Source organism: Microcaecilia unicolor, chromosome 4 (genome assembly GCF_901765095.1).
Source record: "Microcaecilia unicolor chromosome 4, aMicUni1.1, whole genome shotgun sequence".
NCBI lineage: Eukaryota > Metazoa > Chordata > Amphibia > Gymnophiona > Siphonopidae > Microcaecilia > Microcaecilia unicolor.
The window spans coordinates 336,057,273-336,201,451 of record NC_044034.1 but is presented as its reverse complement, the minus strand read 5'-3'; the positions used below and the strand labels follow the sequence as shown (position 1 = coordinate 336,201,451).

Sequence of the window (144,179 nt, the reverse complement as noted above, 5' to 3'; positions counted from 1 at the left end):
GGCCCTGTGCTAGCAGCAGCACAAGCTTTTGCCGCACATAGGGCCCCTTTTACCAAGCTGCGGCGAAAGGGGGCCTGAGCTGGCATCGGCGCATGTTTTTCAAGCTCACCAAGGCCCCCTTTCATTGCAGCAGGTAAAATGGAAGTAGTCTCTTTTCCTGGCCGGACCTCCCTCATCTGTCCACTCTTCAAGGTGCGGACCTCCTCACTCACCTCCTTCACCGGCAGGACTCTTTCCTGCCTGGTTCTCTGGGTTCTCATTCCCTCTTCCCCAGAGGGCCAGTTCTCCACTTTTGATCGCCCTTTTTTTAAGTGCTGGAGGTGTGTTTGGGGGCTTTTTAACCTGCAGTAAGCATGCCTTAGTGCTTACCGCAGCTTAGTAAAAGGACCTCTCTGTGTCTCAAAACTAGAGACGTCTCTGAAAATTTAGAGAAAGAATAAATAAAGTTCTTATCTTCTTAAAATGCAATTTTTTTCCCATTGTTTTTAATTGAGATTCTATTTAACACGTAATCTCTTATTGCATGACAGCATCTGTTAACATTAACATGGTTACACTTATATTTCCGTTATCTAACATGGTTTGGCTAGTCTATTGCATGGCTCTGTGTGTTTTCAGTCTCCCCTCCCCATATCGTACCTGCCTTGCCCTACAGTCTGATTATCATGGAAATTTAGTGGAAGTTTTCTGAGGTTGGAGTGAACTTAATTTTCTGATTTTTAATTCAGATCTATCCTAGCTTATTTGTTCTGATTGAGGTACATAAGCTTAAATTAATTTCTGAAGGAGAACTATGCTGTATTATCATTAAACCCTTAAAAGTAAAAAAAATATATATTGAACAATATCTGGAGCTTTAAGAGTTAAGTATGACTTCATAGAATAAACTGTAAAACTGGATGTGCATCTCTCAGTGAAGTCAGTGCTCATTGCATCCACTCTGGATGAAGCAAAGCGCAGCTTGAAGAGTAGATAACAGATAGGGAAATAATGGGCCGATGATCAGAAGCCCTGTACTGTTCCAAACAGCGCTCTAAAAATAACGCCAGAACATTGCGGGGCTATAACGCCCCATGTTCAAAGCTAATAGCATGCAAACGTATGCACACTATTAGCTCTGATCATAGGAGTACTTCTGTGGGAGAATTGTGCCTGGGCATGCACCCAAGGCAAATACTCCCGCAGAAGTTGTTTGACAGGTCTGGGCTTTCAAAAGCCTGGATCTGTCTAATACACACCAACGTTCCCCAATAATCCTTGGTATAAGTTAATATCCAAAATTACACAGCCAAAGATTCAATAATGTATACTGCAAACTAATAGCATCTTATAGGAGGACTTATCATTACATGCTATTAATATATTATAGAGCTGTTCAATGTCCACCCTTTACTAAATCGTTGTATTTAATTTTTAATTAATTGAAAGAGAGCCCTCAGAAACCACCACCACTTTCAAGGCAATATCATTGTTTCTTGCCTGGTGGCATAGCACATCTTTCATAGAGCTATCTCTTTTTTATATATATAAGTGTACGTGCTATTGTTGTAATACAATATAAAGTGCTCGAAAAAGTTGCAAGTGCCCAAAATTGAACTGAAACTTATCTTAAAGTGTTTCCTATAGAATCCATTGTAGTAACTTCTTGTTAATTTCTTTTGTCTTTTCTTCACTCTTCTATTATAATAGTCCAATGATTCTCTCAATTCCCAGTCTTGATAAACAGTCCACAAAGTTTCCCCTGATGACGCCCGACACCGCGGGTTTCAATACTTTCCACAGGGACTCGGGTTAAACGTCAGCGATATACTGCCGACTGAGACACCAGCTTGAAAGGGTGGACATTGAACAGCTCTATAATATATTAATAGCATGTAATGATAAGTCCTCCGATACGATGCTATTAGTTTGCAGTATACATTATTGAATCTTTGGCTGTGTAATTTTGGATCTGTCTAATAGCAGAAGAGGTTTGACAGATCCAGGATTTTCTCCCGGACTTGTCAAACTTAAACCCGCCCCCCCCCCCCCAACATAAGACCTAGCGGTCCGGTAGACTTCCACCACCACCCCCCAAGCACAAAATTCCTGGTGGTCCAGTGGGACTGCTATTTATCCATCCCCTCCCCCTGGTGGCCCACCTCTCCATAGTCATAGTAATTGGAGGAGGGAGGGACTAGCACTCCATCCCTCCTCTTTGGAGTTTCTTTTATGAACCTCCTATGAGAGACAGTGTCAAAGGCCTTACTGAAATCCAAGTACACTACATCCAGCGCATGTCCATTATCCAATTCTCTGGTCACCCTGTCAAAGAAATCAATCAGATTTCTTTGGTATGATTTTCTTTTGGTGAAACCATGTTGCCTCGGATCTTGCAACCCATTGAATTCTAGGAAACTCACTATCCATTCCTTGAGCAGCGCCTCCATTACCTTTCCAACCTCTGACGTAAGGCTTACCAGCCTATAGTTTCTTGCGTCTTCTCTGTGTCTTCTTTAGTCCCATGGAACCTCCCCTGTCTCCAAGGATTTATTTAGCAAATCTTTAAGAGGACCCACCAGAACCTCTCTGAGCTTCCTCAAGATTCTGGGATGGATCCCATCCGGCCCCATGGCTCTGTCTACTTTCAGTTTTTTAGTTGTTAATAAATGCTTTCTTCTGTAAATGGTGCAATATCAGCTTCATTTTCACATGTACCTTTATCAGGTGGCCAAGGTCCTACTCCAGGATTTTCTTTGGTGAAGACAGAATTATTAAGCATATCTGCTTTTTCCTCATCTCGCTTCACATAGCAGTTCATAACATCTTTCAATCTCACGGTTCCATTTCTAGCCTTCCTCCATTCATTAATATACCTGAAAAAAGTTTTGTCAAAGTTTTTAGCCATTTGTTCTTCCACCAGAGCCTTTGCCAGCCATATTTCTCTCTTCACATCTTACAGTTTTATCCAGTAATCTCTTCTGTGTTCCTCTTGCGTTCTTTTTTATTTCATGAATACCATTCTTTTGCCTTTATTTTGTCAGCAACTTGTTTGGTGAACCATATCAGTTTCTTTTTTTTTTCTCTTGTTCTTGTTTACCTTCCTTTCATAAAGATCTGTTGCTGATTTTATAGCTCCTTTCAGTTTGAACCCCCCCCCCCCACACACACACACACACACACACACTAATTTTAAACCAGAGCTTTCATGATTCAGACCTTTCTTCTCTCTTCAAGACAGTTTGGGGGGGGGGGGGGGTAACTTTATAAAAGTTTGCCTAAATGTAAAGCTTGATTTTTACACGTGGAAAAGCCTTTTATAAGATTGTGTGGCAGTATATGTATATATGAGAATGTGTGGCAACAAAACAGTATGTACTTATGTGAGTGACATGTGTAGGCATTCCCAGAGCCATAGTTTGAGTGGAGCAGGAGTAGAGTTGAGTGCAAAGAAGTAAGTCTATAAGGAGCCACATGGACAATCTAATCAACTTTCGCAAATCCTTGAAGACACATCTCTTCAACAAAGCCTACAAAAAGATCCCTTAATGACACAAATCACCACCCAACCCACTCAAGTATCAAAGTACACCTCTTACATCACCCTATCTAACACCTCCTTCTCTAATTCCTCATACATCTTCTGCTTAATACTGATTGTATACAAGATCCTGTCATGATTATGTCATAACAATACTCTGTAAGCCACATTGAGCCTGCAAATAGGTGGGATAATGTGGGGTACAAATGCAATAAATAATAATAATAATATCTTTATGTGCATAAATGCCAGTGTTTTCGTCATTTATGTGTGTATGTGAACACATATATGTGTAAATTTTAATAATCTGGCTATGTGCTGTTCTGTAAATACATGTGTAATCCGTTGGGTTGGTCGTGAGCCCTTGGGCCCTGGCCGAGGCCAGCAGGGCGCCGACCCAGGCCAAGGGGAGACCGACCCACCACCGCACACCCCAGCTACACAATACCCCTTAAGCTACCCCTCCCCACAGTCCCTCAGGAAGAAGGGAAATAGGCATACAGGCGGGCCTCGCGGCCGAACCGGAACCCACGCACACAGAGCCACTCGTGCGAGCCTCACGGCTGAACTGGAACCCAATCACACACAGGGAGGGGTGAAAGAACCCAGAGGGCCCCAAGATGCCAGACACTCGCTGAACACCAGCAATAGGGCAGAGGGGGAAACAAAGGACCAGAGCGGGCTATGCCCACCCAGGGGACTAGCGCAGGACAGGGGAACTAACACAGCAACCCCCCACCAGGGTAGGAGCCCCAGGCAGAAGCCAGAGGAACCAGACACAAAAGGAAGGCAGAAAGCCTTTGCCTCAAACCCACTGTAGACAGAGGCACACAGAACACAAAGGGTTAAGCTTGTAGAGCCAGCAGAGAGAGAGTGCCATAAATCAACAAACAATCAGAGAGAATGCTTCCCCTCCCGAGAGGGAGCAGAGCCCATCCAACAAACACACTGGCAGAGGCAGGAATACAATACACACAGTACACAAAGGGTTAAACTCACTGAGCCAGCAGGCCGGGACACTGGGAAGAGAAATCCTTAAAACAAACAAACACAGGAGAACGCTCTCACTCAGCCCAGAGCCCCTGAGGCTGAGCAATGCCCAGCCCCCATTAAACAAACGAGCAGCTGACCCTGATTACAGAGCTACGCACACACACACAGCAGCAGCTAACCCAGAGGGAAGGAAAAGAATACTCTAATACAACACAGATCCCTGTCAGAACCTAGAGCACGTTCTGAGAGAAAGCTATTAGGCTTTCCTATTACCACCAAGTAAGTAACGCAAAAGCAGAGAAACTCTTCAGCTGCAGGCTAAAGTACTATCCCCTGACGTCAGCACAACCCCTGGCAGCCAATCAGAAGAGACGTCCCCCCCTCCCCCTCAGCCAAACCGGCAGAATCATAACAACATGCCTGCCTTTGGTAGCATTTGTTTGTCTGGATATCTGCAGAACACCAGCTTGGCCCTTGTCTCCAGTCACTGTTCCCTATAAGTTGAGCGGGAGTCCTCCAACTGCTCTGCTGCCTGTAGGGGGCAGTGCTTCAATATGGTGTTTTCAATTGCTAGAGACAGGCAAGTCTTACAGAACTTGCCTGTCCCTCTCTATTGAAAATGTGATAGTGAAACAGCACCTCCCACTGGCAGGACTATAGGTGGAGGACTCCCCCATTCAGCTTAGAAGGAACAGCATCTCCAGTCCCTGGGAGTGCCATGAGAAAGAATATCACACACAGAGACAACTGTTAGCTAACTGGCAAAAGCTTTTGGGAAGAGGCTCATGGTATTCTCCCAAATAGAGACGTTCACTCGAGTTCTTCAGCCCTCTACTTCGCTACTGTTCCTTTTATTTGAATATCTGTGATATTTGTTCCACATAAATTTGCAGTTCAGCTATTGTTCTTGTGAGGTAAGCAAGCAATAACAGGAAACAACATACTGATTACCTATAGATTATTGCATTAGTTCAAGGTTAAGCAAAAATTATATTACGACTTCAACTTTGTCCTCTGCAGGATGGGCTTATCACATACTTGGGTCTGTGTTCTTATCTCTGACATCTGTACAGGGTTAGGCCATTATTTTCTATTTTCTGCTTACATTCTTAACCCTTGATACTCCTGTCTGGATAGGAGGATCCTATTCTCATAAATGTTCTCAGGGTCTTCACATTCACATTGGTGGAATGGGAGGAGCATAGGCCAACTTAAAGGTATGCATGTATCGCCCTAGATCTAGGCGTCCTCATTTAGAACAATGTATGTGGCTGACATAAGTGTTTGTGCCTAAAAATATATGTGTGTATCTATTTGGTTGCAGTGGCATTCTCAGAGCTGCCAAGGGGGACAGCCTCCCGAGCGGGAGATTTAGGGCCCACCCATAGCTCTGCCCCAACCCGCCCATAGCTCCATCCAGAACTGCCCACAGCTCCGCCCACAGCCACCACAGTTCTGCCCCAGCACAGCCTCCCTTTCCAGCGACAGCAGGAGACACCTTGTAAAACATAATTTCCTGCTGTTGCGAGACCAGCGGCAGCAGGAGATGATGTTTAATGAAGTCATTTCCTGCTGTCCCTGGAAAGTGGAAATGGAGCTGTTCAGTGGGAGATGCCGGCACTCTGGCGGGAGATGACTCGCTAAAGTGGGAGTCTCCCACTGAAAGTGGGAGACTTGGCAGGTCTGTATTCTATAAAGGAAAATAGGTGTCTTCTTTCCTTTAAAGCAGGGGCACAGCTATGTGGGGCCATGGGGGCATGGGCCCCCACAGATTACGCCCTGGCCCCCTCTACATTTGACCCCCGCCATCGCCTCCCACCCCCCCACCTCACTGCCCCGCCGCCGCATCAGGTACCTTGTTTGCTGGCAGGGGTCCCAAATCCCCGCCAGTCGAAGAGTTTTCTTCAGCGCCAGTCGACTCTGGTGCCTTCGTTGTGGGATCATCTGTTTCTGATGCCTTACGTCCTGCACCGTGCATGTAGCCCCGTGCAGGACGTAAGGCGTCAGAAACAGATGATCCCACAACGAAGGTGCCGGAGTCGACCGGTGCTGAAGACTCTTCGGCTGGCAGGGATTGGACACCCCTGCCAGCAAATAAGGTACCTGATGCGGTGGCGGGGCGGGGGGCGGGTGGTGCAGCGGGGGGGGTTGCAGCGGCTGTTCAAAGTGGTGGGGGGTTTGCGGTTGCGGCGGCGGGGGGGTCCAAAGTGGCGGGGGGAGGCGTCTAAACAGTGACCCCCCACCTTGGGCTCTGACCCCCCCCCCACTGAGGTCTGGCTATGCCCCTGCTTTAAAGGCGTACCAGATGAAATATGCACCTATAATTTAGACATGAGCATATACACCAGCCACAAAGCTGGTGTAAGTACTGGCATCCAAATGGCAGAGATATGCATATAACTTATAGAATTCTATAAGTTACGTGTGTAAGTGTGCATTCCACTCATGCGTCCACCTACCTGTAAAATACACGCTACTTAAGATATACACATATTTACAAATTGGGCAGAATTTTAGCATTTATGCACATATGTGCAGTCTTACATGCATGCATACCATTATTCTAAACATTTACAATATAAACAGCATGTAAATGTTTGCACCCACTTTATAGAATCACCCCCTGTGTGTGTATTGTATAAAATATGCAAATATATGTGTAAAGTATGTGTACACATTAACACCAGCTTTGGAGAAAGTACAATTTGCACGTCAGCATTTGCGTGCTGCTGGGGCTGGCCCTGGGAGCCTATTTTATAAATGCAGATAGGCTTATAATAAACACCTTTCTGGACTTCATACATACTGTAGGTATCCTGCTATGAAATCAAACCCTTTGAGGCTAAGTATCTTTCACAAAGCAGAGAGGGGACCACTTCTTAAAAACAATAGCATACCAGCAAGATTTAGGGGGAAAAGAAAACTACCTTGCATGTAAGATTATGGGTTCCTATGAAAGGGACTTTGGTCTTATAATTGAATTAGCTCTCAGCTGGCTTCCATCTTGGTGCAAAGTCCAGTACCAAGAGGAATACAGAGGTCTGGAACATGCCTCCTCCACTCACTCACTGCTGCATTGTCTGAACAGCTTAGCCACAGAGAAGCCCTCACTTCTCAATTACAGAAACATCCACAGCTGTGCTGCTTATCACTGTTCTTCATCCAGCCAAGCCGTTCAGAAGAGAATTTATGGAAACAGAGGAAGCTCACAGTAATATCACAACTGCTTTTTGTTTACAAATGATTTTGGCATCTTAACCTTTAGGATTTGGTCAAAGGCCAAAAATTGCTAATGTGTACTTATGACACTATTATTCTACCAGTGTGGGTCTGCAAATCTGAAAGATTAAAAACATGTTTAATATTTTAAACTATGATGATTAAAGCTTCCTCCTTATTTGTGTATTAATATTTATTGTCAACAAAACACCATCTGTGTGCACATCTCTATGCAAGCGTTCAAGGTGCTAGTAAATATTTTTCATGAGAACAATTTCTCTTACCCTAACAACTGGTTGATTGCTTTTCACTAAAAGGGGTTTGGTTCTACAAGCCAAGTCAGTTAGCAACTGGATGCATTGGTTGAGCAGTTAATGGACTTAAGGCAGTGTTAAGTGCTAAGAAATGTTATACTCTAAACTGAAACCCAAGTTCTGTTTTCAATTTCTTGGTGACATAACTCCCAACAAACTGTTAAGGATCCTCAAGGGAAAACAGCCAAGTTGACCAATGTCATAGGAATAGAGAGGATATAATAATGACGGTGACCTAACAGACACTTTCTGCCTCTGAACCACTGTCCTGGCCACTTGAATTTTGTTTTACATAATTTTATTGTAAACTGGAGATAATGAAGGTGGGAGGAATTCAACAGCATGCTGAGAGTAATGTTATTTATACTTTTCCACTGGTGAAATCTTGATAAGAGTCACAGTAGCTTGAAAGGATCATACATCAGAATAGGGCATAAGCAGTTCCAGTTCACAGATGAGATATGCTGCAAACAACTAACTCTTATAGACATGATGGAGAAAGAAAGGTGGGGGGCAACTTGCCCGGCAAGCTTAAAGAACAAGGCAAGCCAATAGAAAGAGTCCCATATGACACAGGGAGCTGGACATGTGCTCTGAAAGAGCCTATTACAGGGAACTATAGTATTACAAGGATTTGTAGATCGACGCAACCCAATTCCCTGCCTCCATGCAAATACAGGGCAGAACCATAGGCGCCCCGTATAAGAGGCTTGGGGAGGCTAAGCCTCCCCAGCCCAATCGTCGACTTCCGCTTGTGATGCAGCCCACCCTCCCGCCCCGTGCATATTGATCTTTTATTTCCGTGGCAGCGACGTCAATGAAGAAAAAGACTACAGGCTCGCTGCCAGCTTCTCCCTTCTCTCTGCACACAGTGTCCCGCCTTCTGCGGTGATGCATTTCCTGTTTCCACGAGAGCGGGACACTGTGTGCAGAGAGAAGGGAGAAGCTGGCGGCGAGCCTGTAGTGTCTTTTTCTTCATTGACGTCACTGCCACGGAGCGTATGGAGGTAAGCTCCGCCCCCTTTAGCCTCCCCAAATAGTTGGGCTACCGACCGTCTATGGGCAGAACAATAGTCATGCCAGAATTGTCAGTGCATGATGATAATAAAAAGCAGAGCAACTTTTAGGGGGAAGTTAGCAACATGGCCTATACTATAAGACAGGTTATTTTACTACAAGTTTAGCACGAGGTTCCATTTTATGCAAAGAGACCCTGTGCTAAAATAACACAACTTCTGGTAAAATAACCCATCTTAATGGTAGCCCACATTGATGATAATTTCCCTCCTTAGTCAGTTTTATTACTATTTTTAAATTCTCTATAATGTACCCAATGTTCTCTCTAAGGACTGAGTTGACATGAGCAAAACATTTTTTTTTCATGAGCAAACGACTGAGTTGATATGGGCCCTCTGATACAACATGAATTGAACTGTGATTTTGTATAAAAAATGTGTCTGTGTGTACGCTAGGTTCTATATAATAAGATTATGTATGTTCTTTTGTAAACCACATAGAGACATATTTTCACAGCACTTAGACTTACAAACTTACGTGGAGGGACATTTTCGAAAGAAACATCTAAGTGTGAATTTGGACGTTTTAAAAGACGTCCAAATTCCGAAGCGGGATGAAGGTCATTTTCAAAAAAGATGGATGTCTATCTTTTGTGTTCGGAAATACCATGGTTGTCCTGCGAGTTGGACGTTTTGAGATTTGGATGTCTTTGTTTTTTGGTCATTTTCAAAAATAAAAATGTCCAAGTCTAAAACATCCAAAGTCAAGCCATTAGGATGTGGGAGGAGCCAGCATTTGTAGCAGACTGGTCCCCCTGACATCCCAGGATAGCAATCAGGCACCCTAGGGGGCACTGCAGTGGACTTCATAAGAAGCTCCCAGGTACACATCTGACCATTGCTCTCTTACCTTGTGTGCTGAGCCCCCAACCCCCCCCAAAACCCACTACCCCCAACTGTACACCACTACCATAGCCTTTACGGGTGAAGGGGGCACCTATATGTGGGTACAGTGGGTTTCTGGTGGGTTTTGGAGGGCTCGCTGTTTCCTCCACAAGTGTAACAGGTAATGGAGGTATGGGCCTGGGTCCACCTGTCTGAAGTGCACTGCACCTACTACTAAACTACTCCAGGGACCTGCATGCTGCTGTAATGGACCTGAGTATGACATCTGAGGCTGGCATAGAGGCTGGCAAGTAATGTTTTTCATCACAATTTTTGGGGTTGGGAGGGGGTTAGTGACCACTGGGGGAGTCAGGGGAGGTCATCCCTGATTCCCTCCAGTGGTCACCCAGTCATAAAAACAGATCTAGCTGAAAACGTTGAAGTTTTAGTCTTGGACGTCTTTGCTTTGTTCCATTATGGCTGAAAGACGTCCAAGTCTTAGGAATGCCCAAGTCCTGCCTTGAACTCGCCCCTGATACGCCCCCTTGAGATCTGGACATCCTTCTGATGGACTTCAGAGAAAGACGTCCAAAATTGGGTTTCGATTATACCAATTTGGATGTTTCTGTGAGATGGACGTCCAAATGCTGATTTGTCACTTTTTGGATGTCCATCTCTTTCGAAAATCAGCCTGATAGTAACCTACTACTACTTATCACTTCTATAGTGCTACAAGGCATACGCAATGCTGTACACCAAACTGAGCACCTTATTAAATTAAGTGGTATATAAGTTTTTAAAATAAATAAATAAATAAATACAAATTTTCCATTTCAGTTACCTTTCCGTGCACTTCTTACAGATACAAACACAGACATGCACACATGCACATATATAAATACTCACAGGGCTATCTTTTCACCACTTGTGGTCCGGGGAGGGGGGGGGGGTCTTTGCTGCTGCCCAGTCCAGCACCAGCCGTAATATGGCTCACTTAGCTGTAGTTTGTTGCGACTACCACTAGGGGTCATATTTAGATATAAAATATGAACCCTAGCAGTAGCCCCATGAGACTACCACTAAAGGTACTATTTTGTAGCTGGCAATGGATTGGGCATCACTCCTGTCTGAAGACTCCTTCTGACCACCATGGTGAAAGGTAGTTCTTTTTTTAGGGGGGTCAAAGGTTATCTGGGAAGTAAGAGCTGGGAGAAGGGGGGAGTGGGACCTTGTGAGGGATAGGTGGGGCTTGAGCCAGGGGGGCTTTAGCCTAGGGGGCCATAAGCTGGGAGAATGCTGCTGTGTTGACTCGAGAGTATCATTAAGTTCTTTAGACATTGCTTCCTTATATACCAATATCCCCCAGCCTACTGCTTTAGATGTTATACATCATCATTTGCAAGCTGAGCCAGTTTCCCAAGCATGCGTTGATTTTTGGTCACCCTGACATAAATTTTATTTATTTATGTATTTAGATTTTGCTCACACCTTTTTCAGTAGTAGCTCAAGGTGAGTTACATTCAGGTACACTGGATATTTCTCTGTCCCAGGAAGGCTCACAATCTAAGTTTGTACCTGAGGCAATGGAGGGTTAAGTGACTTGCCCAAGATCACAAGGAGCATCAGTGGGATTTGAACCGGCCACCTCTGGATTGCAAGACTGGTGCTCTAACCACTAGGCCACTCCTCCAAATTGTTTTAACTAAGAATCATTTCACATTTAATTGGCAATTTTTTGATGCAAATTAAGGGAACTGCCATGGGAGTCACAATGGCTCTCTTAGTGGTATGCTGATATGTAGCCACGTTTGAACAGCGTTTTTATATCTATCCAAACATTTTGCATACGTTGTTGTGTGGAAGCATTACATCAATAATATTTTTGTGGTATAGACTAGTATTAAACATCAGTTTGATTTATCTCTTCACTAACCTAGATTGGCCACTGTTGGAAGCAGGATACTGAGCTAGATGAACCATAGGTTTGACCCAGTATGGCTGTTCTTATGGATCCACATCTAATTTAGGCATGAGGATTTACAGCAGGGTTCTCTCAAATCAATATATGTTGAAGTTGCTTCCTTGGGTTAGGGAAGGGAAATGGGACTTGATATACCGCCTTTCTGTGGTATTTTGCAACTACATTCACAGCGGTTTACATATATACAGGTACTTATTTTTTTTTTGTACTTGGGGCAATGGAGGGTTAAGTGACTTGCCCACAGTCACAAGGACTGCAGTGGGAATCAAACCCAGTTCCCCAGGATCAAAGTCTGCTGCACTAACCACTAGGCTACTCCTTCACTTAGCATTAGCAACCAGTAAGTCATTATCACTTGGGACCTTTACTCCCTAATTTTACATAGTTAGGCGCTTAACTTTTAATGGTCAAATGGAAGTTAAGTGCACTTAGGCACTATTCTGTAAATTGACACCTAAGTGTTTTAGATTTAGATTTATTATTTATAACCCATCCTTATCCATGGCAAGGTACAATATACACACACAGGGCTGTGCCAACGCGGTAAGCGAGGTAAGCGTGGCAGGGGGGTGCCGTCCTCTGGGGGTCGCCCCACCGCACCATGCTTGCCTTGCCCTCCCGCTCCCATATCCCAACTGCCCGCCCTCTTCTCCCCCCAACAAAATCTCTTTTAAATTTACCTCCGTCCGGCTGGCAGGGCAGCGAATGGTGCAGCGTCAGTGAAGGAGGCAGCGCTCCCGACGTCTCTACTAGTCTTCCCTTCGCTCAATGTCCCGCCTTCTTCTGACATCAAGGAAATGACGTCAGAAGAAGGTGGGACATTGAGCGAAGGGAAGACTAGTAGAGACGTCGGGAGCGCCGCCTCCTTCACTGACGCTGCGACTTCGCTGCCCTGCCAGCCGGACGGAGGTAAATTTAAAAGAGATTTTGTTGGGGGAGAAGAGGGCGGGCAGTTGGGACATGGGAGCGGGAGGGCAGGGGAGAGAGGACAGCGATCATCTTCACGGGGGGGGGGGGGGGCGTGCTCCAACCACTTGTCTGCGGGGTTGCGCCACCCGATCCCTTGCAGGGGGGCGCCACAGACCCTTGGCACGGCCCTGTACACACATACAAATTCAAAAACATACAAAGCAAAACAAACATAAACATTCAAAAAACCAGCCCATGCCACAAATCAGAAATGAACAGTGAAAAAATACAAAGAACAGCCACACACACAACAAATGTGCCTTCAATTGATGCCTGAATGTCAAATGATCTAGAAAATGTAACTGCAAAGAGGTTGTTCATATGAGAGAGGCATTGGCGGGGCATGGGCATTCTGACTATTGAAGAGCGCACTTTATTGAATACTGTCAGGTGCCTAACTGCTGCATTTAGGTGCACCCATTTATACCCTAGAGGAAAGGAGGGATAGGGATGATATGATACAGATGTTTAAATATTTGAAAAGTGTTAATATGCAAACAAACCTTTTCCAGAGAAGAGTAAGCGATAGAACTAGAGGACATGAAATGAGGTTACAGGGAAGTCAACTTAGGAGTAATGTCAAGAAATGCTTTTTCGTGGAGAGGGTGGTGGATGTCTGGAATGCCCTCCCATGACAAACATAGTAACAGAATTCAAGAATGTGTGGGATAAACACAAACGATTCCTATTTGGAAAGAGAATGGAATCAAAACTTAGCCATGCTTAAGCATCAAATCCAGCAGTTTGGAAAGTAAGGCTAGTGCCTTCAACAGCAACTCCAGTAGTTGAAAATTAAGCCAGCGCTGGGCAGACCTTTACAGTCTGTGCCCTGAAAATGGCAAGCTCAAGGTCAAGTATGCATATGTTATCATATCATATACTAGGGGGCTGATATTCAGCCAGGGGGAGGCAGCCCGTATAAGTGCCCCATTCAGCTCTAACCCCGGATATTCAATGCTGGGCTGTTTCCGGTGACCGGCATTGAACATCCGGTTTCATTTTGGGCCGATGGAACTTAACCAGTTAAGCCGATATTCAGCACTAACCTGTTAAGTTCCTAGTGGTTAAAGATGGGACTGCTATTTGCATGGTCCTATTTAACTGCTTAACCCAGTGCTGAATATCAGCACTTACTATATAGCGCAATATAGCAGGTTAGCCACTATGGGCTAGATTTTATATATGGCGCCTTAAAAATTGGTGCTGAAAAAATATGCTTAGGCATATTCTAAAAAATATGGTTAAAGTTAGGCACAGTTTATAGAATATGCCTAGCGCCCGTCCATGTGACTTGGTGTAAATGCCTACGCCTAAGTTAAGCATGCAGCAGGTGTATTCTATAACATAACATACATAGTAGATGACGGCAGAAAAAGACCTGCACGGTCAATGTGTATAGTTTTTAGAAATGCCCATGGCCTGCCCATTCCACGCCCATGGCCATGCCCCCTTTTCCAATATGCATCTTAGAATTTATGTACATCACTTTACAGAATATACTTAGAAAGTTGTGCGCATAAATTCTAATTACTGCCAATTAGTGTCAATAATTGCTTGTTAAGTGGCAATTATCGGCACTGATTGGCTTGTTAAAATAATTACGTGTGCGCACTAATCAGAATATGACCTGATTTGCATGCGCAACTCAAGTTGCACTAAGTAGAATCTGGGGGTACGCGCTAACTGCAAATATTCATAGGAGATAACTGGCTATTTCCCATTGAATATTAGTGGTTAGCTGGCTAAGCTCTATTTAACTAGCCAGGAGCCATTTCTTGCCAGTTAAATAGCACTAAATATCGGAGGGGTAGGTGTTTATCTTGTTGGGCAGCCTGCATGGACCATACAGGTCTTTCTCTGCTATCATCTACTTAGTTACTTACCCCCAAATTCTGTATATGAAGACCAGATTTGTGCATCCAAAACGTATATGCAAATTAATTGAGTAACAAGCCCTTAACTACCAATAACTGGTTACTAACTGGCACCACTTAGGACTTGCACATGCATCTGGCTGCATGCTATTCTGTAAGTCGTGGTGCCTAACTCTACTAGTATGTAACTCAAAAGGGGGCGTGGCCATGGGTGTGTCAGGGGAATTCCAAAAAGTTGCGTACGTAGTTACAGAATACTGCCTCAGTGTGCCTAACTTGGGCACCAGCATTTACACCAGGTTACAGCAGGTGTAATTCTGGCCATTTTCTAGCACTATTTATAGAAGTCCTCCAATGTTACCTGCCATTGAGCAAGCGTAAGTGGTCACACCTACATTTAGGCACCTAATTGCTGACTTATGTTAGTACTTGTGAGTGAGTGGATGGTGTAGGGAAAAGTACTCCCTCACTGTTGATACAGTTCAGCCACCTTGCAGTAAATGGTGCTAGTCTGCTGAGGCGGAGTCTGAGGCTGAGCCTAAGTCAGAAGGGCAGGGCTCAGGCCAGGAGGGCGTTAAATTCCCTACACCAGAAGAGTTCATGGGGGCCCCGATACAGAGGTTTCCAGGAGGGAGGCCCTGAGAAGAGCGAAGCCGCCCTGGAGTGAGGGGCTCCACAACTTGTAAGTAAACTACCAGAAGCTGATATAAGGTAGGCCAATTTTGACTTTTAAGCTACATAAGGATACTGTTGAGGTCTGGTGGGAGGCAGACCCGGGTGATAAAACCTGGCAAAGAAAGGTGTATATGTGTACGTACTGTGGGGTTAGTTTACAAGCCTGCACAGTTGACTCTGGAGTAAAAAAGCCTATACTTGTTTACTGTACCTGTGGGATAACAGGCTGCAGTAATGGTTTAATAAAAGAGTTTTGTTTTACTTCCCCTTGGTCTGGCTGTACATTTATGAGGGCCTCCTGCCCAACTCGGTTCACACATTACCACAGTAGTCTATAACAGATTTGGTGCACAAATTTGCCATTATAGAATATTAGTATAGTGCCTAGATTTTAGCCGCCTAACTTGTAGTGCTCTAAACAGAATTTCCCCCTAAAATTAGTAACTTTTTATTCCTTTAGCAATTAATTTGAAAAGTGGACATTTTTAAACCAGAGCTGGCCCAAGAGTATCTAATGCCCTAAGAAAACCTTCAGTCCTGTGCCCTGCCCAAGTCCAGCATCATCCCCTTGCCTAAGGCCCCCATGTGTCCAGCATCTCTCCCTGCTATATCGAGCATCTCCCCTCTTTCCTGTCACCACCACTCTACCTCCATCCTCCAAAATACACGCAGATCTTTTGAGTACTCGTGTGCTCCAGGACTGCAGTGTCCTTCTCCTCCAAAACAAAACTTTGGTTGGAGGGATGGGACCCAGCCAGCCTTGAGTGTAGACAGATCCATCACAGCTGCTGACTTGAGAGTTGTGCCAGTGCTGCACTGCAGCTCACAGTCCCCCCCCCCCCCCCCAGAATGCCTAGTGACAGGATTGTCACTTCTTTAAATACTTAGGGATCCTTTTACAATGGCGTTCTGAAAAATGGCTTGCGGTAGTGTAGGCGCGGGTTTTGGGTGCGCGCAGATTGATTTTTCAGCTCACCTGCAAAAAATGCCTCTTTTTTTTGCCGAAAATGGACATGTAGCAAAATCAAAATTGCTGCGTGTCCATTTTGGGTCTGAGACCTTACCGCCAGCCATACACCTAGCGGTAAAGAATTTGGGTGGTAATGACCTACGCGCGTCAGATGCCACTTGGTGTGCGTCCGTTCCGCCCGCCAGAAAATAAATAATATTTTTAAGACATGCGTAGTGGAAGCGCCTCAAAATTGAAATTACCGCAAGGGCCATGCAGTAACCAGGCGGTAACTCCAATTTGGCACGCATTGGGTGCGCGAAGGCGCCTACGAGGCTTAGTAAAAGGAACCCTTACACAGTAGGCAGAGCTGGTCTTGGCATAGGATCCTTGTAGCACTTGCAATAGCACAAATAGGTATATGTCTATCTGCCAAATAGTGTTAAAGAGGTGGCAGACAATCCAGAAAACAGCAGTTTGATTGATTTTTTTCTCTTAAAAAGTTTGATACTATTTCAGCTTATTACATTACTCTGCATTGGCTTCCTATTGATGCCAGAGTATAATTTAAATTTTTCCGTTTTCTTTACAAAACCTTATATGGTCTGGCTCCTGGGTACATGTATGATCATTTTCTCTTGTCAAATACTAGCAGAACTCATCGAGCTATCGCTTTAAATGTTTTCACTTTTCCTTCTGCTAAGGGTAAAAAGAGACTAAGATTAGTTGATTCTTTATTTTCCAATCAAGCTGCCAAGCTTTGCGAAGAATTAACTGATATTATAGGGGTTTCTTCTAGCTATTTAGATGATAGAAAACAGGTAAAAACCTTACTATTTCGTAAATGTGTTTTAAAATCATGTTGAATAGTATTTTGCTATATAACTATTTGATTTATTGTAGTTCCTAGATTTAGTCTGGTTATTTTTACTGTAACCCGCTTAGAACTATTGGAGTACAAGCGGGCTACAAGTCCTATGTAATGTAATGTAATGCTTATAAATTCATTGGCTTGGTCTGATGTACTCATTAGTTGAAATGGCATCATATAATGAAAACAACTGTTCGTTGCATTTTCATGATGATGCTAGCTATTTCCAGTGTAAGTTGCTTGGTAGGGCAAGCATTGGAAAGCTTAGACACACTTACACTGTTGTGGCTCCTTCCCACTGCTCGTTTGGGTCATTATAGCATAATGAAGTTATTGGATGGGATAATCTGTGGATTTTGTTGTCTTTCCCAGAGGTATACACAAGGAGGGGCCCCTGTAGATCTATCTTTCTACTGTCTATTAATGGAAGGGTGAGCTCACAATGGTCCATGATGGGCCTAGGCTCCAAGTAGGTTGGAGGATACATGATGCCTAAGAGGAGTGAAGTAGCCATCTAGTGATAGTGCAGTGGGCTAACAACCAGGGAAGCCAAGATTCGAATTCCATTAATGGTGTGACTGACCTGATCAATAGTAATTGGGTGAAAAGCAGACCAAAATCTGTCTGTATGAGAACAAGATGGTAATTGATCCTGAAGACTGAGAAAGTAATCAATTGATGTAAAAGAGTTGTTTAGCTCTAGTCTGATTTTAGTTATTTTCTGTTTGAAATGTATCGCCAATTGGTCTGCAGTTGGAGTGGGTTCTTTTGCAGTTGATCAGTTGATACAGGCTGAGTGTTCAATAGACTATTTACTAAGGGGTAGAGTTTCCGTGGATTGACTTTTGTATCACCTATAAGCTTGGAGTAGTAGAAATATATACTAACTTTTATACATCCCCTTTCCCTTTGTACAGGTTCACCTTGTTCAAATGAATATTTCTTCAAATGTAAGTTTGCTTTGTATTCTCTTTATCCTTTTCTTTATTTAAACGTATTGTAACACTCTAGCCTTTCGCTCCTTGTATTTCTTATATTACAACTTCAAACTCTTATCACAGGCAAATCACAGAAACCAGTTACAATATTTGTTATGATACACTTGTTGTTTTGTTATATAAGTCCACTGACTTTCCCCTCCCTTCCAAGACAAATCCAGTTTAATCCAAACGTATCTGGAACCCTGTAACAGAGATCTGCTGTCTGGTAATATTCTGATCTACATAATTCTGTAACCTTGTGTGTGTGGCAAATACAGAGATGCCAAAGGTGGCCCATCCCAATGCTGGAGATTTACCACCGCAATGCTGGTGTTTGAAGGCCCAATGAGTGAGGTTTTTCTTGCAGGCCCCAGCCATGTCTAAAACTACCTTTGTTGTCTGGTGATTTTTTTTCTGTTTATCTTGTTCTCAGTCTTTGACTCTGCTTCCCTTTGTCTGTGCTCCAATTCATTTGCTATTTCTTTTCTCTCCTCCTTTCCCTTCACTTCCTGCCCTACATCCATCTTTGATACTGATCTTTCCTATTCAGCTTTATTCCATTTTTAATCCTCTTCTCAATTCTAGTTTTCTATTTGTTTCTTCCCCCTCCCCTATCCATGTGCAGCATCTCCTCCTCCTCTCTTCCTTTCCCTTCCCTTCACCTGTGTGGCATATCCTCCCTCTCTCTTTCCTTCCATTTCCTTTCATCCATGTGCATTTCCTTCCTTTCTCTTCCCATCCACTCCATCCATGTGCATAACCCCCCTCTCTCTTTCTTCCCTTCCTCTCCATCCATCAGGACTTGTGAAAAGCTGGATCCTTCAAATCTGCTCTATACCTCCTACAGTAGGGTCTGCAAAGGATCGGGCTTTTACTTATGTGCTGCTCCGGATCCTCTCCTGCCTTGGACATGGGGCTCTAACTTGCCCTGCTCTGCCCCAGATCCTCTGCTGCTTTCATCTACCCTAAATCCCGTGCCTCCTCGGCAGAATCTTGTGGCTACTATTGATTCTCTGCTGCCTTGGTCTGCCCCAGATCCAGTGGCTGCTGTGGCTGCTTCTCCACTCTGCCTGCTCTGCTTCAGCAGGGCTTACCTTTCCCAGGAGCTTTAGGGTTTTTTTGTTGTTTTCTTTTTTTTTTTTAACATTAAAGTTGAATCTAATAATATTAAAGAAAAACAAATCACAAAAATGAACACACAGTCAGGGCAGTTACAGGATCCGGGGCAGACTGAGGCAGCAGAGGATCCAAGCAAAGCAGGACAAGTTGGAGCCCTATGTCCAAGGCAGTAGAGGATCCAGGGCAGCACATAAACAAAAGCCAAATCCTCCGTGGTCCTGATTGGAGGAGGTATAGAGTGTATCCAGCAGATCCAGAAGGTCTGACTTTTGCCTATTCCCTCCATCTATATGCAACATTTTCCCTCTCTTTCCTTCTATTTCACTTTATCCATGTGCTTATCCTCTTTCTCTCTTTTCTTTTCTTTTCTTTTCTTCCCTTCCATCCATAAGCATTTCCCCTCTCTCTTCCTTCTCCTCCATCCATATACAGCATTTCCTCTCTCTCTTCCTTCCCCCTTCCATCCACATGCAGCATTTCCCCTCTCACTTTCTTCCCCTTCCATCCATATACAGCATTTCCCCTCTCTCTTCTATCTCTATCTTCCATCTCTGTGAAGCATTTCACTTATCTCCTCTCTCCTACTTTCTTATCTGCCTCCCACCCTTCCAACATCACCTACTCTGTCATACCTCCACTTCCCTCAGTCCCCCCCACTCTCCTCCCAAAGTTCATCATTTCACCTAAAACCTCCCTCCCTCTGCTATGGGGAAGGCCCAGGACCAGGCCCAGCACCAGAGCTAACTTCCTGAGGAGCCTTCAAGCACACATGCTCATTGAAGGCCCTGTTGGAATTGCCCTCTCTGACGCATATGCATCACAGGAGGCGGTACCAACAAGGCTTTCATGAGTGGATAGCCTGGAAGGCTCCTCAGTATGTAAGTTAGTGCTGATTGATGGGTCTGGTCCTTTCCCATTGCTGCCGGGGGCCTAGACTCAGAGGTACAGCATCGCGGGAGGTGGCAGAGGGATAGAAAGGAGATCAGCCCGAGCTCAAGCCTGGAGATCCAATGACCCTCCTCCTATGGTAGCTGCTGCCTTTGCTCATTCAAAAAGCAGCCCTGAGTGAGAGGCTAATTGCGTGAGATGAGGGGACTTTGGCGTGTGAGCTGGAGAACGGGGCTGAATGTGTGTGACTTGGTATGTCTGCAAATGTGTGTGCAAAACATGAGTTCATGCTTAGTTTACATTGAAGCCCTTGAGCTGGTGATCTACCAGATTCTCTCAAGCTGCTCTTGATGAGGTGGGTTGGTTCCACATTGCAGGCTTTTTCAATCTATCTTGAACGTGTCACTCAGGCTCTTCCTGGTTAAACTTCTGTATAGCACTGCATAAATCCAGTAGCATAGAGAAATGATACATAAATGAGTAGTAGTAGTAGTAGACCTGTACTCCTTCCCCCAAATTCTTTAAAGGGTGCTAAAAACTGGGATTGCAATTGGGGATGCAGGGGTCATTTACACATGTAATTAAATTAGCTAATTGGTGCTAAATTGGCATTAAGTACCAATCATTGGCATCAACAAGCAGTAATTGGAAGTAATTTGTAGTTATACTTGTAAATGACTTCTACACCTATTCACCTTAACACCTACTTTCTACGACACACAACTCCAAGGGAATATGGACATGGGAAGGGCATGTGCGGGTCAGGGGTGTGCCAAGCAATTACGTGGTAAGTTATTGAATATCAGTTATGCAAACATTTACAGAAGCATTGACATGGTCTAAGTGCTCGCGCCTAGAGTTAGACACCAAAATGTGGAATTATACTAGGCACGTAGTTATACTAGGCACGTGTGTTGTGTATGCACCCTATGTCAGATACACCCCCCCCCCCCCCAGTTCCTTAAAATTATCTCTGCTGCAGTCTTCGCCCAGGCAGCAGCAGTGGCGCTCATAGACTGCCTGTGGCCTGCACTGGGACTTTGGGACTTCCTCTCTGAACTGTCCTGCCCTTCACAAAACAGAAAGTTGCATCAGAAGGGGCAGGATGATTCAGAGAGGAAGTCCCGTTGCAAACCGTTGCAGCAAATAAGTGCCACTGCTGCTGCCTGGGGAAACACTGCAGCAGAGATGATTTTAAGGTACCAGGAGGGGGGCCGGGTCTGCCAACTCAAGACTCAGTTCCTTTTATCTTGCTGCACTGTATACCATACTCAAATCTAGGCTAAAAGCCCACCTTTTTTACACTGCTTTTAACTCCTGTTTACCTGTTCAGTACCCATGTCTGTAAGTAAGTCTCTTATCCCTTTTTTGCCTGTCTTGATTAGATTATAATTTCTGTTGAGCAGGGACTGTCTCTTATATATTCAGTGTACAGCGCTGCGTACAACTAATAGTGCTATAGAAATGATCAGTAGTAGCAGTGGGGGACACAGGGGAGATGGGGATGTGGGGGAGACACACTCCCTATAAAAAAATCCTGGATACGCTACTGACTTACACCTCTAGAAGGTATAGCAGGGCCTAGTTCAGTCTTTATTTTTAAAAAGAAACAAGCTTTATTAACTAGTTTCCATAATATACAACTCTTTTTCCCATAGTTTTAAACTGGAATTTCTTCTAGAAGCAGAAACTTAACTGTAACAGCCAAGAGCACTAAAAAGGATAGTAGCAGGGCATAAACTATTAAAAAAGTTATTTTCTGCTCTTTGCCTGGAAGAGAGGTAGCAGTGCTACTGACCTGAATTATTTGTTAATTAAGGTGTAAGGAAAATAAAATAGCTGCAAAGGTTACTAGGACAACCTGATTACTGTGTTAGCTTCAAAAGATCTGTTTGAAGCAATCCCCTTAGAATCAAAACTACATAGAGAGGAAAGATCCCACTCCCAAGAAACTTTCTTTCTGAGAAGATCTGAGAGAAGAGAACATTTCTCTGGGTAAGTGAACATTTTTTGTACTCTGTGCTTTGGTGATTCAAACGTTGGGGTTTAAAAGAGGTAAGGTAGGTTTATTGATAAAGACAGAATTTTAAAAAGCAAACTATTAACTAGTCTCCCTACCCTTTTCCCCATAGTTTTTAAAACTTGAACCACAGCACACAGCATTACCAGATAGCCTCTAGAAGGCAGAGCAGGGCCTAGTTCAGTCTTTATTCCCACCCTCCCTCCCCAACTCCCACCCACCTTCAGCACATCTCTTCATTTATAGTATTAGCTTATAGTTAATTATTCTAATTAGGATAATGAGGGACATTTTCAATAGAGTTTTAATTATATTTAATTACTTTCTAAGACGCAAACACTACATAAATCACACAATATACCATATAATCTTAAGGTTCCTTATATTAATCTAATATACCTAGAGGCATATTTTCAAAGCACTTTGGGAGGCTAAGTTCCATAGGTTTCTATGGAACTTTGGGAGGCTAAGTGCTTTGAAAATATGCCTCATAGTCATTAAGAAGTTTAAACTAAACAATAATACTAAGATGCAGACAGCAGTCCAGCAGCACTATTTGCTATCTATCTATCTATCTATCTATCTATCTATCTATCTATCTATCTATCTATCTATCTATCTATCTATCTATTATTATTATTATCATCATCTATCTATCCACTAGGAGTAGCCTAGTGGTTAGTGCAGTGGACTTTGATCCTCGGGAACTGAGTTCGATTCCCACTGCAGCTCCTTGTGACTCTGGGCAAGTCACTTAACCCTCCATTGCCCCTGGTACAAAATAAGTACCTGAATATATGTAAACTGCTTTGAATGTAGTTGCAAAAAAAACCTCAGAAAGGCGGTATATCAAGTCCCATTTCCCTTTCCCCTTCCTTCCCAACCCACCGAGCAGCCTACCTCTCCATAGCAGTAGTTGGAGGAGGGAGGGACTAGCACTCCCTCCCTCCTCTTTGGGCGCCTTCCCAAAATGGAGGCATCCCGCCTTGCCTGGTGCATCCTGGGATGTGCTGGGTGAGGCTTAACTTCCATATATAAGTTAAGTCCTGTCAGCACATCCCAGGATGCACCAGGAAGGGCAGGATGCCACCATTTTGAGAAGATGCCCAAAGAGAAGGGAGGGAGTGCTAGTCCCTCCCTCCTCCAACTACAACTACGGAGAGGTAGGCTGCTCACTGGGGAAGGGGGGTGAACTAGATAGATTGATAGCAATCCCACTGGACCACCAGGGTGTTTTTGTTTGGTGTGGGGGTGGGAGGGGGGAAACTAGCAGTCCCATTGGACCACCAGGGTTTTTGTGTTTTGGGGGTGGGGGCCTGGAGGTCCACCGGACTTCCAGGTCTCGTGTTTGGGGGGGGGGGGTGGGCTTAGGTTTCACAGGTCTGAGAGAAAATCCTTGACCTGTCAAACCTCTTCTGCTGTTTGACAGGTCTGGGCTTTTGTCAGCCCTGACCTGTCAAACAACTGCTGCAGGAGGATTGTGCCTTGGGTGCATGCCCAGGCACAATCCTCCCGCAGAAGTACCCCTATGATCAGAGCTAATAGTGCGCATATATTTGCATGCTATTAGCTTTGATCATAGGGGTGTTATAGCCCCGTGTTGTTCCAGTGCTATTTTTAGAGCGCTGTTTGGAACAGCGCAGGGCTTTTGATCATCAGCACCTAAATGAAGAGGTAGATGTAATAGGCATCTCAGAGACCTGGTGGAAAGAGGACAATCAATGGGACACTGTGTAATCAGGGAACAAATTATGTTGCAATGATAGAGTGGATCAAATTGGAGGGATGTTGTGCTATATGTTAAAGAGGGAATTGAGTCAAACAAAATAAATATTCTACATAAAACAGATAGCAGCGTGGTATCCTTGTGGATAGAAATTCCAAGTTTGAAGGTAAAGAGTATACTGGTAGAACTGTACTACCGTCCGCCAGGACAGAACGAACAGACAAATGAACAAATGTTTACAGAAATTAAGAAAACTGGCAAATTGGGCAACATTATAATAATGGGTGAATTAACCTACTATTGACGGATAAATGCTACATCAGGTAAAGTTCTTAGATGTAATAAATGGTCCAAGAACCAACAAGAGGGGGAGTATTTTAGTGAAATGCAGGGCGTGGTATGAGAGGTAACAGTGTTGGATCCGCTGGGAAACAGTGATCATAACATGATTGAATTTGAGCTGATATCTGGAGTGAAGTCACTAAAGAAATCTACTGTAGCAGCATTTCATTTTCGAAAGGGTGACTATGACAAAATGAGGAAAATGGTTGACCGCAAAGATTAGGACTTTAAATCAGGCATGGACATTGTTTAAAAATTCCATCGTGGAAGCCCAGACTAGATGTATTCCATGTATTAACAAAGGTGGAAAGAAGAGCAAGTAACAACCAGTATGATTAAAAGGTGAAGTGAAAGAGACTATTAGAGCCAAGAGCATCTTTGAAGAATGGAAAAAGGATCCAAATGAAAAAAATAAGAAGCAAAATAAGCAGTGTCAAGCTAGATGCAAAGCACTAATAAAGAAAGCTAAAAGAGAACACAAAGAAAAACTTGCCGTGGAGACAAAAACTCATAGTAACACCTGTTCAGGTACATCAGAAGCAGAAAGCCTGTGAGGGAATCTGTGGGACTGTTAGATCATGAAGAAGCAAAAGGGACACTCAGGGAGTACAAGGCCATAGTGGAGAGATTGAATTAATTCTTTGCTTCAGTCTTTACAGAAGAAGATGTAAGAAATCTACCTATACTGGAAATGGTTTTCAAGGGTGATGATACGTATCTGGATTTTCAAAAGGCATTTGACAAAGTACCTCGTGAAAGACTCCAGAGGAAATTGGAAAGTCATGGGATAGGAGGTAATGTTCTATTGTGGATTTAAAAACTGGTTAAAAGATAGAAAACAGAGAGTGGGGTTAAATGGTCAGTATTCTCAGTGGAGAAGGGTAGATAGTGGGGCTCCCCAGGGGTCTGTACTGGGAATGCTGCTTTTTAACATATTTATAAATGTTCTAGAGATGGAAATAACTAGTGAGGTAATTAAATTTGCTGACAACACAAAGTTATTCAAAGTTGTTAAATCGCAAGAGGATTGTGAAAAATTACAAGAGGACCTTACGAGACTGGGAGACTGGACATTCAAATGGTGTTTAATTTGAGCAAGTGCAAAGTGATGCATATGGGAGAGAGGAAACCGAACTATAGCTATTTGATGCAAGGATCCACATTAGAAGTCATTGACTAGGAAAAGGATCTAGGAGTCATCGGTGATAATGCTTTGAAACCCTCTGCTCAGTGTGCTGTGACAGCAAAGAAAGCAAATAGAATGTTAGGTATTATTAGAAAAGGAATGGAAAATAAAATGAGGATGTTGTAATGCCTTTGTATCGCTCCGTGGCGCAACCACACCTTGAATACTATGTGCAAAAAAGATATAGTGGAATTAGAAAAGGTACAGAGAAGGGCAACGAAAATGATAAAGGGGATGGGACGACTTCCCTATGAGGAAAGACTGAAACAGCTTGGGCTCATCAGATTGGAGAAAAGACGGCTGAGGGGAGATATGATAGAAGTATATAAAATAATGAGTGGAGTGGAACAGGTAAACAAATTGGAGAAAATATTTCTTCACTCAACGTGTAATTAAACTCTGGAATTTGTTGCCAGAGAATGTGGCAAACGCAGTTAGCTTAGCAGGGTTTAAAAAAAGTTTGGATGGCTTCCTAAAAGAAAAGTCCAGAAGCCATTATCAAAATAGACTTGGGAAAATCTACTGCTTATTTCTGGGATATGCAGCATAAAATGTATTGTACTGTTCTGGGATCTTGCCAGGTACTTGTGACCTGGATTGGCCACTGTTGGAAACAGGATGCTGGACTTGATGGACCTTCTGTGTGTCCCAGTATGGCAACACTTATGTACTTATGTACTTAGTAACAGCTGACCCATATTTGAATGAAAAGCATTCAAGGAATGTGAGTAAATGAAATGCCCAATAATTTAAAAATTAATAATAAAACTGAATTGCTGGGCGACTTCAGAACCTCTGAATCTGAACTAGCATCTCAGTCTATAGAAAATCCAAACTTTCAAGCTGCATGGTGTGACTTCTACCATATTTCATTATAGTCGGAAGATGCCTGTGAGCTTTTCATCATCGATGACTGTTCCATCCTGAGGAGGTTCAGAAATATGGTGCCTTGTTGAACAGTAACTTTGTTGAGCTAAATACAGCCATACAGAGCAAATAGATAAACGTTTGTACCTTATCATATTTTGGGCTTTCCATGCTATGGTGGTCATTCTTGTTTATTTATTTTATTTATTGGGATTTATTAATCATCTTTATGCACAGATTCACCCAAGGCGAATCTGTACAGCTGGTACAATTTAACATAAAACTTACAATTTTGTAAACAGCATAACAATAGTAAAATAACCAAGAATAAAAATAAATACAATAAATGAGGTAAACTTGAAAACAGGAAATTGAAGAAACCTAATAATAGAACTACCGTGAGACATTTAACAGCACTGGAATTCAAATGACCAGAGATATAATACAATGTTAGCATAGTACTAATGACACACCTAATAAGCATACATTAGAACATTCAACTAACATAGATATGATGCTAAAGATTTTCTACAATACGGCTTACCATACAGCTGAATAAAATAGCTTGTATAAAATTGCACCTAATATACAAGATTGCATTTCATCAAATGGTGGATTTATTGCATATATTAATTATACAAGTTTTGAGGACTGTGTTTTATCATTTTAAGATATTGCACATTTAAAATGCACTCATTTTTGTGTTTTTGTGCACATAGTCTGGGACAGTGATAATGGCATGGTTGTGATTGAACAGCTCAACACCTTGAAATTATGGTGGTTATATTACCTATGCGGCCTGAAATGCAGGTGTTTCTACGGACTGAGATGCTAGTTTAGTCAGAGGTTCTTAAGTCTCCCAGCAATTCACTTTTATTATTCACTTTTAATTATTGTTTACTCACATTCTTCAAATGCTTTTCATTCAAATATGGGTTACTGGAGAATGTGTCACACAGCACTTAGGAAAAAAAAATCATATCCAAAAGTGTTCCAATCAGACCCCTACTGGCTGCTCTGTCTCAGAAAATGTACTTCTTTACAATTCTCTCTCTAAGCACACATCACACACAATTTCCCCAGATGTGGTCAATTCCACTTTTCTTTTGCATTTCCAATGCCAATTTCTCTATACAGACCTGTTATCTTTTACAGATATGGCTCAGAGCATGCACGCCTTTCTCACACACTCACTTGTGTCTTTTAGCTCACAGACATTCTGAGCATTTCTGAGAATTCACCAAATTCCTTTCTCTAAGTAGGTCTTACAAACTGCTCTTTCAACCAGCTCACACAACTGTTGTTCTTCTCTGGCATTCAAGCACTCTGCTCCTTTCTGCAGTGCTCAGCTTCACAGGCTCTGCAAACCAACCCCCCTGGGGTTTTTTTTTCTGCTGATAACATCACTTGCTCAGCCACAGGCTACCATTGTGTCTCTGAATAGATTCCCATGAGAAACTACATTCTGCTGTATTTACTCAGCACTCTATGGCTGCTGCAAGGTAAAACTTAGTTCTGTCTCAATTACATTTCCTTTAAGGGAATAATTTCAGTATAAAACTGGTTGGCCACTGCTAACACAGTCATCAACCTTGTGAAAAACTAGTGCTGTTAGAACCCAGCCATGAGTGCTTCTCCTTTGAGTGTACCCTTAAAGGGGTGGTACACAAATTTAACCCCTTGCTGTATTGGAGCCCTAGGTGGGAGGAGCCCAGAAGGAAAAGTCATGAGTCCATTTAACACTTGAGACTGCCCTGATTTGTGAAATCTCAATGTGGGGTGGAGCTGATAATTATTATATAAGGGAGAACAATATTGTAGAATTTGTCCTTGGTAGCCTGTGTTTGAGAACTTCTATACCCCCCCCCCCCCCCCCGCCTCCCCCCCGTCAAGTGACCGGTGGCAAGAGAGAGGAGGGTACCTGTTGAGCACCATTCCATGCTACCAGTCCCAGGGCAAGCAGTGGATTCCCCCATGTCCATCTCAATAACAGACTATGGACTTTCCTGACATTGAAGCAGGATCAGAGTCATTGCTGTTAATGTCATTAGCCAATAGAGGAGCCCAACTGCGGGCTGAGATTGGGGAGTCTTGCCCCAAACCGGGCTTAAGAGTAGGACACTGTCTGCCCGCTGCTGGTGATTTCTTTCAGGGTAGACCCCTGAAAGGCTGGAACGGTAATGCTGGATCCAAATCTCCGATGGTAGTGATGTTACATTGGAGAAACTGACTGTGGGGTGTTATCTGGCTACAGGTCAGGCTTAAAGGGTTTTGTTCACATGCAGAATCCAAGAAGGAAAGGTTAGCTGCTCTTGTGACTTCGTAAGATCAAGCCTGTGATGCCTTCATAACAGTATGCTGAGGACTTTCATGACGACCGTTACTAAGTTCTAATTTGTTAAATAAAGTTCATTTAATTTTCTTGACTCTCCTGACTACTGTGTGGATCCTGGGTTGGAATCGGAGGGAACCTGAAGTGAGTAGTGCACAACCAGTTTCCCAAACCCCAAGGTCAGCTCTCGACGGAGATAACCAGAGAGCTTAACCCTGTTAAGTGAGAGGAGCGGGCTGCACAAGCATTCCCTTCATGTCAGAGTACAAATTTTTATCTAATTTTAATATTGAAGCACATTTAAGCACTGACTAAACTCCCACTTGCCAACAAAAGCTGTACCTCTGTTCGGCCAAATACGAATAATGAAAAATATTATTCTCCGAGGACAAGCAGGCTGCTTGTTCTCACATGTGGGTCGACGTCCGCATCGGCCCAAGAAACGGGGCAAATTTTTGAAGCAAAAATAAAAAGTTTTGCCCAGAGTCTTCTGGTGCGTGAATCACGCACACCGCGCATGTGCGGACAACTTCCCGCTCATTGCACGAGCATGCCCCTTAGTTCTTTCTTTTTTGTCCGCGACGAGGTGACAGGATTTTTCTGTTCTCCTCGTTTTTGGGGAACAGAGTCTGACGACTATTTTCTATTTCTTTTATTATTTTTGTCATTTAAAAAAAATATATATATATATATTTACTCCCATAGTCTCTTTTAGTATTTTTGCCTATTTTTAAGTTTCCTTTCTTTTCGAAGCGGCCAGCCTTTAGGCCGCGCGGTCGGGTTTCTCCCTTTTTGTGCCCTTTACATTTTTTGGCACTATCACGTCGTTTGATTTCACCGAAGCCATTTTTCCTTCCATGTCATCGAAGACACCCAGTGGCTTCAAACGTACTCGGTACAACCGGACCATCTCAGGTACCGATACCCACGCTTGGTGTATCCAGTGCCTAGGGCCCGACCATAGCCCAACCGCTTTTAGTCTGTGTCTTTGTATGAAGAAATGGACCCAAGCGTCTCAAGAAGCCCAACGGGAAAAGCTTTTTGGGGCTCAGTCTGGGATTCTATTCCAGATACTTCCTTGTGCAGAAAAAGACAGGGGGATGCGTCCCATCCTAGACCTGAGGGCCCTGAACAAATTTCTTGTCCAAGAAAAGTTCAGGATGGTTTCCCTGGGCACCATTCTTCCCATGATTCAAAAAAACGATTGGCTATGCTCTCTGGACTTAAATGATGCTTACACACACATTTCGATACTCCCAGCTCACAGGAAGTATCTTCGATTTCAGCTGGGGACTCAGCACTTTCAGTACTGTGTACTGCCCTTTGGTCTGGCGTGTGCGCCCAGAGTGTTCACAAAGTGCCTAGCGGTAGTCGCAGCATCGCTACACAGATTGGGAGTGCATGTGGTTCCCTTATCTCGACAATTGGCTGGTGAAGAGCACCTCGAAGGCAGGCGCTCTACAGTCCATGCGAATGACTATTCAGGTGCTAGAACTACTGGGGTTCGTGATCAATTACTCCAAGTCCCATCTCACCCCAGTTCAAAAGTTGGAATTCATTGGAGCTTTGTTGAACACAAAGACAGCTCAAGCTTGTCTTCCTGAGGCAAGGACAGACAACCTCTTGTCCCTGGTGTCCATAGTTCGTCTCAACAGATCACGGCTCGGCAGATGTTGAGACTTCTGGGGCACATAGCCTTCACAGTTCATGTGACTCCCATGGCACACCTACACATGAGATCAGCTCAATGGGCCCTAGCTTCCCAGTGGTATCAAGCTGCAGGGAGTCTAGAGGATGTAATCCAACTGTCCACCGACTTTTGGAATTCTCTGCAGTGGTGGATGATTTGATCCAATTTGACCTTGGGACATCCATTCCAAATTCTTCAGCCATAAAAAGTGCTGCTGACGACGGATGCATCCCTCCTTGGGTGGGGAGCTCAAGTAAATGGGCTTCACACTCAAGGAGCCTGGTCCTTTCAAGAAAAAAGTCTTCAGATCAATCTCCTGAAATTGCAAGTGATCTGGAATGCTCTAAAGGCTTTCAGAGACCGGCTGTCCAACCAAATCATATTGATTCAGACAGACAATCAGGTTGCCATGTATTACACCAACAAGCAGGGAGACACCAGATCTTGCCCTCTGTGTCAAGAAGCCGTCCAGATGTGGCTTAGGGCGTGCCATCACGGCATGTTTCTGCAAGCCACTTATCTGGCAGGCATAAACAACAGTCTGGCCGACAGGCTGAGCAGGATAACACAACCTTATGAGTGATCACTGAACATGGGTGTCACCCGCAAGATCTTCCGAGCGTGGAGCACCCCCTCGGTGGATCTTTTTGCCACTCAGCTCAATCACAAGGTCCCTCAGTTCTGTTCCAGGCTTCAGGCCCACGACAGACTAGCATCAGATGCTTTTCTCCTGCATTGGGGAACAGGCATCCTGTATGCATATCCTCCCATACCTCTAGTAGGGAAGACTTTGCTGAAACTCAAGCAAGACTGTGGAACCATGATTCTGACTGCTCCCTTCTGGCCGCATCAGATTTGGTTCCCTCTTCTTCTGGAGTTGTCCTCCGAGGAACCGTGGAGATTGGAGTGTTTTCCAACCCTCATCACCTAGAACGAGGGGTCGCTTCTGCATCCCAACCTCCAGTCTCTGGCTCTCACTGCCTGGATGTTGAGGGCGTAGACTTCGCCTCCTTGGGTCTTTCTGACGGTGTCTCCCGAGTCTTGCTTGCTTCCAGGAAAGATTCCACAAAGAGGTGTTGCTCTTTCAAATGGAGGAGGTTTGCGTGTGGTGTGACAGTAAGGCCCTAGATCCTCGCTCTTGTCCTACACAGACCCTGCTTGAATGCCTTCTACACTTGTCAGAGTGTGGTCTTAAGACAAACTCCATAAGGGTTCATCTTAGTGCATCACAGATGTCTTTGTATTTAGTTCATTACAGCAGGAAATGCATTTCTCTTTTTATTTATCCACTGTTGTGGTACATACCAAGCTTGATTTCTTGGGGTTCCGAGTTCAATTTTTGTCTTCATATTTCTATTTGTGAACCTTTGTTCTATATTTGGTAATGGTCTGTCTGTGTTTTGTGTGTAACTGAGGTGTGATATTCAGTTTGCAGGTATTTTCTGTGTAGAACTCTGTAACATGTTCTGTTTTACCAGTAGTAGGTGTATTGGTGTTCTAGAGCCTATTGTAATATTTTAGTACTTCTTATTCATAGGTAGGGTTCATGCTTTTTGAATCATAGGAATTAGTGCTATTGTATGGCAGGTTTGCTGCATGTATGTTGAGTTAGGATTTGTTTTAAGAATTCATGGTATTGGAGAGATTTATATTGCTATTGCTGAGATGACATGAGCATCAGAATATTTCCTAGTTCTTACCAGCACCTCTTGTCGAGACGGAGGGGGAGGATATAGAGTTTTTTTAGATGCAGAGCATGTTTTCATTTAACTCATAAGAACTGCTATACCATGTTAGATCAAAGGTCCATGAGCATCATGTGTGCAGGTGAGTCCTGACTGAAAAAATGTCATGAATCACTGTTATAGAGGATAATCAGAGATATCATATAATCCTAATTAAACTCTTGTATTTTTCAATATAACAGACTCTAGAAGTTATAATTTTAATCTTATATTTAAAACCCATATTCTTCATAAAATTATATGAACGCAACAGGAGGACAATAACCTCATCCAGCTTGTAACCTCTTCCAGTATTCCAATGACAGATGAAACATGCTTACATTCTGCAGTCACCGCATCTAGACCCAAAGATTGATCATCATTTGTCTTCTTTCTCATTAATAACCTTGAGTTTGGAGCTAGCTCATGCAATGCAGTCTGATGCAATAATCCTGTGTATATTGCTTTAAAATGATTCTGTTGTTTTCAGTCAGCCTGGCCGCCAGCTCAATTGAGTTTGTTGAAACAGCACACCTTGAGCTAGCTCCATTCACTTCTCTTAGCAACCCAACCCTCTTACGTAAGCATGCTTATTTTGGCAAACCACGATCTACAGAGGATCAAAGCAACTTGACACAGTGAAGAAATGAAGAACTTTGTATATAGCTTAAAATTAATTTGTAGTGTAAGACTTTACTCTGAGGCAATATGTTTTTCTTTGATAGCATAATGTCTGTTCTGTTCAACAAACCTCTTGGAAATGGAAAACTGGTATCTTTTCCCCCCAACATTATATGGTGGTGACTATAGAAGTTAAGGTTTGCTGTAACAAATCTTTATAACTAAGATATATGTTTACTAAAACCAATACTGAATTTACCTCTGATGTATCTCTAGGCACAATACCCCCCCCCCCCCCCCCCCCCCCCCCCGAAACCATAACATTGGTAGAGAAGGAGAACTCCTCTAACAATGTAATGTGATGAACAGGTGCCTTCTGATCTCTGGGTGGCCCTCTCTTTCTTTGGATCTACCCAGGGCACCCAGGGTCCTTAGGCAGGTGCCTATTTTATCCAATAGGGGTTCACTCCAACAGATGATTAGCTCAATTTTCACAAAAAGGGATCACTGTGCATCAGCAATGAGCTATTGACTAATACTGAGCCAGGAAAAAATGGACAACTTTATCTAGATATTCAGCTGCATTTGTCTAGGTAGAAGCATGGCTGAATATACACATAAATCTGAATGGGCAAAACTTGTCCACTCAGATGTATCCCGCTTTTGGGGCAGATAGACTATATGCAAAAATGTAGGCAGATGGAAGCATTGTTCCCTTTAAACTGTGCAGGGGTCCTCCACCTACAGCCCTGCCAGTGGGGGGTGCTGTTTCACTATCATATTGTCAGTAGTGAGGGACAGGCAAGCCCTGTCGGACTCCAGGTAACCTGCCTGTCTCTAGCGATTGAAAACATAATATTGAAGAACCACCCCCTACTTAGAGCAATGCAGTTGGAGGACACCTGCTCAGAACATAAGAATAGCCATACTGGGTCAGACCAACGGTCCATCTAGCCTAGAATCCTTCTTCCAACACTGGCCAATCCAGGTTACAAGTACTTTGCAGAAACCCAAACAGAAGTAACATTCTACGCTACCAATCCCAGGGCAAGCAGTGGCTTCTCCCATGTCTATCTCAATAGCAGACAATGGACTTTTCCTCCAGGAACTTGTCCAAACCTTCTTTAAACCCAGATACACTAACCGCTGTTACCACATCCTCCAGCAACAAATTCCAGACAGAGTTTAACTATTCTTTGACCTCCAGATTCTATAAGTGCGCCTAGAGATCCGCGCCAAAATCTAGGCATGTTCTATAACAACGCATATAACTTAATTGGCTTAACAAGCTAATCAGCATTGTTAACAGCACTTAACAAGCAATAATGAGCACTAACTGGCAATAATTAGAATTTCCATGCACAACTCGCTAAACATATTCTGTACTGAACTGTGTCTAAATACTAATGCATGTAGTTCAAAAGGGGAGTGGCTACGGGTGGGGAAATAGGCATTTTATGGGCATTCCAAAATTTACGCACGTAGTTAGATAATATGGCCCAGTGCGTGAAAATCTATGCGCAGTGATTTAGGCCACGTTTTTATTGGCCTAAATGGACGCACATAGTTTTAGGCGCTAGGATTTCCACCTAAGCGTATTCATTATACCGTGCCTAAATCTAGAATATGCTTAGCCTGAAATCTTTACCACGTGGATTTTTTAGGCACCATATACAGAATCTGCCACTGAGAGAAAAAATATTTGTTTTAAAAGTACTTCCACTTAATTTCATTGAATGTCCCCTGGTTTTTGTAATTTTTGAAAGAGTGAAAAATCTGATTCACTTTTACCCAATCTACACCACTCAGGATTTTATAGACCTCAGTCATATCCGCCCTCAGCCATCTCTTCCAAACTTAACAGCCCTAATCTCTTTAACCTTTCCTCATATGGGAAGAGTTCCATCCCCTTTACCATTTTGGTTGCCCTTCTATGAACCTTTTCTAATTCTGCTATATCTTTTTTGAGATACGGTGACCAGAATTGAACACAATACTTAAGGAGAAGTCGCACCATGGAGCGATACAGAGGCATTATAATATTTTTCATCTTATTTACTGTCTGTCTCTTTTCTAATAATTCCTAGTATCCTGTTTACTTTTTTGGCCGACGCTGCACACTGGGTAGAAGATTTCAGCATATTGTCTACAATGACACCTAGATCTTTTTCTTGGGTGCTGACTCCTAAGGTGGACCCTAGGTACCTATGATTCAGATTATTCTTCCCAATATGCATCACTTCCTAATAATTCCTACCAGTAGTGATCCTAGGTCGGCTGCCAACCGGGGTTGATCGCCGCTGCGCACCCCCCCCCCCCCGGGTGTAGTGGCGTCCATCCCCCCCAGGGTGCAGCACGACACCCCTCCCCGGCACAATGACACCCCCCTCCCCGGCGCATCAAGCCCCCCCCCCCCCCCGGGTGCATTCTTGGCTACTGGAGGGTGCAGAGAGCAGCCGCGCGCCTGTCGGCTCCACTGGCTCCTTGCTCCCTCTGCCCCGGAACAGGAAGTAACCTGTTCCGGGGCAGAGGAAGCAGGGAACCAGCAGAGCCGACAGGCACACGGCTGCTCTCTGCACCCTCCAGCAGCGTGCACCCGGGGCAGACCGCCCCGCCCTTGCTACGCCGCTGATTCCTACCATCCTGTTTGCTTTATTGGCCGACGCCACACACTGGGTAGAAGATTTCAGTGTATTGTATACAATGACACCTAGATCTTTTTCTTGGGTGCTGACTCCTAAGGTGGACCATAGGTAGCTATGATTCGGATTATTCTTCCCAATGTGCATCACTTTGCATTTGTCCGCATTAAATTTTAGAGGGAGCGCTGGATGGAGGGTAATTTTAGAATAGAGTGTATAGATTATCTATGCACACAGGCACATATGCTGTGCTATTCTCTAAAGGTAATGTGAAGGGGCATAATCGAAAGTGGCGCCCAAGTTTTCCTGAGGACGTCCTTGCAGGACGTCCCGGCGAAGGGGCGGGGAAACCCATATTATCAAAACAAGATGGGGCTCCATGTTTCGTTTTGATAATACGGTTGGGGACGCTCAAATCGCGAAATTTAGGTCGACTTTAGAGATGGTCGTCCTTAGAGATAGTCGTCCCCAATTTTCGGCGATAATGGAAACCGAGGACGCCCATCTCAGAAATGACCAAATCCAAGCCATTTGGTTGTAGGAGGAGCCAGCATTCGTAGTGCACTGGTCCCCCCTGACATGCCAAGACACCAACCGGGCACCCTAGGGGGCATTGCAGTGGACTTTATAAATCGCTCCCAGGTGCATAGCTCCCTTACCTTGTGTGCTGAGCCCCCCCCCCCCCCAAAACCAACTCCCACAACTGTACACCACTACCATAGCCCTAAGGGGTGAAGGGGGCACCTACATGTGGGTACAGTGGGTTTCTGGTGGATTTTGAAGGGCTCACATTTACCACCACAAGTGTAACAGGTAGGGAGGGAATAGGCCTGGGGCCACCTGCCTGAAGTGCACTACACCCAGTAAAACTGCTCCAGGGACCTGCATACTGCTGTCATGGAGCTGGTTATGATATTTGAGGCTGGCATAGAGGCTGGAAAAAATATTTTTTTTTAATGTGTTTTGAGGGTAGGAGGGGGTTAGTGACCACTGGGGGAGTAAGGGGAGGTCATCCCCGATTCCCTCTAGTGGTCATCTGGTCATTTAGGGCACATTTTGTGGCTTGGTCGTAAGAAATAAAGGACCAGGTAAAGTCGTCCAAGTGTTCGTCAGGGATGCCCTTCTTTTTTCCATTATCGGTCGAGGACGCCCATGTGTTAGGCAAGCCCCAGTCCCACCTTCGCTACGCCTCCGACACGCCCCCGTGAGCTTTGGTCGTCCCTGCGACAGAAAGCAGTTGAGGACGCCCAAATTCAGCTTTCGATTATGCCGATTTGGGCGACCCTGTGAGAAGGACGCCCATCTTGCGATTTGTGTCGAAAGATGGGCGTCCTTCTCTTTCGAAAATAAGCCTGATAGGCACCTATTACCCTTTACAGAATTATCCCAGGGAAAGTAGCACACACATTTACACCTGTTCCAAGGTAGGTGTACTTGTGATTGTATACATGCCAGAAAGAAGAGGCACTAGTGTGCTTATTTTATAGAATATTTCAAAATGTGCAGGACACAATACATTTTATCTAGGAAGTAGCCCCCATGCTCTGGAATGCACTCCCTGAATGGCTGTGCTTAACACAAGACTATCTCTACTTCAGGAAGCAGGTGAAAGCTTGGCTCTTCAACCAGGTGTTTAACAGAAGAGGTAAATGACACCAGCTACACATAGTATAGCAATCCACTCCTACCATAACCAAGATAATTGGTCAAGCAGCTTTCTGACTTCATTTGCAACTCTCTTTAACTAGTCCCTTATACTCTTGTTACTCTATCTTATCTATCTATATATTCCATCTTTGCTTACACCCTATCAGGCTTATTTTCGAAAGTGATCGCCAGGCATCTTCCGACATAAATCGGGAGATGGCCGACGATCTCTCAAAAGCGGCGAAATCGTTATAATCGAAAGCTGCTTTTTTTGACACCATCGCCGCTTTCCCGTCGCCGAGCTAGTGAAAGTTCAAGGGGGCATGTCAGCAGCGTAGCGAAGGCGGGACATGGGCGGGCATGGGTGTGGCTACCAGATGGCCGGCTTTCGCGGATAATGGAAAAAAAAAGCGGCGTTAATCAGTATTTCGCCAGGTTTACTTGGTCCTTTTATTTTCATAACCTCACCTCAAAACGGTGCCCCATCTCACCAGATGACCACCGGAGGGAATGGGGGATGACCTCCCCGTACTCCCCCAGTGGTCACCAACCCCCTCCCACACTAAAAAGATAAAAATAAAAACCTTTTTTGCCAGCCTGTATGCCAGCCTCAAATGTCATACCCAGCTCCCTGACAGCAGTATGCAAGTCCCTGGAATAGTTTTTGTTGGTTGCAGTGGACTTCAGGCAGGCAGACCCAGGCCCATCCCTCCCCTATCTGTTATACTTGTGCTGGTAAATGTTAAGCCCTCCAAACCCCCCCAAAACCCACTGTATACACATGTGGGTGCCCCCTTCACCCATAAGGACTATGGTAGTGGTGTAGAGTTGTTGGGAGTGGGTTTTGGGGGGGATTTGGGGGGCTCATCGCCCAAGGTAAGGGAGCTATGCACCTGGGAGGTAGTTGTATATTTGTTTTAAATTTTTAGAAGGGCCCCCTAGGGTGCCCGGTTGGTGTCCTGGCATGTCAGGGGGACCAGTGCACTACAAATGCTGGCCCCTCCCATGACCAAATGCCTTGGATTTCGCGGGGTTTGAGATGGCCGGCATTTTTTTCCATTATCGCTGAAAAACAAAACCAGCGATCTCAAACCCTGTGAACTCTGGCATTTGGCCGGGCCAAACCGTATTATCGAAAGAAAAGATGGCTGGACATCTTTTTCAATAATACGGTTACGGACAGCTGTTGCGTTGCTGCCAAAATAGATCACGGCGCCGTTTGATTATGCCCCTCCACGCCATCTATGAAAATGTTTTATTGTGTATTGTATTGGCTTTATAATGTAGCATATTATGACATTCTTTGTATTGTCATTTGAATACTTTTACTGCTGTAATTGTCTATTGCTTATATTTGACTTATTCTTGCTGTAATCCGTTGGGTTGGTCGTGACCCTTGGGCCCTGGCCGAGGCCAGCAGGGCGCCAACCCAGGCCAAGGGAAGACCGACCCACCACCCCAGCTACACAATACCCCTTAAGCTACCCCTCCCCACAGTCCCTCAGGAAGAAGGGAAATAGGCATACAGGTGGGCCTCGCGGCCGAACCGGAACCCACGCACACAGAGCCACTCGTGCGAGCCTCACGGCTGAACTGGAACCCAATCACACACAGGGAGGGGTGAAAGAACCCAGAGGGCCCCAAGATGCCAGACACGCGCTGAACACCAGCAATAGGGCAGAGGGGGAAACAAAGGACCAGAGCGGGCCACGCCCACCCAGGGGACTAGCACAGGACAGGGGAACTAACACAGCAAACCCCCCCACCAGGGTAGGAGCCCCAGGCAGAAGCCAGAGGAACCAGACACAAAAGGAAGGCAGAAAGCCTTTGCCTCAAACCCACTGTAGACAGAGGCACACAGAACACAAAGGGTTAAGCTTGTAGAGCCAGCAGAGAGAGAGAGTGCCATAAATCAACAAACAATCAGAGAGAATGCTTCCCCTCCCGAGAGGGAGCGGGACCCATCCAACAAACACACTGGCAGAGGCAGGAATACAATACACACAGTACACAAAGGGTTAAACTCACTGAGCCAGCAGGCTGGGACACTGGGAAGAGAAATCCTTAAAACAAACAAACAAAGGAGAACTCTCACTCAGCCCAGAGCCCTGGAGGCTGAGCAATGCCCAGCCCCCACTAAACAAACGAGCAGCTGACCCTGATTACAGAGCTACTCACACACACACAGCAGCAGCTAACCCAGAGGGAAGGAAAAGAATACTCTAACACAACACAGATCCCTGTCAGAACCTAGAGCACGTTCTGAGAGAAAGCTATCAGGCTTTCCTGTTACCACCAAGTAAGTAACGCAAAAGCAGAGAAACTCTTCAGCTGCAGGCTAAAGTACTATCCCCTGACGTCAGCACAACCCCTGGCAGCCAATCAGAAGAGACGTCCCCCCCTCCCCCTCAGCCAAACCGGCAGAATCATAACACTTGCTGTACCCCGCCTTGAGTGAATTCCTTCAAAAGGCGGTAAATAAATCCTAATAAATAAATAAATGTCATAGAAAGAATAGTATGTTCATATTCATAATATACTTCAGATCATCAGAGGTGTCACTCAGCATGGGGATCCTGCCCACTGAAATCAGTGCTGCAAGTCCCATAATGCAATAGCATGGGGTTTTAGGAGCCAACTTTTCAAAATTATTGGGGGTGCTAAGCCCAATGGAAATAACCCCTCCCTGGACACATGCAAGGAATTTTCTCAATATTGGGGGTACTCAAGCACCCACAGCACCCACAAAGCCAGCTCCTATGCATGGAGTGGTCAGAAATCCAGGACTCTCCTATACTCTCCAGCCTGGATCTGGGTTATTTGACATCCCTGGTATATCATCAGCAGGTGACCGCATTGGACTAGCGGTAGTTCTGGATTAGCGAGCGGTAAACTCATATTGGGCTTACCGCCGCTTTGTAAAATACACCCCCCCCCCCCCCCCCCCCCCCCCAGTTAGTGCATTATCATTCGTACATGACTTGGTTATAATACGTGAACTCAAACTGAAGTTATTTATTTATTTAGACATTTATATCCTGCATTTTCCCAAACAATGTTTAAATTCTGTGTGGCTCAATGATATCTTCATATGGTTGCCAAAATGGTCTTGAAAAGAGAGTAGACTGATAAGCCCCAGCAGTTACTACTAATGCTTTTCTGAAATGGAGGCTCACAGCAGCTGAGAGTAAGGCTGCAATCTTATGGCCCTGAGCCATTTGTCCAGTAGTAAAGTTAGAACTGCAGGGGTAAAGTGCAAAGCTGGTGTGTGTATGTAGCAGCTGTATACAATACTTCAAGGGAGTTAATTAGAAGAATGGGCTGAGAATTCTACCAGCGGAATGACTGCTCTCACAGTCTGCTTAATTCCAAGCTCCATTATCTTACTGGCAGGGACCTTGAGAAAAAAAAATGGAATGTTCATCCTAATAGTGTTGAAACAGTTTTGAAACTGAAAGCCATTATTGTAATTGAAAAGTTCCAGAGCAATAATGACCTCCGGATTCAGATGTTTTCAGTTAACACTTTGCTTCAAGTCATGAGCTCCTTGCACCAGGGCAATAACTATCAGTAAATGCCATCCGTGTTGGCCTTTATGTTTTGTCTTGTTTAAAAATTATACTACTTATGTAAGATAATATACTGGCTGCCTAACTAGTGCAACAGCTGAGTGCATAAGTTTGTCAGCTGGGAAATGGGCAGCCACCGTAGATGGGATCCCTTAGGATGAGCAGCTGGCGTAGGCCCTGCCACAAACAGACTGGGCATCAGCAGTGGGAACTGAACAGCCTAAGGCAAGAAGGCAATAGCCCACAGTCAAAAAAAACACAAGCCACTGCAGAGCCTCAGAAAACCAAGAACAGGAAACAGTCTAAAGTGAACAGTGACAATGCACAGGAATAATGAATAGGAACCATGGATAATGAAACAGAGGCAGAATTGGGGCAGAAACAAAGGCATAACCAGGGGCAGACCTGGGCCCATCCGTTTTGCCCTGAGGCCTACCAGCTTAGGAAATCTGGAGCTGTACTCAGTCATTAACCACGGCACTCAGCAGCAGCAGCTTGAGCCGCTGATGCTGCCTGCATGAGCATGGTTGGTTCATGTACGCACTCAGTTCATGCAAGGGCAATCGTTTATTGAAATGTGGACAGCACTCGATGCAGTGCTGCATTTCAGTGCAGAGGAGCACCTGCTTCAAGAGTCAAACAATTCTACAAAAAATATATATAAACATATAAAACATATGAAAACATTCATGAAAAGTATATAAAACCATATTACTAAAAACATCAAAACAGCAAATACTAAAAAAGCATAAAGAAATTCATGAATAACAATAATATATGAGTGTAAATATAAATGTATATAATAGTATAATAAAAGGTAACAATATGGTAAACAAATAATGAAAGATAATGGTGAACAAACAATAGTAGAGAACAGTGATGAAGGAATATATTGCTTATGCTTATTCATTTAAAAAGATTTTCTATATTGCATATGCTGATTAATTTTTTTAAAAGAGAGCAGGCCTTTTTAGATGAATAAGCATAAGTAATACATTCCTTCATCACTGTTCTCTATTATGAATAGTTTCATATGTTTTATTTGTGTATATTTTTTGTAGAATTGCTTGACTCCTGAGGCAGGCACTTCACTGTGCTGAAAAACAGGACTGCGTCGAGTCTGCTGTCCACTTATGCAATACATACACTCAGACTTCCTTACCTTCCTTCACCAATTGTCCAAATCATAAATAGACTAGACTGATTTATTTTTCATTTCACAAATTCAATCACACACTCACTAAACAGTTAGGGGCCGATATTCAGACAGCAGTGCTTGAGGTTTTCCTGGATTCTGGGGAAGGCAGAAACTTCATAGATGAGGCATTTCAAGATACCTACCCAAGATTTGTCCAAGACCATTCCTGTCTCCTCAGTCTATGGTAACAGTCAAGGACACCTAAAAACCCAGACTGTTCCAGTGCGCCACAGTGACCACAGGGAGAACATCACTCTATATGTCCTCCAGACATCCATGAAACGCATCATCTTGTGTTTGCCTTGGCTACAGAAACAGAAGCCAACTTTAGACTGGGAGAGAGATAAGATTACAGCTTGGAGTGATATCTGTGAACAACATTGCTTGGATTCTGAGTCATCTGCTGTCACCTTAGCCACCGCTAGTGTTCCAGATGTTCCACCCCAGGCCAGTCCTAAGCAAGCGGTGACAAGTTCCCCACGTCCAGAGAGCAAGGATGCTGCAGATCTCCTCCTGGGAGAGAGGCTCCTTCAAAGTAAGACCTCTACTTTCTCCATCCAAGATTCAGGCCTTGGCTAGGGGTTGTCCTAAGAAACCTCCTCAAGCTCTGAAGAACCAGACCCTAGACATCCATGATTTTAGGGGGACTGTGGTCTCCAGGACAGCCCGTGGAAGTCCGCTGACTGTTGTCTCAAGTGCCAGTCCTCTCTACAAGATCCAGCTCTGACTACAAGCTTCAGCCTTGCCTTCAAACTTCAGTCCTGCAGTCCATGTTCCAGGGGCGTAACTATGGGTGGGCCTGGGTGGGCCTAGGCCCATCCAGTCTTGGTTCAGGCCCACCCAGAAGCGCTACACCCAAACCAAAACATTCCCTCCCTTCCCTCCAACCTCACTCCCACATATCCAGCACAGCACCTCTTCCCTTCCCTCCACCCTCGCATGTCCGGCGCCTCTCTCCCCTCCCACAGTTCCGGCACCGCCACCTCTGTGTCTTCCTTACCCACCCCCCATCCTTGCTGTGTCAGAGCCTTCCTCTCTGCCGCATCTTACGCAGCTTCCTGTTTATGCAGGCTGGGTGGGACGCAGCAGAGAGGAAGGCTCTGACACAGCGCTGACACGCTGTTTGAAATTCCTGCTGGGCGGTGATGATAGAGTGAGCAAGCGCCGCGGCAAGGATGGGAGGTGGGTAAGGAAGACACGGAGGTGGCGCTGTGACGGTGCCTGAACTGTGGGAGGGGAGAGAGGCGCTGGACATGGGGGTTGGAGGGGAGGGGAGGAAAGGGAAGGGGCCCTGGACATGGGGGTTGGAGGGGAGGGGCCCTGGACATGCATGCTTGTGGGTGGGAGGTTGGAGAGAAGGGAGAGAGGTGCTAGGCATGTAAGGAGGTGCTGGAGGGAAGGGATAGAGATGTGGAACTGCGAGGGGAGGGAAGGGATAGAGTTGCTGGATATGTAGGGGGAGAGAAGGGAGAGAGGTGCTGGAGCAAAGGGAGAGAGGTGCTGGATATGTAGGAGGGAGAGAAGGGAGAGATGTGCTGGGTGAGGGTGAGGGTATGGGAGGGAAGGGAGAGAGCTGCTGGATTTGTGGGGGAGGGCAGGCGGGAAGGGGGAGAGGTGCTACTACTACTACTACTACTATTTAGCATTTCTATAGCGCTACAAGGCATACGCAGCGCTGCACAAACATAGAAGAAAGACAGTCCCTGCTCAAAGAGCTTACAATCTAATAGACAAAAAATAAATAAAGTAAGCAAATCAAATCAATTAATGTGAACGGGAAGGAAGAGAGGAGGGTAGGTGGAGGCGAGTGGTTACAAGTGGTTACGAGTCAAAAGCAATGTTAAAGAGGTGGGCTTTCAGTCTAGATTTGCTAGGCATGCAAGGGAGGCTGCAGCAAAGGGAGAGAGGTGCTGGATATGCAGGGGAGGGCTGGAGGGAAGGGGGAGAGATGTGGACCTGCAAGGGGGGGCGAGAACGAAGGGAGAGAAGTACTGGACCTATGAGACGGGGAAGGGTTAGTGTTATAGGAAAGGGAGAGGGATGTTGGATCAAGGAGATAAAGGAATAGGGGGGGTCAAATGCTGAATCCACAGTGGAGAATGAACCAGATGCATAAGGGGGAGGGAAGAGAGAAGGAAAGTTGCTGGTTGGAGTGGGGTTAGAGAGGAAAGGTGTGTGGGAGGGAGAAAGGGGACATAGAGAGGCACAAAGAAACAGAAGGGAGATGATGAGCATTGGATGGGAGCATGGGGACAGGGACACAGATGAGATGCTGTATTGGGATGGCATATGGGCACATAGGGGCAATGCCTGACATGGGGGTGGGGAGGGAGATATGGGAATAGAGATACAATGGACATAGGGGGGGAGGAGATACGGGAATAGAGATATAATGGACACAGAGGGGAGATCAAATCCAAGAAGACAGGAAGAGCCTCCACGGAAAGTCAAAGCAAAACAGCAAAAGTAGAGGCTGACAAATGCGCAAACCAATAGGGAGATAATCTCAAAAAACAGTTTATTCAAAATATTCATATCAATATCAAGGACCCGACACGGTCCATGTTTTGGCGCCAAAGCGCCTGCCTCAGGGGTCACAATCAACTTTCTCTGAGAAGAAGCTGATAGGCTTGAATTCCTTTATGTATGCAAGTTAATCCACAGAGAGAACAAAGGAACAGCCAACCGATCAGCAAACACCATGTGACACGGTTGGCTGTTCCTTTGTTCTCTCTGTGGATTAACTTGCATACATAACGGAATTCAAGCCTATCAGCTTCTTCTCAGAGAAAGTTGATTGTGACCCCTGAGGCAGGCGCTTTGGCGCCGAAACATGGACCGTGTCGGGCCCTTGATATTGATATGAATATTCTGAATAAACTGTTTTTTGAGATTATCTCCCTATTGGTTTTGTTCATTTGTCAGCCTCTACTTTCACAGAGGGGAGATACCAGACAAGAGGGAGAATAGGAACACAGATGGGAGATGCTGGGCTTGGGGTACATGGGTGCACAAAGGAATGATGATGGAAGCGGGAATATGAACACGGGAGATTCTGGATAAGGAAATATATGGACACAGAGATGGGAGATGGATGGTGGACATGAAGACAGAAGAAATGTCAAATGGACAGGAAAGACACAGGGAAGCAGAAACCAAAGACTGGGACCAATATGATATGAAAAATAAAATGATCAGACAACAAAAAGGTACAAAAAATTATTTTTATTTCTATTTTGTGATTAGACTATGTCAGATTTGGCATATGTCAGACATGGCTGGGGCCCAGGGAAGAAATCTGGGAGAGGACCCCAAAGCCCATTACCAGGCTGCATCTTCTTCAGCTTCTGGCAGGCTTGGGGCTCTCTCTGGCCAGAGAGCCAAGCACAATTGCCCTATTTGCCCCCCCCCCCCCCCCAAAAAAAAAAAACACCATTCCTGGCATGTGATACCTTTATATTTTGCACAAAAGGAAATGCCTTTCTTATTTGTTTCTCTAGTGTTGTACTACATGCAAGGTCTGGTTTCATGGGGTTTCAGTTTAATTTATATTTATAGAGTTTGTGGTCACTTAATCTGTATTTGGCTCTTGTGTTCTGTGTGCATGGCCCCAAGGTATTCTGTCACCATGAAGTTTCTATGTAGCATTCTGTAGTAATTTGGCTTGTTCAGTTTTCTTGATAGATGTATCAATATTTTAGTGCCGCTTTTCATAGGTAGAGGATCCTTGTTTTGGAAGTTAGTGCTGGCATGGTAGATTTGCTCTAGATTCTGAGTGACTTTTTGTTTGTAGATTTTTTAAAATTACTTTACAACATGTCTATTATTGAGATTACTAGAATTTCTTTGTATGGTGAACTTTATGGGGAAATGACTTTGCTGTGCTCTGCATCCATTGTTGATGGAAGGTTCTCTGGATGCGGAATGTGTTTGGCGTTCAGTGTTTGGCTTTCAATACCATATGTGTGTTGGAGGACCGTGGCTCAATGGGGGCTGAAGAAGAGTGCAGTTCCTTGTACTTCCTTTAGCTCTCAATTGGCCACTGAAGCCTGCTCTGCTACCCTCATTGACGTAATTGGGAGTGAGGTAGAGGTGGAGCATGGGGTGGGGTAGGGGCAAAGCACGGGTGTATTAGGTGGCTGGGGTTTTTTTTCTCTTTCAAAAAGTTGGCAACTCTAGTGCCCACCCACCCAACTTGTTGGCCCACCCAAAAATTGCCTTCTGGCTACGCCACTGCCATGTTCATGCTCCAAAGCTCATCAGCAGGTTCCATTGAATGATTTCTCATAGACTCAAGGTTGGACTGAAGGAAGGAGGAGCTTTGGGAAGGAGATCATGGCCGTGGCCATTCCCATGCCCCTGCATCCTGACTCACCTTTTCTTCCAGTAGTCAGGCTCCACAGCTTCTTCAGACTGCTGTTGGCACTACGTTCCTCCTACACTGATGCCTCTGCTACCTGTTTGCCTGTTTTCCAAGCCTCATTGCAGAGATTATCCAAGTCTCACTCTGATGTTCATTCCAGAGACTATCTAAGCCTCAGTCTGACGTCCCAGTATTCTAGCCTCTCTCTGGTGCCCTTGCTGTGTTCTTCAGTGTGTTCCAAGCCTCATTCCAGGACACCAGAGGTTGTGAGGTCATTAGTGAGGGTCTTTATAAGGAATCGTGGGACTCTCATGCATTGCCTTTGCAACAAGGTTCCTCACTAGTTGTGCGTGCATGGTCTTATGCTTATCCTATTTGGATTTGACCTGCTTGTCTTCTGCTTCAGTTTAAGCCCCATTTGTCTCCAGCTTCAGTTCCAGCCCTGCTTGTCTTCAGCTCCAGTCCCAGCCCTGCTTGCTCCAGCCCTGCTCGTCTTCAGCTCTAGCTTCAGCCCAGCCTGCCTTCAGCTCCAGCTTTGCCCATCTCCAGCCCCAGTTCTGCTTGTTTTCTACTCCAATCCAGTCTCGCCTGGTTTCTGCCTTAATGTTCTGTCCTGCCCGGGTGGTTCGTCTGCCGCTAGCCAGTATCCAGCAGCGGTCCAAAGGCTCACCTTCTCTGTGATCGTAACACAATTAACATCAATAATTGGTTGTTAGCATCCAATTGTTGATGGTTATCAGCTCATTAGCAAATTAATTTGCATGCGCACCTCAGCAGTGTGCCCAAATTTGGGTGTCATATATAGAATCCAGGGGATAGTGTACACAATTTTATAAAACACCTTCCCCTATGAAGAAGCCTTTTAAAATTACCCCCTTAGAGCGGTTTGCCCAACCCAGCACAGGATTGCACTTACAGATTTGATTTGCCTTTTGTAGAGTAATTTTTATCACAGGAGCTCTCACATTTCTATGGTATTTATTTTCTTTCTTAATCACATGATAACAGGAGCTGTGGAAAATGTTTTCACATAGATGTGTTACTTATGCGATAGCAGGCAGGGTGGGTCTGTCTGTCCAAAACATACAGGAGAGGCAAAATCATATTCATACATCTCCTATGACAGAAATTCACAGTAAGGTACAGTTATGCTGGTCCCTATTTATGGGACTCCTTGCCTCTGGGCATTAGATTAGACCCCTCTTTCCCCAAATTTGAAAATCTGATTAAAACCTGGCTCTTTGAACAGGCATATGGAGCCATGAAATAAGCCTGCACCCCTACCTTCCTCCCTCCCTCCCCCCTTCCCACTCATTCCTCCTTCCCTGCTCATCCCTGTTTTCTCTTTATCCCTTCTTTCACTTTCCCAGAAGAGCACCATGGATCTGCCTCTTCACTCCTTCTTCCTCTCCGTGCTTCTCTTTGCCTCTTTCCTTCTTTTCTGTCTTTCTCAGTTATTCACCCTTGTCGCCTACTACATCTTTTTGACATTTTTGTAAACTGCTTAGCCACATTATATGTGCAACTATCAGTGTAGCAAGCTCTTGTAAATAAATAAATAGAGTGGATTCAGTTTACATTCCTCATTCATAGGGCATGGAATGATCCATTGTTGTCACCCTTTTCGAAACAACTGTGCACAGAAATTAAGAGATGTTTCAGCATTCTCTCTTCAGTTGACTAGGTGGCTCTTTGGCAGCGCCTAACGATAAGCCCCAAAGTCAGCCACATAAGAGAAGGGTCAAGCAGGAGCATTACAAGGAAAGCATTATAGTTCAGGGGGGTAAATGGGGAATAAGATGGATCAGCAATAGTGTTTTTAGAAAGAGCAGTAGCAGTATTACAACACAGAAAGTAGGCAAGGAGGAATCAAGAGTATGACAGCATAAGAGTGATACTAGTGATGGGACCATCACTTTCTGACCAGGAATGGCGCAGTGACAAAAACAGTAATGACCAGTAATATTAATGTGTCTACTATAGAAGGTGAGGCAAGGAACCAAGAATCTGTTGATGGAAAAGCAACATCACCGATAATTAAAAAGAAAAGGAGGAGGATGGACAGAATCAGGAAGCATCCATTTCCCAGCAAGAGCACCTCACATCAGAAGCAATATCAGCAGGGCAGGAAGTAGCAAGGAAATCTCATCCATCACCCAACGCTGACACCTAGTGACTAGGCTCAGGGTACGCACATCCTGAATTGATGTGATGCTTGGGCTAGACTAGAGGTGAATGGTGATGTTAAAAATGGGGGGACAGGGGACACCCTGATTGTTGCAAATGAAGCCTCATCGTGCTGTAACCTAGTATAGATAGGTTTTGCTTGAGCTAGACTTCTATAATTCTAGTTCAAGTAGAAAAACAAGTCCATCTTTTAATAATGACTTATGGACTTTTAGGAAATTAGCCAAACCTTTTTTAAACCCTGCTAAGCTAACTGCTTTTACCACAATCTCGGGCAACAAATTCCAGCCCATGTGTCTTTATAAAATACTATGGGTAAACTGGCAGAAATCACAGCTAGACTGAAGTCAAGGACAATTACACCTGCTCTGGAGGGAACGTTTTCAAAGCCATTTAACCAGATTAATTATTTACCCAGCTAAAATAGTTTGGCTGAAAACTTCCCTCCTGTTTCAGGATAAAAGTCATTTGCAGACTTCTATTGTGTGTGTACTTCTTACTAGCTTAAAAAGTCTCATTCATGTAAGCATATGTACAAAGGATTTTATTTTCTGATGTATGTTCTTTGGCTCTAATCCCAGGCCACCCACACAAACTGTAGATGTGAAATATACAGCTGCTTTTAGCACGTGTACTTTGTGGGCACTAATTTTCAAAGGAAATAAATACGTGTGAGCTAAAAGTGTCAGAACATATAGCAAACAAGTCATGTCAGGGGTCATTTTATAAAGATTTCCCCACATATAAAAAGCTTTTATAAAACTGAGTGACTACATACCCATGCACAAAATGCGCACCTACTTTTAAAAGATCTGCATATAGGCTTTCCCAGGGGTGTAGTTTGGGTGAACCAGATGCAGAGTTTTAATGTACATATGCACGTTTATAAAACATGCTGTTGCTTACGGGATCTCGGGCCCTTTTTCTGCCCCTTCACTTGTGCCGGTACTGTATTTAATTCTCCTGTTCCTACTGTTGATTCATTCAAATATCTTGGTGTTGTCTTTGATTCAGCTTTTACTCCCCCCCCCCCCCCCCCCCCCCCCGGGTTTCTTTTGTTCTCCAGTGTGGTTTCTTTTCTCTTAGACATCTTCGTTCTCTCTCTAAATTTCTTGAGTTCTCTGATCTACACAGTCTTATGCATGCGTTTGTGATTTCTCCCTTTGATTACGCTAATGTGATTTACGCTGGACTTTCAAATTCCCAACTTCATCGACTATAGACATTGCAGAATGTAGCAGCTCGTTTCCTCTGTAAAGCTCACAGGTCTGCTTCGGTTACCCCTCTTTTGTCTTCACTTCATTGGCTTCCGATCAAGTATCATTCTTGGATTTAAATTCTTTGTATTACCCATAAAACGCTCCATTGTGATCTTTCTTCTCTTTTTATTCCTTACACTCCTTCTCTTCGATCACTTGATTCTCATCGTTTGGTTCTTCCTTCTCTGAAGCAGGCCTATTATGAGTCTACCCGTCACACTGCATTTTATTTTCTGGCACCTAAACTTTGGAACGATCTTCCTTCGGTACTACGCTCTGAACTGTCCTTCTCTCTCTTTAAAGTCCTTTTAAAAATCCACTTTTTTTTCCTCTTGATTTCAGTTTTCCACTTCCCTTTACTTAAGTGCAGGTTCCTGGCCACCGGTCGGTCACCTATTCAGTTGGCTGTTTGCTTGTGTGTGTGTGTTCTTGTATGAATGTTCTGTTCCATAGATTATGGGGTTCTTTTCTATTTCTATTTTATTTTTAATGTGAACCACTGTGATCTTTTGTAGAAGTGGCGGTATATTAAACATTTTAATAAGCATAAACATAATGAACATCCAGTTTTTCAAGATCTTTAAGAGGCCATTCCACAATGCCAAATCTGTATGAGATGGAGGAATTGCCAGCGCCACACGGAGGTGAGAGGCGCTGTCAGGTCAGTGCAGGGGCCCGGCATGGAGGGGGGAGGGAGCAGCGGCGAGGAGGGTAGCTGGAAATCTCGCCCGTTTTAATGGGCTTAACGGCTAGTAGTAAAATAAACCAAGAATAATCATAAATACAATAAATGAGGTAAACTTGAAAACAGTAAATTGAAACCTAATAATCGAACTACTGTGAAAAGTATCAAAAATATACACATTTAACAGCACTGGAAGCAGGCCCATTATGAGTCTACCCATTAATTGTTGGTCACTGGAACTATAGAGTTTCAACAGGCTTATTTTCAAAAGACAAGGGCGCCCATCTTCCGACACAAATCGGGAAATGGGCGTCCTCTCAGGGTCACCCAAATCGGCATAATCGAAAGCCGATTTTGGGCGCCCTCAACTGCTTCCCGTCGCGGGGATGACCAAAGTTCACGGGGGCGTATCGGCACCGTAGCGAAGGCAGGACTGGGGTGTGATTAAGAGATGGGCGTCCTTGACCGATAATGGAAAAAAAGAAGGGCGTCCCTGACGAGCACTTGGCCGACTTTACATGGTCCATTTTTTCTTGCAACCAAGCCATGAAAAGGTGCCTGAACTGACCAGATGACCACCGGAGGGTATCGGGGATGACCTCCCCTTACTCCCCCAGTGGTCACCAATCCCCTCCCACCCTAAAAAAAACTTTAAAAAAATGTTTTACCAGCCTCAAATGTCATACCCAGCTCCATGACAGCAGTATGCAGGTCCCTGGAGCAGTTTTAGTGGGTACTGCAGTGCACTTCAGGCAGGCGGACCCAGGCCCATCCCCCCCTACCTGTTACACTTGTGGTGGTAAATGTGAGCCCTCCAAAACCCACTGTATCCACATGTAGGTGCCCCCCTTCACCCCTTAGGGCTATGATAGTGGTGTACAGTTGTGGGGAGTGGGTTATGGGGGGTTCAACACCCAAGGTAAGGGAGCTATGTACCTGGGAGCAATTTGTGAAATCCACTGCAGTGCCCCCTAGGGTGCCCGGTTGGTGTCCTGGCATGTCAGGGGGACCAGTGCACTATGAATTCTGCTTCCTCCCATGACCAAAGGGCTTGAATTTGGTCATTTTTGAGATGGGCGTCCTCGGTTTCCATTATCGGCGAAAATCGAGGTCGCCCATCTCTAAGGTCGACCATCTCAACATTTTGGTCGACCATCTCTAAGGTCGACCATCTCAATATTTAGGTCGACGATCTCTAAAGTTGACCTAAATGTTGAGATTTGGGCGTCCCCGACCATATTATCAAAACAAAAGATGGACGCCCATCTTGTTTTGATAATACGGGATGCCCCGCCCATTCGCGGGGATGGCCTTAGAGATGGGCGCCCTTAGAGATGGTTGTCCATTATGGCCGAAAACCGGGGACGACCATCTCTAAGGTTGACCTTCTCTAAGGTCGACCTAAATGTTGAGATTTGGGCCTCCCCGACCGTATTATTGAAACGAAAGATGGACGCCCATCTTGTTTCGATAATACGGGTTTCCCCGCCCCTTTGCAGGGCTGTCCTGCAAGGACGCCCTCATGAAAATTTGGGCGCCCCATTTGATTATGCCCCTCCAAGTCATCTACAAATTATGTGACAACCTCTGGATTGTTGCCATATTTAGGAGTACGACTAAATTCATAGCCAAATGAGTTAATAAGAGTACTCAGTGGATTAAGTGCCAAACAAAACAAAAGTAATGACAGGGAGTCTCCCTGAAATATGCCTTGCTGAATCTTGATATTAGGAATGTTTGTATGTGGAAACTCTTGTACTATTTCATGCTTGTTAGAAGTGAAGAGGAGGTCTCACAGTTTTTGTGCCTGTACAAAAGCTGAACAAGATCACTCTGAGGGACATAATTGAACGAAAACGTCTATCTCCATGGGCGTTTATCTCCGAGAACGGGTCCGTGAAGGGGCGGACCGAACCGTATTTTTGAAAAAAATAGACGTCCATGTTTTATTCGACAATTTGTGAGCTGGGCATTTTTGTTTTTCAGTGATAATGGAAAATGAAAGCGCCCAGCTCAAAAATGAATAAATCCAAGGCATTTGTTCGTGGGAGGGGCCAGGAGTCGTAGTGCACTGGTCCCCCTCACATGCCAGGACACCAATCGGGCACCCTAGGGGGCACTTTTACAAAAACAAAAAAAAAGGTAAAAGAGCTCCCAGGTGCATAGCACCCTTCCCTTGTGTGTTGAGCCCCCCAAATCCCCCTCAAAACCCACTGCCCACAAGTCTACACCATTACTATAGCCCTAAGGGGTGAAGGGGGGCACCTACATGTGGGTACAGTGGGTTTGGGGGGGTTGGACGACTAAGCATTAAGCAGCACAATTGTAACAGGTAGGGGGGGATGGGCCTGGGTCCACCTGCCTGAAGTCCACTGCACCCCCTAACAACTGCTCCAGGGACCTGCATACTGCTGCCAGGGAGGTGGGTATGACATTTGAGGGTGAAAATAAAAAGTTGTGAAACATCATTTTTTGTGGTGGGAGGGGGTTAGTGACCACTGGGGGAGTCAGGGGAGGTCATCCCCGATTCCCTCTGGTGGTAATCTGGTCATTTAGGGCACTTTTTGGGGCCTCATTCGTGAAAAAACAGGGTCCAGGAAAAGTGCCCTAAATTCTAGCTACAAACGCATACTTTTTTCCCATTATCGGCGAAAGGCGCCCATCTCTCCTCGGCCGATAACCACATCCCAGATCCACCTTCGCCACGCCTCCGACACACCCCCGTCAACTTTGTACGCTTCCGCGATGGAGTGCAGTTGAAAACGTCCAAAATCGGCTTTCCATTATACCGATTTATTCGTTTTTGTGAGATAAACGTCTATCTCCCGATTTGGGTCGAAATGTAGGCGTTTTTCTCTTTCAATTATAAGGTGGTCTGTGGACTCGAATTAAAAGTTTAGGATCTTTCATTCTTTTCTATTACAAAAATGATCTGCAACAGATTTTTCTTAAAACATGTTTAAGCCCAAGTGACAAGCTGGGACTATACATTGGCTCTGGCATTTACAACACACTAGCCCAAATCCAGGTTGTAAACTGGCTACAGGGCAATTCAGCCAGTCCATTCAACCCATAATTGGACTAACTCTACTGGCATTTAGCAAAGTTGCCCTGTTCCACTCTTCCCTTGGACACATGTGCACTACTGAGAGCTGGGGAGTCAACAGATGCTCCAGAGTCTTCCACAGGGGGAATAAGGAGGGGGGATATTTGTTCCACAACCCTTAAGGCTTCAGCCATCTGAATTTTTCCTTCTGCACAAACCATGCAACAACACAGGTCTGAGATTTTTCCAAACCCAAAGGTTTAGTGGGGTACTTCTGAAATGGTGACTGGCGCAATATACACCATCATAACATTCATACAAAAAAAATACACAAAATGATCACAACTATTAGCAGTTCATCAGTCATCAACAGTAGCAGCAGTTTTCTCCAACTCGCAGACCACTATCAGGATACTCACTAGAGACTCTCTCGAGTGTCGGGGCTCCTTGTATTGGATGATTTCTGCTTCTGATATTAAATTGGAACTACTTCTTCATGAAAATGAGACCTCTCTCTTCCTTCCATGTCTCCTCTGATGCTCCTTGGACACAACACACAGTTGGAAAAACTCCTGCTACCACTTTCCCTGAGTGTAAAACGTCTTCCTTTGTATAAACTATTGTCTCTGGATTTGATTAAGGCGTATAAGGAATACTCCCTTTATCTTGGGACCAACACTCCACTCCTGCCCAAGGCTTTCAACAACAGCTCCAAACAATCTCTCCTCTGCGTCCCAGGCACTCACTGTGAGCCCTGAATTCCTTCCTGGAAGAAAGACAGAAAGAAAGAACATAGAACCTTCTGGATTCCTCTGATTTGAATCTCTTCCCGTTATAGACTATAGCTGCAAAACTGGTTTTTAGAGCTAGGAAACATGAGAGGACTTCTCATTTAATATGCAAGTTGCATTGGTTGCCTGTTCAGATGTATGTGTCTTTTAAACTGACTTACACTTACACACATAAATGTTACATTCCTATGAGTACATGCTAGTATTCTATAATCTTAGCACATAACCGGCACGTACATTTAAGCACTAACCCCCAGATTCTACATAGTACGCCTAGAGATCCGTGCCAAAATCCAAGCGGATTCTATAACCAGGGCCGCTGAGAGACTCGGCCGGGCCCAGGGCAAGGCCGCCCCCCCCCCCCCCATCGCTCCCCCCGCTGCTGCAGTGCCCGGACTCACCTGCCTGCCTCCTCGGCTCCGGGCCCCCTTCATTCATACCGTCCCGCCCTCATGTGATGTAACTTCCAGTTTCTGCGATGGCGGGACACAGGGAGGGAAGGCCAGAAGAGAGGCGATCTGCGACTGCCGCTTTGAATGAAGGGGGCCCAGAGCCGAGGAGGCAGGCAAGTGAGACCGGGGACTGCAGCGCCGGCGGCCTGACCCTGGCACCGGGCTCCCCTTGGAGGCCCGGGCCCGGGGAATTTTGCCCCCCCTGCTCCCCCTCTCAGCAGCCCTGTCTATAACAATGCGTGTAACGTAACAAGCTTAACAAGCTAATCAGCTCTGATAGCAACACTTAACAAGCAATAATGAGCACTAATTGGCAGTAATTTGAATTTATGCACACAACTCGCTATGCGTATTCTGTAATGAAGTGAGCCAAACTTCTAATATGTGCAAGCAAAAAAGGGAGTGGTTATGGGCGGGGAAATGGACATTTTGTGGGTGTTCCAAAATTTACACGTGTAGTTATAGACTATGGCCCAGTGCGTGTAAATCTATACACAGGGATTTACACCACGTTTTCAGTGGTGTAAATGGATGTGCGTAGTTTTAGGCGTACAGATATCAATTGCACATATTCTGTATACTACACATAAATTTAGGCACAGATTATACAATACACTTAGTCGGCACTGATTTCAGCACCAATTTTTTAGGCACCATATATAGATCTCCCCCTAACGTTATAGAATTAGAGGGAAAGTGCGTACATTGAAAGGCATAGCAATTCTATCTTCAAAATCAATTGGTGCTCATATATTCTGTTTCAAAATTGTACTCGTTTTACACATACTTGAACTAATGCAAGTTGGGGTAAATATTCAGCAGCAGTGAGTGTTTTGTTGACCATCGTTGGTGCTATTCCCGGATGTTCAATGCCAGGCCATGTCCAGGGTTCGGCATCAAATATCCGTTTTTTTCCCGAGCCGGCTAATGCATAGCTGGTTAAGTTGATACTTGCACTTAAGTGTTAATGGGTTACAACAAAAGATAGGACTGACTTTTATGCAGTCTGATTTATGTGGTTAACCTGGCCGGTTAAGTGCTGAATATCGGCACTTAGGGGTCCTTTTACTAAGGTTTGCCGAAAAATAGCCTGCGCTGGTGTCGTGTATTGGATGCATGCAGGTCCATTTTTCAGTGCACCTGCAAAAAAAGGTCTTGGGGGGGGGGCTGAAAATGGACGTGCGGCAAAATAAAAATTGGCGCACATCCATTTTGGGCCTGAGCCCTTACCGTCACCCACTGACTTAGCGATAAGGTCTCACACATTAACTGTGCGGTAATCATCAGTGGGCGTACAATGCCGATTACCGCCTGGTTAGCACTGCTTGCTGGAAAATAAAAAATATTTTTCGTTGCATGTAGTGGACGCACATCAAAAATGAAATTACCACCTGGGCCATGCAGTAGCTCAAAATTGATGCACGGAGGACGTGCATACGCACCTATCAGGCTTATTTTAGAAAGTGATCGCCGGGCATCTTCCGACATAAATCAGGAGATGGCCGTCCATCTCTCAAAAGTGTATAATCGAAAGCTACAATTTTGACACCATCGCCGCTTTCCTGTTGCTGAGCCGGCGAAAGTTCAAGGGGGCGTGTCGGCAGCATAGTGAAGGCGGGACATGGGCGGGCATGGGCGTGGCTACCAGATGGCCAGCTTTCGCGGATAATGGAAAAAAAAAGCGGCGTTAAGCAGTATTTCGCCGGGTTTACTTGGTCCTTTTATTTTCACGACCAAGCCTCAAAAAGGTGCCCCAACTCACCAGATGACCACCGGAGGAAATGGGGGATGACCTCCCCATACTCCCCCAGTGGTCACCAACCCCCTCCCACACTAAAAAAATAAAAATAAAAACCATTTTTGCCAGCCTGTATGCCAGCCTCAAATGTCATACCCAGGTCCCTGACAGCAGTATGCAAGTCCCTGGAGCAGTTTTTAATGGGTGCAGTGCACTTCAGGCAGGCAGACCCAGGTCCATTCCCCCCTACCTGTTACACTTGTGGTGGTAAGTGTTGAGCCCTCCAACCCCCCCCCCAAACCCACTGTACCCACATGCAGGTGCCCCCTTCACCCATAAGGACTATGGTAGTGGTTTAAAGTTGTGGGGAGTGGGTTTTGGGGGGGGGGATTTGGGGGGCTCAGCACCCAAGGTAAGAGAGCTATGCACCTGGGAGATATTTGTATATTTTTTTTAAATTTTTAGAAGTGCCCCCTAGGGTGCCCGGTTGGTGTCCTGGCATGTCAGAGGGACCAGTGCACTACAAATGCTGACTCTTTCCACGACCAAATGCCTTGGCTTTCGCCGGGTTTGAGATGGCCGGCATTTTTTTCCATTATCGTTGAAAAACCAAAAACGGCCATCTCAAACCCGGCGAACTCTGGCATTTGGCCGGGCTAAACCGTATTATCGAAAAAAAAAAGATGGCTGGCCATCTTTTTCGATAATACGGTTCTGGCCAGCTGTTGCGCCGCCGCCAAAATAGAAAGCCGGCGATCTATTTCGCCGGCGACGTTCGATTATGCCCCTCCACGTGGCTTAGTAAAAGGGCCCCTTAACCGGCCAAGTGCTGACTCCACTCCGGAACACCCCCAAAATATCCGGTTTTCACTTAGGCACTAGCCACTAATTTTCAGTAGTGATAACCAGTTAAGAGCCACTGAAGATTAGTGGATAGTCCTGAACAAACGATTTAACCAGCCAGCAGCCATTTCTGGCCGGTTAAATCACTCTGAATATCAACCCGTTTAAGTTCTTACTACAAAAATGTATCCATTATGGACCAAATTCTATAAACGGTGCTGAAAAATCGGCACTGAACGAATAACGTGCTAAGCGCTATTCTATAAACGGTGCTGAAAGTTAGGCACTGTTTATAGAATACTATGGGCCAGATTCGGTAAATGGCATCTAAAATCTAGACAAATCTGATTAAAGTGGTGCAATCGATGGTGTTAAGCCACTTGCATTATTGCAATTCCATCTACGCCGGATGCAAAGTACAAGTCATTAAGAAACTCCAAACTGCCCAAAACACTGCAGCCAGACTCATATTTGGAAAAGCGAAATACGAAAGCGCCAAACCCCTTAGAGAGAAACTGCACTGGCTCCCACTAAAAGAACGAATTATGTTCAAATCCTGTACCCTGGTTCATAAAATTATTCATGGCGAGGCCCTGTTATATATGTCAGATCTCATAGAATTGCCAGCCAGGAACACAAAAAGATCATCACGTACATTCTTGAACCTCCATTACCCCAGCTGCAAAGGACTTAAATATAAATCAATATATGCATCTAGCTTCTCCTAGATCAGCACGCAACTATGGAATGCAATACCAAATGCCATAAAAACAATGCATGACTTGATAGCCTTCCGGAAACTACTAAAGACCAACCTGTTCAAAAAGACTTATCATAATGATCCTTCATAAATGACCTGACTCCAAAACTATATCAGAACAAGATAACATTGAACGCTTTATACTTGTTTAGTTCAAGTACTTTGTCATCAATTGAACGTTATGTATTACTCCCTTATCTCTTACGCCTGTTATGAACTGTTTATATACTTACTGTAATTTATTTTAATTATGTTTGTACTCTAAATGTTATAATACATTGTATTTCTCATTACGTAAATGGCGCTCGCCATTACGGCTTTATGTAAGCCACATTGAGCCTGCAAAAAGGTGGGAAAATGTGGGATACAAATGCAACAAATAAATAAATAAATAAATAAATAAATAAATAAAGTGCCTAGCTCTAGTCTTTCTAATGTGTCTACAGTTAGGCATGGTGTATAGAATACTGTAAAGGACCGGGGAACACGCCTACATTTAGACATGGCCATTTACACCATTGAAAGCCTGGTATACATATCCATGCCTAAATGTAGGCACATTCCCCTGAATTCAATAACAATGCACATACATTTGAGTAATGCCCCTGACACACCCACACTCCTCCCATGGCTGCACTTTAAAATTTGCATATACCTCTTTTTAGAATATGCCTTAAAAGAAGCACTTGTAAATTGCAATTATTGCCAATTAGTGATGATAATTGGTTATCAGTCAATAATTGGTGAATAAAACTGAAAATACTATAATGCCTTTGTATTGCTCCATGGTTCATCCGCACCTTGAGTATTGCATTCAGTTTTGGTCACCGTATCTCATAAAAGATTTTGGTGGAATTCAAAAAGGTTCAAAAAAGAGTGACCAAAATGATAAAGGGGCTAGAACTCCTCTCATATGAGGAAAGGCTAAAGAGGTTAGGGCTCTTTAGCTTGGTAAAGAGATGGATGAGGGGAGATATGATTGAGGTCTACAAAATCCCGAGTGGTGTAGAACGAATAGAAGTAAGTCGATTTTTTATTCATTCCAAAAGTACAAAGACTAGGGGACACTCGAGGAAGTTACATGGAAACACATTTAAAACAAATAGGAGGAAATATTTTTTTACTCAATGATTAGTTAAGCTCTGGAACTCTTTGCCGGAGGATGTGGTAACAGTGGTTAGTGTATCTGGGTTTAAAAAAAAGGTTTGGACAAATGCTTGCCCTGGGATTTGTAGTATGAAGTGTTACCACTATTTGGGTTTCTGCCAGATACTTGTGACCTGGCTTGGCCACTGTTTGGAAAACAGGATACTGGGGCTAGATGGACCATTGGTCTGACCCAGTATGGCTATTCTTATGTTCTTATGAGTACCATACATAAATTCGCCGCACGTACAATTTAACACTTGCTACTCACCATGCTTATATAAAATCCAGGGGTTAAAGCCTAACTTTAGACACAAGGATTTACACCCTGTGTAAATCTTCACATGTAATTTAGGCGCAGATCCCCCTTATTCTATAACTATGCACATAAATTCTAGGAACGCCCTGACCCTTCCATGTCCGCATGTAAAATTTAAGCATGAATCTGCGCAACTAAACGTGCACATAAATTTCAATTGAGGCCCATTAGTGCTGATGATTATTAACACCCAATTATCGGCGCTAATTGGCTCATTATTCAATTAAATTGCGTGCATGCGTGCCTACATTTGCATGTACAATTATAGGTGCCATTTATAGAATTTCAGGGTAAAATCTTTTAACCGATGACTGATTTGTAAGTAATTTGGTGGCACCTATATTTAATAATAAACGATGTTTAATGCATACATGTTCTAGGTTTCGTGGGTTCTAAAGTTGTGCATGTCTTCAAATTATCCTCAGACTTGTTTCTCATAACTGAAGATATATATATATTTTTATTTCAACATGCAGTAATAGTGCAATAAGCTAATAAATAAAATCTTTTATCTTCGAAAGGATTTTCAGTACAAACATGAAAAATTGCAATAAATGTCCTTGCCACTTTTTGTTTGCAGTAACTTTTATTGGGGATTTTTTATATTGTTATTCAATAATAATAAAAAAAAAGCCTATGGTATACAAAATAAAGCCTGGCTCATATATTCCATTCAGGGAATTTGCTTGCATTTTGGAATCATGTTTGTTTCTCATAATGGGCTAATTGCAAGATTTACCCTGCCTGCCACCAGGGACCGCAGCACAGAAAGCATAACTGTCTCTCTTATCAGAGACCCAAGGAAACACTATCCCCAGCAGAAAACAGGTTTCACATGAGAGCTAATTATCTGACTTATCCCTGGTATAATAGCCTTCCAAACACAGGCAGAATGCACATAGATCTCTCACACAGTGTCAGACCTCAGCTAATGTTTACTTATGATTTGAAAATTTAATCAGACCATTTCTGGTCAAACATGTCCCCCTATACTATGTACTACAGTTTAAAAGTGCATGCTATGATACACGTTTCAGTGAGTGTCTATGTGCTTATAAAAGTCATATGAAAATGCTTTGAGCAAGGCAGTTTCTAAAGCATCGCATCTTTTAACACAGCATCACGCTCAATTTGTATTTTTCCTGAGCGAATCTGTTTCTGCTTTCTCACTGGCTTTGGAATAAATAAAAATAAAAAGGTGTGGTTTATTTCCATCACACGTTCGACAATGTGTACAATATGTGGTGTGCCTTTAATAACATCAGTTGAATATGTTTGGTGGGATGACTCAGTTGTTTCATATGTCAACCGAAATGTTTATATTATACGCCACCTAGCTGCATCATGGGAGATTGCTGTGTCTCAGCTTTGAGTTTACGTGTTCACAAGGTCAATGATTTCCAAGATTTGCCCCAAACCTTTCAGAAGCCACTTCAATTTAAAAACAAGGCACACTTATTTATTTATTAGGATTTATTTACTGCCTTTTTGAAGAAATTCACCCTAGGCGGTGAACAGCAAGAATAAGTTGAACACAGGCAACGCACAATTACAGCAGTAAATTATTAAAATAACAGTACATAGTATAGCATAGAATGCTACTTACAATGTCAATACAATACAAAGTAAAACATTTTAATAGACAGCATGGGGTGTAAGCAAAGATAGAGTAACAGAGGGCGTTGCCAGAGGATGTGGTAACAGTGGTTAGTATAGCTGGGTTTAAAAAGGTTTAGACAAGAACCTGGAGGAAAAGTCCATATTCTGCTATTGAAATAATCACAGGGAAAGTCACTGCTTGCCCTGGGATTGGTAGCATGGAATGTTGCTACTATTTGGGATTCCGGAATGTTGCTACTATTTGGATTTCTGCCAAGCACTTGTGACCTTGATTGGTCACTGATATAAACAGGATACTGGGCTAGATGGACCATTGGCCTGACCCAGTATGGCTATACTTATGTTCTTAGAAGTAGAAAAAAAAGGCGGGGGGTAATTTAAAGAAAGTTGCACATAGTAGATGTCATTAAAGAAAGTTTAATTGAGAGAACTGAAATGTGTTTATGTGCTTATATAGATATTGATTATACCTTTTTCAATAACATGTATCAGTTGCGTACAGCACTCTCCCCCGGATTTTATATATGGAGCCCAAAATTGCATGCGCCCCAAGTTGCATGTGCATGTTAACTGAGTAACGAGCTGATAACTAGCAATAATTGGGCGCTAACAATTATTGCAGTTAATTGACTTCAATTAGGATTTGTGCACACATCTTGCTAAACGCTATTCTATAAAGAGCTGCATGCAAATCTTTTAACACGCAGCTGAGAAGGAGGCGTGGCCATAGGAGGGGCATGGGTGGGTCAGGAGCATTCACTAAAGATGTTGTGTAGTATTATAGAATTTTGGGGCATCTGTGCCTTAGACACCAGGATTTAGACCAGGTTTCAGTTGGTGTAAATCCTCACACCCAAAGTTGGACACGGATCCCGGCACTATATGCTTTTCTATAAATGGCAAGCAACTCGGAGCGCCATTTATAGAATAGTGCTCTGTGTGGATTATTTTGCGCCCAATTTTGGCCATCATTTATTGAATCTAGTCCAAAACATAAAGTGTAACTCTAAAATATGTTCCATGTGTATACCATGCAGGGGCATAGCCAGCCCTGATATTTTTTTTTTGGGGGGGGGGCAGAGTTAACATAGGGGGTGGCACTAGGCATGTAGGTGTGAGTAGTGCTTGGTATCCTCCTAAATAATGCTTTAGAGTACACTTGATAACGGATTTCCAAGTAAACAATCTGTCCTGCATCAACATAAACCACATGCACACTTATGGAAACCTTGGAAGCACTGACATTTTTAAATGAAGTTGCATTATCCCATAACTTAAGCTTTACTATTATAGTATACTTGAGTCTGGTCAACCTCTCAGCACATATCACAGTATCTTGGAAAATAATTACTACAGTGATACATATCCCTCAACTTTGTTTTATAACAAATATAAAATGCCTTATTAAGCTGTATTAATAAAATAAGTCTTCTTGTCTCTTCCTCCGGTTCTACTGCTTTCTTTCCTTTCTGAAGCTGACATTAACTAGTTAAAATCCGTGGAGTTCCTAACAGTGTTCCTCCCACCCCCTTCTCCTTACAAAGGAGCAGACAAATAAAGGATTGTCTACCAAATTACTTTGTGAAGTAACATTAAATCCTGTAAAAAAGCTTCTCAGAGCCAATGCAGCAAGCTTAACAGCACCAATTCTGAACACACAAATATCAGTTACTGAACCTTTAAAAAGGCAGCAGTGAATATACAGAACCACAATATGCTTCGTATTGGAAAAGCCAGATAAGTCAGACTCCTATGGAGCCATATGGTAATACTAGAGCCCAGCTCAGGAGCAGGTTATTTTGAGTTAGTCTTCACTGGACCAAACTTGCTTTCCTTGTGTCATCACTATCCAACTGGATAGGTAGTGTCTTAAAAAGTGGAGGATAAAGAATTTTTTAAAAAAATGTATATCCCACATTATCCCAAACAAACTTGGGTTCAATGTGGTTTATGTTTGAAAATACAGCGAGACAAAATAATAGAATTCTGTTTATATCATGGGATTAATTAGATAGATATGTCTGAAACATTTAACAAAGTTGAGATTAGCATATATACCCAACTGGGCATTTAAAATTCTGTCCTTTAATGATGCCACATGTTCATAAATCATAGCCATATATATAGACGTGCACATACCAGAACAGGCATCCATATACACATTGCAAAAGTAAACAACAACTTCTACAGAGTACATCCAAAACTTAATGTTTATTTTCTCATTTCCATCTGCCAAAACTCTAGACAGCAGATGTTCAGATCAGTAGAACCCAAAGCAGTCCAAAACAAGTAAAGTTATAAACAACACAGTTTATATCTAATTGTTCAACCACCCTTAGGATTCACCTTTGGAGTTAAAAAAGCAAAACCATGTGCATGTAAGGACTGGACAAATTAATTAAAACAAAGTTTAATGCAAATGTCCTCAATATGTAATACTTGGTAGCAATAATGAAACAGTGATGGAATACTCACATAGCAAGCACCCTGAGCCAACAGATTCATTTTCCATTGAACATAATTAATTTTGTATGAACTTGGCGGCTAATAGTGTGCTGAACTGGACATTGTTGCCACTTTTAGACTGACTATGGACCGAACTTCTGCTTGAAGGAAGCCCTTCCCTCATTATTCAATACCTCTCTGTGAAATAGTAGTAATTAAAAAAAGGCAAGTGCATTTTTATAATATACCACTGCATTCCACAAAACAAAAGAAGCAAGTTCCCACATGCCATCTTATTCTTTTGATGTAGGTACAGTCAAAAGAGATGTTAAATACTCCCAGGTCTCAACCTAATTAATGACTTTTTAAATTGTACTTACAAATACTAAGTCTGATTGTTAAGCACCTGATACTCATAACATGATGTCGGTTTTGGTGGCCCTCTACTAGGTGAAAACATCTCTGCACGAATACAGGGAATCCCTATAACCAGCCCCTCTAAATGACACAGAGGGGCATAATCGAACGGGGACGACCATCTCTAAGGGCTCCCATCTCTAAGGACGTCCCGGGAAAGGGGTGGGGAAACCTCTATTATCGAAAGAAGATGGACGTCCATCTTTCGTTTCGATAATACAGTCGGGGACACCCAAATCTCAACATTTAGGTCGACCTTAGAGATGGTCGACCTAAATGTTGAGATGGTCGACCTTAGAGATGGTCGTCCCCGGTTTTCGGCGATAATGGAAACCGAGGACGCCCATCTCAAAAACGACCAAATCCAAGGCATTTGGTCGTGGGAGGAGCCAGCATTCGTAGAGCACTGGTCCCCCTCACATGCCAGGACACCAACCGGGCACCCTAGAGGGCACTGCAGTGGACTTCACAAATTGCTCCCAGGTGCATAGCTCCCTTACCTTCGGTGCTGACCCCCCCCCAAACCCACTCCTCACAACTGTACACCACTACCATAGCCCTAAGGGGTGAAGGTGGGCACCTACATGTGGGTACAGTGGGTTTCGTGTGGGTTTTGAAGGGCTCACATTTACCAGCACAAGTGTAACAGGTAGGGGGGGATGGGCCTGGGTTCGCCTGCCTGAAGTGCACTGCACCCACTAAAACTGCTCCAGGGACCTGCATACTGCTGCCATGGAGCTGGGTATGACATTTGAGGCTGGCATAGAGGCTGGAAATTTTTTTTTAACTTTTTCTTTTTAGGGTGGGAGGGGGTTGGTGACCACTGAGGGAGTAAGGGTAGGTCATCCCCGATTCCCTCCGGTAGTCATCTGGTCAGTTTGGGCACCTTTTTGAGGCATGGTCTTGAAAAAAAATGGACCAAGTAAAGTCGACCAAATACTCGTCAGGGACGCCCTTCTTTTTCCCATTATCAGCCGAGGATGCCCATCTCTTAAGCACGCCCCAGTTCCATCTTCGCTACGCCTTCGACATGCCCCCATGAACTTTGGTCGTCCCTGTGATGGACTGCAGTTGAGGACGCCCAAAATCGGCTTTCAATTATGCCGATTTGGGCGACCCTGAGAGAAGGACGCCCATCTCCTGATTTGTGTCGGAAGATGGGCGCCCTTCTCTTTCCAAAATGCCCCTGACAATGATTTACAATTTAGAACTAATTACTACTCTAACGGATGAAACCAATATTTCCTTTGTGTATATCCATATGCTGCACAAGCCAGTATGTTTGAAAATATAAGTGAAATCAAATAAAAATGCTACCAACAATAAAGAAGAACAATGTGCATAGAGCAGCTCATAGATTTGCTTGCTTTGTTTACAGTGAACGGGATGAAGGTTGCGTGAAGGAGAGGAAAAGGGAGATTTACCTCATAAACTTCAGCCGTCATTCCTGCTCCTGCTCTCAATCTAACCTCCTTAGTCAGCTCTCTCCTACTCGCTCCCTGCATCGCTGCCCTTCTTCAATTTTCTGGGCTGCTAGTAGTATCAGTGAGGTAAGCACACTGCCTTTGGCGGCCCGGAAGCTCTCCTTCTGTTGCAGCGTCCCACCTATGCGGGACAGGAAATTGTAGTAGAGGGAAAACTTCTGGGTTGTCAAAGGCCATATGCTTACCTTACTGACGTTGCCGGCGGCCTGGAAAATTGAAGGACAGCAGGGCAGGGAATGGGAGGGCAGCCAGCAGTGCCCAAAACACAGGCATTTGACTGGCCACCAGGGTTGGGGGGGCCTGAGCCCCCAAGGCCCCCTGTAGCTATGCCATTGATACCATGGGATCAATATTCAAAAGAGGTAACTGAGAAGGAGAAGCACCTGCCCAGTTAATTCCTGCTGAGCTGGCCAGTATCAAATATTCAGCAGCACTTAACCGGTTAGTGCTGCTGAATATTCTTGCTAACTGGTCATCCCCTAACTGGCTAGGTTAGGGGTGGGCCGGGGCGGACCATCAACTTAACCAGTTAATGGCGATATTCAGTCTGCCAATCAGCTAAGTAACAGTAAAACAGTTGTCCTAACTATATGCAATGAGTTAACCAGGCATCCGCTGGTGTCCGGGTAACTTCTGGGTCAGCGGACATACCCGTACATTCAATGCCAGGAACTGCACATATCCCAGCATTGAATATCCAGGGTTAAGTCAGCCCATGTTTGGAAGCATCTTGCAAACCACTTACTACGTTGGGCTGAATATTACTCCCATGTATTTAACAGTGAGAAATGAAAACAGTTAAAGAGTTATGAACTCAAGAGGAAACAATTCTTTTTTTCTGAGGTCCTTAAATTACATTACATTACAATTAGCACTTACAGGTCAGACATACCCAAAATTAGTTCAGTGCGGCTTACAATCGAAGAGTAGGGCACAACCCTAGAACATACAGCACTTTAAAATCGTAGAACAGAAACCATTCATAATAGTACAAACTTCTGGAATAACCAGGTTTTTAACAACTTTCGAAAGATCCTATAATTAGGTTCATGACGTATATTCTTTGGCAGCAAATTCCACCACTTTGCTGCAGGATATGGAAACAGCAAAGAATATTCTGACTTATAAATTACACATTGCAGTGAGGGAGGCTGAAGTATCAAATAATGCCTAGACCTACTAACAGAGTTCTTATTAAGTACAGAGATTAATCCTACTATATATTGTGGAGTTAGACCATATAAACTTAAAAAAAAACCAAACAACACAACTTAAAATTTGTACAGGCTTCTACCATAAGCCAATGAAGTTTGCAAATTAATGGCGTAGAACTATCAAATCTAGAGCTTTTACATATCAATCGCTCTGCCGTATTTTGCAGTGTCTGCAGTTGATGAAGAATAGCTACATTACAGCCTATGTATAACATATTACAATGTCTGTACAATCAGATGAAATGTTCTAGATTCAAAACAAGCCCTAATGCTTATCACACCTAAAAATTCAGCGCAAAACAAAAATTTGCCTAAGCATATTCTATAAACCGTGCCTAAATTTAGGCACGGTTTATAGAATATGCCAAAATCTAGGCGTAGTTTATAGAATACACCCAACACCCATTTCTGTGACTATATTTAGTCACAGCCATTTATGCCAATGAAAACCCGGTGTAAATGCTGACGCCTAAATTACACAGGAAACAGGCATATTCTATATGTGGACACTAAGAACGCCCACGACCCACCCATGACCACGCCCCCTTTTCTGATCCATGTCTTAGAATTTACACACATTGGTTTATAGAATATGCTTAGACATTTGTGCGCAAAATTCTAATTAATGCCAATTATTGTCAATAATTGCTTGTTTAGTTCAATTATTGGTGCTGATTGGCTTAAGCTAATTAAGCTGTGCATGCAAATCCAGAATATGCTTGGATTTGTGCACACAATATAGAATCCGGGGGAATGCATATTAATTTCCACAACAGTTTGAACACCTTTGATATTAATAGTTGCACATGAGAGTCAAAAGTTTGGTTTAGGTTTATTAAAACTTGTTATACCGCTCTCGCTGCCATGGCAGAACACAGCGGTGTATAATCTTTAAAAAATAGGAAAGCATGCATTCAAACGACAGAAAATGAGGCAGCACTTCTTCGTGTCCTCGGGGACAAAAGAGGGATCTTCTGTGAAACTCTCTTTTGTAAGCCCCTGCCTCAAGTCCCTCCTTTCCCACCACAGAGCCTGGGTTTGGCGCGAAAACTGCTTTCCAGCCACCAGGCTTCCCTGATACTTTGCAGCAAAAAAACGTCCTTCACATCCAGGGCATGGGTGAGTGGGGGTGTGGCCTGAGGCAAGTTAAATTTAACTACCCCAGGCTGGTGGCGGGAATACCTGAGCCTGAGTGATTGAAGGAATGCTAATTCATCAAGTTACAGTTTATTGCAGATGGGGTTCACTGCACCTGGGTTGGACGCACCTTGCTGCATTTTGGGAGTGTCCTGTGTAATGCATATAGCACATTGGTCAATCTTGCTTATGGTGGCGGACTGTGTGCGCTGTACCCAGGATGCTTCCACCACGCAGCAAGGTGCGCCCAACCCAGGTGCAGCGTAACCATCTGCACCAGCCATACCAGAACACGGCAGCCAGACTAATATTCGGCACATCAAAATACAAAAGCGCAAAACCCCTACGAGAAAAACTACACTGGCTCCCACTAAAAGAAAGCATCACGTTCAAACTTTGCACCCTAGTCCATAAAATCATCCATGGTAACGCCCCAGCCTACATGTCAGACCTAATAGATCTACCACCCAGGAATGCAAAAAAATCTTCTCGCACATTCCTTAATCTTCATCCTCCCAAGTGTAATGGTCTGCAATACAAATTAATGCACGCATCTACCTTTTCCTACATGAGCACGCAACTCTGGAACGCGTTGCCACGTAACCTGAAAACGGTCTATGAACTGACCAATTTCCGTAAACAACTGAAAACCTATCTCTTCGACAAGATATATCACAAAGATCAACATGTGTAACTGTATAATCTTTATAACTTCTAGAATTGTCTTATAATGTATTTTGCTTTAATACTATCATGTATTTCACCACCATGTAACAAATAACCCTCTGTAAAACCAAATGTATATTCTCTTCTATTTTCAGTACCCATGTTGAATTGTAAGCCACATTGAGCCTGCAAAGAGGTGGGATAATGTGGGATACAAATGCAATAAATAAATAAAAAATATGAATTAGTGCTATTCTACTCACCCAGGCTTGGGTATTCCCACCCTCCAAGCTGCGACATGCACAAAATAGAAATTTTCAAGCAAAGCAATGGGTGGGTGGGTAGCTCTCCTTTGTGTCCTCGGGGACAAAAGAGAGATCTTCTGTGAAACTCTCTGTTTTGAAGCCCCTGCCTCAAGTCCCTCCTTTCCCACAAGGGAGCCTGGCTTTTGTGCAAAAGCTGCTTTCCGGGCACCAAGCTTCCCTGACACTTTGCAGCAAAACATTAAAACAGGGATTAAGTTCATCGGTCCTATCATACACTAGGTAATCCAACAAGATTCAGTCTCCAAAGGCTTGCTTAAAAACCCAGGTCTTCAAATTGGCTTTGAAGGACTTAAGTAAGAAGTCACCACAAAGAGAGAGGAGTAGGATGTTCCAAATGTGAGGAGACAGAATTAAGGAAGTCCAGTGTCTGGTGGTTTCTAAATAAGCAAATGTAGGGCTAGGGAGCACTAAATGATGGTCATTGACAGAACAGATAACTCTAGCGAGTGCACAGAGTATTGTGAGACGTAAAATGTAATCACGAATGCCAATTCTAAAAGCCTTGAAAGTCAGAGAAGCAATTTTGTATGTGATCCAATGTTCAACAGGAAGCCAGTGTTGACGTTTAAGCAAGGAGTGATATCATCAGAACGACGAACATGGTAAATGAGTCTTATTGCCAGGTTTTGTAATGTTTCTAGCTTTTTTAAAGTAGAACATGGTAGACCTGCATAAATGATGTTGCAGTAGTCTAGACGAGAGGAAAATAAGAAGAGGCTAAGCGTATGAAAGTTGTTGTACAAAAAGCGATGAACCGTCCGTAGTTGATGAAAAGTAAAGAAGAAGAGTTTTGCAGATGTGAAACCTGAGGTAAGAATGAAAGGGAAGAATCAAGAATAACTCCTAAGTAACAGAAAGATGGAACTGGGTGAATCAGAGACCCAAGAAGTGTGATAGGAGAAGACAGAGAGGTTGTGCATCCCGAGAACCAGCAGGTGACTTTTTCCTTATTACGTACAAGCTGATGTTCAAAAAGCCGTTTGCTACTGAGTCAAGACAAATCTGAAGATAAGCCAAACTGACAAATAAAAGAGTAGTAAATCACCTGGACCAGATGACATACAACCAAGGGCACTCAAAGAACTCAAGCATGAAATTGCTGATCTGCTGTTAGTAATATATAATCTATCATTAAAATTGTCCGTAGTACCTGAAGATTGAAAAGTGGCCAATGTGACGTTGAGTTTTAAAAAGGGTTCTAGGGGTGATCAGGAAAATTACAGATTGGAAAGCCTGACGCCGGTGCTGGGCAAAATAGTGAAAACTATTATAAAAAAAAATAATTACAGAACACGTAGACAAACATGCTTTAATGGGACAGAGTCAGCATAGGTTCAGCCGAGGGAAGTCTTGCCTCACCAATTTGCTTAATTTCTTTGAAGGCATGAATAAACATGTGGATAAAGGTGAACCAGTTGATGTAGTGTATCTAGATTTTCAGAAAGCCTTTGGTAAAGTTCCTCATGCAAGACTCCTGAGAAAATTAAAAAGTCATGGGATAGGAGGCAAGATTCTGGTGTGGATTAGAAATTGGTTCTTGGACAGAAAACAGAGGGTAGGGTTAAATGGTCATTTCTCTCAATGGAGGAGGGTGAACAGTGGAGTGCCGCAGGGATCTGCACTGGGACCAGTACTATTTAACATATTATAAATGATATGGAAATCGGAACGAGTGAGGTAATCAAATTTGCAGGTGATCTATGTTTGTGCAGCGCTGCGTACGCCTTGTAGCGCTATAAAAATGCTAAATAGTAGTAGTAGTAGTAATGCAAACTGTTCAAGTTGTTAAAACATGTGCAGACTGTGAAATATTGCAGGAAGATCTTAGGAAAATGGCTGATGAAATTTAATGTGGACAAATGCAAGGTGATGCACTTTGGAAAGAATAATCTGAATCATAGTTATCTGATGCTAGAGTCCACCTTGGGGGTCAGCACTCAAGAAAAAGATCTGAGTGTCGTTGTAGATAATACGCTGAAATCTTCTGCTCAGTGTGCGGTGGCGGCTAAAAAATCAAACAGGATGCTAGGAATTATTAGGAAAGAGATGGTGAATAAGACTGAAAATACTATAATGCCTTTGTATCACTCCATGGGGCGTCCACACCTTGAGTATTGCATTCAGTTCTGGTCACCATATATCAAAAAAGATATAGCAGAATTAGAAAAGGTTCAAAGAAGAGCGACCAAAATGATAAAGGAGATGGAACTCCTCTCGTATGAGGAAAGGCTAAAGAGGTTAGGGCTCTTCAGCTTGGAAAAGAGACGGATGAGGGGAGATATGACTGAGGTCTATAAAATCCCGAGTGGTGTAGAACAAGTAGAAGTAAATCAATTTTTTACTCGTTCCAAAAGTACAAACACTAGGGGACACTTGAGGAAGTTACATGGAAATACTTTTAAAACAAATAGGAGGAAATATTTTTTCACTCAACGAATAGTTAAGCTCTGGAAGTCTTTGCTGGAGGAGATGGTAACAGCGGTTAGTGTATCTGGGTTTAAAAAAAGGTTTGGACAAATTCCTGGAGGAAAAGTCCATATTCTGCTATTGAGACAGACATGGGAAGCAACTGCTTGCCCTGGGATTTTTAGTATGCAGTGTTGCCACGATTTGGGTTTCTGCCAGGTACTTGTGACCTGGCTTGACCACTGGTTGGAAAACAGGATACTGGGCTAGATGGACTACTGGTCTGACCCAGTATGGCTACTCTTATGTTCTTATGTAAATGAAGGAGAGGAAGGGTTTGTAGGGAAAATTAGAAGAATGTCGTCTGTAAAGAAATTAAGATACCAAATGATTGAATAAGAACTGCCAGGGGACTCAGAAACAGATTGAACAGAAGAGGGGAGAAAATTGAAACATTGGGAACACCATACTGAAGTTGATGTTTCTGATAAATGGAGATAGGAGTAAGTACCTGGAATGAACGGTGAGAAAGAAAGGAAGTAAGTAAGCCAAGAGAAGACCTCACCAGAAATTCTCATGGTTGACAAGTGTGAAATAAGAAAGGTGTGATTAACAAGGTCAAAGGTGGCCGAAAGATTGAGAGAAGCAGCTGGAATCATTTTATGTTGGTAAAAGTGAAAATGGAGTTCAGTAAGGAGAGATGTTATGAGAGTTTCTGTGCTGAAATGACCCTGAAAATGGATTGGCAGGGGTGAAGGGTGTCGCGAAATGCCTAGCTCCCACCTGAGGCTAACCCTGCAGCCACCTGGAGGGTCTGCCTAGGTCCACCTGCACCTGCCACTTGTGCTCTATACTAATATCCTCCTCCCTACGGACTGTGTCTCACTTGCCTCAGTTAGTCCTCAGTAATTTCTAGGTTATTGGGGCCACATTCTCAGGGGTCCCACAGTTCCTAGAAAACACCCATAGACCTAATCCACATACCACCAGGATTCTTAGTCAGTCCAGGACAACAGAGCCGATAAGCTAATAAGGTTTATTGTCACAAAATTAGAACGGTGAACCATATAAAGCAGATGGAAAAGTAACAGGCAATAACATGTAACTGAATAAGGATCAATATTAAAACTGTCTAATCACTTTGTCACTACCCGGGTAGCTTCAGGAAATTAACTGCTCACAAGCCTTGGACAGGGTCTCAGGACAGAGATGTTTACCTCTGTGCTCCCATAGTGAGACTAAAAATTACCTCAGTGCTTAGGCAGGAAAAACCTGCCAGTTCTATATTACAGCTTTACAAACAAAGACAGTCACCATCTGCTGGCCAAACAAGGGAAATGCACTGGAGAACAAATATGTCATACATTCACATAAGAAGTCACAGACATTGTCCAATGTTTCATCACAAACAGCAAGTACTTTCTCGGAATAATCAGAAAGTTGTATGCTTTCTCTACTTGTTCGCTTATAGTTTAACTGTGCTTATAGCTAATCTGAATTTTACTCAGCTACTGGATGTTTAGTACTACTAGCTTAAAGGAGCATCATTCAAAAAAAGCAAAGCAAAAACAAGCAAACAAAAAAAGAGGGACAGTGGGGGTACTATTGGACACAGCAGGGAAGGACTCCTTCACTGACTACCAGTTACTTCCCCCAGTACCTTTATTACTGATGGCATTATGCACATTATAGGCACTCCTGAGAATTATGCCCCCCCCCCCCCAAATCAAAACAATACACAGCAAAATACAACATATTAAACAGAAAAGTAGTTGCAGTTTCTGGAAATATATGCAGGTACTTTAACACTTGGTTCTTAGTCATTACTAGCTCCCCAGTCCGCCATCTTCCTGTTGGCCATGATAACATTGATTTTCAGCAGCACTATAACAAAACTTTTGAGGTCACTGAGCGACTGGGGCTCAGGTTCTTTGGTCATGTTGGATTTTTGGATTAATTCCAGCATCCTTCCTGAAGCAGCCATAGTATTGGCGAAACAAGGCGCACTTGGTGAAGGATTATATAAGCGGCTGGGACCAGGAAACGAAAGAGACTGCCGACTTACATCTCCCCTACCGGTACCGGTTAGGACTTTCTCCCATGTTCTCAAGCTAAGTACTGCTGTTTTCAGTTACCAGTATGGTTTGTTTGAGCTAGGGGGTTCCATAGGGTTCAAGAGGGGTAGGTTTATGCAGTCTCTATTTATTACTTGAGTTTTACTCAGTCAAATGTAGTTTGGGGTTTGGTGTTCCTCATTAGGTAATTAGCAAGGAGATAAGGGTTTTTTTTAATCACTCGATTTTCTCACTTACAGTGAGTTTTTGTGACTGATTGGGTTTTCTCTTTTTCTCCTTGCTGGAACCAATGAGTCAGTGAGCAGATTTTGAAGGTAATACGGTCGATAATGCGGAGCCTGTGTAGGTTAAAACGAAGAGGCTGAGCATGATCAAAACGTGATTTGCCTAATATTAGCCTTGCAGCTGTGTTTTGAGCAGTCTGGAGCTTTTTCAGAATGAAATTTCAGCAACCTGCATAAATTCCACTGCAGTAGTCAATATGTGATAGAACCAACCAGTGAGTAAGGGTTCGGAATAACTAAATGGGCTATAAGCCCCTAATGCAGTCCATTGGTTGTCTTATATTTTGTCCTTGTGATTACATACTGTGGCAAAACTGGAAATACAGTGAGACAGAATGATAGAATTCAGTAACATACAAAACTTATTAATTAACATTATAATTGTGTTCACATTTGGGTAATAACTGAGAAAATGCTGTTGAAAACTGACTTGAAGAAGAAATAAATATATATCACAGAACTGGAAAATGTTGGCACATTTAGACTGACTCTGGACTTACGCATGAAGGTAGATCTGCCCTAATTATTGAATATATCTCTTTTAAATAGTAGTCATAAACAATATTAAGTGCATTTTTATAATATACCACTGAATTCCACAAAACAAAAGGAGCAAGTTTCCACAAACCATCTTTCTCTTTTGATCTAGGCACAGGAAAAAAAAATTTTAATGCTCCCAGGTTTCAACCTAATTCATGTTTAATGTGGGATATAAACAGTGGTGTGCTGGAGCCGGCTCACACCGGCTCGCAAGAGCCATTTGTTAAATTTTCTGGCATCTTGCGAGCCGGTTGTTGGCCCGTGCGAGCCGGCTCGGCTCCGCTCCCCCGCCCCGCTAATCCATCTTCTGTCTGTCCTCTGCTCCCCGATAGTAGCCCTGCTGGTTTCCTTTCTGCGCTGCCGCTGCCGCTGCCGCCGCCGCCCTGCCTTTAAAAAATGTATTTTCCCTCGAGGCGGCCAGCGTTGAAGCGAAGGCAGCAGGCTCAGCTCAGTTCCTGCCTTCGTTCCGTTCCTTCGCATCATGGCTCCGCCCTTGCCTGACGTACTTCCTGTTTGCGCAAGGGCGGAGCCATGATGCGAAGGAACGGAACGAAGGCAGGAACTGAGCTGATCAGAAGGCTTCGTTCTGTTTCTGTGAGTATGACGTCCTGCACGTTGTGTACGTGCAGGCAGGACGTCAGACAGACTCAGAAACCAAATGAAGCAAGAAGACGTCGGCTGGCGGGGGTTGGGGTCCCTCGCCAGCAAAGGTAGCAGATGGCAACGGCAGGTTGACAGCGAGTTGGCAGCGGGAGGGGAGGTTGAGAGGGTTGTTGGCAGGGGGGTCCAGGGCCAAATCTAAGGGGGCCCCCCTGGCCCCATAGCAGCTACACCCCTGCTTTGTGTACATCCGTATGCTGCACAAGTGTGCATGTTTGAAAATATAAGTGTGACTAAATAAAAATGCAGTTCCAACAATAAAGAACGACAAGGAGGATCCAGCAGCTCATAGGTTTGTTTGCCTTTTGAGTGTACTAGATGACGACTGAGCGCGGGGGATGGGAAACAGCGACATACCAAATTGGCTTCAACTTTTTGACGTCATCCCACCTCCTGCTTTCTTCAATCTGATTGGGTTAGCCAAGCGCAAGGTAAACCTACTTGCGCAAGCGCTGGCGTGTCGTCCCGACTCGTTCCCCTCTCTGATGCAACTTCCTGTTTCCGGCAAGGCCGGCTGTGGCCCGGCGGGATGCTTCAGAGGGAGAGAACTTGTTGAGGGCCAGGTCTGGGGCACATGAGAAGGAAAGCTGTGGGACTGGTGGTGGGTGACCTCAGGTATGAGTTGTTGGGGGTGCTGAGGGAGAGGTGCCGAATCGCGGAGAAGGAGGAGAGTGGAAGATAGAGGGAGAGATGGCAGCAGATCATGGGGAGGTGCTGGACGTGTGAGAGTCAGGGCAGCCGAATGCGTGTGACTTGGTATCTTTGTCAACCTTTTCCTGCAGCTTTCGACTTCCACGGCTATGAGTAAGCGCAAGGCCCCGCAGGAAAGCCTGAACGAAGGAATCACAGACTTCCTGATAGGTGAGCGTTTTTTCAATGAAATGGTCTAAGTCTTGTAGGTATATGATGTGTTTCTCCAGCATTGTTCAACATACACAAAGTATTGGTTTTTAAAGTCGTCAAGAAATCGGACAGATTTTAGGTGGTGGTAAGGTTGCCATTTCACTCTGGATCAACCGAGCAGGAGGATGGTCCAAGCATCCTTTTGCCCCATTGCATGTACAGAGCTACCAAATAACTCTCATATCCAGGAGGGAGACTTTGTGGCCATTCTTGATTTGGAACTTGCATCCCAAAATAGTGTGGTGTTAGTGTCAGCTTCTGTCATTGAAATCATGGCTACAGGCTTATGATAATACATAGGCATAACACACCAGGATGGGGGTTATCAGAAATTCAGGACAGGCCTAAAACTTGAAAATAAACAGAATCAGGAGGGGTGCAAAACCTTTTTCACATCATTGTCTATAGAGGGAAGCAAGTAGAATTGCTTTGTCTCTGCCCTCTGGTAGAAGGGGTCTGTACTGGTCTAGCATGGAAAAAGAACGTCACTAAATATAAATATAATTTAAAAACATTCTTGTTCAATAACTTTTGGATCATTTGGGGATGAATGTCACAAGCTAGCGTGGCCATATTTTGTAAAATGACTGCATCCTCTCTGAGATTAGGTCAAAAACCCTATGTTCTGGCAGCAGAAGTACAGGGAGCTGCCAGGCGCTTTTGCCACTGGGGGGGGGGGGGGGGGGGTTAGAAATGACTGTTGGTTATTCTGGCTGGGGAAGAGATGGCAGACTATCCGTGAGGTGGCGTGCCATTGCATTCCTAAGTCAAGAAACCATCACACAAGTTATCTGCCTTCATTAGTCGTTTGCTATTTGTATACAGCACGTTATCTTTACATTTTTTTTTTACTTGGCTCAATGTTTTGAGTTTTATGATCTTATAATTGTGTAATTTAGATGGATGTTAGTCACCAGTATGCTTATATTGTGACCTCAGTTTTGTTTTTTCTTCTTTTTGCATTTTATGTATGTATATAAAATTCATTATGTACATCAATATATCATTTTAAATGTGCACTGCCTTGTTAATCAATAGGCAGTTAAACTAAATAAATATTGTTTGTATTAATTATAATGTAGAGGATAGGTAAGGATTTTGTGATTGTCATCCCCAGCTGAACCAATTGCTACTCAGTAAGAATGTTTTCCGGTTATATGCAACTCTCTCCTGCGTTGCGTTCTGAGCTCTTTCCCTTGCTTTACAATGCTCCTGAAGGCACACTTTTTTTTTTACACTTGTTTATGGTTTTTCTCCCCCTTTGACTTAATGGCAGTCACTGGTCCTTGTTCAAATGCAGCTTTATTGTGTTTGATTGAATCTTTCCTATCTGTTTTTGGAGTTCTTTTCCTAATTTTAACTTATTTGTGAACCACTGCAATCTTTTGTTAGAAGTGGTGGTATATTTAGCACCATAATAAGCATAAACATATTTGACCAAAGTAGGTGCCTATGAGGCATATTTTCAAAGCACTTAGACTTACAAAGTTACATAGGAACCTATGGAACTTTGTAAGTCTAAGTGCTTTGAAAATGAGCCCCTTTGTATTCCAAATTGGACAAGTATATAGACTGTTTGCAAAATGGCAGAGACAGAGCAAATCTGCTTGCTTCCCTCTATACAGTGATGTGAAAGTTCTTGCCCACCTCCTGATTCACCTTTTTTTTTATGAACCATATATACTTGAATATAAGCTTTTTGGGGGGGGAGTGGGGGGAGAAAAGTGTTAACTTGAATATAAACCATGTGTCAAGTCAGGGACTTTTTTTTCCATTAAGTGGGTCCCAAATTAGAGAGCGAGATCTCTCCTGCAAGAGTCATAATCCATTGGCCCACAAAGGTGCACACAACCCAATGTGTAGTGCTAAGGTGCTAGAAGGTTGATCTTCTGGTTAATGATAATGAAGAGGGAGAGCAGAATCTGTACCATGTCTCCTAGCAGATGAAACTGGCTGTGGGAACACAGGCAGGGACACTCGTACATGCCCAGAAATTCTTTAAGGTTTTTCTGGGCTCTAGAAGATCAAAATTCGATCGGATGCCATTGTGGTCATATTACCCACATGTGGCTGATTGCTTTCTTTGGAATTTCCAAAGTCTCGCTTTAATGATTCCCAAACATGCCAGCTGTGGAACTATTAGGCATCATACGACAATTCAAATGATACAAATTACTGTTTATGTAAAACATTCTTAATATTCTCCAAGTAATGAATGGTTGAAGAATTCTAAATTAATGAGTCAGTTTTCCTTTACATGTATAAAAATCTTTCACTTTTCATCTCTTGCTTAACATTACTATGATCTCCTGAAATGTAACAATACTCTGCATAATTTTTACTACAGCATAATGCATGAATTTGAGTTTAACCAGCACCAGAGATTCCAGCCTAGAAAATACAAAGAGGCACAATCTTGTAAGACTGTGTCCAAGTCCTGAGCCAGAAAGACCAAAGTCTTCATCAGTTCCTGGAAAGGCAAACTGAAAACTGAACCTCATCACATCAATATTAGTCAAATCTGAGCCTATGTAAGGGTCTCAAATGCAGGGATATGACACGTCACAAAATTTTTATGTCCCTCTTTTCTCCATCAACTGGAGTAAATTGGTACAAACATTCCTCTTTAGGGACTTAAAAAAAAAAAAGAGAGAGAATGTTTTCTGGCATCCAACACAGCACCAGGAGAGGGAGAGCATCTACAGAGGTCTAAGAATTGGACACTGCTGCTGCTGAATTTGGTGCTTCTGTGGCGGCGGCGGCGGCCACTGTATTCAAGTCTTCTTCCAATATCAATGTACAATCCAAAGAAGTATCTACAAAAGTTTTAATAAGTAGGCCATTCTGTGACACAACACAAGGGGATGAGGGCAAAACTCTCTTCAGTTGGTCTAGTTTGAAGAACCAGAATTCCCTGAATTGTACCTCAAAAGAATTTTTTTGTTTAGAAGAAAAATATAGATGTCTGCCTCGGTAAGAGACTTTTAAAGAAAAGGCATGTGAGGGAATGAGTGGTATAATGGCAGGTGTCCCTAAGAACACTCCCTCACCTATATTGCAGTTAAGCACTGATCCAGAGACCAAATCAGAGAGGCAGGGCTCAGGCAGAGAGGTGGTTAAATGTTCTGAGAAAGAGTAGGGAAGCCCCAAGGCAAGAGGTCTCCAAGAGTGAGACCCCAGATACAGAGGTCTGGAGGAAGGCTGTGATAGAAGGAATCCTCCCAAGGAGTTGGCTGGGCTATAGTACCTGTGGGATGCTCAGGGAAGCAGAATGTCCCTCAAGCTTTTATCGCCAGAGTCTATGTGGGGAAGAAAATCGAGATAGGAAGTTTCTGCAATTACCTTGAAGACTCGCATGTGTGCTCAGATTGAAGGCAAACCTGAGTTTGGAGTGGTAACATATTTGGAGTGTGGCCAGAAACCAGATCTAGTAAGACTGCTTCCTTTAGGTTTGACAAGAACACTGATAGCACTGCACTAAGCTGTGATGCATCAGGCTTTTGTATATTAGAAGAATAGTAAAGAATTCTTCTGTTTTACCCGTTGTCTACCTGTTTCTGTGAACACTCCCTGCTTGACCTCAGTCACGTTACCACAAAGTAGAATAAACAGAGGAGCTCTCCACACACAGCCATCGTGACTCCTCCTCTTGGTTTCTTACTCTTCGATTTACTTTTTGAATATTTCTATACTTGTCCTTTCACATTGAAAGTATGCAGACTCTCATACAATTCATAACAAACTCCTTCAATGCATTGTAAATTGGAATTCATAGAAAACAGAATGTAAAAATGTACAAGGGTGTGAAGGCTTTTGCAACACACTTCATCTTTGTATTCCTAATCTAATCAGGTTTTTGTTTACTGCTAGATTCCCACAAGGGTACAAAGCGGTTTACAATAAGGTAGAATATACAATAATGTAGCACATAAAATAAAATAAGACAGATCAATAACAATGTTAACTAACCATGAAAACAATCCATGTCAGTCTAACTTAACAAGTAAATACAGTGGAGCACCGTTAGTACATGGTGTTGAGGAAGTGTGGCTATATAACTGCATACTATTGGTGCGCTTATTACTGGAACAATAATAATAAACATTTCACAGGACCCCACAGTCATTCACAAAGGAAAAACATTCAACATAAAGGAATCTTTTACACGCTCATCTTCCAATGTGGTATATATCATTCAGTGTAAAAAAAATGTAACGAAGGATGCTATATTGGAGAAACAGGCCAGTTGCTTAAGACAAGATTCAATTTACATAGACACAACATGAAGAAAGCTGGTGCCAGTCAGATTCCCACCCCTGTGGGCCAACACTTTACAGGACCAGGATACTGCACCAGTGATTTCACAGTAAAAATCCTGAAAGGTAACTTTAAAACAATACAGGAACGTAAGACCTTTGAAGTCAGAATGTTTGAATATTTTGACACCCAACAGACAGGACTTAACAAGGATCTGGGTTTTCTAGCCCATTATAAACCATACAGTTGTATTTCTCTGTTTATCACTCTCCTCTCAACTACCCACACCCATCCTGTTAGACTGTCAATGAAATGAAATGCTTTGATGTACCCATGCATACCTCCTACCCACCCCCCCTTGCTAGACTATCATTGAAATGCTTTGAAGCTTCACTTATATATACTATCAACTAACACATTTGCTTATTTCCGATCTGAGGAAGAAGGGCAACCTTCGAAAGCTAATCAAGAAATGTATTAAGTTATGTCCAATAAAAAAGGTATCATCTTATTTTCTTTTCCATGTTTTATTTTGTTTGATTTCTATTGATAACTTGGAACAATAATGAAATACTACAGTGTCAAAAACATTGCTTTGCTTCATTTCCAAGCCAAGGAAGGTTGTTGTAGCTACTGCTGTGACATTTGCAGTACAGCCTACCATGTATTATTGAGTACCATGCATTAATTTTATGATTTTGGGAGGCAGGTTATTACCACATATAAAATGATCAGGCGCTTTAATGGTGCTCCACTGTACTCAGTAAACAAAAAGGTCTTATGACTTTTGTGAAAAACCATATTAGAATTTTCAAGTCTTTTGTAAGATGGAAAAGATCTATAAAGATTTTATAAATTTTACAAATGTGCTTTTCCTTTCATCCATTCAAAGGAACTCTGCACATCTGGTTTCCCACCTGAAGCAATAATCTTGCTTTCTTTTTCAGAGTTGGCCAATTATGAAAGGAATGTGAATCGAGCCATCCATAAGTACAATGCCTACAGGTGGGTTTATTTATTGTAATGGAATACTCACTCTGGTGTTGTGAGAAACAGAGAGATCAAGGGCTTTAGTGGAACTGTGGCTTGCAAGTTGGGGGTGCGGGGAATGCACTACCCCATCTCCCCCCCCCCCCCCCCCCCCCCCCCCCCGCTCTCCCCTGCAGCATTTGAAAATAGACAATTGGCTTTCATTAATTTAATTCCCCTGCTTTTTCCAGTGGAATAAAATTACTACAAAAAAGGAAAAATACTAAGACCACACAGCTTAAGAACTGCCCCATCTGTGGGAGCCAGTGGCTCAGCACTGCCACCGGCAGACCCAGTGGCCCCAGAGGTCCTGTTGGAGGAGGACCTCAGTTCCCCCACTCCCTCTCCCAGTTGCCCCATATGGCCAGAGGAGCTCCTGGTTTTTGACAGGTTTGGAAATCATTTTACCCCCATGCTTCATATAGCAAGCCAAAGAGCGGACTCTGAGCCCTCTATGTTGTAAAGGGTAAGGTCCCCTGCGCCCACTCAGGTCAGCTGCTAGGGGTTGAGGGAGGACTTGGGAGCCTAATAAATATAGGCGCTATTGGTGTATGTGCACCAGGCTGTCTGGGGGGAGGGGGGAAGTATGTCCTCCCAGGGGACCATGGTAAGCCAAGCCCTTGGCACCAAAGAGGTTGCACAATTAAGTGTCGACGTGGTCTGGATCCCCTTCTTGGGTCCTGTTGGTGAAGGCAACATAGGTTCCTTAATGGACAGAGTTGCCCTGGATCCAGATGATCTATCTATCCAAGGAGAAGGAATCCCCTATACTCCACTTTTTTTTTTTTTTATGGGAAGAATTGGCACATCTCATTAATTGTGTTTGTTCATTTAAAATATGAGCTATACTTTTTTCCCAAATCTTCCAAAGAGTTTGTGAATATGTTTATGGTACCGTGCAGAGCAGTTTGGAAGAGGGATTTATCTCTAAATATGTATTTATGATATGGCTCAAGCTAAAGTGAAATTTTCCTATTCCTTAGTGTCAACAGCAGATGAATCCGGAGACATGTGACGTCCACTAGGCACTGTACAAATCGTTGCTCTCTATCTTTACCTGCTGGTAGATGGACACAACCCACATGTCTCTGGTTTCATCTGCTTCGACTAAAGGAAAGAAAATTATCAAGTATGATACATAATTTTCTGATATTTGGAAAGGGTTTGTCTGTCTATGCATCTGTTTGTGCATGCAACAGATGCATAGAAGCAGTCGCCACCAGGAACAGAGCTGCATGCTAACCGGGACTCGCTTCCTGCTAGCATAGAAGGATTAGTGGCACTGTGACTGCAGGGTTTGTTTGCCTGTGGCCATGGGGCTAAGTCCCTGATTCTCAGCATTTATGCTAAACTGGGAGTGGTGAGGGAAGAGTTGTTGTGCAGTGGGAGGAGGGAAGGGAGGAGAAAGTGCAAGAGGTGGTGAGGGGAACAGTACAAGCAAATGGCAGGGAATGGAGCATGGTGAAAGTGAAGGGGAGGTGGAAGGATGAGGGAGTAAGTTGAGGGGAAAGGTGCAGTGGTGAGGGAGGTCTACACTTACACCTAAAATCTCCTTGTAGAGGAATATGGCAAGTGTTAGCAAGAAATTAGACAGATTGAGATCATTCTCACATACCCTGTCTTCAGGGTGAGGTTCATTACTTTAACGGTATGCACCAAACTAACCCATTTGAAGACATTGGCCCCAAGATAAGTATGCAGACCATAGTAATCATTTATATTCTTTTCCACACAGAAAAGCAGCATCTGTAATTTCCAAGTATCCATGCAAGATTAAGAATGGAGCAGAAGCAAAGAAGCTGGTACTGTAAATATTACTAAATGTATCAATACTATATCAAACTCTAAGAACAGTGAGAAATTTCAAAAACCTTTCTGCACACGTAAAACTTGTTTAAACGTGTGAAGAATAACTTTTAAGAAATTGTGCAGGTTTTTGCTGGCAATATCATGTATTTGTAGGCAGATCCCATGTAGGCGTTGCTGAAAGTGTAGTTTTACAGGGCAGAATTACAGTTTATCCCTGTGCTTTATAAAATACTAGTAAAAAAAGGCCTGTTTCTGTGAGCCATGAAACGGGCACTAGCAAGGTTTACCTGCGGCAGCGTGGGGAGGGTGCAGGCGGCAGCGTGGGGAGGGTGCAGGCGCACGCTCTCATTACCTCTCGCCTGGACTACTGCAACTTACTCCTCACCGGCCTCCCACTTAGCCATCTATCCCCCCTTCAGTCTGTTCAGAACTCTGCTGCACGTCTCATATTCCGCCAGAACCGATATACTCATATCACCCCTCTCCTCAGGTCACTTCACTGGCTTCCGATCAGATACCGCATTCAATTCAAGCTTCTCCTTCTTACCTACAAATGCACTCAGTCTGCTGCCCCTCACTACCTCTCTACCCTCATCTCCCCTTACGTTCCCGCCCGTAACCTCCGTTCACAGGATAAATCCCTCCTCTCAGTACCCTTCTCCACCACCGCCAACTCCAGGCTCCGCTCATTCTGCCTCGCCTCACCCTATGCTTGGAACAACCTTCCTGAACCCTTACGCCAAGCCCCCTCCCTGCCCATCTTCAAGTCTTTGCTTAAAGCCCACCTCTTCAATGCTGCGTTCGGCACCTAACTCTTACCGTTCAGTAAATCCAGACTGCCCCAATTTGACTGCCCCGATCGGACCGACTGTTCACTTGTCCTTTAGATTGTAAGCTCTTTGAGCAGGGACTGTCTCTCTTTGTTAAATTGTACAGCGCTGCGTAACCCTAGTAGCGCTCTAGAAATGTTAAGTAGTAGTAGTAGTAGTAGTAGTAGTAGTTTTGTTTTTGCGGCCGGCAGCTTCGGGTTCCCGGCGGCTCAGGTGTTTGGACGGCACTCCTCCCACTGTGTAGCTCGGTGTTTGTCGTTGTGCGTCGGGGGTGGTGGGGGTGGAGGCCCTGCGTAGTCCGCTGTTTCTCGCAGTGCGCTGGGGGGGTAGCGTCGGAGGGCGGTGGAACTGGCGATTGGCTGTGTCCTAGCCCCGCCCTCCACATCATCATGTTGTGACGCGAGGGCGGGGCATACACTCATGGGATCTTGCAACTACAAATTTGCATTTAGAATGTTGGGGTTGTGAATTATGTGTGGATGGGGGCGTGGCTGAGGGCGGGTCTGTGAGTTAGAGTGAGTGGTGCTGACAGCCTAGAAGACTACAGGGCTTCAGTGTTTCCCTGCCACACAGTGAGGTTCTGAACGTTGGAGGTGAGAATTATTTATATAGATATGCGCATAGAATATACTTGTATATTTTGCATGTGCCTTGGTGCGGGTATAAATTTTTTGTAAGAGCATTTGTGCGCTAGTGGGGTTAGTTCCAGGCACTAATATAGGTAAATACAAGGAGATGAGGGAAATCACAAAATATTCATCCAAACAGTAAAATTACACCAAAAGTCAGAAATAAACTACATTTAATATAAGGAGGAAAAAGACCTTGGTGTTTAAGTCATATTTAACCAGAAGGCTAAAGTTGACTAATAATCCCATTGATGGTTAAAAATCTTCCATGAGTACATATTTTTTTTTGTTTTGTTTTGTTTCATTTGTACCCCACGCTTTCCCACTCATGGCAGGCTCAATGCGGCTTACATATTATATACAGGTACTTATTTGTACCTGGGGCAATGGAGGGTTAAGTGACTTTCCCAGAGTCACAAGGAGCTGCCTGTGCCTGAAGTGGGAATCGAACTCAGTTCCTCAGGACCAAAGTCCACCACCCTGCTTAATATGTGTTACCTCATGGTGGCCTGTGCCATGAGACATCTCAATGACTGGTTTAGAGGCAAGTCTGATTTCTCAGTGACTCCACTTGAGACTGTAATATTTTCTACGGATCATGTCAGTTTGGACATGAGATGAGATTGAAGGGGAGCAGACACAAGAAAAATGTCAGGAAGTATTTTTTCACAGAGAGAGTGGTGGATACTTGGAATGCCCTCCCATGGGAGGTGGTGGAGATGAAAACGGTAACGGAATTCAAACATGTGTGGGGTAAACATAAAGGAATCCTGTTCAGAAGGAATGGATCCTCAGAAGCTTAGCCGAGATTGGGTGGCGGGGCTGGTGGTTGGGAGGCTGGGCTAGTGCTGGGCAGACTTCTACAGTCTGTGCCCTGAAAATGGCAGATACAAATCAAGGTAAGGTATACGCAAAAAGTAGCACATATGAGTTTACCTTGTTGGGCAGACTGGATGGACCGTACAGGTCTTTTTCTGCCGTCATCTACTATGTTACTAACCACTAGGCCACTCCTCCACTGTTGCTACTATTTGAGATTCTACATGGAATGTTGCTATTTCACCAATGTGGCTGCGCAGGCTTCTACATGGAATGTTGCTAGTGGAATAGCAACAGTCCATGTAGAATCTCCAATAGTAGCAACATTCCATGTAGAATCTCCAATAGTAGCAACATTCCATCTAGAATATCCAATAGTATCTATTTTTTTTTTTTGTTACATTTGTACCCCGCACTTTCCCACTCATGGCAGGCTCAATGCGGCTTACATGGGGCAATGGAGGGTTAAGTGACTTGCCCAGAGTCACAAGGAGCTGCCTGTGCCTGAAGTGGGAATCGAACTCAGTTCCCCAGGACCAGAGTCCACCACCCTAACCACTAGGACACTCCTCCTTTACCTTATTTTTTTTTCTTATGATATTTTCGTGTGGTTTAGCCAGTTCTGATTCTCAAAAGAGCATTACCTCCCATCCCATGACTATTTTGTAATTTCCTCAGGAGCCTGTCATGAAGGTTTTAAACCCAAATACATTATGGGGGTAGTTTTATACAAGATTTTTCACATGTAAGGGCCTTACGTGAAATCACCTCATGGGTTATGCACTTAGAACTTGTCACCACAAGTATTTTTTTTCACATGGCTTGTGGGGGCTGAGTTGTGATTTATGTGTGGTGGAAAGTCCTTGGCTGGAGTGCCATGCACACAGGGCTCCTTTGGGGCCCTAAACACAGCCATAGGGTGTGTTGTGATTTTGCACTGTCTGACTCCAGTGATACCTAATTAGCATCCCACCAGTTCAGGGAGCAGAAGATCTGAAGTTATCTTTATTTTCTAACTAGTAAAAAAACCCCGTTTCTGATGCAAATGAAACGGGGGATAGCAAGGTTTTCTTCAGAGTGTGTCCCTGCCCTCTGCCCTCTCTCCCTCTCCCCTCCGAGTCCAGTCCTTCAGTGTTGTTTCCTGCTGTTCTGTGTTTTTGTTACAGAGAGAGTGAGGGCATCTCTCTCCCCTCCCCCCTCTGAGTCCTTCACTGTTTCCTGGGATTTCGTGCTGTGCTGTTTTCCTTCACTCATGGGGAAACCGGATATCTCTGGCGCTTCACACTTCCGGCTGGAGGCTTCAGTGGTGCCTTTTATATATATATAGATGTTTAATTTCTGATGATGGACTTGCCTGTGACTGCATCTCTTTTTTTTCTTTTTTTCCCCTCTTCCATGACTCTGTAAGTGACCATTTTCCACAGTACCCAGAACCATATTGAGTAGCTTGCTAGGAGCAATTTTTGCAGTCCTTCATGTTTGCGCTCTCTATAGCTGCATCACTTAACACAGCCCTTGATAATGTGCTGGCAGGACCTTTGTACATATTTCTTTGTTTTCTCTCACATAACTACAGAATTGCAGTACTCTTACAGTGGTCCCAGTTACTGTTTCTGAACTCTTACATGGTATAGTGTTACAATACTACAATTACAAGGGTAACACTCATTCACTACCTGCCTCTGCTGTTTTTAGGATGGTGTTGGAAGCAAAATCGCTGAGAAGATTGATGAATTTTTAACCACTGGAAAACTACGCAAGTTAGAAAAAGTAATATACCTTTATTGTCTAATTAGATTTACTCTGTAGCAAACTTACTGCTAATTGAGGACAGGTCTACTCTATGGTAAATTGCTGTGCAAACATGAGACAGACAGCAGCATTTCAAGCTTCACATCAACATACACACTACAGTGTGTGTACCTGCAGTCTAAGCTTCCAAAACAGTGTTTTGCTACAGTATAGGTATAATGTAGGTTTGGCAAGATAACCTCCCCCCTCCCCCTTTTCATACTGTCTTGCCATACATCAGATATAGTGCAGGCAACAACAGAGCTAGCACTCTCTCCCCAGTGCTTTGTAACTTAACTATATTTGTGAGAAAATAACTGTTGTTAGCCATTCAGATCGTAGGTTTCTCAGCTGAGTCAGCAGCATGTTATTCTGTGGTGTTTGCTGCCACCTCCACCCCTTGTGCCTGAATGACATACTTTGCTGAATCTTTGATCTTATTCATTTGTTTGAAGAGTAAATCATTAAGTGTCATAAAGCTGTTTGGATTTAGATTAGATTTTACTTCATGCCTTTCCAAACCCAGACTTAACACACATCACATTCAGGTACAGTATGTATTTGTGGAGACAAAAATAGTAACAGAATCCAAGAAAACCCAGTTGCACCAGAAAGGAGGGGAAAATCAAAGACGGACTGGAGTCTACAGTATTGCACCAGGAATGAAGTGGCTGGACTAAATTGACGTGGTTGTTATCAGCAATCAGATTAGGTTTCTATGTTTCCATAATAGTTAGTATTTCAATATTTTTAGAAATCTAATACCCTTGCTCCTCATTCCTTAACTTTTTTTTTTCTACAGATTAGACAAGATGATACAAGTTCATCTATCAATCTTCTCACACGAGTCTCTGGCATTGGGTAAGTTCTTATTTGTTGTCCATGCTAATCTCGTGATGTGTTTTATTGTTGCATAAATAAAAGACCTTAAGAGGGACAGGAAAAGTAAACAGTTGATCGAGGGATCATACAGATACAAGGAACAGGAAACACAGGGATGCTGGGAAATGTAGTTCAGAGGAACTTGATAGAGATGCAGTGAAGAGGAAAGAAGTAGCCACAGAAGGTGGTGATAATAATTGGGGAACATAGTGGAGATTAGTTACAGTGCTGTTGCAAGGAATCTGTCTTTTAGAACAGAATACTGCTTTTCAGCAGGCATAGGTGGTGAGGCTGGAGAGGGGACTTAACCAGACCCAGCTGCAAAGATGCTGCAAAGATGCTCTGTAATTTTGTTCTTAATAATAGTCTCTACCATTTTGCTGGCACTGACGCCAGACTCACCAGTCTATAATTTCCCGGATCTCCTCTGGAACCTTTTTAAAAAATCGGCGTTACATTGGCCACCCTCCAATCTTCCGGTACCACGCTCAATTTTAAGGATAAATTACATATTTCTAACAATAGCTTCAAGCTCATTTTTCAGTTCTATTAGTACTCTGGGATGAATACCATCCGGTCCAGGAGATTTGCTACTCTTCAGTTTGTAGAACTGGCCCATTACATCCTCCAGGTTTACAGAGAATTTATTAAGTTTCTCTGACTCATCAGCTTCGAATACCATTTTCGGCACCAGTATCCCACCCAAATCTTCCTCTGTGAAGACCGAAGCAAAGAATTCATTTAATCTCTCCGCTATGGCTTTGTCTTCCCTGATCGCCCCTTTTACTCCTCGGTCATCTAGCGGTCCAACCAATTCTTTTGCCGGCTTCCTGCTTTTAATATACCTAAAAACATTTTTACTATGTGTTTTTGCCTCCAACGCAATCTTTTTTTCAAAGTCCCTCTTTGCCTTCCTTATCAGCGCTTTGCATTTGACTTGACATTCCTTGCTACCCCTCCACCAATTCAATCCACCCTATCACTACGATATAATTTGTATCCCGGTATGACAGTGTCCCACTGGTTATCCTCCTTCCACCAGGTCTTAGAGATGCCTATTATATCTAATTTTTCATTTAGTGCAATATATTCTAACTCTCCTATTTTATTTCTTAGGCTCCTGGCATTCGCATGTAGATATTTCAAACTGTGTTTGTTGCTCCTATTTACATCATGTTTAGTACTTGACAGTATTAATTTGCAATCTTTTGTCTGATTTTTATTTAAGGACACCTGATCTACTACGGTCTCTTTTGCAACCTCACTATCAGGATACCCTACCTTGGTGATATCTTTGAAAGATACCTTATCCCAAACCATGCGCTTCTGAGTGACTGTCGGCCTTTCCCCCCCCCCCCCCCTTTCTAGTTTAAAAGCTGCTCTATCTCCTTTTTAAATGCCAATGCCAGCAGCCTGGTCCCACCCTGATTAAGTTGGAGCCCATCCTTTTGGTATAGGCTAAACTGGATCCTGCAGTGCCTGCTAGATTCTATCTGTTAATGCTGTGGTACAAAGTTTTTAAAACTAAGTGGAAAAGAGTATGGAGATTAGTTGATACAATTTGCTTTTTATATTTTTATTTTGCCTAACATTAGCCTACAATTCCTCCTTTAAACCCCAGTCTTTAAGTTCCCAAAGCAAAATAGCGTTCACTTACCAGAGAAATGTCCTCTTCTCTCAGAACTTCTCAGAAAGGAAGGAAGACTACTCTAAGGGCTGTTATAACTGTTTGTTTCCTTTTCCACTCCCAACCCCTCAGTAGCCTCCTGAGCACAGGGCTGTTTTTAACGACTGAGATGGGCTTGCCTGTAACTACGGGATGCCAGGCAGGAGGAGAGGAAGATCATCCCATAGCTCTTCGGAGCTCAACAGGGAGCATGAAGGGAGGGGAGGTAGGCCTTCCTGTGGCCCTTGTATATACTAGGAGGCTTTAATTAAACAAAATGCTGTCTTGCCTATAATAGTATCTCAGTGAGGTGTCCTCTAACCCAGTCAAACAGAGATTTCTACTAGATTCACATTGGGGCATTTTACTAATCTCGGTAGTGTTTTTAGCTCACGGTAGAAATCAGCTGGTGGTAATCGTTGAGACACCCATTGTAGGTGTTTACCGCCAACTGATTTCTACCATGAACTAAAAACGCTAGCGCAGCTTAGTAAAAGACTCCCATAGATGCTAACCGGGAGTTCTGTTGATTTTAAAGCACAAAAACTATAGCTTGTTTAAGTAATAGTTTGGTGCCTGTCTCGGCATATCAACAGTAATACTCGCCCCATTCCTGCAGTGTAAAGTCTTTCTACACCTGTTCATTGTGTGCTACAGTCTGTCTGAAGGCACGCTAGAAGGAACTGTTTATGCATAAGCAGCATTCCTCTTATGGATACCTTCTCCTGTCTCCCTTCACAGTCCTGCAGCTGCTCGAAAGTTGGTTGAAGAAGGGATCCGGAGCCTGGAAGGTGAGTATACACTGGGGTCTGTCTTCCTTGATTTGGGAGTCAGAGAGAGATGCATCTTAAGTTCTCTGTTCATAAACTGCAATGTGTTAAATTGCTGTATAATATAATTTAACATATATTTATGCATGTTAATTAGATGCTTAAGAGCATTAAGAAATACCATGTTCGCCCAGACCAGTGTTCCATTGAGTCCAACATCCTGCTTCTCGGGATGAAAAATCCAGCTCACTTGGGAAGTACCCAGCAGATCTCACTTCTAGAAATAAGCTCACCAGGTGAATAATTAATGACGTCCTCAAGAAACGTATCCAAACCTTTATTTTTTATACCCCTCTGACTTACAAGCATTGACTATATTCTACGGTAACAAATTCTCCGGCTTGATTTGATTTATTAATTTGATATACTGCACTTGCACCAAAGCAGTTTACAGTACAACAGCAATTATAATATGTTAGCTATTAAAAAAAAAAAAGCCCTAAAATAATATATTATTGCAATACCGTGTTCTGAAAACTGTACTGAAAAATTGATAACACAACATACATAGTAAAAATGACGGCAGAAAAAGACCTGCATGGTCTATCCAGTCTGCCCAACAAGACAAACTCATATGTGCTACTTTTTGTGTATACCCTACTTTGATTTGTACCTGTCCTCTTCAGGGCACAGACCATATAAGTCTGTCCAGCACTATCCCCGCCTCCCAACCACCAGCCCCGCCTCCCACCACTGGCTCTGGCACAGACCGTATAAGTCTGCCCAGCACTATCCTCGCCTTCCACCACCGGCTGGCTCTGCCACCCAAACTCGGCTAAGCTCCTTAGGATCCATTCCTTCTGAATAGGATTCCTTTGTTTATCCCACGCGTGTTTGAATTCTGTTACCGTTTTCATTTCCACCACCTCCTGCGGGAGGGCATTCCAAGCATCCACTACTCTCTACGTGAAAAAATACTTCCTGACATTCAGTTATGCTGTTACAACTGTTTCTTTCCTTTTCTCTCCCCTCCCCCGGTAGCCAGGTACTCGTTACCTGGATTGATCATTGTTAAAAAGAAGATACTAGTACTACTACTACTACTTAGCATTTCTATAGCGCTGCCAGGGTTATGCAGCGCTGTACAAGTTTAACATGGGGAAGGACAGTCCCTTCTCGAAAGAGCTTACAATCTAAAGGTTACAAACTATGTAGTCAGTGTAGGTATCATGACTGGGGAAGGTGGTTAGGTGCCAAAAGCAAGGGAGAAGAGATGGGCTTTGAGTAAGGACTTGAAAATGGGTAGGGAGGGCGCCTGGCGTATGGACTCGGGAAGTCTGTTCCAGGCATAAGGTGATGCGAGGCAGAAGGGGCGGAGTCTGGAGTTAGCGGTGGTGGAGAAGGGTACAGATAGGAGTGATTTGTCCTGAGAGCGGAGGTTACGGGTGGGAACATACGGGGAGAGGAGGGTAGAGAGGTAATGGGGGGCTGCAGATTGAGTGCACTTGAAGGTCAATAGGAGGAGCTTGAACTGTAAACGGTAGCGGACTGGGAGCCAGTGAAGCGACTTGAGGAAGGGGGTGATATGAGAGTAACGGTTCACGCGGTAGATGAGACGTGCGGCGGAATTTTGGACAGATTGAAGGGGGGATAGATGGCTAAGCGGGAGGCCAGCGAGAAGAAGGTTGCAATAGTCAAGACGAGAGGTGACGAGCGAGTGCACGAGGGTTCGGGTGGTCTGATCAGAGAGGAATGGGCGGATTTTGCTAATATTATAGAGGAAGAAGCGACGGGTCTTAGCTGTCTGCTGGATATGGGCAGAGAAGGAGAGGGAGGAGTCGAAGATGACTCCGAGATTGCGGGCTGAAGAGACGGGGAGGATGAGGGCGTTGTCAACAGAGACGGAAAGTGGGGGAAGAGGAGAAGAGGGTTTGGGTGGAAAGACAAGGAGCTCAGTCTTTGCCATGTTCAGTTTCAGATGCCGGTTGGACATCCAGGCAGCGATGTCTGAAAGGCAGGCCGAAACTTTGGCCTGGGTTTCGACCGTGATGTCAGGAGTGGAGAGATAAAGCTGAGTGTCATCAGCATAGAGATGGTACTGGAAACCATGTGATGAGATCAGCGAGCCCAGGGAAGAGGTGTAGATCGAGAAAAGAAGTGGTCCAAGGACAGATCCTTAAGGAACCCCAACAGAGAGTGGGATGGGGGTGGAAGAAGAGCCATTAGAAAATACTCTGAAGGTGCGTTGGGAAAGATACGAAGAGAACCAGGAGAGGACGGAGCCCTGGAACCCGAATGAGGACAGTGTGTCAAGAAGTAAATTATGATTGACGGTGTCAAAGGCGGCAGATAGGTCGAGGAGAATGAGGATGGAATAGTGACCTTTGGATTTGGCAAGGAACAGGTCATTGCAGACTTTAGAGAGTGCAGTTTCTGTCGAGTGAAGTGGGTGAAAGCCGGATTGAAGCGGATCAAGGACGGCCTGAGAGGAGAGAAAACCAAGGCAGCGGCTGTGGACGGCGCGTTCAAATAGTTTGGAGAGGAAGGGTAGAAGAGAGATGGGGCGGTAGTTGGAGGGACAGGTGGGGTCAAGTGATGGTTTTTTGAGAAGTGGTGTGACTACAGCGTGCTTGAAGGTGTCGTGGACAGTAGCAGTGGAGAGAGAGAGGTTGAGGATGTGACAGATTGAGGGGTTAACTGTAGGAGAGATGCTGTTAAGCAGATTGGTGGGAATGGGATCAGAGGAACAGGTCGTGCACTTAGAGGAAGAAAGAAGGCGAGCAGTTTCCTCTTCGATGATCACAGGGAAGGAGGAGAAGGAGGCCAGGTTAGGTTGGTGGAGGGAGTGTGTTAAGAAGTCACTGGGAGGCGAAGGCTTGGAAGTGAATTCAAGGTTTATCTTCTGCACTTTATCGCGGAAGTAGTCAGCTAGTGTTTGAGGAGAGAGTGAGGGGGGAGTGGGAGCGGAGGGCACTTTAAGTAGGGAGTTGAGGGTGGCGAAGAGGCGACGAGGGTTGGAGCCAAGGGAATTGGTTAGTTGAGAATAATATTCCTGTTTGGCAAGGAATAGGAAGGACCGGAAGGAGGATAGCATGAATTTGTAATGGGTGAAGTCTGACAGGGTGTGAGATTTCCTCCAGAGTCGTTCAGCAGATCGGGTGCAGGAGCTAAGGTAACGGATGCAAGGGGTTAACCAGGGCTGAGGATTAATGCGCTTAGTGGGGCGAGGGACAGATGGTGCTAGGGTATCCGGAGCAGTGGAGAGAATTTCATTATAGGTAGAGACAGCCGTGTCGACAGATTCAGAGGACGAGATGGAAGGGAAGAGATTGGAGATGTGAGAGGATAGGGTAGGGGGGTCGACAGCTTGGAGATTCCTGAAGGCCGTGGTTATAGTTGGGCGAGATTGAGGGGGAGGGTGATGAAGTGTGAGGGTGATTAGGTGATGATCTGAGATAGGAAGGACTGAGGTGCAGAAATTGGAAGGTGAGCAGGAAGAGAAGAGAACGAGGTCGAGACAATGGCCATCACGGTGAGTAGGGGTGGTAGAGCATAGTCGGGAGGTTAAAGGAGGATGTCAGAGTGAGGAATTTAGAAGCGTGGGAGTTGGATGGGTCGTCAACATGAATATTAAAGTCACCAAGTATGAGGGATGGAGATGAGGGATCAAGAAAGACGGTGAGCCAAGCGTCAAAGTCAGTAAGGAAGGAAGAGAGGGGCTTATCAGGGGGGCGGTAGATGACTGCAACTCTGTGGTGTCGGGTAGAATAGCCGGATGGCATGAGATTCGAAGGATGAGAAGCAGTGAGACTGTGGCAGGAGGAGGGGTTGGAAACTGCAAGAGGGTGAAAGAAGAAACCCAACGCCTCCACCGCGTGTGTCTGGGCGGGGAGTGTGGGAGAAAAGATATTCTCCATGGCATAGGGCTGCGATTGAGGCAGTGTCGTTAGGGGTAAGCCAAGTTTCAGTCAAAGCGAGTAGTTGAAGGGAACGGGAAATGAATAAATCGTGGGTGAAGGAGAGTTTGTTGCATACTGAGTGGGCATTCCATAGGGCGCACGAGAAGGGGAGGGAAGCGGGGGGGAGAAGGGGAATAGAGATGAGATTGGAGGCATTCTGAGATCGGTTACGTGAATATAGAGAGGAGAGGTGAGGGGGACCTGGATTGGGATTGATGTCACCTTCGGAAAGTAGGAGAAGGAGTAAGAGAGTGCGGAGGAGGGTGGGGGAGGAGGGTCGACAAAGATGACGAAGACGGGATGTGTTAAGGAGGAATGGGGAGGGGTTAATGGTGGGGAGGAAGTGTAGAAGGTTGAGAGCTGGGGAGGTGGTGGGGGGCGGGGGGAGGTAGGGTAGGGGAGTAATGAGCAGGACGGGAGGGGACAAGGGTGGGCAATGAGTTCCTGAGGTAGACAGTGGAAGGGGAGGGGGGAAGAGGTTAGGAAGGGACAGGGCGATGAAGAGAATGTGTATAGGGGCCATGTAAAGGCTAAGGCAGGTGCGGGGAGATGTGAAGTGGCTAAGGTGATAGGAGTAGAGGAGGAAGGCAGGAAGGCTAGGACTGGGACAGCAGGCAACAGCTAAGGCATAGGGAGTGATAGTGTCTAAGGGATTCAATCAGCAGTGAAGATAGAGTAAGGAATTCAAGCAACAGTTAAAGTAGGTTATCAGTATACATCAGAAGTCGAGGTAACAACTTGAGGATATAAACATTAGCATTAAAGCAGTTCAATCAACAATAAAGTAGATTACAGTGAGATGCAGCTAAGCCTAAATGCTAGCAATATTGCAGATTGTAGACCCATCTACAATTAATAAGCGAATAAATGAGGTGCAATTTAAGCCTCAAGGTCTACAAAATTGCAGAATTAAATCAGCAATTGGGTAGTAGAATTTCAGCATGATACAGAGCAGTAGGATTTTAGGTAGCGACTGGAGTCAATGAGACATATACAATTAAAGGAGATCAAATAGTCTAATGTAAGTTCATAGTGCTATTTAGCAGCAGTAGAGGGCAAAGCCATGGTGGAAGGCAGCAGTAGTTTAAGCAGGTAGGGTGAGATCAAAACGTTGCAGGGGAGACTGGAACAGCGAGAGTTAATACCAGACAGTTTCGGGTTGCAGGGCACTCGTCGGTGGAGATTCTGTGGTACTAGGCCGGATGGACCTTTGTTCTGACTCAGTATAGCAGTCCTTGAATCGCATCCTAAAGCCACTCATACAGCTTTAAAAGATAATAACGCAAATGATTCCTACCCAGTCAGAAATACCAGATGCACATCACAATTTGTGGTGTGTATATATAAGCAAAGATTCATGCATGCCATTTAAGGCTTGCATCCTAAATAATTGCTAAGTCTGCTAGAAAATGTGAAAACTGGCATAGGTAGTCTAGTTCACGGTTATGCAGCTCTGCTTCTTAAATGCTGTAAGCTGGTCACGTTTTTGAAGATAGCCACACTGAATATGCATGAGATGTATTCATTGCAGATGTCCTGTAAAACCTGACAGGCTTGCAGTGCTCAAGGGCCAGAGTTGCAGACCCCTGGTCAGTTTGTGGAATTGTGCCTGCCAGACTTCAGTTTCAAGAACTTGCCGATGCTTCTCAAGGGCTCAGTAAAGTAGCTGCTGTTGCTTCTTCTCCGAAGGTTTGTAGTAGACTCTTAAAAGGAGACCAGTAGAGTGCCACAGGGGATCAGTCCATCTCAGCTGGATAACTTTAGCATCATATCCATAGGAATGGATCCTAAGGAGCTTAGCCAAGATTGGGTGGCAGAGCCAGCCGGTGGTGGGAGGCGAGGATAGTGCTGGGCAGACTTATACGGTCTGTGCCAGAGCCGGTGGCGGGAGGCGGGGCTGGTGGTTGGGAGGCGGGGATAGTGCTGGGCAGACTTATATGGTCTGTGCCAGAGCCAGTGGTGGGAGGCGGGACTGGTGGTGGGAGGCGGGGATAGTGCTGGGCAGACTTATACGGTCTGTGCCAGAGCCAGTGGTGGGAGGCGGGGATAGTGCTGGACAGACTTATATGGTCTGTGCCCTGAAGAGGACAGGTACAAATCAAAGTAGGGTATACACAAAAAGTAGCACATATGAGTTTGTCTTGTTGGGCAGACTGGATGGACCATGCAGGTCTTTTTCTGCCGTCATTTACTATGTTACTATATCTGTTTGAATGTTCTAGTGCATGCTTATTAGATGTTTCATTAGTATTATGCTGACATCATATTATCTCTGTTACTTGAATTTCAGTGCTGTTAAATGTGCATATTTTGATACTGTTCCATGGTAGTCCTATTAGGTTTTAATTTGCTGTTCTCAAGTTTACCTCATTTATTATATTTGTTTATATTAGGTCATTTTCACTATTGTTACACTGTTAACAAAATTGTAAGTTTATGTTAAACTGTACCTGCTGTACACCATCTTGGGTGAACTTTTTCATAAAGGCGTTTAATAAACCCAAATAAATAAGTAAGCGTCTTGGACTCAGCGGGGACTATAAAATGTTTTAACTTGGGTAAATGTATATTTACCTCCTGATAAAAAGGGTCAGAGTTAGATCAGGGGAGTGAAGATACATGTGTTGATCCCTGCTTCAGTGCAGTGGTTACAGTAGTACAATAGGGGAGGCACTGTGGGTTAATCAGGAAAGAGAGAGTGAAATATTTATATTGGTGTGAGAGATAGACCTCTGTCCGAGACAGAAAAGAGAGGTAGTGCTTTGAGACTACCACAAAACTGATATGAAAGGAAGGTGCTGTTGGTAGGTGACTTCAATCTGCTGGATATTGTTTGGGATATGCCAGCTACAATGTGTAGAAATAAGAAGGTCCTGGATTCTCTACAGGGAGAAGTCTTCTGGCAGCTAGTAACAGAATCCATATAGGAAGGGTTGACTAGACTTTCTGCTAACAAATGAGGATAGAGTGATCTAGGATCCAGTGATCACTTAATTGTGTGGTTCGATTATTAAGGCACAGGCAGTGAGGCTTCATTTAAAAATGAGGTCTGAAACTTCAAGAATGAATTGATGGGGAAAATAACTCAAGAACTTCTTAGCCAGATATAGAAGTATCTAGAAGTAGAAAATGGGGAAAATTGTGAGGGTAGCTAACCTATTTGTTAGGAAAGTACACAAGTGAGGAAAGCATGCAGAGCATGTCTCAAAGTTCTTTCCAGTCCCTGTGCATGTAAATGAATGTGCATGTATATTGGGGGTGGGGTATGTGTGTGTGTGTTTTGTGCTTTCTGTGTGTCAGTGATCAGGAGAGGAAATTTAAAAGGGAGCTGCTTTTCCTACCAGATGCAAAGACTTCCTCCAGATCATCTCTTTCCTGTGACTAGAGCTGCTTTCCAGTGCTCCGCTCACAGTACCCTCCCATTGGCTGGATCCTACCTGGCAAGCTAACCGAATAGCATGCTGAATGTCACCAGTTGACTAACTGGATAGTGCCACAGCAGTCAGAGGGAATATTCAGCCATACTATCCTGGTCATGATTAAAAAAAAAAGACTAACTGCGATCAATTAATTGGGCAGTTACCATATATACTTGAATATAAACCAAGATTTTGGGGGCAAAATAACCCAGAAATAGGGGTCTTGGTTTATAATAAAGACCTACCTCCCTCACAGTAGTGTCCCGCCGCTGTCACTGAACTGGCAGAGTTTTACTCGCTGACTCCCTCCCTCCAAACAGGCACAGATTGCCATTAGTTCCTCCCTGTCTCATCCCTCTTTGGTGGTGCAGTAGCGCATTGAGGCAGGAGCAATCCTCACTCGCTTCTACCTATGCCCTCTGTGGCAAAAATGGATGGAAGAGGAGGAATATAAACCCTCTGTTTATATTTGAGTTAAACATTTTTTTCCCTAAAAAAAAGTGGGGAGGGGAAATACTGGTATTCGGATGGGTGTATATTTGAATATATACAGTAATTGCAATTAAACATTTTGGTCAAACAGCTATAATTTTACTTGCACACAGAGATAGATATATCTATATAGATAGATAGATATCAAATGCATACTGTCTTCTCCTGTTGCAAGAGAAGAGACAAACCCTCAGTCATCCCTCACTTCCCTGTTATACTAGAAGTGCTGAGTGAAATCATTTATTATAATACTCATCCCTCCTTTTGAGTCCTGAATGGTACACTTTAAGGTGTTGTGTTTTCTTCTTTTTTTTTAGATCTTAAGAAGAATGAACAGAAATTAAACCATCATCAGAAAATCGGGCTGAAGTAGGTGTATATATAATGATAGTACAAGTAGAAAATAGTTTGCATGTCCACTACTGAAACTTCTTTAGACAATTTAAAATGGGAAAATGCCAACTTTCTATTTTGCTGTTTTCCCTCTTCTGAATTGTTTCTTTATTGAGAATTACATACTTGGTTGTTGGCAAATTATAGCCAAAGCTGTCGTTCTCCTCAAGCTAGGGTGTGTACATTTTAAATTGTCAGTAAAATTCATATGTGAAATACTTAAAACAAGAGATTACAATATAAATTTACAACCAACGGACATATGAATTACACAGCTACAAAGCCATCCTATAATATAATTCTCACCTCCAACGTTCTGTGCCTGGGACCGTGGATCGGTGGTCTCCGAGGCACCATCAGTGACGTCCCACCTCACGCCCCTCCCACACTCTGTGACGTTACCCCTCACGCCCCTCCGCGTAACCTAACCGCCCTCACGCCCCTCCCACCCAGTTCAACACTTGACTCCGCCCTCAAAAAAACGCTGCCGCCCTCCCTTCCAAAGATTCGGACTGTCGAAGAAGACCAAGAGGGAGGGCGGCGAGACGTCGACCGAATGGATGCGGAGACTGGCGAATCGGAATACAGGGGGGAGGGAAAGAGCAGTGGGTCTGACAGTCAGAGAGGAAGAGGGAGGGCGGCAAGACGGCGAGGTAAGCAAAGAAGCACATTGGTTGATCTCTGTTTCCACTCCCCTACGCAGCCGTCATTCCTATACACAAAAAAACAACCAAAACTAGAAGCTGCTGCTTCACACTGTCGTTTTTACATTGAGGGAGGGAGGGGGGGGACCCTGCAACTGGGAAAAAGCGAGAAAGGGAGGGAGGGGAGGTAAGCAAGGAAGCACATTGGTTAATCTCTGTTTCCACTCCCCTGCGCAGCCGTCATTCGTATACACTAAAAGACAAGCAAAACTAGGGGCTGCTGTTTTACACTGTCGTTTTTAAATTGAGGGGAGGAGGGGGGACCCTGCGACTGGGAAAAAGGGGGGGAGGGGGACCCTCCTGCAACTGGGACGGAGGGGGGACCCTGCAACTGGGAGACAGACTGGGGGGGAGGGGGCGGCCACCCTAGAAGTGGGAGGGAGAGGGGGGCCCTGGCACATACTCTCATTCTCACACACACACTCGCACCCAGTCTCACTCTCTCTCTCTGTCACACACACACACTCACACATTCACTCTCTCTCACACAGTCACTCTCACACACACTCTCTGAAACATACACACTCCGAGGAAAACCTTGCTAGCGCCTGTTTCCTTTAAAACAGAAACGGGCCTTTTTTACTAGTAAAACTAATAAAATATTGTACCTTGAAAACAGAGGACAGATGCCAGTTAGAAACAACCAACATGTTACTGATGGCTAAGAAAGTAATTCTGTTTTAGTAGGGGAGTGAAAACCCACCAACGGTGACATAGTGGTTGAATCTCTTACATATAGTGATAAAAACGGAGCGCTACTGAAGGAGATGGACTCCACCGATCCAGTGGATCAAATTTCAAAATATTTGGGCAACAGTATGGTTGGCTATGCCACCTAGAGCACATAATTGTCTCCAAATGCCAAATCTCCTCCTTTCTCTCCTCCCTCTGCTTGTGATTCTCCTTCTCTCTCCTGCATCTTTCCTCAAAATAGCACCTCTAGCCAAACATGGTAAGTCAGGTTAGCATAGGAGGTGGACACTGAACTGCTACCACTGGGAGCATAGCCTAGCACTTCTCGTCTATTGACAGCTACAGAGAGATCTCCATTGCTGCTGTTTCTTTTCTGGGCTGTTCTCTCTCTTTCGTTCTCCCACATTGATGCAAAGGGAGGTACCAGAAATGCTAGCTGCCTCTATCCCCTGTTCATTCCCCCACTCCCCAACCCATGAGATAATTGTAATTTCATAACAGGGAACTCATGTGAAATGTTAGAAAGTGTATCTGCTATAAAATAGACTATTACAGTAACCCACTGTCGTACACACATTTACATTTGTTCCAAAGAAAGTGTTAATGGATGCATACATTCTTTGCATGTACATCTATATTTTATAAAATATGAATATACATTGCAAATGTACCCAAGCTACACACTCAGGATGACAAGAGCCAATAAGGGTAATTCTATAAAGGAGTTGCACTTAGATTGGAGAGAGATGCCAGTAAGTTATAGTATTGTATGATTTATGCACTCGAGTTCATCCCACCCACAATCCGCCCAGACTTGCAAAGAATGTGAAAGAGGTGTGTACTTGCAGAATAGTGGGACTTTTTAATACAATATTTGAAAACAGATTTGGGTTTGCTGTAACAATATAATCAAGACTCTTTCTAGTCTTAATAACCTTTTGAATATTTATATAATTGTTCTTTCATGCTGAAAGTATACAGTATGTTGTATGCATTAGTAAAACAAGTTCCTGCTTTAATGCATTTTGAATTGCAGTATTTAGATAGCAGAATGTGAAAAATCCTACAAGGGTGTGAAGACTTTTACAAAACACTTTTGAACAGTGTACAAATTCAAAATGATCAAAGCAATAGTGTTTAAAAAAATGACATAAGTAAAAATAAAGAATGAGAAATTAAGAAGAGGTTAAGGTAACAGATTGATATAATCAACCAGACTGAAGCAGGTTACCCTCTTTGTTATAAAATTACACTCTGGTGTTAAGCTAATTGCTTAGTTTTCATCAGTGGTCTCACAGATCCCTGTTTTCTGTATACAGATATTTTGAAGATTTTGAGAAACGGATTCCACGGAAAGAAATGCTACAGATGCAGGTGACTCTACCCCATGGCCCATTTAGTGATGGGTAGGATGATTTTCAAAAGCCATTTACCTAGATAAGAACCCGTTTTAGCGAGGTAAAATGGCTGTCTGAAAATTGCTCAACTTTAACACATCTAAAATTATGCACAGCACTTTAATCCCCTTTGGAAGGAAGTGTTTGGGTTGGGAGGAGGAAAATAATGCACAGATTGCGTTTTTAAATCTGCTCATGTTGTTCACCATTAATGTATCTGCTGAAAAAGCTAGTACCAATATCCATAGGTGCTTTGTACCCACAAGCCGCTTGCAGAGTGAAAGGACACAAGGCTTTGCTACAAATACCACAGGTACATACCCTAATATAAACCAAGATTTTTTTGGCCCCCCAAAAAAAGCTTTAAAAAATTGAATCTCAGGTTATATCGGAGATATCCTTCCCTCCCTCCCACTTCTGTTGTGTCCAACATTCCTCTCATTCCCTCCCCATAGTGTCCTCCTTCTGCCAGTGCCACTGCTGCTGCCCCCCCCCCCCCCCCGAACTGACAGAGCACCTTAATCCTTCCTGTCCCTCTGAAATGACAAGAGCTCCCACTTTTTCCCTCCCCCAGGCCTAATGTACTGCCTTGTCAGCCTAGTGACACATTGAGGCAGGAGTGATTCCCACTTGCTCCTGCCCATGTCTTCTCCATAGTAAAAATGGTGCCACAACCTCCAGTGGAGATGGCATGGAGCAAGAGCAAGGGGGGTGAGAGGTCTGCTTGTTCGGGGGGGGAGGGGGAAAGGAAGAGAGTAAGTGGGAGTGCTGCCGGTTTTGGGGGGGGGGGGGAGAGGAGAGAAGAGAGGGTCTGTTGGACACCTCGGTATGTATTTGAGTTAAAGCCCCCTCCCCCCCTTTTTTTTTTGTTTTAAGGGGAAAAATGTTATTTTGGTTTATATTTGAGTATATTTGGTAAGTAGTACCTGCAGACTGTGCAGCAGTGTAAGTAGTTCAAAAATTGCTCCCCTTGTATTCAGCAGCAAAGCCCATTTGTAGCTCAGCCAGGTTCAAAATTCCCAAAATAAAGGGAATGGGACTTGATATACAGCCTTTCTGTGGGTTTTGCAACTACATTCAAAGTGGTTTATATAGTATATACAGGTACTTATTTGTACACGGGGCAGTGGAGGGTTAAGTGACTTGCCCAAAGCTTTGTAGAACCTTCTTATCAGATTAACTACCCCACAATGGAAGGCTTCATTGCTATTAGAGCTCTTCAGCTGAGTTTATAAACACAAGTTTCCCACATTATCTAAAGCAGTAGAGTCCTGAATAAGTATTCCTTGTAAAGGCTACATCTCCAGTGTGTTCAAAAAGGTGGAACGCACGATAAAGTGGCCAGATAGGAAGTCCACACTTTGAGAAATTGTTTTTTAGCCCCTGGCACTCTTGTGTCAACAGTAAAACACTCCATAAGCAGGAGATCGTACATTTGATTCCTCCATTGCATGATGGTAGGGGCCTTCTTGAACAATTCTAATGGTAGGTTGCATATAGATCTGCTGAATGTGGGTGAGGGGGTAGGAGGTCCTGAATCTCCTGATAAAGATATTCTCTCTCTCTCTCCTTTTGTTCTCCTTGTGCTTGTGGTCTTCCCTCCCTCTGTATCCCCCTGTCCTATTGTGAAAGCTGTTTTGCATCTCTTACCTTCTCACAGATTGTTTCTTTATTTCATATCTCTATCCCACTTCTTCCTTCTCAGCACCAACTCACTAGAGTCTTTTCCACTCCACCCCCCCCCCCCCCCCAAAGGTGCCAGATACACAAATATTACAAAAATGACACTTTCATATTATAACTCATATTGGCATTTAATAATGCAGATTTATGGAAATATGTCACATAATTGCTGCAGAATTTCAGGAGTTCTGACATAAGCTTTTACATACTGCTGCTTAATCTACTATTGAGGATGTTTTATTAAACCAGGAGATTTACATAAGGTATTTTATTTCTAATTTTGTCTCTGTTCCCTGCAGGAGATCATATTGAAAGAGGTTGGCAAACAGGATCCTGATTACATCGCTACAATATGTGGCAGTTTCCGAAGAGGTTAATATCCCAAAATAGTGTGACGTTTTTGTTTGGTTTTGTTTTCGGGAGCGGGGGAGGAATTTTTGTTTCTTTAATTTTTCTTTCACATCTGTAAAGATAGTATGGTAAAGTATTTGCAGATTATTGAATAATGAGATAATACATTTTAAAAGGAGAACAGTAGATTAATATAAAATATACTAGGGCACCTAGTGAAATTCATCGGAGAAGCAGTGTAAGTTCTTTTCCCATATTATATTTATTTAGATTTTGCTCACATCTTTTTCAGTAGTAGCTCAAGTTGAGTTACATTCAGGTACTCTGGATATTTCTCTGTCCCAGGAGGGCTCACAATCTCTAAGTTTGTACCTGAGGCAATGGAGGGTTAAGTGACTTGCCCAAGATCACAAGGAGCAGCAGTGGAATTTGAACCGGCCAACTCTGGATTTCAAGCCCGGTGCTCTAACCACTAGGGCAAAGTTCCAGAATGCTGTGCTGAGAGCTGACCTCACTCCCCAAATTCCTCCAGTGATAAAGGCTTTAGAAGCAATGGAGACCAGATTTACCTTGCTCAAGAGAGAAGATAACTGGGAGCTAATATTGAGAGACAAGATAGAGGATATCTATCTGCAGAGAAATGTCTAGCTGCAGACTGTGACATTGCTAATCAAGACTGGCATGAACACTTAAAAAGAAATAACCTATGACAACCACAGCATGAAAAACTGACTAAAAGTTCTGCTATTGGTGATACAATGCTTATTCAGCGCTTAACCGGCTATGTTCGGTGGTTAAAATAGGGCGCATAAATAGCAGGCCTATCTTTAACTGGTTAGCGCTGAATATCGACTATGTGGAGTGGATGTCATTCTTCCCAGCCTGATCTCTCTCGCCTCTGTGCTAGGTGTTTGCTACTGCTTCCTGGCCTGATCCCAGGGCACTTTGGTCCTTTATTCTTGCCAAAACTGATCCTATCCATCTTCCCTCATCTCCTAAGTGTATGCCTGCCTGTGTCATGTGCCCCATCTATCTCTGGTTCCGTGGCTCTGTACTGTGGTGCCACACTACCAACAGCCAAGTCTTGAAAGTTCCTCTGTTGCCACTCCAGTCACTTACAGCAGGCCACCAGCTGACAACAGACATTTAGACCTAAGTACATTATCTAAGTATAAAACTGCTTTTAGTGATTTGTAATCCTCTTATGAAAAACAAATGTATGCACAGTATTAGTAGCCTGAGGTATGCATTTCCTCACAGACACCAGGAACACCAGTGGACAATTCCTTGGTTTTATATTTTGAGGTCACGACATTGTTGCAGGTACCCCTTTTTCAAGGTGATGCCCCAGGTTGTGCCCTTCCTTTGGTAGAAGTTGCTATATAATCTTAGGCAATTAAGTGACCCTGCTAACTTTTAGACACCAACTAAAAAGCATGGTGATTTGCATATGGTGATTTACATTTTAAGCCAGTAGTTGGAGGTTGGAATGCTGTTTTAGATAGTCAGGATGAGAGGTTATGGGAAGCCAGATTCCTTGAAGCTTCTTGTGACTTAGTGCTAGGGGGTTGATTAGTCCTTTGCTGGAGAGTACCTCTTGTCAGATCCAGAGGGAGGAGTGTTTCAGAAAGGGCTGGCTGCTTGTGGATTATAAACTGTGTTTGTCTTGTTTTGTTAATGCTACTTGCAGTTTGTATATTCTTGTAAATTTGTACTTCAGAATCGTAAAAGGCTGGAATCAAAACAAATAGATGAAATAATCTGCACTTCCTTCCCAGGTTCAGTAGAACATGCTAAAGATCATTTCCAGTTCAACACACACAGGAACAGTAGTGAAGACACTTACCATTTAGCTACCAAATGACTGTCATGGGAGATAAATTATTCTTATTTGTGTTCAGCTTTTTGCACTTAGTTTGCTAGGTTTATTTTGCACATTTTCTCTTACAGCCCTTTCCTCAAGAGCAAGGTTGATTGTTGTCTTAAGTGGGTGTCAGATTCACTATAGAAAATGTCATAAGAGGACATTAGTTTTCATCTGCATAGCCCTGGCAAGATGCCACACCAAGCTAGATTTGACCTTGTGGTGCTTTAACCATTCTACCCAGGCATCCTCCTGTGTACTCGAGCTTTTTTCTCCTTTTCCTTATTGTTATTAGGAAGGGTATGGAGTCCAGGTGTGCGGATGTTATAATGCCGTTGTATCGCTCCATGGTGCGACCGCACCTGGAGTATTGTGTTCAGTACTGGTCTCCGTATCTCAAAAAAGATATAGTAGAATTGGAAAAGGTACAGCGAAGGGCGACGAAAATGATAGTGGGGATGGGACGACTTTCCTACGAAGAGAGGCTGAGAAGGCTAGGGCTTTTCAGCTTGGAGAAGAGACGGCTGAGGGGAGATATGATAGAAGTGTATAAAATAATGAGTGGAATGGATTGGGTGGATGTGAAGCGACTGTTCACGCTATCCAAAAATACTAGGACTAGAGGGCATGAGTTGAAGCTACAGTGTGGTAAATTTAAAACGAATCGGAGAAAATTTTTCTTCACCCAACGTGTAATTAGACTCTGGAATTCGTTGCCGGAGAACGTGGTACGGGCGGTTAGCTTGACGGAGTTTAAAAAGGGGTTGGATAGATTCCTAAAGGACAAGTCCATAGACCGCTATTAAATGGACTTGGAAAAATTCCGCATTTTTAGGTATAACTTGTCTGGAATGTTTTTACGTTTGGGGAGCGTGCCAGGTGCCCTTGACCTGGATTGGCCACTGTCGGTGACAGGATGCTGGGCTAGATGGACCTTTGGTCTTTCCCAGTATGGCACTACTTATGTACTTATGTTGCTTGCTTGCCTATATGTAAGGGTCATAGTCCACGGCTGCTGTCTTTAGCTGCTCCACTAGGGGTAGCAACCTCAAGTGCAAAGCAAGAATGAAAAGCATGCCTCATATCTTGCTTCTTAAAACTGATGGGGTGGGGGGTAGTTTTCACAAAGCCTCACATTAGCAAGGTATGCGTCATATCTACTTAATTGTATCTAGCCAATGTAATTGTTCTTTCAACACTTGCTAAGCTGCTTGCATCCTTTACCTCTTTTATATGGTTGAGGTTCCAGGGCAAGAAGTACGCACAAAATATAAAATTTAGTATTTGTGTAATGGTCTCTCCTGGTTTAAACGTTCCTACTTGAAGAGTATAACTGCATGGTTTAGTGTCCAATGTTCCTGTAATAAGCCATATGGGAACAGATTGATGGGAACATTGGACACTAAAGGGTTAAACTACACTTCTTTTCATACACAGGGTCCTAAGACTGCTGACTCTGTGATTAATTGCCTAGGCCCCTTTTAAAAAGTATTCCTTCTATGATTCCACTCTGTTATTGGGAACATGATTGAAAATTTGTGATTGTGCTAAGAAACACTTTCCTATGGGTAAAAATATTTGTTTACCCACTCTTTCAGGGCCAAGGTCAGAGCAGGGATAGCAATAATATGCATTCTTTCAGAAGTATACGTGTTGATTGTCAGACAAAGGAGGTGCAAGAGTAGGAGGCATAGAAGCCAACTTTTCCAAATGATTGGGGGTGCTAAACCTAGTGGAAATTACCCCTTCTTGTACACAGTCAAAGGACTTGCTGCACCTGCAGCACCCACAGAGCTGGCTCTTATGGTGGGGGTATTTTTTTTTTCCATTTAACAGTTTTGAAAGTATACATGGCCTTTACAACCATGTAGGCAATATGAAAATTGTCCTTTCATCACATAGCTTGCCACTATTCCAGAACGTGGGATAGTTGTGTCCATAGAGGACTGAAAACTAAGCTGAGACATCTCTTGGCACCAATTCCTTAGTATTTTCTATCTCCAGCAGGTGGATGGTTTCAGACTCTGGTTCTGAGTGACTTGCTCCTAGTACAGTTAGTCAGCTAGTCCTCCAGTTGAGCTTGCGGGAGGCTTGAGTCTGCGGAGTCATAACTGAAGGTCTTCAGATCCTTTTCTGTGGTGCCCTGTGAATTTACTTCTTCCTCCCTTCATCTCTCCCCTGTTTCCTGTGGAGCTATCCTTTTCCAGCCAAGGACCTTAAAAAAAAAAAGGAAAGAGGTTAATTGGAAAGTGTGGGGCAGAGTATCAGTCCTGAGCCTTTCTCATCTCATAGTTTTTCAAAACTATCTGGCTTCCCTCACCTGCTAGACCACATTCTCATGTTTGTTTATGCTTCCTCCTTTACCAGGCCTGTTTGCCCGTAAGGATATCGTATCGGATCATAAGTTCCTGGGCCTCATGATTTATGGCCTTTGCCCTTTGACTCTACTCCAGGGTGCATAAACTGTGTTTATTATCTACAAGATTGTGTGAGATTTTCATTCTCTTCTTTTACAGGTGCTGAGTCAAGTGGGGATATAGATATTCTCCTGACCCATCCAGCTTTCACCTCCGAATCAGCGAAACAGGTGACTGTCATCATTTGCACAACTGACTTTCTTAGGCATGTGTGTCCTAAGCGCAGTAGATCAGACTTGTGATCACATGTACAAAATATTTCTTCCAGAGACCTTTATTAGGGGAAAGAAGCCCTTAGAAACTATGCTGTCTGTCATATTTTATTTGTACAGTAACACAAAGAGAAAAATAACTGTGGCTCTAAAAAATCAAATTAGACAAAAATGTTGAAGAGTCCAGTATTGATGCAAGATATATATTACTAATCTTACAAGCACGAGGAAAAGACCTCAATACAGTACATTCCATTTAAGTGCACGTCGGATAAGCACATGCTTTGTTTAACTGCATGCCGTACTTCGGTCCCATTTTTGGCGCCATCAATTTCTATGGGGATAAACTTTGGTTTAGCGCACCACTGATAGGTGCAAGATTCGCTTATATGCATGGTTTAAGCCGCTTCGCTACAGGAAAGACTCTGCATAAGCGCATGCATGGAATATGGAAGCCGATTGGCACGTGACAAAGGGGCAATATATTTGAAATCTCATTGGTTAACTGCCACAGGCAGACTAAGCGAAAGAAAGTTGTTAGAGTGTACACTGGAGTCGTCATCATCGCGCAACTGTAAGACTTTAACACTGGCTGAATGAATAGAAGTTCTTTAAAAAAATTAGAAAACAAAGTCAAGCATCTTGCTAAAGAATATGGTGTCAATCCCAGTCAAATTTCACATATCTTGAAGCAGAAAGAGCTCCTGGAAGACTGGCAAAACAATACAAATCCACACAGGGAAACGCAAACGGGTGTGAAAAGCTGAGGATGTAGAAGATGCTCTTCAGTGGTTTTCTCAAGTCAGGAGCAGACAGTTTCCTGTCAGTGGTCCACTGCTTATGGAGAAAGCTAATCAGCTAGCTGAAAGTCTTGGACTAACTGAATTCAAAGCCACTGTTGGATGGTTGGAAAGATGGAAGGAGAGGAACAACATAAAATTCAAGAAACAGCATGGTGAAAAACAAGACGCTGATGACTTTGGTGCTGAAAATTGGGTTGTTTCAGTTCTTCCTACCATCTTGAACGAGTTTTCACCTCGTGACATTTTCAATGCAGACGAAAACGGTCTCTACTGGTGAGCGATTCCTGATGGAACACTTGCATTCAAACAAGCTGAAACTACAGGAAGTAAAGCGTCGAAGGATCGACTGATGATCCTCCTTTGCTGCAATATGGATGGGAATGAGAAGTTGGAGCCACTCGTCATTGGAAAGAGCAAACAGCCCCCTTGCTTCAAGAATGTTAAGCGACTTCCTGTGTCATACGAGGCTAACGCAAATTCATGGATGACTGGGGAAATTTGGAAGCAGTGGCTAAAGAAGTTAGACACTAGAATGAGGGCACAAAAGCGTCAGGTTTTGTTGCTTTGTGATAATTGTGCTGCACACAGTGATGATGTCAGGCTGTCTAACGTCAAGGTGGTCTTCCTGCCACCAAACACTACCTCTCTGATCCAACCTATGAATCATGGCATAATAGCCAATTTTAAAAAACATTATTGGGCTCTTGTACTACGTCGTCTGATGAGCATTATGGATGACCAGACTGGCAAGGATAAACGTGCTGTTGAACTGGCTCATAATCTATCACAGTTGGATTCCCAACATATGCAGAAAGAGGCCTGGAATCATGTTACACAGGCAACCATTGTGAACTGCTACAAGCGGGCAAGCTTTAAGGATGTGGAGAGGGGCGAAACAGATGCAGCTGTTGCAAATGCGTCAGATGAACAGGCTATTGACATCCCAGCCTGTGTTACTAAAGAGGAGTTTCATCACTACGTAGCTTTTGATTACGATCTACAAACAGCTGACGACAGCACTGATGTCGAGATATGCGCCTACACTCAGGCAACGGCTGATGATGAAACAGATGATGAAATGAGCAGCGAGGCACATGCTGATGAAACAACCTCCTATCACTTTTGCAAGAGCGCTGGAGAGTCTCAACACCGTGCGGGCCTATCTGGAGGCCACTGGATGTCAGTGCTATGACAGTTTTTTACCATCTGGCAGACGTAGTCTCTGGAATTCACAGACATAATAGTGTACAGAGGACTATGACTGATTACTTCAAATAAGCCTAACGTCAGTTAACAGAGACTGTATAACGTCAGTATGATAAGCAGTACTGTACATATGTTTATCAGATGTCAAGCTGCTTTGGGTCACAATGGTTAAGTGCACGCTCCGGTTAACTGCATGTATTTCTTTGGTCCCAAACCCTTGCACTTAAGCGGATTGCACTGTACACCCGAACACCAACTTGAGTTCTAGCATCTTGCACTGGGGTTGTGGTGATCATCGTTGGTCTTGAAACCTCGTAGTATATTTTTTCAACATTTTTAATCCATTTTTATTTATCAAATTTTAGTCCTTAGTTTTAAAACATATATTTGTTTTTTGTGTATTTGTTTCAGTTTCTTACTGCAAATAACTTTTATTCATGGTTTATTCCGAAAACACTTATGTTAGTCTTATTTCTAAAAGAAAAAAAGTCGACCTGCTCTTGAGCACGACATATAGGATGTAATGTGTACATTGAAATGAATGACACCATCCTTGGGAATCAGTAAATGTCAAAGCACAGCCCCCAAGGAAGCCATAGAAGTGAAACGGAGCTGGCCACTGTCGGGTGTTGGCTAAGTGCTAGTAATGAGGAGCTAATCCATCTACATGGAAGAACATTCAAATAAAATAGATATAATATGATGTCAGCATACTAGCAGTGGAACACCTAATAAGTACACATTAGAACATTCAAATGACTTCTAATGCTGTTCCTACAATACAATGAGACACCTTACTCTGTAGCCAGGGGCCAAGTGCAAATATATAGATGGAGACAAGATGGGTAGTACAAATTCAGTTAGAATAAATAGAGGGGTGGCTAAACTCAAAGCAGTTTCTGTGTACAGTTAAACAAAATATGAGGAACTGGTCTAAGTTAGTTATTTACTGAGGGGATAGTGGATGCTTGAAATCACCTGCAGCAAATCCAGAGAATCACAGGGAGAACAAAGGAGAGAGACAGCCACAGATCAAGTAGGGTCTACTTTGATACAGTCAAAGGACAGCTAGGCAGAAAGGGCAGGCCAGGAGACCCTTGTCTGCCAGGAATTCCTGTATTATTGTGTCATATGCTTAAAGCTTTTAAAGGTAGGTAGAAAGCGTTGGTTTCTTAAATCGTTCAGTTTGAATCCATTTAAGACCTAGAACAGAAGAAAGATTCAAGCATCAGTACTGCAGAGTTTTCAATATTTTCTCAGATTTAGGGCCTGCTCACCACCCCAGCATGTATGGAATGTAAATCAGACTCTTACTTCTGTAAGGGCTGTAGAACAGTAATCAAATGGAGCTTAACTAGATCTTACAGTTCATTCAGAGTGGTAGTCCTCATTTTACTCCTGATTTCCTATTGGAGTTCTTCCTTGTTATCAATTCCAAGTCTTTCACAATCCATTTATGTGTCCTAGTTCATGAGTGAGATGCTTATACACAACATCACTTCTCTTGTTATCTGGTATGTCCAATTAATGACTATCTTTTGGCTATTTCTGCAGCCAAAGCTTTTACATCAAGTTGTTGAGCGACTGGAGAAGACTGGCTTTGTCACTGACACACTGTCAAAAGGAGACACAAAATTCATGGTGAGTATCCTGAGTGAGTGTGTGTGTGTGTGTGCAGTTCATCTGACTTTGGGTTCAAAGATTTAGGTTAAAAATTGGGTAAGAAACTCTTCAAAGAATTTTGGCTGTTTCAGTTAAGCTTTAACAGAAATACATTCAGGTTGATTCTGGTTTTGTGTGGCCATGAAATATGAAGATAAGATGAGATGTTTTACAACCTTACAATTTAATTGGCCTTGAATACCTTTAATTCGTGGAGTGCTGTTGGTTCATTAATGTTGCATAGCGGATATATGCACTGAATATTGGATACAGTATCCTAGTATAGATGACACTTGTCTTTCTTATTGTAGAGACCATTAGACAACGTTCCTTTTGTACCAAAACTATTGAACTACCATTCCAACATTACATCAGTACATTAATGGCTGTACACACATTGAAACTCAACATTTGAGTTCACTTCTTTCCCCTATCTGCTCCTCCCTCTATCCCTACCTTTCTCCAAATATGTAACCCCTTTGCCTCACACAGCCAAAGAATTGACCAGCCCACTGAGTAATCTAGGAGTTAAGAGACATAAACGGATCACACATCTTCAAAAATGTATGTATTCAAGGCTGGCATTCTTTCCATCCTTAGCAGTTCATGCAGATGGTTTCTCCATAAGGTTAAGCCATGCAGTCGTTCCTCCCCATGATATTCAAAACCATTTAACCAACTAAGAATGGCACCTGGCTTGTTAGATGGTACTTAACCGGCTATCTGGCAATATTCAGCAGAGGGATAGCCAGCTATCTCCCACTGAATATTCCTGGTTAGCGGTTAAGAGATAACTGGCTGTATCACGTGATATAGCCGGCTATCCCCAAATATTCATTGCACTAGCCGTTAAGCTCGTAAAAACGGGCGAGATTTCCAGCTACCCTCCTCGCCGCCACTCCCTCCCCCCTCAGTGCCAGGCCCCCTGCACTGACCTGACAGCGCCTCTCACCTCCGTGTGAAAGCGCTGCAGGCAGCAGCAGATCGCTCTGCAGCTGCCTGCAGCGCTTCCACACGGAGGTGAGAGGCGCTGTCAGGTCAGTGCAGGGGGCCTGATACAGAGGAGGGCGGGAGCGGCGGCGGGGATGGGGGGGGAGGGTGGAGGTTAGTGCGCGCGATGTTCGTTTCCAGGCAGCAACGTCCGACAGTGACTCCGATTCCGTTTCCCTCTCTGTTCCGCCCTCTGACGTCATCACGTCTTGACGCGAGGGCGGGACAGAGAGGGAAGTCTCTACTGCGCATTTGCAGGTGAGTCAGTCATTTGCCGTTTATATGTTTGATAGCCGGCTATTGTAAGCAGCCACGTTGGGCTGCTTGACTAGCTGGAATATCTTTCGCCTGTTTAAACTTAACCCGCTATCTCCAAATATCAACTTAGCCAGTTAAGAAATAGCCTGACATTGAATATCTGGGCATAAACACCAGGTAAATGTGCCTTGCCATATTTTGACATTTGAGGCTGGTATACAGGCTGGAAGAAAAAAGTTTTTAAAGTTCTTTTTTTTGGGTGGGAGGGGGTTAGTGACCACTGGAGGAGTCAGGGGAGGTCATCCTGGATTCCCTCCGGTGGTCATCTGGGCAGTTGGGGCACTTTTTGGGGACTTGTTCGTGAAAAAAAAGGGTCCAGAAAAAGTGACCCAAATTCTCGCTTCTGGCGCCCTTCTTTTTTTCATTATCGGCCGAGCGCGCCCATCTCTCCTCCGATAAACACGCCCCAGTCCCGCCTTCACCACGCCTCTGACACACCACGTCAACTTTGTCCGTTCCCGCGACAGATTGCAGTTGGAGACACCCAAAATCGGCTTTCGATTATACCGATTTGGGCGCCCATCTCCCGATTTGGGTCAAAATATGGGCGTCTTTCTCTTTCGAAAATAAGCTGGATGGTATTGCAAAACCACTATCAAATTGGAAGTGAGCTATTATCATTGGTTCCTAAAGGGAGAAAAAGAAAAAAAGAATCATCTGCAAAAACTCGTACTTAATGCAAGAAAATCGGATGATTTAAAAAAACTCTTTTCCTCCAAAAATTCAAACCTGTGGGAGGCACCATACAACAAACCAACTGACCGGGAAAAAAAACGATCAGGACTGGAAACATGTAAATCAATATGCTAGAACCCCCCCCCCCCCCCCTACAAACTAACACTCACACACAAGCCAAACAATCTCTGATAAATCCACATACAACCTCCTGTCATGAACCCTGACCACCTACCTACTAAAGGTAGATGTTATTATTACATAAGTACATAAGTAATGCCATACTGGGAAAAGACCAAGGGTCCATCGAGCCCAGCATCCTGTCCACGACAGCGGCCAATCCAGGCCAAGGGCACCTGGCAAGCTTCCCAAACGTACAAACATTCTGTACATGTTATTCCTGGAATTTTGGATTTTTCCAAGTCCGTTTAGTAGCGGTTTATGGACTTGTCCTTTAGGAAACCGTCCAACCCCTTTTTAAACTCTGCTAAGCTAACCGCCTTCACCACTTTCTCCGGCAACGAATTCCAGAGTTTAATTACACGTTGGGTGAAGAAAAGTTTTCTCCGATTTGTTTTAAATTTACTACACTGTAGTTTCATCGCATGCCCCCTAGTCCTAGTATTTTTGGAAAGCGTGAACAGAAGCTTCACATCCACCTGTTCCACTCCACTCATTATTTTATATACCTCTATCATGTCTCCCCTCAGCCGTCTCTTCTCCAAGCTGTATAGCCCTAGCCTCCTTAGTCTTTCTTCATAGGGAAGTCATCCCATCTCCGCTATCATTTTAGTCGCCCTTCGCTGCACCTTTTCCAATTCTACTATATCTTTCTTGAGATGCGGCGACCAGAATTGAACACAATACTCAAGGTGTGGTCGCACCATGGAGCGATACAACGGCATTATAACATCCTCACACCTGTTTTCCATACCTTTCCTAATAATACCCAGCATTCTATTCGCTTTCTTAGCCGCAGCAGCACACTGAGCAGAAGGTTTCAGTGTGTTATCGACGACGACACTCGGATCCCTTTCTTGGTCCGTAACTCCTAACGTGGAACCTTGCATGACGTAGCTATAATTCGGGTTCTTTTTTCCCACATGCATCACCTTGCACTTGCTCACATTAAACATCATCTGCCATTTAGCCGCCCAGTCTCCCAGTCTCGTAAGGTCCTCTTGTAATTTTTCACAATCCTGTCGCGAGTTAACGACTTTGAATAAGTTTGTGTCATCAGCAAATTTAATTACCTCGCTAGTTACTCCCATCTCTAAATCATTTATAAATATATCAAATTGGAAGTGAGCTATTATCATTGGTTCCTAAAGGGAGAAAAAGAAAAAAAGAATCATCTGCAAAAACTCGTACTTAATGCAAGAACATCCAAGTGTCCTGGCCAGGAGTGCTTCCTAAATAACTGAGAATTTAATAGAACCTGGAGGTTTTCACTGTCCGTGGCTTGGAGGAGGAGAGAGCTTGTTAAAGATCCAGCGCTTCTTCTTTTCACTCATGAAATATCCAAATATCACCCTTCAACAAGTGTGCCTTGTTTCGCCAAATTTCTGGCTGCCTCAGGAAGGGCACCACTAAACTCCACAATTTAGTAGTCCTTATCGTTGGCTTCAGCTATGGACTTGGGAGGTATTTTAATTTTTTTTTTTAAATTGTTACAAGTGCCCCCTAGGGTGCCCGGTTGGTGTCCTGGCATGTGAGGGGGACCAGTGCACTACTAATCCTGGCCCCTCCCACGACCAAATGCCTTGGATTTGTTCGTTTTTGAGCTAGGTGCCTTCGGTTTCCATTATCGCTGAAAAACGATACCGCCCAGCTCAAATCCGCACAAATCCGATGCATTTGCCTGGCACAAACCGTATTATCGAAAAAAAAGATGGACGCCCATCTTTTTCAAAATTACAGTCTGTCCCGCCCCTTCACGTACCTGTTCTTGGAGATAGACACCCATGGAGATAGGCGTTCGATTATGCCCCTCCATATGTATTTTCCCTATCTGGAGTTCTGAGGTTCCGGTTATAAATATAAATATAAATGGATTTCCTGATTTGAATCCTTTTATTTCAGGCGGGAGATAAAATACACACAAACTAACTTTTGTCAAACTTTCTAGAGTGTTTTGGATTACAGTTTTATAAGAGACATTTTCTGAATGTAAAAGATACTTTACTCACGGACATCACTTTATAAAATTACCCCATTAACAGCTAGCTAAGCAAAAAGGAATTCAGAGATCTTAAGCTTGTTCTAAAATTGAATTGCTTTAGTACAGTCTGATTGAAGCTACCAGTTCCGTGTGTCACTGCTACTTCAATTGAAAGATCACTGTGTATGCCGGTGCTGTGTCTGCCTCTCCCTCTCATTTCTTCTTATCTCTTCTACTCCTTCCTGTGAGCGCGCCTGTGTCTTCTGAGCTCCTTGATCTGCCAGACGCTCCTCATTCGCCTGTTTCTACCTGTTCAGTACCTGTTTGGAACCTCTTGCTCACCCTTCCAGAGAGGCTTCCTATTCCCTGGCTGACGCATAAAAAGCTCTGATTTGCTTAAGCTAGTTCTTTGATTTCCTGGTAAGAGTTATACTTCATAGCTAGATCAAAGTAAGACAGAGACCATAGGCAACCTGACCCTCCTAATGTACTTCTTCCCAGATCTAGCTGTCATGTATCATTAGCTGCTGACAAGGAAACTCTAACCACAGCAAAACTGTGACTAGAAATAATGTGTTTTCGGTTTTGTGATTAAGTCCTTTTGCATACTATTAAACTGTAAGGCTCCTTTGCTCCTACCTATGTTTTTGGTAACAAACACTGAAGAGCAGTTGTGTTGAAAAGAAATAAATCGTGAACTTTACATATACCAAGGCTTTATTTGGTTTTCTGTGTAACTTTAGAGTTGTGCAGTTAAAGCTGTTGCACATACTTTTTAGCATTCCTGGGCTTGTGTTTATAGGTAGGAGAGAACTTTGTGAGTATGCTTCATTTTCAAATATACAAGCTTACGGATAGTTTCTCTAAAGTATGTTTCTGCTGTTCTCCACTTCCAATACCATTTCACCTATCTAGTTCTGTTCTTAGCCACGGCCAGTGCTTTCTTGTCCATGTGTTTCTATGGCTCTTAGCCTGAACCAGTGCTCATGTATATGCTAGGGGTGTGCATACTAAAAAGTTTTCCTTTCGCTTGTAATTTATAGTTCTCCTTTTGTTTAGACTTTGGTTCAGTGGGCTATATCACTAGTGAGTATTATTGAGCCAGAGTGCATACTGTTCTTCAATACTGTGCCTATAGACTGCACGGTATTGAGCCAATAATGTGTACTGATGAGCAATGGTGTCTCTAGACTTAAATATTTGGGGTGGCAAGCTAGATACGTGGGATGGGGCAAGTTGAAACAACATTTCCATACATAATCCCCCCCCCCCCCCCCCCCCCACACTTTTAAATTAGTAATCTTGTATTCATAAAAGAAACCCTCCTCCCTCCAGCCTGTTTAAACTACCCAGTAAAACCATCATTATATAATTGATAGCACCGTTCAACAAATTCTTCTATGTGGGCATGAAGTTTGGATTCTCTACAGCAGAGGTGCCAAAACTACTTCGGTTCACGGCACCCTTAGTGTCTGAGTAATGTTTCATATCACCTACCCACCCCCCACCCCAGCCACATAGGTCTCCGCCCCCACAGTTCTGTACTGCCCCCCTCCCCCGCATTTTTCTCACTGCTCACCTTCACCTGGAGCAGCCTGGGGGGGGGGCCTTCTTTGCCCCCCCCCCCATGTCTCCATTTCCCCCTTTTCCTGTCCCATTACTCCTCCCCGCCCAGCATCTTTTCTTTGTCCTTGTCTCTCCCCATATTCAGCTTCTCCCTTCTTTTTTTCCCCTTCATCCCGTACTATCCTGCCCTGCCCACCCTACCGCACTTGAGTGCCACGTCTCATCCTCTCTCTTCCAGGCCTGCCCACCCTCTGAACAGTCTGATTTCTCTCCCCATCAATCTTTCTCCTCCAATCAAGTCTCTCTTCCCCACTCCCAATGAGCCCTGCATCTCTTCCTCTCGCCAACTCTCCTCCATATCCCCAGTCCCCTGTACCTCTCCAACAGTGACAATGATTAAGAAAGTTTAATGTCAGCATCGGGGCCTCTTCTCAGGCACGTCCCACCTACACGGATAACAGGAAATTGCATCAAAGCAGGTGGGACGCTCCAGAGAAGAGGGCAGCTCTGACGTTGGTGGAAAACTGTCTCAATCGCTTCTACCAGAGAGCTACAGGGGCCTGGGGCTACAGAGGAGAGACGGCAGGAGGGAGAAGGAGAGATGCAGGACTCACGGAGCATGGGGAAGGGAAGAGAAAAAGAGACATAATGAGGGAGCAGCAGCGGTTCGGGTGTTGGGAGGGAGTTCAGGATTTGCCGTGGCACCCCTGAGAGTTCGCTGCAGCACACCAAGGTTTCGTGGTGCACAGTTTGGGAACCGCTGCTCTACAGGATTAGTCAGAATCTCAATATAAACCTTGACTCTCCAGTTCTGTATCATAAATTCATATTCCCCAACAACAAAGCTACCCCCTTACAACTGGCCACATAAAAAATATTCAAGTTATGACAATCAACTCGGGAAAGCACACACTCCTTCCACTGCCAGATAATTTGTGCTTCTCAACCCAGTCCTTGGGGCACACCCAGCCGGGTTTCTGGGATATCTGCAGTGAAGATGCATGAAGTAAGTCTGTATACCAAGGAGGCATTGTATGAAAACCTGTCTGGTTAGGTGTGCCAGCCGATAAGAGGAAACCCCACTAGTTCTGAGCATTTTTATTTTTCAAATAGGCCAGACACTTTGAAATATAACACAAAACCCTGCAAAAAGGCACTTAAAACCTATATAGAAAACTTACCAATAATAGCCCTAACCCACCTATGAAGACAGACCCTAGAGCACCAAAATAACCTGGTACTGGGAAACTGGAACAAGATGGACTGTTACATAATCCTAAAAAGACACCACATGCCTACAAAATCCTTTACCTCAGTTGGAGATGTAGAACATGACTCTCAGCTGATACAAAATAGGGAATGGCAAAAAACATGCAGACAAAAACTGAAAGCAGAGATACCAGACTCTGCTCGTCATACAATACCAGAGAAATGGAAAGAAATACATGTCATCCTGTACAGTGCAAAATAAAGCTGACAGTTCTAAACTCTCAAGCCTGACATAATTCAATCACTAAACTGAAAATAGGGTGGTGGACTTTGGTCCTGGGGAACTGAGGAACTGAGTTCGATTCCCACTTCAGGCACAGGCAGCTCCTTGTGACTCTGGGCAAGTCACTTAATCCTCCATTGCCCCCATGTAAGCCGCATTAAGCCTGCCATGAGTGGGAAAGTGCAGGGTACAAATGTAAAAATAAAATCATTTTTCTTACCTTTGGTGTCTGTTGATTTTATTATTCTAATCGTCTTGTCCCCAGTCTCTGGTTCTGCTTTCCTCTGTCTGTGCTCTTAACTCTATTTCCAGGACCTCCTTTCCATTTCATTTGTTAGTTTTTTTTCTCACCTCCTTTCCTCTTCACATTCAGCTTTCTTCAATTTTTCTGCCTCCTTCTCAAATTTATCTAGCTTTCCTTCTTCCCTTCTCTTTATGTGCAGTACATCTCTCCTTTTCCCTTCATATGCAGCCTTTCATCCTCTTCATTCCGTTCATCCATGCACATTTCCCCCTCTCCCTGCACTCCTATCCCAAGTGCAGCGTTCTCCCCCCCCCCCCCCCCCCGCTCCCCCTCCCTTCTATCCTTGTACATTTCCCCCCTCTGTTCTATTCATATGCAGCCTTCCCCCCTCCGTTCCATTCGTAAGCAGCCTTCCACCCTCCCTTCCCTGCCCTCCTATCCAACTGCAGCCTTTGCCCCATCTCTTCCCTGCCCTCCTATCCAACTGCAGCCTTTGCCCCATCTCTTCCCTGCTTTCCTATCCATGTGCAGCATTTTCCCTTCCCTTTCAATTAATTCCATCCTATCATATGCATTTCCCTCCTTTCCCTTCCATTCATAAGCAGCCTTTCCTTCCATTCCATCCATGTGCATTTCGCTTTCATTCATATGTAGCCTTTCCCCCTTCTCTTCCCTGCTTTCCTATCCATGTGCAGCATTTTCCCTTCCCTTTCAATTAATTCCATCCTATCATATGCATTTCCCTCCTTTCATAAGCAGCCTTTCCTTCCCTTCCATTCCATCCATGTGCATTTCGCTTTCATTCATATGTAGTCTTTCCCCTCTCCCTTCCCTGCCCTCCTATCCAAGTGCAGCATTTCCCCCTCTTCTTTCCCCTCTATCCTTGTATATTTCCCCCCTCCATTCCATTGATATGAAGCCTCTCCCCCTTCATTGCCCTCCTAGTCAAGTTTAGCAATTTCCCCCCTTTCCATTCATATGCAGCTTTTCCCACTTCCCTCCCCTCCTATCCAAGCCTTTCCCTCTCTCCCTTCCCTGCCCTCCTATCCACGTGCAGCCTTTCCCCTTCTCCCAGCTTGTTGCACCTCTCTCCCCTTGCCCCCGATGCAGCACCTCTCTCCCTCGGGCAGCAGCAATCCCCAGTCGCTGTTAACCGTGCCAGCTCAGAGAATCAAAATGGCGGCTGCGACATCTCGCAGTAGTCTCATGAGAGTTTACGGTCACCATTTAGAACTGTGAAGCTCATATCTCACCAAAGTTCAAATCTTTAAAATAGGGAGTGCTGACACACCTTTGTGTGCAAAATGTTAGTGCACCCAGGGCTCTTCCTTTCATTTCCTCTGGGATTGTTTTTTAGTGCAGAAATTTTGGTCTACAATTTTTCAATATTTGGAACTTCTGTTGGGCTCACACGTTCCATTTACCCCCCCTTGGAGCTCTTTTGGATAAATATGAATTCTTAGCATTGCAGAGTAGAACTGCCCAGCAACTGATTTGTAAGTAATGTATAATAGGCAAGCACATTATTCTAAGCCTCTGGAAAAGTGATTCCCCTCTAGATTATTGGCACTGGCGCAATAGATTTCATGGGCTGATGCTATTTGAGCGCCGGGGAGCACGCTTGTTCCTACATTTCCTTGTTTTTACTGTATTCTTTACCATGAAAGATGCTTTCTTTTACTATGTAAGCCGCACTGAACCTGCTGTATGTGGGAAAGAGCGGGGTACAAATGTAATAAATAAATGTTGAAAATGTTTCCTCTCCTTCTGGGGACCTTTCATACACTCTTTGCATACCCGGGGGTGAAGTTTAGTAGTTAATTCCCTCTCAGAGTTTGGGGGTATGCAATGTATTACACACCAAGGGTTTTTTTTTGTTAACGGATACTTTGTTCACCTACACGCACAGTTTCTTAGTGAGAAAGGATAGGGGTGGGATGAATTGGATTGGGTTGGGGTGGAGGGAGGTTGGGTTTGTAGAACTAGATGTGATAGTATATGCTTAGCGTAAGCACTTTTATTGTCCCCTAGTTTGACGTCTATATAAGTTAGTTTGATCACAGGTTTTGTGTCTTGTACAGACTAACTGCATTTCATTTCTTGGATTAGTCTTATTACTGGGGTTGTCGATAGTTTTCTGAGTGCTATTAGGATAGGGTGGGAAATTTGTAAAATATCCGATGACAGATTGCTTTTCATTTTTTTCTGTTGTACGTACCCCATATGTATTGTTGTATGTGCATTTGATTGGATGTACTTTTTGATACTGTCATCAATAGAACTGCGGAGCTGGCATGGGAAGCAGTGGTTGGGGGATCGCTGCTGCCTGACCAACACCAAAGCTCCCTCCACAAATTAGGGAAAGCCCCGAGTTTCCAGACCTACTTGAACCATTCGGGGACTTGGAGCTTTCTCATGCGGCTTTCACCTGTGGTGCAAAGGAGCTGCAATGAAGATTTTTGGGGGTACATTTGCACCCCCTGTACTGATGAGCAATAGCACACATAGGGAAATTACCTGAAATTTCAGTTTAATAATACAAGACATGGGAAATATCAACATTTCTCATGTCATGTCAAACAAACATGCATCCATAGTGTAGCTAAATTGGGATCTGTTGTGCCTGATCTTCCTTGTAGATAGCAGTCTGTGTCTAATGCCTCATTAATTTTTCCATTTGCTTTGTGAGAGTTTGTGTGAGCTTTTATTTGTTACCCTTGTAAAGCGCCCATCTTTCCTTTTTGATTGTAAAAGAAATGCCTACCAGCTTCTTTTGTCTTTGAGATTTCTCTGTGTTCACGTTGGCTGTTAGCAGCAGACTGGTTTACAACTGGAATTGGACATGTTGTATAGTTCTCCCCCTTTCCTTGATGAAATGTAGCAGAAAATCTCACAGGAGTGCAATGAGCAGCTCTGCCTAAGTGTGTTTGGAGGCTCATGTAACTTTGTAGGTCTGTGTGCCTTCAAAATGAGCACCTAAATTAAATTGTCACTTCACCTTCCATTGCCTCAGGTCCAGCTTAAATTCACTTGGACAGGGAAATACTTCAGTAACTGAATGCAAATCACCTTGAGCTCAGATTTGGGGGGGGAAAGCAAGTAATGAGTCTAAATTGTAAAATCCAAGTCTTTATATTAATCCTAGTTATAAAATCTTTTTTTTTTCCAGTAATTTTTTTTCAGTTGCTCCTCTTGATATTTTGCTGTATCATCTATTCCATTTCAGGTAGCACTCTTGTTATCCAGGATATGCTGATAATTGAAATGAAGTTATGATAAGGAAATACACAACCCTATGCTATGATTATGATCATACAATGCTTTTTTTTTTTTTTTTTTTGGTAAATGTTTTGTCCTTCAGGAAGCAATTCATGGTGCTTCATCAGTGTTTCTTTAAAAAGGATAACTGGCGTAATGTGTCCTCGCTTTTATGCCTTCTGTATGTTCCTGGTGGCAAGGAAGAGGTAGGATACAATAGTATGTGTACCTTAGAAAATGCCAAGTATGCGCACTTTTTACTCCCCAGACCTAAATCTGCCTAAAAAAAAGAAATAGGCCTGCTTAATACAGCTAAATGTTGTGAAGCACATATGCACCTTTTAGCTTCTCTGAAGGGAAAATATTCAGGCAAATCGCTTTATCCAGATGAACTGCTTTGACAATTGGTCTCTCAAGGTGAATTGAGATGTCTTTTGAGAAATTTGGTTAACGTTGTTTATTTTCCTTCCCAGGGGGTGTGTCTGTTACACGGTGAAAGTGGAGAGAGTTATCCATTTAGAAGAATTGACATCAGGTAATGTTGTACATCTAGTGAACTATACACAGTGCAGTAATTTATCTAGTGTCTTATTACAAATGAAACAGGCAGACCTTTGGAACCAGGTCAGCACAACTTCAGTTTCTAGAGAGCCTCTTTTCTTCCCTGTACCTGTCAGCTGCTTTCAAGGGTAGTGTGGCTCCTGCCAGCAGATGATACAGAAAGGAGCAAAGGGAATGTAGTGATAAATACTTTACTCCCTCGTTACACCATGGGGGTCTGCAGCTGCTGTCAAATCTCTTCAGCTAATTGATGGTACTAGAAGATGGGGCTAGAGGGACTGGAAGACATGGAGAGGAAGGGAGACAAAAGGAGAAAGTATTAGGGGAAATATGGGTAAGATATATAATAAGAAATGGTAAAATGAAGAAGAATGTAATATTCTCCATGGGCAAGCAGGATATAATCAGCCACACACATGGGTAACGTTCCTGATGGTGCCAGGATGGATTTTCTCTCCTGGAGACTAGAAGAACTCTGAGCATGTCTGAACACTCCCTCCTGTGTGACCATTACTCATCCCCCTCAGATTTTTCATCCTTCAGCAAGCAAGATCAGATCTACCGTCTCTCATTTGCAGTTAAGGAAAACTGAAGCTAAAAGGGGTCCACCCTCCTTTTATGCTGTCCTTAAGAATTTTCAACAATGTTGACACTCCAAGAGGGCCATTTATAGCTGCCTCCACATAGTTTAATCCAACAGACCTTTTTATCAGGCACCCACGTAGCTCAATGGAAGCAGTTTTCATCTACACCTTCTCTTCCAAAGGGCCACATTTTGGTACCTGAAAGTTTAATGTTGTCAGCAATTTAGACCCCTACCCCCTCCCTGGGCCTTTCTCATGGCACCATGATCCTAAAGGTGTATACCTACACTTCTGCTTTTCAAAGTAAGGCAATTACATACAATTCACTGAGGTAAAATCTCTTGGTGCACTTCAGGTAAGATTTCTGTTATGATTTGTGACCTCCCTCATGTAGGCAAGACAGCAGGTACCTACAAAAAAATTGATCTGGGGGGACTATGAAAAATGTGAACAAGGCAATGAACAAGAACATAAGGATTTAAAAGACTTTTCCTTAATATTGGAGGATTCGTTCTCTGAGGTTTCTGATAGAGCTACACTATTGGTTTAGTTTGTATTTGAGCAAGACCTTGATGCGGTTATGAGAATGTATTTTAAAAATGCACGGCAAAACTTTTGTGGTCAAAAACTTTTGATGATCCCAGATGTTGCTAAACCTACCCAAGATAGGCAAAAGCTTTTCCCATGTATGAGAAAAGACGTTAAGAAGGTTGGGGTAACATTCTTGCTGGCATATCCTTGTAAATGCATTATAAGATATCTGAGGATAAAATATGTTTTCTTTGTGCCTGAACAATTGAAATCTTTTTTAAATTTAAAAAGGGTGTCCAATAATGTTATGTCATCTTGCTATTATGGTGTAGTAATGGATAATTTGTAGGTTATGGCCTTTTCTTCTATTTTTGATAAAGCTTGCTAGCTTTACCTTTTTTCCTCATTTGATCTCCTCATATATGTGGCCACTCTCCCCATTTTGTGGTCTGAGGAAGGGAAGTATAATATGATGTAAGGTTACTTATTTGTTTTAGTCTTTATTAAGAGTTTAATTTTTCTATATTGCATCCCTGTTTTTTTTCATATAACAAATACTTGTAAATTGTATCTTATGTATTATAAATACATGATTAAAAAAAAAAGACAGACTTGCAGGTTTCAGATGTGGCTAGTCAGTTTTTGTTGTATTAAGTAATTTTATATGCACGTATTTATATATGTATTTCTTTTTATCTGTTTTACATGTTCAGGTTGATTCCAAAGGATCAGTATTACTGTGGGGTTCTCTATTTCACAGGCAGTGACATTTTCAATAAGAATATGCGAGCCCATGCTTTAGAAATGGGCTTCACACTGAATGAATATACAATCCGTCCACTGGGAGTCACAGGTGAGTTCAGGTTCACAGATCTGGTCCTGTGGAACTCCTGCAGAAGTGAGCTTTAGGATATCCACCAGGAGTATTCCTTAGACCTTGCTACATAGTGAGGTCTTGGGCTGGGTTATGTATTGGGGTTATGATGATTGTATTGTATTCTAACATTCATTTTTAATAGTGTAAAACCGCTTTGGTGTTTCTATTTGTGAAATGTAAGAAAAATACAGGAAGATGCTGATGGAGGCAGTCACACTTTAATAGGACTCCCCTAACTTGATCAGTTTGAGATTTAGTTTTCTCATTCCCAGCTGAGCAGTTTGGATCCATGAGCAGTTCATTATGGTGCCCAGGTGTATGAAGAATGGTGCAGACTGCCAGATAGCAGAATTTTGTAAAGAGCCACCAGGACTGGAAGTGAACAGTGCAGAGTAGCCTGTTGAGCAGGGGCAAAATGGTGTGCAGACAAGACCACAGGAGGAGGTGGAGTACTGGGAGTGGGTGCTACTAGAGCTGCAACAGATACATTCAGACTTTGTCCAAGGGATACGGGATGTGAAGACAGGTATTTCTGGCCTAGAGTTGAAATAAGGAGGGCCTAGTGCAGAGAGTGGAGTAGTTGGAGCACAGAGTACTTGATCTGGAGAACTGGGAGTCCAGAGCGGTGGTACCATTGGCACATCTGTGACATTTCAGGAGAAGATTATAGACTTAGAGGACAGATTAAGGTGGTCCAACATCTGAATCGTGGGCTTGCCAGAGTAGGCAGAGGGGAGAGATGTCTTGACATTTCTGGAGCAGATGCTTATTAAGCTGCTCAAATTGGGTGAAACGGACCCAAGTGTACTCTTGGAAAGAGTGCACTTGGTTCTAGGATGGAGCTGGGCCAATACTTCCCTAGGCTGATGAAGCTTCACAAGTTTGCCACAAAGGAGTGGATCCTCTGGAAGACCAGGGCGATAACACAGAATATGAGGGTCAAAATGTGGAAATTTTTCATGGCTGGGGCATGTGATTTTTTTTTTTGTGCATGTGCTCAATAGATAGAGAAGAGGAAGAACAGGATCGACTGATAGTGAATATTAGACTTAACGAGTGGGAACTTAAGCTGCCAGGGCACGGAACTATGTGCTAAGGGGGCAGCTTAATGCATTGCTTGCAGGAGAAGATTGTTTATATGATGGCACAGATGAAGCATATGTACTTTGAGAAGGAAGCTAGACCAGAGGTTGAGAAGAGGCTAATAGCCAGATAGATGCAAGGGATCAGAATTTAGAGCTGGGGTGAAGGTAATTAAATGAGGAGGGTGGATATTGGAGAAGCCTAAAGATGCTGCAAATCCTTTCAAGGATTATTATACAGAGCTTTACATATACCAGGGAAAAGTGGTAAGAGGGGTCCTGGAAAGGTTTTGTGGGCAAATAACGACTCCCAAGTACTCTGGAAGAGATGCAAAGCACCTATGTAGACTTGTAGGCGTTTAGAAATCCTTAATGCCATTCAGCAATTGAAGGCAGGAAAAGCATGTGGATTAAATGGGTTTGGCACTGATTTTTACAAGGCTTTGGGCGATATGGTAGTTTTGGTAGTTGTTAGATACACAGGTTCTGCCCCAGTCCTATATTGCAGTGATTCATAAGAAGGGACAGTGAGCAGAGAATTATGTATCATACTGACCCATGGTGAAGATGGACACAAAACTTTATGTGAAGGTGTTGATAAATAGACTAAAGGTAATGGTGCCTCTTCTAGTTCATAGAGATCTAAGTGGGTTTTGTTGCAGGAAGGAGAAGGAGTGATAACTTTTATAGGAAATTATGGATTTTATAGAAAGGGAATAAGGAAAAAGAGGAGGTGGTTTTGTTCACCCTGAATGCTGAGAAGACATTTGTCGGGTGGAGTTGGGAATATATAGACTTTATCTCATCGTGCAGTTGGTTGAGGGAGAAGTTTTGTATTTGGGTTATGACTGTATTAGCTGTGGAGTGATGGTTAATGGATGTGTCCAATTTTTTTTCAGCTTTCCCAAGGAACAAGGCAGGGGTGCCCTTTGTTGCCACGTTTTATGATGGTAATGGGTGGTCTCACGGAGAGAATATGTAGGGAAGGACAGATCAGGCAGGTATGGGTGGTGAAAGAGGAGTATAAAATTACTCTTTGCGGATGATTTGCTCTTGTATTTGCTGGACACAGAGAACTTATTTTTCCACGACTACATGGCAACACTGATTGGAAGTAGCGAATGAATGGTGAAGGATAATAGGGAAGAGGAGTGAGTCTGTTCTCTGGTGGGTGGGAGGTTTTGAGAATGTAATCAGAGCAGGGTTTCCCTGTTAACGTTTATTCAGGCAGTTATTTCAGAATGGGGTGTTTTGTACTTTGGTTAGAATTTCAAGATGAATTTCGGCTGCCGCATTTGCTTCTCTATGGATACTTAGAAATTGCATGGAGTCTGTTTAGAGAGGAGTAATAAAGAACGGTTTGCTCGGGAGCCAACAGCACTGGAAACTAAAGTGTTTTTAAGGAAAAGAGTGAAGGGGAGGATTTATAAATGTGTGCATAAGCAACTTGAAGGAGGGGAGCTGGGAGACCAAGGAGTGTGGCAAAGAGAGTTGTGGAAGGAAATAGGCAATGTCTTGAGCAGTATAGAAGAGCTGTTTGTGTGACCATTGTTGGGCAGCAATATAAAGTTTTGGTGTGTGGCTACCTGACTCCGGCATGGTTTGGAGCTATGAGTAGAGGGTATAGTCGGAGGCATAGGTAGATGGGTCGCCAGGGGAGCGACTGCTCCCCCAAACGGACTTCTGACAGCACCGGCGCCTATTTTTCACACGATCTGTCACTTGTAAAATAGGTGCCATCAGCAGTCCGCTCTCTGCTCTCCCCTCCTCCCCCCCACGGTGGACTATGCACACTCAGTGCGCAGATAGAATGCACATGTGTGATCACACTTGCTTCTGTCACGAGAGGACATGTATTATGTGCAAATAGCACACTTGAAGCGTGCTCACTATGTAGTGTGTGCTGTTAACACTCCTTTTCATGCAAACGCAAAACAAATGCTTTCTGGGTGCCCATCTCTATTATAGTGAAGTATGTTGGAGGGGGTGCGGCTTACGAAGGATGTTATTCCATATTATATGCAAATGCTTGGTTGAAATACTGGGGGAGAGAGAGGTTCACTCAGATGTTCCTCTGGAGTACAAGATGGAGTTAATCTCCTTGCTGCTGGCGGGGCTGGGGGAAGAGCCTTCAGTTCAGTTAGCTAGGAAGATAGTTCTGGGATCTAGGAGATACTTCTGGGTTTGTAGAAAAGACCTAATGCATATACAGTGACACACAGTGGTGGTCAGAAATGGGTACAGTGATGGAGGTGGAGTTATCTTCCCAGGTACATGGATGTTTGGAGAAAGCACAAAATATGTGGGCAGTGGCATTTCTAGGTTGGCTGGCACCCAGGGCGGATCTTTCTGCGCATCACCTCCGCCCCGCAAGCGCATCGCTGCTGCGCATCGCTCTTACCTCCTGGGGGTGCAGGGAGCAGTCATGCGGCTGTCTGTTTCGTTGGTTCGCTGCCCCAGAACAGAATGTAACGTCAGGGGGAGCAGGGAACCAGCGGAGCTGACAGCCGTGCGGCTACTCCCTGCACCCCTTTGCAGTGTACACCCGGGGCAGACTGCCCCCACCACCCCGCCCTCTATGCTACTGGATGCGGGATCTGGAGTTGGTGTCCATGGGGCGACAGAGCTGTGAAAGAATGAGATGTGGGTGGCTAGCTGGGTACTGAGGACTTGCGGGAGGATGGGAGAGGGCAGAGTGTTCACCCTTGTGTGTGGATGATTTGATTAATTTGCCTTTAGGTGACCCAGGGATGGGGAGGTACAGGGAAGGGGGGTGGGGGGATGTTGTTAATTTAGAAGCTGGGAAATTAAGAGAGTAAATTTAAGGAAAAAATTAGATCAAAAATACATATGTTCTAGGGGCCAAGGTAATATGAACATTTTTTTTTTTTTTTTTTTTTTTTTTTGAAATCCTGAAAAAGCAGATGTTGAGTTTCTTGGGGTCATTGCTGTTAATACGACACTACCTTCTTCAGGAAAGCAAGGGACTATGCCACCTCAGTGTATAACTTTAAATTGTCTTTCCAGGTGTTGCTGGAGAGCCTCTCCCAGTACAGAGTGAAGAGGACGTTTTTGAATATATCCAATGGAAGTATCGAGAGCCTAAAGACCGAAGCGAGTGAACTTTCAAGATTAAGAAGCAACTGGGAGTTCACACTTAAAGCTTAGTGTAGTATACAGGAGGTGTCACTCTTAGTCTGTATTGCAGTAGGGCATTTGTGGATGCTCCTGTGCAGTGGTAGAATAAGTTGTTTTTGAACTGCAACTTTTTAAGGGATGGCTGTGTTTTGTTTTTATTTTTTTGTAAGAATCAGCATATTGGGCTGTAATTTTGGAAATCACATCTGTCTAAAATAAAACCTTTTTTATATTATGAAAGTAGTGCTGTGGTAGTAGGGAACTTCAATTTTTAATTATGCTTATTGACATTTTTAGAATGAGTACCAGCCATAATCCATCGTTAATCCTTCATAGGTCGCCCTTATCAGCCATTGTCAGTCTCACTGCTGTAACTTTGTACCAAATGTATCTCCTAAATGCCTGCTTTCACACCTCCATCCCGCCCTCCCAGACTGTCAATCCATCCATAAATGGAACCTAGCTCCTATGAGACTTCCCGCTCCCTTCTCGCTTTTGGTCGTATGATGCCAGACCCTCTTCTATTTGTTATAAACAGTGGGAAGAGCAAGAGCACACTGTTGCAGGTTTAGCACTCCTGTACACAAGAATAAATTCTAAATTAGAAGCCATCCCCAACATAAACTCCAGACTGTTCTGAAATTGGAAGTCCTTGCCCTTAACCACCAAGACTTCCTGAGCTGGTACGTCAAGCTCCATCTCTGGCCGTCTTCAAATCTAAGCTAAAAGCCCACCTTTTTGATGCTGCTTTTAACTCCTAACCCTTATTCACTTGTTCAGAACCCTTATTTTATCATCCTCACTTTAATATTCCCTTATCTCTTGTTTGTCCTGTTTGTCTGGCCTAATTAGATTGTAAGCTCTGTTGAGCAGGGACTGTCTCCATGTTCAAGTGTACAGCGCTGCGTAAGTCTAGTAACGCTTTAGAAATAAGTAGTAGTAGTAATCATCTTATAGATCTCCTGCTGAAAACAGTGGAAAAGTATGTGTGTGTGTGTGTGTATACCCTTTTGTCCATATCCTGTCTTTCTATACAACTTTGAATGTTTTGCATAGATAGTAGCAGTATGGGATGAATTTATAGTCCTCTCATATTCCTCCTGGGTTGTTGCACAGCCCTGTTCAGAGTCCATGTCTGGGCAAGTCTGAGAGAATTCCTGCAACCTTCCAAATCTTTGTATGTCTATTCCCAGTTAATCTCCATACCTTGAAAACCATGTGTACAACTACTTTCAATGCCTTTGTGAGCTGGTAAGGAGGAAGCATCAGCCTGGAACTCCCCATTTTGGTCAGGGCCGAATCATCTTTAAAAAAATTAAAGACTGCAGTAAAAACCTGGCTTTTTCATAAGGCCTACAATACAGTTTCCTGAGTTTGGGTGCACTCATATCACTGAAGGGGGAACTTCCGCAGGAGATTTCAGGGGGTTTGCCAGTTCTCCCAGCACAGGATGGGTCCAAGATGCCGCGTCTGGCCGGCATAGAGGACCTCGAGGAGGTCCTTTCCCTCGGGTCTGAGCCTCTGGTGGAGGCAGACGAGGATATTGGGGTGTTGGGACTCTGGGTCCCTGGACGAGCCTTCTGGGGCTCATCTGGGTGAGAACCTGTCAGTAGTGCGTATTTTTCGGTGTCAAGAGTTGCGCTCGCTGTTGGTGGAGGTTCTCCAGACTTTGGTGTCGGAGAACCCCCCCTCAAGTGTCCAGAAAAGGGGATCCACTTTTCAAAGGGTTCTGCAGACCTCCTCAGACCTTTCCATATCATGAGGATTTGAAGGACTGGTGGAGGCGGAATGGCAAGTTCCGGATTCGCCTTTGCGAATTGGTCACTCTGTGGCTCAACTTTATCAGCTCCCTCAAGTAGATCTTGAGACCTTTCTGCTCCCTAAGGTGGACACGCTGGTGACAGCGGTTACTAAGAAGACGGCCATCCCTGTTGAGGGTGGGGCATCCCTTAGAGATCCGCAGGATGAAGTCTTTATTAAAGTGCTCCTTCGCAGTATCCGCCTTGGTCTTGCAGGTGGCCATTTGTGGGGTTTATGTTGCTCGGGCTTGTTTTCGCTGGGCTGAGCGTCTTCCAGATGTCCTGGACGATTGCTGTCATGAGGCTGCAGATGTCTTCAGTTTGGAGATTGGCACTGCCTTTCTGGCGGATGCCATGTATGACTTGGTTCGGGCCTCCACGAAGAACCTGGCTCTGGGTAGTGGCAGAGTGCCGCTTCTTATGGCTTTGGCACTGGGAGACGGATTTAGCGTCCAAGGTGCATCTGAGTCAGCTCCCCTTCCAGGGGAAGCTTCTTTTCGGTGATGACTTGGAAAAGCTGGTCAAGGGTTTGGGCGAGTCCAAGGGGGCTCGGCTTCCTGAAGATAGATCCCGTTTGGTCCCTCGGTCGGCGACTCATGGTCGCCTCAAGGAGTCGCACAGATATAGGCCGGGTAAGGGAATAGGTTCCCAGCGCCCTCGGTTCTGGAATAGAGGCCAGTTCTTTCAGCCCTTTCGGGATAGCCGAAGAGGTTTTCGCGACGGGGGATCCGGAGACACTGGCACTGCCAGAGCTTCCCAGTGAAGTTACGGGGACCCTGTCTTCAGGTCTGCTCATAGGCGGCAGGCTGCAGCTGTTTTAGGCTCATGGCATTGTAGCCCAAAATAGGCCAATTCTGATAGTGCTGGAAACACAAAAGGGAATGAAGGAAACTGCTGGATCTTGTGCCACACCTTCAAACTTTCTTGGCCCCTCAGCACTGGGGTGATGGTTGATAGATATCCCAAGACCCCCAGGACTCTACAGGCAATTCACTTCCTCATGAAACCTTGTTTATTTATTTGTTTGTTTATATAAGCTTTTGTATACCACCTACTGAAAATAATTGAAGTAGCTGACAAGTGAAATCACCATTCAAAACCTTCCTTTTCCCACACTTTAACATTTCCTGGTTATTCTTGACCTAACCCTGTATTACTATCAAATAAACACTACACAAATACCCTGCACTTACGTCAGTATAGCCACTATTCTGACATGAGTAAAGCCAAGATATTAGTGCTTTACAAAATGACCCATAATGGTCCAGTAGGCATTTTGTTCCACAGCATGGGTGCTGCTTTTGAGAATGTTCTAGACTTCCATCAAACACACGTGTAAGATTTGCAGTGATGGATGTTCCCTACTTCTAAAACAACATTATTGGTTACCAGTTGCCTATAGGATAAGGTTTAAAGTGCTTACTTTAATGCATAAGACTCTCTAAAACTCTCTTTTATATATTTCCTCGCATATTTTTCCTTACATTGCTATATACAGAACACAGACTTTGAAAGTCTGTGTTCTGTATATGGCAGTCCAGATTAGGATGGGCAGGAAAGGGTGTCGGTGGCAACTTCAGTAGCCTGAACCAAGGGCAGTGCTGGGCAGATTGTACAGTCCGAGTCCTGTAAATGACAGGACGGATTTGGGTAGGATGAGTGGGCTTTGACGTCAACTCCAGTGGTTGGAACATAAGGACAGAGCCGGGTGGACCTCTACAGTCTGTCCCAGAAACACCAAAGAAAGACCGTGATCAAGTATATAATATCACGTTCATTGTTGATTTTAGTCATGAATTGATAATGAGTGTGAATGTTGGGCAGACTGGATGGATCTTTATCTGCCATCACTTACTATGTTACTCCTCGTGTTCTTTGCTCTGTAGATGACTGCTGCCTTCATCTGCCTCCCCTGTCTTCTGCTCACTTGGAAATCACCCAGTTGTCTGCATTTTTTCACCTTGTACCATCCCTTTGGAATTCATTACCAAAACTTCACTTTGAAATGTCTTTTCCAAAATTCAAACCCGGTTTGAAAATCCCCTTCTGTTTTCAAACACATATGAATCCTAACTCCATTGTCCATTTTACCTTGGCTATTGGTTATCTGAATTAGCAGCATCTCTACCTCTGTCCTTCCTATTTCTTATTTCTGCCCTTATCTTTCCTGTCATCATTTTGTAGTTCCTTTCCTACTATTGAATTGTTTTTTATTGTAAAACTGCCTTGCAAAAGGCAGTATATTTAAAATCAATAAATCATAACTTCCAGATAATTTGAAAAAAGTATGTGCAGGGGTAAAAGGTCCCGAGGTACAGCCTAACTGGTTTATTTGTACTCTAAACATATCCCATCTAGGTAGCAACTCCTTCCAGGAATGTTCATCACGCTACATAATTTCATGATACTTCAGCTTCCACACAACCTGCTTCTCTCAAACTTATCCCACAGTGTTTTCCAGATTATAAGGTAATAATTCCAACGTAGGTTAACTAAGAGAGACCCAAATTCTTTTATTTTCCTTGTCTGTATTGAAATTGAATTTGCAGGATCTGAACCACATTCCACAACTGTATATCTTGATACCTCTTATTCCTCAAAATCTCCTGATAAGGGAAACGAGCCCATTAAGACAAAAAGCATCAGACTTGGTTCTTTACCAGAAACTAAGGAACCCCCCTGCATTAAGTAGAACTTCCCCTGTGGGGGAAAAACTGAAAAAAAAAAAACATTTTTATGCTTCAACACTATACCAGACCAAATCCCTAAGTCAATTACTGTTAACCAAGCAAACTTTGATCTCTCTCCCAACATTAAACTCCTAGGAGTTCAAATAGACTGTGCCCTTTCCCTGGGAGCACAAGTCAACATCCTAGCCAAAAAATATTTTTTACCTAATGAGAAATCTCTGCACCATTCGGAAGTACTTTGAAATCAACCAGTACGAACATCTGGTATATGCGCTGGTGCTATCCGCACTTGACTACTGCAATGTAATATACCTCAGATGCACAAAAACCTTACTCAAGAGACTTCAAACCATTCAAAATACAGCAATCAGACTAATCTTCAGGCTATCAAAATCTGGCAGTGCCTTCCCTTCCTACATCAAAATACACTGGCTTCCCATTGAGGCGAGAATACTTTTCAAGCTGGCCTGTTTCCTCTTTAAAACACTGATCCCCAGCTTTCTACTACCCCATTTCTGCTTTTCAACCTCAACTAGATCAAGGAGACAAGAAGCTGACAAATTTTTCACTTTCCCCCTCATCTAAGGGCAAAAAAAGACTAGCGATCTTCAACAGATCTCTCGCCATTCAAGCAGCCAGACTTTGGAAAGACATTGCCAGAATGTATTCCCCCACACAATCTTATCTTGTGTTCTGAAAACATATTTTAAAAACCTTCATATTTAAGAAATATGTACTGTAATTAGATTCTTACCTACCTCCCCCCCCCCCCCCCCCAAAAAAAAAAAAAAAAAACAGTTGTAATTCTCAGAGGAATGTTCTGATCTCTTTACCCCTTCAAAATGTATGTAAACCACTTAGAACTGAAAAGGTTAGTGAGATATAAGCCCCAAATGTAATGCGGATGTTATGTCTCTTCTACATTGCCAGTTTAACTGGGAATGAGATTATGGAAAAGTTTGTTCATTCTTTCCAAAAGTGTCATCATTTCTCCTGGACTGGCAAATGTGACCCACTGATGAGATTCTTCAGTTTGCTGGACAAAGTCATGCACACATTTCAAACCTAAGTTTCGATATCTCCATATGCAGCTAGCTTCCTTTGTTTGAAACTTTAACCAGAAGAAATAAAAATGTGATGACCCTACAGCTTCACTGAGCTCTCACAGGTCCACACAGTCGTGAATTGTACCAGTCTTACTCTTGGTGATCTCCCTCTGGCTTTAGTATTAATGCATGCTTGACATGCCTATGGTGTGATATAGTTGCAGTTCCAGAGAAGGAGCTGCATGCCATTAGTGACATCAGAATTCAAACACAATAATCGTGCAAAAAATGTGATTTTTTTAAATAAAGATTTTGGCTATTTAATATCTTGTAATCCATTATGAACAATTGTTTGGAATAGCAGAATATAAATATTCTTAGTAAATATAACCAATTTTATCAAACAGCCAAATGTTGATAATAATTGAAATGAACCTTCTAAACAACAAAAAAATAATGTATGAAGACCATTCTTTATACTATGTTAAATTTACAATCCCAACGTTCCTCTCATTTTTAATATGATTAACTATAAAAAATAACTTTTGCAAATGGTTCTCTGGGTTATTCTGCATGTGTATAGACTACAAGTTTAGGTTTAAATTGTGGGTAATAGGATTCTTCAAAGTGAAATATGCCAGTGGTTCCCAAACCTGGTCTGGAGGCACCCCAACCAGTCAGAATTTTGGGATATCCACAATGAATGTTCATATGAGAGATTTGCATGCACTGCCTCCACTGCATGCAAATCTCACAAATATTTATTGTGAATATCCCGAAAACCTGACTGGCTGGGGTGCCTTCAGGACCAGACTTGGAAACACTGGCATACACTATCACCTTGATATGACAGAACTGTGTGTTTTAAGCCTGTAACACTGCCTTAATTCTTGAAGTGTATTTCTCTAGTTTGACCAGCAGATGGTGCATGTTATGTTTTAAGCTGTTACAAAGAGCTGATCTTTCCTCCTTTAGTTAACACAGATAAATGAAATGCCTGCAGTGATGTAACCAGCTATTTTTAAAACTTGTTCTGGGCATTTTGGATTTTACGGGCTATTGCTCAAGTCTTAGCCAGGAAGAAAAGAGAGCAGGATCTCTTTGCTGAGGCTCAGTGAACAATTATATGTCCTGATCTTCCCAGGTAATTTTTTAGAAAGTAAACAGATGTTTAGATAGTTTTATAACTGATCCATATTTCAGTTACCTGTTATTGTTTGCTGATTGCACATTTTATGTTTTACTGTTCAATTTTAAGACAATAACTAGTTGTCAGTTTGATGACTCTGCTGTCTGGGCTGATAAAGAATCCTGGTGGTTTGTGTGTTGGGTCTGTGAGTGCTTTCTGGGAACTGTGGGACCACTGGGAGTGTGGCCCCAATAACCTAGAAATCACTGGGGATAATTTGAGAGTGGGAGACTATCCCAGAGGTGGTTGGGACCCAGTCAGTGGGAGGAGGGTGCTAGTGTAGAGCACAAGCAGCAGGTGCATCTGAGCTCTGCTGGGGATACACCCCTGAGTGGCTGTGGGGTAACCCAAGGCGGGTGGCTAGGCATTTTGTTACACTTGCTATATAAATGCAGTATCTGTCATCCTTGATCTTTTTGCTACACCAATTGTATCTTTTACCCTGGAATGGCAATGCCATAACAGAACTTTGTAAGCCACATTGAGCCTGCAAATAGGTGGGAAAATGTGGGATACAAGTGCAATAAATAAAAAAATCTGAGCTGAACTGCAAGAATCATCAATGTGAAAATTCTTGTACCACAGACCAAGCCAGATGTGGGTGAGGCTGGAAGCCAGCTCAATTTATTCATGTGAACAAATTGCACAATGTAATCACACTAGTTAAAGCATTCATTACCTTCCATCCAGTCACATTGTTGATAGGACAGCTGTACATCTGGGGTTTGTAGAGTTTATTTTAGATAAATATTTCATTGCAAGCTACACAAAATACATTCTTAGAGGTAAGATATATATTAAGTAGTAAATCTTTTTTTAATTGCAATCTGTTTCTGGAGTGGGATTAATTTCCACTTGGAGATGGATGGGTTGCTGCTTTCTCATTTCCACTCCAAAAGGGCAATAAGGTGTCAGGACATTAACCAGAAAAGGGGATATCCAACAAAGCTTGAAAGGTGGTCAGGTAAAATGTGTAAATAAAAATGCATAATTAAAATGTTTGAAACCATGAGCACTTTACCAATTTTGCTACAGTACAATGAAATCACTTGTCATAAATTGGAAGTGTGAAAAAAATTTCAAAGCAATGCATTGAATTGCTGTCCATGTATCTTTATAGAAATTTTTGAAGGCCCTTAAAGTGAATACTGTTGACACACTGTCATGGAGCAGTTATCTTAAGTTTAGATTTATTGATTTGATAAACCACCCATGTAACAATATCAAGTGTGGTTTACAATAAATAAAATACACAACAATGAACAATCAATGGGCCAGACATACAGGAGAGACTGAAAAGAGGAGGAAGCAGAACAGCAGTTAAGATGAAAGCAGTATAGTAGAAATGAAGATGCCAAATAATGGGAATGAGGTGAGCGACTGGCAAAGTAGCAATCGGAAACTGCTGCTCCCAGCCCAGCGAGGCTATTCCAGCTCCAGAAGTAGAGTCCAGAATCTAGTCCCCAAACGCTAGACAGGTTTTTAAGACTGTTAGTCATCCATCTTTATAAAAGAGGGGCTCAGCTTAGAGAAAAATTCATTTTCAGAATTTGGGAAGTAGCAGAAAAGAAAATGTTAAAGCCTTCATTCCATAGGAATTGGCAGGGGTGGCCACTGAACGTGTGTAACGTATTCTGGGGTTGCTGTAATCCAGCTCAACAAACTCGTGAGAGCTCGTACTCTGATACTATTAAGAGCTAGCTAATTATTTTGTGAAACTTGTTCCATCTCAGTATCTGTGTAGTTCATTGGGTGTTCACTCTTGACTAGAACAGTAAAAAGGAGAAATCCTTCTGCTAATTTCTGGCTTTGCACAGCCTTTCTAGCGTCTCTGGCAAACTCGTAGTCGTGATCGTGATGAGGCTGCACTAACCTGAACACGGCAAATTAAACCTGGCCCACAGTCACAGCGCTGAAAAATCTGTGGACCTTGAGCGACACCTTTGTGCTTCCGGGAAGAACAAACTTCCCCTTCTATCAGGATAGGCTTGCAGATTTTGGTCCAGAAGTGACGAGCACAGCAGAGCTCTTGGCCGCAATCAGAAGTGCGTAGGCAGCTGTCCCCCTCTTTTCCTGTGTAGTAATAGAAGCATAGTAAGGTAGGTTGAAGGAGCACTAAGTGTCATATTCTCTATCGGTTCTCTAATACTGGGAACCTGAAGAAGGCAAAATGGAACTCTGTCCTAACAAGTTGCATCTCCCAGTGACGAGATGCAAACTGATGAATGTACATTACAACATTTCAGGGGAGCACTATCCCTGCCTCCCACTACCGGCTCTTGCCACCCAATCTCAGGAGCTTAGCCGAGATTGAGTGGCAAGAGCCGGTAGTGGGAGGCGGTAATAGTGCTGGGCAGACTTATACGGTCTGTGCCAGAGCCGGTGGTGGGAGGCGGGGCTGGTGGTTGGGAGGCGGGGATAGTGCTGGGCAGACACGGTCTGTGCCAGAGCTGGGGGGGGGGGGGGGGGGGAGGCTGGTGGGCAGACATACGGTCTGTGCCCTAAAAAAGACAGGTACAAATCAAGGTAAGGTATACACAAAAAGTGGTACATATGAGTTTATCTTGTTGGCCAGACTGGATGGACCATGCAGGTCTTTTTCTGCTATCATCTACTATGTTACTATGTATATATGGTGTATGGAATTCATGTTCGCCTAAGCGTATTCTATAATATTTACACACGGTATATAAAATACGCTTAGTTGATAGCCCAGTGCCTAAAACTATGCGCCTCCACTTACACCAATGAAAACATGGCATAAATCCCTGTGTGTAGATTTACACGGACCGTGTCATACTCTATAAAAACGCATGCAAATTCAAGAACGCCCATTGCCATGCCCCTTTTGAACTGCATGATTTAGGATGTAGGTGCAGTTTATTACAGCGTACGCTTAGCAAGTTATGCACGTAAATTCTAATTATTGCCAATTAGTGCTCTTTAAGTGCTGTTAACAATGCTGACTGGCTTGTTAAGCCCTTAAGTTACACACATTGTTATAGAACATGCTTAGATTTAGGCGCAGAATGTTAGGTGTGATACATAGGATCCAGAAGTTTATGTTTGAATAGACTTTTCATAGAAATGTATCCCAAACACTTTCGAGTCAGTCACTACAGGAACTCAAAAAAAATGTGCAATTTTTTTTTTTTTGCAAAATGTTTATTGACTTTCACAAAAAGTGTGTGTGTGTATATACCTGTGTATATGTATGTATAGATAAACCAATCAACAACAACCATTAAACCTGAAACACGGTTCACAGAGCACATTTAGTCAAATCATTACTTCCACCAATGTGTCATTCAGAAATGCAGCCAATATTCTCTTTAACATATCCATAGATGTAGCCAGGTCAACTTCCTCTGAAAGTAGATTCAACAGTAATACTCTCCCCAACAGGTACATGCTTGATAACAGCACTAATGAAATGTTAAGTAGTAGTAGTAATACCAGATTTTTTGCTGTCCCCCAAACACAGAAATTAAGAACCTCCAATATTAGAGCACCTGATACATGCAAAGAACAAAAACAGCACGAACTGCTGAGGAGTGTGGATTCAAGGAAGGTATAAAGATGCTCTGGCTAGATTTAAAGGTGCACGCCTTAAGTGAAAATATTTTAATAGAAGAAGGAAAGTGAAGGAGACCTAATAGTAACAGGAGTACAGCAAAGAGCAAAATGTGAGTTTACTTTTTGCCGCAGCTTGGTAAAAGCCCCCCCAAATAAATAAATAAGGCAGAAACACATCAAAATCACTATTCTAAGAAAGCACAAGGAGAACAAAAATGCCAAAAGAGGGAGAAGAACTCCATTTTCTCCCTCCTTTTACTGTTCTTACCTGTTCTGCTTTGGGGCTTGTTAGTGTGTGGTTTCTTTCTCAGTTTGTTCTCCTGAATCTGGTATTGAGTGATCGCTTTTAAATCTTCCTCCTGGTGCTTTTTCTCTTCAGTGGCTGGTGCTTCTGCAACCTGGGTACAAACACCTTGTACAAAACATCAAAATCCCTTGTTAAGATCTAGGACCGTACAGAATATTTGTATTCTACTCAGCCCCTACTCGAATTTGGCCCAATAGTGGTTTAAATTCATATATGAATAGTCTGAGGCACTACTGTGCTAAATCCTACTGAAATAAACACCTGATCTCTAATTTCTTGTTTCTTTTATTATTTATGTTAAAACTCAATGCCCATTATTCGTATTTGGCCGAATAATAAAATATGCTATTCTGTACATCTTCTCTACAAGGAAGGAATTTGGAAAGAGCAAGGATTAAACTCAGTACTTCATTGTTTGCTAAACATGATGGAGAGAGGGGCAGGAGGAGAATGGCATTGCCTACAATAGTATTAGAGGGCTCCTGGACTGTCTTTTTTGAGAAAATGGATGGGTAATTAACACTGTGGAGTGGAGGAGTAGCCTAGTGGTTAGTGCAGTGGACTTTGATCCTGGGGAACCGAGTTCAATTCCCACTGCAGCTCCTTGTGACTCTGGGCAAGTCACTTAACCCTCCATTGCCCCAGGTACAAAATAAGTACCTGAATATATGTAAATCGCTTGAGTGTAGTTGCAAAAACCTCAGAAAGATGGTATATCAAGTCCCATTTCCCTCTTATCACTATGTATCGATGAAAGCATATCAGCCCAGTGAACCTAATCTTTCTCTTGCTAAGCCAACCTCTAACATTTCTGAAAATCAGAAGAATTAGTAAAACTAATCCAATTTATCACACACGCCCTAGGGAGCTTGGTTTTCTGTGTGTAAATGTCTGAAGATCTCCATACGTGAATTACTGGATCTTCCTTTCAGGAATGATGCTTCTGTTTCTACATGTACCATTGATCTACAGTGGAGTCTTCCAAAATGTGATGTACCTGGGTTTGGGTTTTTAATATTGTTTTATTATGTTTTACAGTTTAGGTCTTTGTTTAATATGCATTGTTATTACTTCTTATTACTTCTCCCACCCTACCTCCAGAAAGAAAAATAGATAACACTTTTTTAAATGGATTTGCAGAAATAATTTGGGTACCTAAAAAAAACCAACTCAGTTTTTCATCTACAGTTCAGGCAGACTTCCTTTCTTTTGATGGGAAACAGGATGGACAGTGAACACCCAGCAAGTGTTTTACTAAGCTGCAGTAAAAAATGCACGTGCTTACAAGTGTCATTCCCACGTGTTGTGGCCATTTTTATCATGCGAGTAAAATGGCTGATTTTTCTATATCCAGCATTAATGGCCACATGTTAATTGTCCCATTAGCATGTGAGCACTTAACTATACCTATTTTGTAGGCAGTAATGGGAATGGGATTTGATATACCTCCTTTTTGTGGTAAGGGCTCACATGCTAACCACATGCTAATTGGTTGGTACATGGTAATGTAACGTACTCTTTGACCCCGGCACTAAAAAATAAAGTTTATTTTTTTTTACCACGTAGGGAGCATGGACACATGCAAAAATTACCCTGGGACTCCTGATTGTTCACTTTTTTTGTAAGCATTGTTTTGCTGTGGTAAACACATTAGTAAAAGGGCCCAGCAATGTGGTAAATTGGATGGACCAACTGACCCTTGTATGCCATCTTGTACTACCACCCACTCTAGTGAGCTCCATCTTTGCTGAATTAGAAAATACTAGGGGGGGGGGGCTTTTACTAAGCCATGGTAAAAAGGGCCCTACGCTAGCGGCGGGGGGGGGGGTGTTTTTGCCGTGCACTGTGGCCCTTTTTACCGCAATGGGTAAAAAAAGGTTGAAAATAGCCATGACCATGCGGTAAGATTGGCCATGTGAGGGGGGGGAGCACTTACCGCCACCCATTGAGGTAACTGCCGTGCTAGAAAACAGTGCATGGGAAATGGCGCAGGCTAGGGATGGAACTACTGCCGGCGCCTGCATTGGGCCGCTGGGAGCTCTTTATTGGCGTGCAGTAAGCCGCCTTGTAAAAGGGCCTCTAGATATGAAATTTGGCTATGACCCTTCCACCTCCTTATTCAGAATTGGAATGAAGACTTAACAATTTATCCAAATGTATGTACTGGCATAGGAGCCTACTTTTCAAAATTATTGGGGGTGCTAAGCCCAATGGAAATAACCCCTCCCTGGACACATACAAGGAATTTTCTCAATATTGGGGGTGCTCAAGCACCCACAAAGTCAGCTCCTATGTTTTACTGGCACTGTACATGGAGATCAGCATATCCGTATCTCTGTGTTGTGTAAAACTAGGACCCATGAATACAAATGAATCTTCTTTTGTTAAGACTGAGCTTCCAAAACCTGTCCTGGGACCCTCACAGTCAGTCAGCGTTTCAGGATCTCCAGTGGCGTTCCTAGGGTGCCTGACACCCGGGGCGGATCGCCGGTGCCCCCCCCCCCCCGGTGAAAGGACACACCCCCCGGGTGCATTTTTACTTGCCGGGGGGGGGTGCCATGTGCCTGTCAGCTTCACAGGCGCGTGGCACCCCCCCAGCGGCGTGCACCCGGGGCGGACCGCACCCACCGCCCCCCCCCCCTAGGAATGCCACTGAGGATATCTGTGATGTATATGTATTAGATCAATTTGCAAGTACTGGATCTCTAAAGCATACAGATTTATCTCATAGATATTCATGGTGGACATCTTGGGGAATCCAGAGCAGGTTTTGGGAAGCCCCTGCTTTAAAGCTTGCAAATGCAGCTCCAACATCTAGAACAGTGGTTTTTCAACCCAGTTCTCAGGGACCACAGGACCAGTTGGGTTTTCCAGCTGTGCCTTCAGGACAGGGTTTAGAAGCAATGAATTAGAACTTTGTTTTGGAATCAAATGAAAAGTAAAATAATGACACAGATTTCAGAGAAAGGAAGAAAATCAAGTACTCTCTGAGTACCTCAAGTGTCTCCTTTGCCATTATGCCCAGTTCTGAACCACCCTGCAGTGCAATAGAGTTTAATTGTAGAAATCGGAGCCTCTTACCATTTAAGCAAATAGTTCCTGGGCAGCACATGGAGTTGCGCTGGCACCGTCTCCGCAGCCCATGACATGTGGCACAAAAGGGCAGCTCACCTCCGGAAGCACTGCAGAACTTTCCAGAAGTGCAGTCTCTGTCTAGGGAGCACTGGGGCCCCTGTAGCAAAAAGAAATGATAGCGATAATATCAGCATGTATTATTGCTGGACAACTAGCCTGACTTGGAACGTTCACTCTGGAGCAGTGGATCTTAAGAGGAACAGAATATTTTCCAAAGAGCCATCTATATGAAGCAAATGCTCAATTAATACCGAGAGGGTTTAAGTTCTGGCATTGTTTGATACACGGCTTAAGAGGAAAACATACTACTACTACTACTATTTAGCATTTCTATAGCGCTACAAGGCATACGCAGCGCTGCACAAACATAGAAGAAAGACAGTCCCTGCTCAAAGAGCTTACAATCTAATACACATAATTAACAGATTCAAAAGATATACAACATTTGCAAGGAAATTTTAACACAAAAGAGCCCCCTAAACTCAAAATTCTGGATTTATATAAAAGGAATTCCTTCCTCCTTTTTTGTGTGTTCCTTGCAATGTCAGGAAAAACCTGGATCTTATCCCCAAGAAAAAGATCATTCAAGTGACGATCTTCCAATTTCTTTTAAAAGTATTTCCATGCAGTTTCGTGCGAGTGTCCCTTGGTCTTTGTACTTTTTAAAAGAGTGAAAAATCGATTTACCTTCACCCACTCCACAGCACTCTATGGGCACCAGCTCTCTTCTCTTCCCTTCCTCTCTATAGGCAGCATCTCATCAAATTCTTTCCTTTTTTCTCCTCTCCATTAGCACAATCTCATATCCCCTCCCCCCCCCCCCCCCCCCCCCAGAGCTCCTGTAGCGTTTTCTGTCCACCTGCTCTGCATTCTCTCCTAAACCCCCCACCACCAGCCTTTTCCAGGCAGTTTACAATAATGAACTAGCTAATAAATGCAATGCAATAAAGAAACAAGGCACCATTTAAAACACATCGAGGATAAATTGACTTTGGGAACAGAATATTGTTCAACCTATTTGTGGCTTGTCCCAGATTATTCTGCCCTATTGTGCAGCTCCTACCTTCCTGTTGCCCTGCACTTCTGCAGAACCCTTGATGGTGTTGGAGTCCAGGACCAAGGCGATCACAGGGGAGCAGCCACAAGACATCGCCAGGATCAGGAGAGCTAGCATGCTGCAGAACCACAGGCTCAGGCTTCTTAAACCTACTGAGCGGTCCCGGTCCAAGATGCTCTTTCAGACTGGGCACTTGGAGACAATTCCAGGCACTCTGTGGAAAACGGAAAACACTTGGGGTTTTAACTTGGATTATACCTGGGACAAATATACCTGTGTCTGAGTTTCTTCTGAACTATTTATAGCCTTCCACCCCCCTCTTTTCCTCCTCCTCATCCAATATTTCCTCCTCGTTAGCCCACACAAGCATTAAGACACCTCTTCAAAGCTTTTTGATCACTAGTTGAAAACAAGTCGACTGCTGGAGGGAAAGTCAGCCCGGGCTGGCTGAAGCGGGAGTATTTCTCCTGTCCTGGGGCTACTTAATTTATAATTATTGTATATCAAAGCTAGTTCAAAGCGAGCAGGAGAGAGGTGCAGGATGTCTGCAGCAACAGACGCTGCTAATCACCTGCGCTTCCTT

The 144,179-nt window shown here is 43.7% G+C and overlaps 2 protein-coding genes across 2 annotated transcripts; one reads left to right on the top strand and one right to left on the bottom strand.

The window, feature by feature from the left end:
• Positions 1-75,166: 75,166 nt before the first annotated feature.
• On the top strand, positions 75,167-129,037 carry POLB (DNA polymerase beta). Its single transcript, XM_030202074.1, has 15 exons — positions 75,167-75,295; positions 75,463-75,541; positions 80,788-80,845; positions 82,605-82,671; positions 86,652-86,726; positions 87,550-87,608; positions 90,037-90,086; positions 98,253-98,304; positions 101,045-101,099; positions 103,105-103,177; positions 107,537-107,607; positions 111,213-111,299; positions 122,498-122,559; positions 124,414-124,553; positions 128,687-129,037. The coding sequence occupies exons 2-15, from the start codon at positions 75,481-75,483 to the stop codon at positions 128,779-128,781; spliced, it is 1,005 nt and encodes a 334-aa protein (XP_030057934.1). The 5' UTR covers positions 75,167-75,295; positions 75,463-75,480; the 3' UTR covers positions 128,782-129,037.
• Positions 129,038-136,862: 7,825 nt separating this feature from the next.
• On the bottom strand, positions 136,863-143,713 carry DKK4 (dickkopf WNT signaling pathway inhibitor 4). The gene is made up of 4 exons (XM_030199644.1): positions 143,603-143,713; positions 142,486-142,636; positions 139,366-139,509; positions 136,863-137,594 (listed from the first exon to the last, which is right to left on the bottom strand). The coding sequence occupies exons 1-4, from the start codon at positions 143,711-143,713 to the stop codon at positions 137,344-137,346; spliced, it is 657 nt and encodes a 218-aa protein (XP_030055504.1). The 3' UTR covers positions 136,863-137,343.
• Between the last annotated feature and the right edge of the window lie 466 nt (positions 143,714-144,179).

Bases quoted from the DNA above. Each gene is read 5' to 3' on its own strand.
- DKK4 (XM_030199644.1), bottom strand. From the start codon at position 143,713: ATGCTAGCTCTCCTGATCCTGGCGATGTCTTGTGGCTGCTCCCCTGTG. The intron at 142,637-143,602 runs GTAGGAGCTGCA...TTTTTGCTACAG, and splicing joins AAGTGCAGGGCAACAGGAAG to GGGCCCCAGTGCTCCCTAGA. The intron at 139,510-142,485 runs GTAAGAGGCTCC...GTTTTGTACAAG, and splicing joins AGGAACTATTTGCTTAAATG to GTGTTTGTACCCAGGTTGCA.
- POLB (XM_030202074.1), top strand. From the start codon at position 75,481: ATGAGTAAGCGCAAGGCCCCGCAGGAAAGCCTGAACGAAGGAATCACA. The intron at 80,846-82,604 runs GTGGGTTTATTT...TTTTCCACACAG, and splicing joins CATAAGTACAATGCCTACAG to AAAAGCAGCATCTGTAATTT. The intron at 122,560-124,413 runs GTAATGTTGTAC...TTACATGTTCAG, and splicing joins TTTAGAAGAATTGACATCAG to GTTGATTCCAAAGGATCAGT.